Source organism: Parus major, chromosome 5 (assembly GCF_001522545.3).
Source record: "Parus major isolate Abel chromosome 5, Parus_major1.1, whole genome shotgun sequence".
Taxonomy (NCBI): Eukaryota; Metazoa; Chordata; class Aves; order Passeriformes; family Paridae; genus Parus; species Parus major.
In genome coordinates, this window is record NC_031774.1 from 34,872,648 (window position 1) to 35,016,826 (window position 144,179).

The window sequence follows — 144,179 nt, forward strand, 5'->3', positions numbered from 1 at the left end:
ATTTTCAGATTGCTCAGATGTTATGAGATAGGGCACCCCTGTTGCTGATTAGAGTCAGGTGAAATAATTTGAATAAGTCAAAGTAATTATATCTGAAAGTTCTTGGCTGTAAAAATCAAGATTGAATGTATGAATGGTAAGACTGTACCTTTCGGCTGTTTTCTGACAGTGGCAAACGAGCACTATTTTATCCTTAGTTAAATCTGTTTACACTGGGTAGACTTACCTACTTATAAGGAAGCAATAAAGTAATGGTCCTGACAAATTAATATTCAAGTTTTGATTTTAGAGTTTCAATTTGAAGTTATTGAAATATACAAATGTGAAGGAATTATTGGAATGGAGAGAATAAACACTGAATACAAGGAATCTTCAAGTAGGATGACATCTTTATTATTTAAATGAAGAACATACAGGATTACATCACAAGCAAGACTTCATGTGTTCAACTGAAATGTATGAACCTACACGGGCAAAAATGTATATATTAAACTGATAGAAACTTTCAAATTTACCCTCTATAATTTTTTGTTTTAAAAATACATATCTGTCAAGCTCATGATTACTAAATGCAGTTCTGACACATTAAAAAAATGTCTCTGTGACAAAGATGAGATGACTGTGAACAAGGCCAATGACACAGAGCTACAGCAGGACAGAATAAAGCAGAAGGTTTGATAATGAGAGATTACACTTTCCAGCTATTCTTGAGGGCCAGAGGGAGGGAATTATTTGTCTTATGCTGGCAGCAATTTCCCTAAACCATGTGAGATGGCATACCTCAAGCTGTTGCAAATGTAGGCAGAACAACCACAGGCCATGGCTCTTGGTTGGATCTAGGTTCCCCAGGGTATAAAATATATTGAAAAGGCTCCTAAATAGGGGCTGAACACTTAATTTGCCTGTTTGAATGGAAGTCCCTATATTTTTCAATCACTAACCCTTGTTCACAGCTCTCTTGAAGCTTAATAATCAATTCTGGTTATTTTTTTTAAATTAGATTAGCTGCTCATGGTTACAGTTTTACAACTGTAACATATCAGATGTGTTAAGCAGAACTTATCCACTGTCCCCTTTTTTAGGTTCTGTAAAGCTGCAATGGACAAAGGTTATTAAACTCCTGCTGTGTTTAAGTTTCCTACAGGTTAGTTTTAATAAAATGTTTGTTCTTCAAGAATGGGGCCACATTAATCCCCACTCCTTGAAAATATGAAAGTTAAGCCTAGGTTTCCCAAAGAACATCTGAAAATAGAAATGTATTAGTATTTATTTGAGGATATTTTATTAGCCCATGATTCATCAGTTTTCTGTAAGGAAATTGTGGTTAATTGCAAAGATTGTGTTGTGCATGTTTCTGACTTGCTAATACTTAAAGCTTTTTGTCCTTTATAATATCACTGGAAAAAAAAAATCAAAGTTTTCAGTTTTAGTGAACAAGAAACACATTTATCAGAATACAAAAAACCATCTATTCTTACGCAAATTCATGTGAGACATCTAAAAGACCCCTTTTGTCATTCCTCTACAGGAGCTGATTGATTCATGGTACTAGTTTAAAATATACATACAAATCAGAGCACTAAGATTTTTTTTTTATATCATATAGTGTAAACTTCATTATAAAATGCTTCAGTGTTACATATATTTATTGCAATTCAAACCCAGTCGAGTGTTCTGTAAGGATAATGTGCCTTAGACTGAAGTAAGGCATTATACTAAAAATGTATTGACTTTATGCACCTTATTCTGTGAAGGTAGATAAGAATGTAAATGTGTATATGTGTGTCTGCTTGTGTGTGTATCATGGAGACCATTCATAAATTGTCATAAAGATTAGTCACCTAATTAGTTGCTACTCTATATTATTTTTTTAAAGATCCAGATAGAAGATACATTGGCAAATGTTCAGACCATCTTTATGTTATTACATCTAATTGTAAACATCAACACATTTAATTATCATGCAAGCATGAACAATTATGCCATTACTTTGTAAACATACATGGAAGGTTATTCATCACTGCCATACATTATAAAATATTAGTAATATCATGAAAGACAACCATACCAAACTTTTTCCCAGTCTTTGGTTTATTCATCATCTGAGAAAGTCACAATAATGTGGGTAGTGACATGGAAGATTGTCTTTTTCTGATGGAGAATATGTATCTGTTCTATCTGAAACATTGAGATTTATCTGTATTATTTTTCCTGTTAATTCCACATTGAAATTACTTATACAAGTTTTTACATCCTTGGCAATATTTATTAACATACTTGCCATCAAAGGAAAGGGAAGCAAACATCCATTTCCCATCTGAAGAGGCCTTATAAAACCTAAATTATACATGTTTCAAGGTATGGGGGAGAAAAGAACATAGGATCATAGAAACCACAATGTGCTTTTTAGTTTGTTTGAAAGCAGATAAGCAGTAGGCTAACAAAAAAGTAACAGTTTTATGTTATCATTTTTACACATGCTCCTACACATAAAAGACACTAATTTTAAATAATATCTAGACTTAAGGTTGTCTAACACTTTACTATTTTAGTATTCAAATTTGACTTGCATTCAAATTTCCTAAAATTTCCAGCTCTGGACTGAAAATCTCATGTCAGGTGTTGGCTGCTGAATATTTTTCAAATATTTCCTTATACTATAAAAGTCTTTCATAAGGAGTTCTCAGCCTATGTCTGCTTTGAAGCATAACGTTGGTTTTGTCCAGCCAAATAAGGCCAAGTTTGAACTTCTAGGTACTACAGTTCATCTTGTAGTAAGGAATCATACTAGATCTTAGTAGGAAGCTTTTAGAATTGAGCAATGTCATTTCCAGAACAATTAGCATGCGTAACTCAATAGTGCATGACACTGTGCACTAGACATGCTTCAACTCTACCCAGCAGCCAATGTGCCCTTACAGTCCAATGTATTGCAATTTAAATAGTCCAGAAGTGGTTTAGGCATGTCAGCTCCAAACTGCATCCATTCTAACACATAAATTTTTAAACACTTAGCCTGTGCTAAGACCACAGGCTCATTAGCTCCAGGGCTTCGATCTGCCAACATAACTATACTATTTCCAGCTTAATTGCTCCAGAATTTTTCTGTTGTGAGAAAAATACCTGTGAAGCATGCTGGGAATATGTCTGTCACATCAGCTTAAAAAGAATAGCTTATGACTTACCAGCTGTTTTTCCAGATAGGCTACTAAAGTTCTGTGGTGTGGACTACATGCAAGATGCAACATGGTTTCTTTGCAGCTAATTTTTGCTGTTTATTTTCTGGGGGAAAAAATGAACAAACAAACCAGAAAAACCTCAAAAACTGTATGTATTGCAGTGCAAGAATATTACTTTTCTACATTCAAAACTTAGTAAACCCAAGAATTAAGGTTGCTTCAGCAGTGTTAATTCAGGCCTTACATGTATGCTTTAGGTGGTAGGTCCTTATTTATTTGTTCTTGGAAAAAGTTTTTTCACATTTTGCCTAATTGAATAGAATACACTCTGTTCTGGAAACATATCAAGGATAAACTGCGATGGAGAATAAAGATTAAAAGAAAACTGATTCATCCATCATGTAACTAGAAAAGTCTGTAGGACCAGAGAGTGTCTGGAAATGGCAGGTGAAGGATAATGGATTTGAATTGTGACAGTGAGAACTGAATCTACCACAAAGTTCTAATGTGATGGTAATTGAAACACTTAAATTAAAATTTTCATATGGCTGCTAATGGCTGCTAAAAATGGCCACATTTTCTAGGTAACTATTTGAGTCATCCTTGGCAGATCCATACAAGTGCCAAATGATCACAGCTGTGATTGAAATGAATTGGATCTATGATTGTTTTTTAAAATGCTGTGAAAATTTGGACCCAAATGCATTCAATTAGCAAAATATTAGTGAAAACTTGATCATTTTAATCTCTTTAAACTCTTTTAATTTCTTGTAGAGATTCCTCAATACTGGCAGATTTATTTTACAAGTTTTAATCATGTTATGATTTTAAAACAAATTTTTGTTGTTGTTTTGATGTAGCTTACATAGGCAGACTTGAATGTTCAGACTCAAATGATCTATAACCCATCAAAATATCTGTGCCTAGTGTCAAATTCAGAAATTACATCAATGCTTGCAATACTGTTTTCCCTTGCAGCAAGCCAATTGAACCTCTGAATGAATTTAGCACTGTAATGTTAGACTGACTGTAAACCTTAGCTGGTTAAATGAAGTTTCAGATGGGCATAGCGATGCTATTTCTATTGCATTATCCAGGAAGTTCACTTTCTTGCTTGTTTTCGCTGTTCCTACACCCACTGGAAATGTGGAGTGTCTTCACCATTTTCAGAAATTTACAGACAGCATCATGCAAGGACATATGTTGAAGACTGAGATAATCAAGCATACATCAAAGATTTCAGTTTCTGACCTCTGGGCTACTTCCAAGCTAGCTTTCATCTGAGATGTGTTTCTATTTTTTTAATTAATTAAATTAACTGACAGTTTATTTCCTGGTGGTAACAAGATCATATTTATAAACAGGATATATTCTGTATATCCTTCTTTGCAGCAACAGAGTTTTAGCAGAAAAAATTGTCTGTTTCTAGATAATGAAAGAAATAAGCCTGGGAGGATCACAGAATCATGGAATGGTTGAGGCTGACAGGTCATTACACCCATGCCTTACTCAGGCAGGGTGAACTAAAGCAGGTTGCTCAGGACCATGTCCAGTGAGATGTTAAGATTATCTCCACAGATGAAGACTCCACAACCTCACCATACTAACCTACTTGTATTCAAGTTAGCTTATATTTGCCTCCACTTTTTTTTCTTTCCCTTTTTAAATTGTTTGAAGTCCTCCCTACTAAATGTTTATACCATTAAAACAAATGCAAATTAAACACAGAAGTCAATAGTCTGATAACCAGAAGCAGATTGAAATTCTATAGAATTAAAGACACAATTAATTTGACTGAATTTAATTCCATATTTGCAGATTTCTACTGTACAGATTTAAATAGTATGATCTGCATTTTCTACTCATCTGCCAGGGCTGTAAAGGTGTAATGCATGCTTAAATTTAATTGATTTTATCTCAATTGAATCCCAAAGCATTAAAGCTTTCCATGTGGCAAAGTTTCCATGTTTCACCTGGCTGTTCTGCCATAGTAGAAGAGCTGGTATTTGTGGTCTGAGAAACAATATTTTTTTGAATAACATCTGTTCTTCCTGCAAATTGAACTTTGAGCCCTTACAATTATGACCATTTATAAATTGATAAAGATAGTATTCTTACTGTGATAGGTTGCCAACTACTTTCTTTCTTTTTAAACTCTAACATATTTTCCAAGTTATTGCTGGATAACTGTCAGGCATTCCTCTGCCATCATTGTTCTGGGTAGGTTTTCTGAATTCTTTTGTGACTGCTTACTATCTTTTGCTAACAACATATTGAAATATGATATTAAAGTGGATGTTCTTCTTCTTATAAAACTGATAGTTCTTGCTTCTGATAAATATTATGGAAGATAAATATTGTGAAAGTTCAGGAGGCTATTCTCTTGGGGAGAATGAAGAGGTAGAAAAGTCTGTTTGTAGCTAACACAGGCAATCTTCCTGCATGCAAAATTCATCGTTCCCTTTCAAACTATATGCTCAGACTCTTCAGTCAGTAAGTGGTTGTGCAAAATAGGGTATGCATGTGTGAGGTTTAGGGCTACAGTGAGGTTTGGGCTTTATTATAAAAGAAAGTGAGTTTTCAACCAAATGAAAAGCTTTGGTCATGAAAGAGAATACAGAAAAGGAAAGAGAAAAGAGTAATACCCTAAGCCTCAAAGTGTCAGATGGAAGTTTCAGTGTTAGTCCTAAAATGATTGAACAGGAGGAAGGGAAATCATAACATGAAACAGGATTTTTCTGAAGACAGAGCTTAATTTATCTTGGAGATCTTAATTATGAGTAAAATTTGTTCAATTATGTTGTCAAAACTCAGAGTAGAAAAAAAATGTAAAATAAATCACAAACAAAACTGATAGTGTGCATGTTGACGTAAGAGGACAAGGCTTGAGCTAGATGTGAATGAATGAATTTGAGAGTGAAGACAGGGAAGAGGTGACGCATCCAACCTGTCCTTACTACAAGGTGTCCCAGTTTGCTATTCTAGCACTGAAAGTAAGATGAAGAGTGCCCCCTTTTTCTCTTTTTCTTTTTTTCTTTTTTTTTTCTGAATTCCTGGCCAACTTTCCTTTTCCCTGTGCCAGAATGTTTCCCTGAGAACCCCTGAACACAACACCCCAGTTTTTCACTTTAAAAATACGATCAGTCTGCAAGAGGATAGAAAGAATCTGCAGATTGCTACTGACTTACCAGTTAGTTTGGCATCATTTTCCACATGACCTATCTTGGGAGATATTTTAACTCGCATTCTGAGTGATGCTTCCGAATGGAAACCTCGATGTTTAATGGTTGATTTTGCAGCACCAGACAGTCTCATAATTTTGATCTGAGTAACATCTTGGTCTGATGCTTTTCATATTTGCTATCTTTGCTTCCAGTTACACCAGTGTAAATATACTTTTATTGAGTGTGTCAGTCTGCTGACACACAATTTATTGTGAATACTGTATCATGAAGGACAATAGAGGTTCAAATTTCACTCCAAGTTTCTAGAATGTGGTTAGTCTTTTAGTAATCATCCACCTTCATTAACTGAATGAATACTTATTATATCTATCTGACAGATTTTTCAGGAAAAATGATTCCAAATATCTGTCATCACAGCTAGAAATCTAGAATCTCACTAAAAGTCTCTGGATGTAAATGTAGATTTGGTGTTTTAAGGATAGAAGCAGATGGTCAGAAAGCAAAATAAAACCAATGATCTTTGACAGAAAATATAAAATAGATTCTGACTTCCTCATCCCGTTACCTAGGAATGACTTGGAAATTCCTTTTGACCATAAATCTAGTGGGAAGGAAAAAACACAATCTACATCCTCTTGGATCCTCAAACCTTTGCCATCCTACTAAAATGATGGTGTTTCTCACTATTTGGGCAATGGAGGAAAAGGAAAAGAAGGTTCTTTATCTGTTTGTGTCAGACAATATATTCCACTACCATTTGAAATGCAGTTTTCCTCCATAATGAGTAAGCCATAGTATTTAGCTTCCTAAAACAGCCTCTGGATGGAAGTGCAATGTGTTCCAATACAGTTTGCTTTCATATGTGCAATTTGTTTGTGACTCATGATTCCCCATCAATATGCCTTCTGTAGAAGATGTTATAAATGCCATCAATCCTTTATTTGTATTTGAATCACATGCATAAGGCACTGAGATTTCGTAAGATACCAAGCAGATTTTGAGAGCACAGCAGTTTTCATCTTCAGAACAAAAAAAAAACAACAAAAAAACCAACAAAAAAAAACCAAAACCAAAAATAAACAAACAAACAAACAAAAAATATGTGTGCAAGATTTTAGTGAAAAGTCAATATGAAAGAGCAACAGAAATTCCTGACAAAGCCTCCTCCCCTTGAATCCCTCCCACTGCTTCTCCGTTGTCATCCTTCTTAAGTATCACCTCTCCTTTCCATCAGGACTGGCACTCAAGAATAACAGATGGCAGCCTCAAGATTGTAGCACCCTTTAATGTCTGCCCTTTACTGTCTGGCAAAAGTGTTGACATTTCTGCCTTGAATGAGAACTGAAAACATGTAAAAATATATTCAACATGAACAGTCAGTGTCTAAGATGTTGTTTACACACTGCTAATGGGCTTTGACTTTAATAGAATGATCCTTAGGTCTGCAGAACCCACAGTCAGGTGTGAACTGGATATTTTCTTCTGTTATTTCCCTTTCATTAGAGAAATAACCATCTTGCTGCCCATGGACTCAAGAGCTGTCCCTACTATTTCCATCAGCAAATATGAATGCATTGTTGTGGGTTTTCTTGAAAGCGTCAACCAACCTATAATCTCCTAGAATTGCCCCAGGAAGCTCTGCCTCCTCCTCTGGTAAGAGTTGCTAAATTGGTAGGAAGGGATGAAATAAGCTCAAGTGCTACTAAACATTGGAGTCTTAAGTAGTTACTGAATTTTGATATTCACCATCAAAGGTTTTTCTCTTTAGTAGTGTACTGATATTCAGAAGGTACAAATGTCTCTTCATTGCTGAAAGCAAAGTTTAGTTATTTGTTTGCTGAACTGAACACAGAAGTAATGGAGTGAATTGTTCATTTCTAAGGGTAAACTTCAGGGAAATCTCTGCAATTCTTTTTTTCTGAAGTACTCAAAATAGGTACCCAAATCCATAAGACCAGTATTTTCTGTAAAACTTGAAATAGTCTCAACGTGCAGTAGAGCAGAGTTACATCATGGTATTGGGCACTGGCTGAATGCACTCCTGGCACTTTTGAAGAAAGCACTGCAACACCTGCAACTCATTTATAGCACTGATTTACTTCTGATGGACACTAAAAATCCCATTTCTTCCTCCTCATAAACTATTAGATAGCTTTTTCTATAATGTTTTTGAGACAGCATTTCATGTTTTATGTTTGTGGAGTTTTGGGTTTTGTTATTATTTGTCTTCTAATTGTTCCCAGTTGTTATGAGGCAGAAAATTTCCATTAACAAAATATATAATTCTTTAATCTTCAAATATGTGGAACAATTCAATACAAACAGGTGACAAAATACAGGACAATTTACCAACAAATCCCTCACATTAATGTATACTGCTTAAAGATTTAGCACAGAAGGACTACATATGTCTGGGAAATAAGTACTGCTTTCTGCTTGCAAACCCTGTATTTTGACAGGCCATATTGTCTTGAGATAGAACGTCAGAAAAAGAATGAATAATTTAATCAGAAATAAATGAGACAAATTGTATAACGGACAGTACATGGATTTCCTTCTTGAAAGCTGAAGTCTACTCATGCTTCACATGACTGGACAACCATTCCACACTAAACAGTGAGCTGATCAGAAGCAGGTTTCTTCCTGCCAGTTTTTAAACCAAATAAATAAAACATTCAGATTGCTGGCAGTTGTAGGGAGATGTTAAGGAGGCACATGGCTTTTAACACCCTTAATAAAAATCTGTAAGGTGATTTTAAAATTAAAACTATTACCCAGCTGATTTGAAAAATATTCAAGAGGTTTTTTTTTAATTCAGAAAACCAATGAAAATTATAGGTTTCACTTCTATAAAAATATTACAAGATTTACTTTTTGTATGCAAGCTTTTATCTGAAACAATATTCCATACAATTTGCTTATTTGAAAAAATTTAATACCTCTGAACTTTATTAGATATCTTCCTTCTCTTCCTCAGCAACATGAAAAGCTGTTGTACAGAATTATTTTTAGATGGAGTGAGCAGCGTGAGAAAATCTGTCTTATTTTGGAAAAAAGTACACATATTAAGAATTAAATGTGAATGGTCTCTTTTGATCAAAAGAGTTGGAAAAAGCATGTGGAGCACAAATGTTGGATGTCGAGGCATGCTGTTCCCGAATTTCCTCACTGTTCTTTCACATTTCAAACGCTGTTTTATTTCATCCTCACATTAGAACATACTGAGCGATAGGGTTAGAGAGACCTAGTGGTTTTAAATTCGCACATCTAAGCCCTGTTCATTGGTATTTTGCTGACATCTTGTGGTTACAAACCGGTTAGCCAGATTTCTGTCCTGTACTGATGTAGCAGGATCATTGCTTTATGAAGAGTGCTTGTAACTGTGGGTTTAAAGCTGGCATTTCTTAAGCTGAAAAATAAAATGCTCAGCAACCATTCTCTTCTTTCATTGCCTAATCATAGGGAATTGTGGACTTCTGGTACTTTCAAATACAAAGGAACTGTTGTTCTTGTAGATTATTCTAGAATTTCAAAGTCAGGTTCCACTAGTGTTGTCAAAAGCAATAGCAAAATAGAGAACTAGAACCGGGGTTAGATGGTGCCGTGGTGAAACCTTGATAGCCAGCCTGTTCTTCAGTCTCCACCCACTGCCAACAAGTTAAAAATATTGTGTGCAAATTGGAAGTGTTTGCCTGCAATAAAGAAATACCTGGTGATGACAGTCGCATGGTGATTTGGGACGTGTTGAAATCAAAGAGAACAAATCTCAGCTGCCCTAGTTGTGAATACCAAACCAGTTACATATATTATATGGCTGCCTTTGTTGGAATTCACGTCCATATCTGCAAAATCAGTCTCAGGCCCAATGTATGCAATAAAATAAAAAAACGAATCAAGCTGTGAGCATTCTCTTTTTTCTCCCTCAGAGAATTAGTGTTGAATAGAGATACTTTGGTTGAACAGCACTATTTTCTACAACACAAACGTTTTATTTTTAATAAATATTTATGAGGAGTTGGCAGGGGAGAAAGAGGTTATATTTTGATGATTAGAAAAAACAGTGATTCAGTAAATGACATTAAGCTACTGGCTTTTCTGCTTTTGTTTCAAAACTATGAATATGTAGTGAGAGAGCGTGTGAGAGCGTGTGTGTGTGTCTCTGTGTGTGTGTGTGTGTGTGTGTGTGTGTGTGTGTGTGTGTGAAAGAGAGTGTGTGAGTGTGTGAGACAGGTGGCAGCAGGGTTGCTATAGCAATTACTTGTCACTAATGATAGGAGGGTAATTACTGCAGCAAATTCCCACATAGCTATTCAGCACACAAGTTAGACTATTTCCCATCCTAAAATATTCTTTCTTTATGTGCAAGATTACCTTTTTCACCAGATGGCTACCAGCTACATTTCTAAAATTTACAACAGTGTAGAACCAGAAGTTCATAAATTATGGTCTGAATGGAATCAGAATTCAGCCACCACCATCGGTTTTGAAAGATGTGGTGTCTTTTTGGGGTATACTTTTCTCTAGATGCAAAACAAAATTTTGTTTGCCAGAATGCTTTTTGTAAATTCAATGTCAAAAACATATTGAGGTCACCTTCAACGCAGCATTCAAGAAATCGAGATTAGTAAGTGATTGAGGCTGACTCATCATTTAATTGCACAAGATGTAAATCAGGTTTTTCTGCAGTGAACTAATAAAATTAAACTATTAATAACTGTACAAACAGCTACAAATCAGGCCATGCTTGAAGGAAAATAGACTCAGGCATTGAGAGAGTCATTGAGAGAGTTTCTTTGCAACATCTTCATAAGTATATTTTTCATTTTCTCTCTTTCCATGATTTGTGGCTTAACAGTGGCTTATCATCCCCTGCAAGTCAGAAAACAGTGTATATTTTATCTTTAGGCTGCTTCATTCTGCAGTGTTTGGAACATTTCTAAACTAATAAAACAGAAGCAACTTCTTTCCTAATATCTACAATGAAAATTTTTATTTTGTGTAATCAGCATTAATAAAACAGTCTCAAAGGTGTCTATCTAATTTACACAAAAACGTGATGTTACCTCACCTACAGTAGTCCGTAATGATTCTCTTTTCTTTAATGATTGTCTTTATGTTTTTATTTCCTTTGGAATGAAAGTATGGATTACAGATATTACCTCTTAACTGATGGCAAATATGTGGAATTACAAGCTGCTTTAGAGGGTTCATTTTTTGCCCCCCAGCTGGCTGGACTGTTATGATTTGAGAGAATACATAATATTTTCTCTCTTTCCAAGAAATAATGAATTTCAGAGCTAGGAGCTGGAAAGACAGCACTTGGGTTTCCTAGGTGGATGAAATTGTCATAATTAACAACTGTTTGATGCTTTCTTAAAGTATATTTCTTTCTGATTCACTTGTTATGGAAAAAATGTGCATCTCCGGTTATTAATGTTAAAAACACTGCAAATGTGCTTACCTGGACTTTGCTCATTTACCATCCTTCAGACAAAGTATTGATAGTTTGTATCTACAACAGCTCATTTTATTAATATAAAAAAAGGATAACTTTCATTTGGCATACTAATATCTCTAGAAGAAACACTTAGAAAATGCAACTGTTTTCAGATAGTATTTAGTACTACTGAGTTATTTCAATTCCTAGATAAAAGTAGGTGAACATGCTGAAAGTTAAAATCCAGCTGGTCAGATGGTGACCTTGTACAGTAAGTAAAATAATACTTGCTGTTACAACACGAATTATTGCATAAATAGGTATTGTTTAAAGAAGGACTATCACTATTTTTTCTTTTGTTTATGCCACAGTTAATTTATAATCTGCTTCTGATGTGTAAATCAGTATATTTTATGAATCATTTTATCCTCAAAGACAGCACTTGAATTCCAAGAATTTAATGAAAAGCACTTCCCATTTTTCTCACTAAAAATATATAGTTTGGTGCCAATTAAAATTCAGTGCACAGTGTATCCAGTAACCCTGATAATCAGTAAAAACATGTCAGAGAGCAAAATGGTTTCTCCAACTGAATGGAAATTTCAACGAGCAGTTAAACTACAACAGGAAGAAATTCATTACTGGAATGCCTTGCTGCCTCACAGCAGCTGAAATCTGATTAAAGAAATAACGACATGAAACTATATAAAATCCTGGCAAAAGTGGCAGCAAAGACAATGATACATATTTCAGCTTGAACCAATACTTATTTTGATGCAGAACAACAACAGAAAATATTGATCAGACTGCTATGTGTTAGATCAGTGTACAAGAATGACAATTTCTTCCCCAAAACCCCACACTGTTTTTATTGTTTCAGCTCTTTGACTCTTGCTGACTTGAGTTCAAATCCCAAATGGACTTCTGATCAGCGGGGTAGCTGATTTCAGAATACACACAGAGAGAGAGAGAGAGAGAGAGAGAGAGAGAGAGAGAGAGAGAAAATGTGTAAACTTCGTGAAGTACCGCACAAGCTCCAGCTTGCAAACCTCACAGAGATTACAGCCCATCCAGCTCACAAGCTCTCACCTAATACAACAGGCTGTAAGTTGTGAAGAAATGTGTTTAAGTATAAATAGTCTCTACTGGCTTCAGGAAGTAAAACTGTTCCCTTAGTTTAGTCAACATATTTCTTGCTGGGGAAGCTGAGAGGCCAATGTCCTAGGCTCACCAGTGATTTCTCCCTGTAAAATAGAAGTTAGCAATAATTGTGTGTATAATATTGTCTATTAGGTGGTGCATAAGGGCTTGCATTGTATGTACATACTGTAATTCTATAGAAAACATTACGGAGTGAGCCTGCTTTTAGCTTGATGCCTCATACAGTGGTAATTGTGGAGAACAGTCTTTTGATTTGCCACTATTTGCAGTTCTGCAGGAAAACTAGGTTTAGGCTATCTTGTGCTGTGCATTGTTGCCATGTTTAATCTTCTGATTCTCTAGGAACAATTACATGCGACACCTATAGGGAATTTAATTCCTCTGCTCCTGCCTCTATGGCAATTGTAATTATGGTGCAGTACTATTTGGGGGAGGGGGGGGGGGGAAGAGAGAAAAAAAATGTTGTGGTTTTTAGAATATAGCACTGAATAATGCCAAGGTTGGATTTATGCAACAGCATAGCTCCAAGAATTTTCTTCCAGAATTAACCCTGTGCTTCTTTTCATGATAGGCCAGACAAAATAAAAGCATTGGTTATTGCAAATATAATCATGTAAAGCTTTCCATTCAAGCCTATCAAATGCTTGTATCCTCCTAACATATGTGGGAGTTATCACAGCTTCTTTTTTTCCCCCTCCTTCTCCAGCTGAGGAAACTAAGGCACAGAAATGTTCTGCCTGATTTGTCTTTTTGAAAAATCCAAAGGAGAGAAAATTAGTATGTGAGAAATTTTGAATTTCTAGCATTTCCAAGCTCCTTTTTCTTTTAGTGGATGCTGCTTTGAAGGAAACATAATGGGAAAAACACATAGCTTTTTAAGCTATAAGACCTTCAAAAAGTCTGTGAAATGAAACATAATAAATGAATAAATGTTTCTGTTCGCTATTCTGTGGAAAAGTCCTCTTGAGCAGAATTGAAGATGTCATTGTCTGAATTACATATGATCCAAACTAAAGGAAGTTGTAGACAAGGTTATGCTCTTGCATTCTGAAGGAAATTTTATAGAGAATCCAAAAAGCAATAGTGTATGAGAACTTCTTTTGTTCCTTATAAAAAAAAGAAAAAACTTATCTCTGCTTCATTTGCAGTAAGGCCTTTTGATTTCTTTTATCATTGTGATGATTTTCAGAAATGATCTTGATAGCAATTCAGTTAGAAATTAAACTGTCATCGAGAAGTCCTCCAGTGGCTTCACAAGTTAATGCTCTTGGAGAAGTGATGTACAGATTCTATCAGGACAAATGCTCCATGTAATAGAGCCCATTCTAGCTGAAGAACTCATTTAATAATAATGCAGAGGCTTATTTGCCTTAAATAAACACTAATCATGCAGAAGTGAAATGCACTCACAATTCTCCATGAGCTACCTGTTCGCCTTCAGCACCTGCAATAGTCCCCCTGAAATGAAACACATGGCCAAACATGATCTATAGAAAGTTAACCCATGCCATTGCATAATTACACTGTACAAGAAATAGAGATTTAAGATAACTAGTAGGTTTTTCTCTTTGCAGTCTATCCTGCATAAGTTTAGTCATGCCAGAGAAGGTATAATGCTATAATTGCCTGTATGAATCTTGGTAGACAATGTGCTGCAGAAGTGAAGGTGCACAGTACATACCCTTGCAGATCTGCTGCTGTGATTAACCTGAGAAATTTTCATGAAAAAGAAAGTAACTAAGAGAAATGTGTTTTCTTCGGGTAATTATCAACTTCTTTTGATACTGACATCAACAGAACTGACAAGATCTCTTTGAACATCAAGATTACCTTTCTGTGCATTCTTTCTTATTAAAAAATACCTACATTGACATTTTAAGCTTTTCCCAATTTTCCTCTTAAAAAAGCAAAGGAGTTGATGGAAGATCTTTTCTAGGCCAAAGGGAATAAATCTCAAACAAGAGCCAGTTTAGTTTTTTCAACACAATCATTTTTTTTTTTTTTTTTTTTCTCTCAGTTATGAAAACAGCTAGCCTTTTCACTGAATAGTAGTTCCATGTGTGAACTATCCATGTCCATTATCCCTACCATGTAAGATGTTGTAAAAGACTTCTGGACTCGTACAAGACAGGTCAAGTTTTCCACTCAGAAAACAATCTGTGTGTTCACAGCCAATGTGATGATCTCCTTGAGAAGTCAGCACATGGGAACTGTCATTTGAAGACCTGCATTTTGCCACCATCTGGCCAAACAGCATTGAATAAGTCACTTGCAGTCTTTGTTCTTTGAATTTCTCATTTATGAAGCTATTATCAGCTGGTACTTGCACAAATGTTTAGTGCTTCTGGTGTACATTTTAAGTCGTTTTTGTCTTTACTATGCCTTAAAAGAATTTTTTGGCCTTGTTTTCTCCAAATTTACATATCTAACCCTCAATCTAGCCTGAACTGCATCCCTTGTTTTGTAATATATAAGTGTGGGCATAGTACAAAAGAGAAGAGACTCCAAACAGTGAATCTGAATGCACTTTTAAACATACTTTTCCATTGCAGATATTTACAAATGAAACCCTGTGATGCAGCATTTAATTCCCACGAGAAGTGTTATTCTCATTATATCTTCTGTCTGTATACAAGCTTCTCTGCTGTGTTACTTGTATTGCCATTTTCAGCAGGGACTCAGAAGAGAGAAAGGATAGGAACTCAGACAGAATTACTAAACTGAAACACAAAGATAATGAACTCTAATGCAACAGGACAGCAAATTAAAAGACTGGGAAGTTGTTAGCCCATGCAAAAATAGGAAGAAAAAGAGCTTTATTCCATACTTTTGAAGCATTCTTCAAAGCTCAGAGAGCCTACTAAACGAAGCAGTCCAGTTAATCTGCCTAGAGCTCCTCAGTTTGGCTCTCTTTACAAAAGAAATCCAAGCAGACATTTTTTAAGAGCAATTATTTTTTTATGAAAAGGAAATAACTAAGACCTAGAAAGGCACATTAGGAGCTAGAAGACACACCAATCAGGAAATGATTTAAGATGCCCATTCAGCTCAATTTGTTTTAAAGTTTTTCAAACCCCCTGAATACAGCAAATTCTACAAATAACCAAGTGGCTGGGAGACATAGTGCATACTGCCAAACAGATTTAAATGCAAAACCAAGACTCCTGTTTCCCAAAGCTGTGGAGGGTGATTATAACATTGTCTAGTCTTAAGGAAAAATTAGTCTCTCTGTGTCTTGGTTTGTTTCTCTGCAATGTCCCTCCCAGAGTCCTAATGTTCCTCCTGTGTGCAAATATATCCACAAAAGAACAAACTTATATAGAAAATTTGTATGATATATATTTGGAGTATAAACTTATATTCCAAAAGTGGTATGGATTTGGAAAAATTGTGCCCTGGTTCACAACGTTATCAGAGAGAAGTATACAAGCATTATAAAAAACCTCCTGTCCTTTGCTTTGGGATCAAAATTTTAAATACTTAAAATTATGCATGTAATAACACATTTTAGAATTTTATTTACTTTTCATTTTGAAAACCTTGTGAAAATCTATATAATATGTTCTTGGTTTTTTTAGAAACAAAGTCTATAAATTTGTCTTTTTATTTTAAAAATCCTCAGATTCCCTCTCTATCCAAAACATTTTAGCAGCGGAAACATACAGAAACGCAGCATGTATCACAAGACAGTGAAAAAAGCTGGAAGATCACAATATTGGATCCATTAGCTGCACTTCAGTTTTATTGTTCCAGAAGTTTATGGGTACTGTCACATGAAAGGGTACAAACCTACTATAATACTGACTTTTCAAGTAACTGAAAATGTTCTGACACTTATCTGGCATGGGAAGAATTTTCTTTTTATTCTGGAAAAAAAATAAGTTCTCTAATTCTCTTAGTCTGGATAGGAACTTAAGAAGTAAAAGAAATGAAGGCAATGTTTCCAGATTTTTGTAGGGGAAAAAAAAGCACTATCACTCAGGAAATCAGATACTCAGCTGTGTCTGCTGGTTATGGAAAGCTACGATACAATCTTTCTGCAAAATGAGAGTCCTTTGCAAGGCTTGCAAGACAGAATAATACAGAATATTTCTAACAAGAGTATTGATTGCAAAAGCACATTTTCTTTCCTCTTACTCACATTTCTGATTTTAAAGGCCCACACAAAAATGGTGAAGTATATGAAGCTTAAAGCCCAGTAAAAGCTGCATAAGGAATCCCTGATGTCTGATCAAAGGCAAGCTATTTAAGAAATTTCATGAGCAACCGCAACTATCTGAAAGATAAACTAAAACCATCTATTGAGATATAACATATGAAATAATGTCTTTTAACTAAAAAATACTGAATGAGCATTAAAGCAGACTATGAATACAGTTAAATGGTAAATATCAGGTTTGTTTCTAAGACACAGAGAAACAATTCCACAGATTTTCAGCAAAGAGGCACTGAGTGACACACAATAAAAGCAGTCAGCTTCCACATTTCAGCACAAGTTGCACCACATAATGCAAGGAACAGCAGGATGGTATTAATAAGCATGTAACTACAAAACAAAGCTGTTGTGATGACTGCAGTTGTGCAGAAAAAGATTCTTTATTGTATTTCATTAAAATGTTCAAAAGTTATTTTTCAGATTAAATATTTGTGATATTTTAAGTAAAATAATATCAAAGACAGGTCAGGAAATAAGATGATCTAGTGGGAAAAGGTACGAATCGTGCCTCTTTTGTATGTCAGTGCCTGTTTCAAATTCACAGGGGCATTTTTCTAGAATACTGTCCATCCTTTCAATTGTGAGATAAAAGTCTCCACAAAACACAGAGTGGGTTCTCATTATCTGAAGAAAAAGGTGTGAAAGAAAAACACCTTAACGAGCTTAATGACATCCAAAATTAGCATATGTGGAATATCTATAGTACTGAAAACCTTGTGAAATACTTGTATTACATGTAAGATTTCATAACCATTCAGACTAAGTAAAAGCTGACCATGACTGAATTCTCAATCATATGACTGGAATATCAGTGTTTACCACACTAAAGTGAGCTATTCAAGAAGTGTTGTGGAGTAAGAGCTCCCAGTAGGTGAACACCTATCTTTTCACAGATTAGCTGCAACCAAAGATAAGGGAATAAACTTTCCACCCCAACAGGTAGAACACAGTTACCAGACATGGGTGTTAAAACAGAACTACAGCAACAGTGATAATTACATGCAGAAGAAAAGTGGTGACTTTAACCTTTAAAAATAATGGTGAAGTGATTCATTCCATGGTCATGATAGCTATTCTTGCAGAACAGTATGGTCACATTCATTCCTGAGGATCAGTCCAGCAAAAAGCACCAAAGCTAAAGAAAACTAAAGCTAATAATGTTTACAGTTATGTCAGGATAGTCAAAATACTACAGCCTATGTTCCTTCACTGACAAATTGTTACCTAATCACTAATAGAAAAAGTCATGGCATACACAGCAAATAAATGCTGTGATAGGAGCCTAGATGAGTTAATTGTTTGGATTCATTATTTAAACCCTATTAACAAATGTACAATGAAACATAGAATCACTTTGGCTACAAATTCACATCTTCTGGACAGATATCAAAGTGATTTTATTGGGTATTTGTTGCTATTTTTATTTGGCATTGTGTTTAGGTTTCACTTGCAGTAAATGGGAAGCAGAATGAAGCTTCAACATAAATGTTCAATTAGTTTTATTTAAGCATTAAAATAATTTCCTGGAATATACTTTCATTTGAGCCAGATTTTATATACATTTGCCATTATCTTTTCCTTTCTTTATCTATCCTTCAAATCATGTTTCAAGTAAAATGTTTATAAAACCTCATTTTGTTCTGCTAACCCTGCAAACTAAATATGTTTCATTTATTTTTAAATTAAGTGAAAATTAGCCAGGTGTGATAGATAAGTTTTCTATACACAGGTCTAAATATTGACAAAAGGAAGCGTGTCACTGGAAAAATCATCAGTCTAGCAATTATCACGTTAGCATGTTAAGTGGAAAAAGATGTGAAACTTCCAAATGTGTCAATACAGATTATTTCATTTCCACCAGCTATCAGCTATACTGTGAACATCAGTTCCTTAGTGTCTATTCAGCAACAAGTCAGTTTTTGCAAGCAAGTATCTTAATGTGACATGAAGAATTGTCAAATCTCTGGCAAAATTATGCACATCCCCTTCAGAAATGGTCTGCCAAGCAGATATTAGACATTTTTAGAAGGACAGACAGTACCAGGATAGAGCCAAAGGCCAGGAACTGGAACAACCAGTCAGCAAGTCTTTCCCTCAGACATGGCAATGATTTTCAGGCGCTAATGTGAGTGGACAGGGAACAGAGGAGATGGTCACCAGTTTTTTCCACTGCTGCTGTCCATCAAAAAATGTTCCGAGAAGTTAAATTAAGGGGCATTGATTAATGAGCAGCAGGAAAGCAAGAAAGATAGAATAATGATCCTTGTAGCAGAACAGAGTGCATTTAAAACACGTATTTTTCTTTACAATGTAAATAATTAACTTCAAGAGCCCTGAGTAGACTACTGCCTAAACCAGTGTTTAACTCTTTCTCTTGTCAATAATAGCAGTGATAATTTCATAGCAGCTTATGACAACCACAGCTCACAGAATTCATTATTTTGGAGGGAGAACTTAGAGACTCAACCCAGTGAGAAATAACAGCATGAGAAAAGGACATTTGGGATGAATAATACTTTCTTGCAAGGATCCTGCAATATTGCAAGATGTTGGATCTCGATAAACAAACCTATCTCCATTTTGGAGAGGTCTTGGAGAGGTCCCAGCTGACTGGAAGCTGGCAAATGTTACCCCAATTTTCAAGAAGGGCAAAAAGGAGGAGCCCAGAAACTTCAGGCTTGTCAGTCTCACTTCAGTGTCTGGTAAAGTTATGGAAAAATTATTCTGTAGCCATTGAAAAACACTTGAAAGACAAAACAGTCACTGGTCACAGCCAGTACAGCTTCATAAGAAGAAGGTCATGTTCATCAAACCTGATTTCCTTTTATGACAAGGTGACCCACACAGTTGACTGGGGAAAGTCAGTTGAAGTAATCTTTTTGGATCCTTTCAGTAAAGCCTTCTATACTGTTGATACAAGATACTTCTGGACAAAATATACAGCTCACAGCTAGAAAAACACATCATGGGATGGGTGAGCAACTGGCTCACAGGTCAGGCACAAAGTGTGATGGTGAATGGAATGACATCAGACTGGGGACCTGTCACTAGTGGGGTTCTGCAGGGCTCCATCCTTATCCCTGTGCTCTTCAGCATCTTCATAAGTGACTTGGATGCAGGACTGGAAGGGATACAAAGTCTGCCACTAATACAAAACTGGAAGGGGCTGTTGAACTCCCCTGAAGGCAGGGAGGCCATGCAGAGAGACCCCAACAAATGACAGGGCTGGGCAGTCACCAATCACATGAATTTCAGCAAGAGAAAATGATGGATTTTTCACCCGGGACAAGGTAATCCTGGATGTACAAACAGACTGGGGAATGAAATGCTGGAGAGCAATGCCTTGGAAAGAGATCTGGAGGGTCCTGGTCAATGGCCAGTTCAATCTGAGCCAGCAGTGCCCTGGCAGCCAGGAGGGCCAATCCTGTCCTGGGGTGCATCAGGCACAGTGTGGACAGCCGGGCAAGGGAGGGGATTGTCCTGCTCTGCTCTGAGCTGGGGCAGCCTCACCTTGAATCCTTAGGGCAGTTTCGGGTGCCACAATATAAAAAAGACATTAAGCTGTTAGACAGTGTCCAAAGTGGGGCTGTAAAGATGGTGAAGGGCCTGGAGGAGAAGTCTTAGGAGGAGTGGCTGAGCTCCCTTCATCTTTTCAGCCTGTAGGAGGCTGAGGAGAGACCTCACTGCAGTTCCAGCTCCCTGTGAGGGGCAGAGGAGGGGCAGGCACTGATCACTGAGCTCTCGGATGACAGGGACAGGACCCAAGGAATGGCCTGAACCTGAGTCAGGGCAGGTTTGGGTGGGATATCAGGAAAAGGTTTTTCTCCCAGAGGGTGGCTGGGTGACTGAAGAGGCTCCCCAGGACAGTGGTCACAGCACCAGCCTGGCAGAGCTCAAAAAGTGTTCAGACAATGCTCAGGCACAAGGTGTGACTCTTGGGGCTGTCCTGTGCAGGAATAAGAGTTGGATTTGATGATCCTTGTGGGACCCTTCAAACTCAGCATATTCTGGGATTCTGTGATCTCATACAATCTAAGAATTTTTAATGCAATTTTTAAAAATTACTTTTAGAAAGCCAGTGTTACACTGATGTGTGCTGAAAACACCAGATATTCTTGGTAATGATTAATCCAAAAAGTATTAATATAAGGTAAGCAGAACGGGCAGTGCTTCAAACACAGTCTGGGGACATCTATAGAGAGAACACCAATTTCAGTGACATTGGGCCTGACCATTACTGAATGACTCCAAGCCACAGGTTCAATTTGTATGGTTTTGTAAAGAGGCACAGTACACCACTATTATCGTTAAATTATGTCCCTCCTTTGCAAACTCTCGAGGACATCTTCTAGAATATATGTGGGCAGGATAGGATTTTTGCTACAGTTTAATCACAGAAATTTGGCTACTGAAGTGCTGATCTTGCTTATAACCACATGCATTGTACCATGGTCTAACAGATCTTTTTAGGTGAAGAACAACAATATATTCTTAATTTTATTTGTATTGCTTTTTTCTCTAAAAAAGCAATATAATTCCTTATTCTAAATTTTAAGCATCTTTTGCATTAGAAGTGCATTATGCAGACTGCTGGTGTGATAGTCCAAGCATTATTCAAAGTTTAAAACTATTTTTCCAAGGAAATAAATCTGCATTTGCTATGTTTTAATAAGCATTAACATTTTATGAAGATCTGCTACCTTCCCATCTATTTCCTTCAAAAATTTACTAATCTTTGACTTCTAAGAATTCTCAAATATATAAAACAGTGACAGATTACTTTCATACAAATATCATCATTTTTATGTAAAATGCCTCAATGAATAAATAGGTTTTTCCTAATTTTTATTGCAAACAATTTATATGGTATTAAATTTAAGGTATTGCACTCATCCCATTCTTCTCTTTGCAGATATCCTCAGGAGTCCATGACTCAAAATCTCGTTTAGTATTGATTTTAAGATAAAATTTCAGTAGCCAAGAAGAAAGATATTTTAGTATTTCCTTTCTATTTTTTTTTTACTCTCCCTTGGTGCTCAGCATCAAGCAAGATTTGGCCCCAAGTTGTGGAGATTTTAGGCAATAGCTTCCCCATGCTTAAATTTTAAAAGTAGTTGCCATAGCAACTGCCAGACACAGCATATGGTGTGTCTGTTACCTCCAAGATAACAGAGCAAGTTCTAAAGAATTTTCTTTACAATATGTTATGAACCTTTGTACTTTTTACAATTTTTCAGAGTGCAGTATAAGGTACTGTTGTTCCCTGACATTCTCTTCAAGTTGAATGCTCATTTTGTAATTCTCTCTTTCATATTAGGGAAACATTTCCCTCTCTCACTTGTATTTTTATTCACTCAATATTCAGGAAAACAAGAAAGAATAAGGTGGGGAAAAGGAGACATTTTTCAAGTTTTATCTAAAGATTCTACTTAGTTTTGCTATAGTGTTCCCTTTCCTTCACAGTGACAATCCAAAAGAAAAAAATACAGAAGAAGACGGAAATCTTGTTTAAAATTCTCTACTATATGGGTGCTAGGCATGCAGACATTTTGCAGAACTCTATACAGCCTTCAACCCTTTGACTCCCATATCTGTCCAGCTTCTCATCTCAAATGAAGAATTAATATCTGTGCAAAGTGGCCTCAAACAAGAGGAACTCAAAAACACACTTATGACCTCTTGTTTGGTAGGTAGTACATATCCCTTGTATAGCAAAGGCTTATGTCCAGACCACTTCCCAAAATGGTTTTTCCCTGCTGTGTGTAGCTCCTAAAAAGAAAAACCACTAGAGCAGCTTGTGGGTGGAATGACACTACCTACCTTCCTCCACACACCGAGAAGATGCCTCTGTCCAGCAGAGCTCACAGAAGTTCAGCCTTTCAATGCTTGTCGTGCTTTGCAGAATGACATTCAGATGTGAGAAATAAGGCTAATAGGCCTTTATTCCTCCTTCTGCACCTCTGTGGTTGTATAGGCTGAGACAGGATTAAAAGAATAGTTACTAGGATACATAATAATGTTCTGCTCTGTAATTTTCTGTCCCCCGAGCCCTTCACTCTGACAACTTTCTGCAATTCAGGCACCTTCTGCAAAAATCTTCTAAAAAATTAAAAAATAAAACTGCACCAAAACAGGATGTAGGAGCACACATTTAATTCTCCCCCTAAGGAAAAGCTAAGAAAGGGAATGAACTATCCATTATACACTTAGCATAATGCACAACTACAAGATGGTGACACTGCTCTGATGAAGACACAAGATAGTGTGACAACAGAGTAAAATATTTTAAAGGGAATTTTGCATGCTTGTGGGTTTTTTTTCCCCTTTATTTACTCTTCTTTTACCATGGTTAATTCTCAAGGAAGGGGTAGTCATCCAGTAATTGGAACTGCATGTTGTTACTTTCAAGAAATACTTGGTCAAATGTCTTGCAAAGAATCACTTTCATTTATTTAACAAGTTTCATGGTTCCTTATAGCAATTATTAGTGTAGATGTATTTTTTTAAAATCCTCTTTTGCTGCCTGGTCAAGGAGAGAAAGACACTAAAGAGCATAGCAGCAGGTACTATTTCTGGACATTAGCTTTCAGTGTAGCTGAATTTCAGCAAAGGCTGAATGATTCTACTGTGGAAAAAAAAGAAAAGAAGACATTTTTGCTGCTAAAAAGAGACTAGTGGCAGCATTTTTTTTCCCTAGTAATAGCAGTTGAAATTAACTAATAACCATAGTTACAGGAAAAGCAATGGTAGGAACTTCAGGTTTTAGCTGCTAAATGGCACGTAACAGAGAAGGAAGGTCATGTGTATTTCACCTCATCTTGGTCATGCATTATCAATTTATTAGTCTGGAGCATTTAGGAAAAGAAAATTACTCCTCATGTCCTGACAGATAGAAGGATGGTGAGAAGATGTGATAAATATGTTTAATTAAGTTTTTAATATTGTATTTATTATAGATAACGCAAAAATCATGATTAAATGAAAATTCTATAATGTAGGAAGACATAGTTGTCACCCACCATGCCCCACTTTTATTTCTGCGGTAGGCAATATCAGAGTACATAGGTAGAATATTGGTTGAAGTCATTTCAACATGAATGCCATCTTTGCCTTGAATTTCAGTTTCATAGGTTCTTATGGCTTACTTTTCCTTGCCAGCTCATGGATGGCATTATTTGTTGCATTAGACATACCTTTGATATTAAGGTCTCCACAAGTTCCTAAAGGAACAGTTAATGTCTTATTCACTTCCTTCTTCTGAAACCACTTCCTTCCACTTAATCCTGAATTTTCCTAGTTATGCTCTCAGCAACCAGCCATCTCCATGGGCACTGGTGGTGTGTACCAGCCAGCCACCAGGCCACACACTGTATAAAAAGTGGCTGAAAGAGGTGGGTTCGTTCAGTCCTAGAAAGAATAAGCAAAGGTGATATCTCAATGATCTTCTTGCTGTCTTTGACTGCTTCTAGGATGGTCTGGAAGAATTGTGCCCTTCTATGGGGCACAATAACAGCATTGGTAGCATGAATTGCAACATGGGAAATTTCAGCTGGATTGCCAGAAAAATGCTTTCATCATGGTCAAACAGTGGAACAGGCTTCCCAGAGAAGTTGTGGCATTGCCACCACCCAAAACTCAATCAGGCAAGGCACTGAATAACCTAGTTAAGTTGATCCTGCTTTGACTGGAGCCCAATGACCTCAAAAATTCTCTTCCAACCACCTGTGTGGTAATTCTGTGATTCTATTCAGTTCAGGAAAGCTCAGCAGGCAGTGTTTACCACCAAGAAAAACTATTCTAATTGAAAATGCAAGTATGCCTGACAGTTATAAGTGGAAGGGTGTGATTTATCCAAAGTAGTTTGTGGCACAGAAGGAGAGGTTGGTATTTTTCACTTTTGAATGGCTTTTTTCTTTATTACCACAGAGTATGTTGAATTTAGTCAAGTTACTCATGGTGAAACACAAGTAGCAGAGCATCAACTCCTAAACATGAATGCACCAAAAATAAAATATCTGATAAGTTTCCTTTCAGCATAGATTATTCTATTTCAGGAAACATAGAACCCAATAAGATACATGCAAAGTCCCCCCATAATTAAGTATAAGTGAAGTATATCACTGCAGTGTACTAGTGACTCCTTATAAACATATTTTCCTCCTGAATGGTTATAAACAGGCACACCATAACCTCATTTTTAGCTTTTTTTTCACATTATAAATTCATTTTTCTCTTTGCAAAATGTCACTTTCTTTCCAGCAGGTTAATCCCAGGAGGTCTGGTAACTACAATTACTCCATTTAAATATTCCACAGATCTGTCAAGACTCAAAAGAATTCTGTAGTGTCAGTTTAAATATAAATATATATAATTCTAGTTAATAATCATCACTTCAAGTCTGTTATGAAAACTGTATTACTCATTTGGAGTGTGTGTGATGTTGTGTATGTATGCAGCATTTGTTGCAGCATTTTCATTGATTTAATTGTTAAAAAACCGACCATACTAATGGCAACACATCAGTGACCTCATGCAGAAAACAACATTGCTTTTAACAAGGTTAACTGGTCTATAAGTGTCTTTTTCCTAATTACTTAGGAAAAAGCACCAGAAATTTTCTAGCTTTTCATATAGAGTATATATTATTGTAAAGGCAAGTACCAGAAAAACATATTGGATGCTTTTAATTTCTGTAACATTTCCATCTGAAAAAAATACTTTCATTTACCAGTTACCAGAACTGGTTTTTTTTCTTGATTGAGGGTACAGAGGTTTGAAGAAGTTGACAATTTTCTGCTACCTTATAAATAGGCTGAAACACTACACAGTTAAAAGAAAACCTTCTAAATGGCTTCAAAACAAAAAACTGTTATGTCGATTGAAAAGAGAAAACAGTATATTTTCTTTAAGTCTAATATGTTCATTGGCTCTTTATTAGTAAATAAATTAGTAAATTAGTAAATAAATTAGTAAATATCCTGCTAGATAAGTCTCCCTTGTTATTCCTTGCAATACGGGTAGAAATGTAGCTCTTTTTACACCAAAAGTTTCAGAATAGCAGAATGAATATGCCCCTATGCCCCTCAAACTAATACCAATAAATAGCATTTTGAAGCTTTTAATCACCATGACAACCCACCTCAAGCTCTTCAATAAAACTACTTCAATAAAAATCATACTGACTTATGCACACCTACCATGTGTTCATAAATATCACCAGTGTTGTGCATCTTAAAAACATAAAATGCCATTGATGTCTTTCTCTTGGAAAACTCATCAATCAGCATTACAGCTAAAACTTCATTTGTATCCTTCTATTTATATTAAGTGTTGAGTAAACAGTTCAGTTAAATAAAAAGACAAAGAGATACATACAAAATATGTCTCAAACATATAAGGACATTCCTCGAGTTTGACAATCATTGGGAAAAATACCTGATATATAAATAAAGTGGAGGAATTACTTCGAGTATCTACAAAACAGAATCAGAATTCATATGGCAGAACTCTTCAAAGTAACCTTTCTGTCTCAGAAAGGAAATGGTTGACTTAAATATTATAAGCAGAGTATTCACTAAGCTGTGTGAGTAAGGATCTAATTATTGATATGAGTCACATTCTGATGTAAATGCTACTTACGTTAATACTGGAAAAAACATGGCAAATGTCCAAAAAACTGCCCCAAGACCAAAATTCAATTCAAGCCACTCTGGGAAATGAGACATTACAGGCATTTACCTATGTAAAGGAAACATATACTCACTGCCATTTACCCAGAACTCACAAAATTCACCAATTACAGTCCATTATCTTCCATATATTTCAAACCCAATGGTGCCCTGGACCAGCCATGCTGCCATAGCTGTAACATACCTGCTGGGGGGAACTCAGTATTGTCACAAACCAAAGAAGAATGTATGCTAAGGCCTGCAGGCAGGCCTGCCACCCTTGTCTATGGGATAGCTCCTGAATAGCTCCCCATATAGCTGCCACCATACCTCCTACAGCCTTGCCACCTGCCCCAGCCCTCTGGAGCCTCTGCTCCAGCACATTTTGCCAGCATTTCCACATAATCTGTTTTAACAATCTCTCATATCTATAGCAAACCCAACCACATAGACTTTATTAGTCATGGTAAATTGAACATATTTCAAGTACAATGTGTATCTGTTAAGCCATTTTGCAAGGTAATAGCTGACAAACTGGGCAGATTTCTTTTTCCTCACTTCTCTCAGGGGGTGTCAAAGGGTAGCCTACCATCAGTATCAATTTTGGGAAAAGCACTTTTCTATACACACACCCACACACACACCCACCCACCCACACACACACACACACACACACACACACACACACCCCAAAAGAAAGAACCAAAAAAAAAGAAGTCATCAGACATCAGCCTTCTCTGTGACACTCCAGGCCATCCCTCACTTTGTCATGAGTCTGCTGACACATTTTATTCCAATTTGTATGGTCAGTCACAGCAGATGACACGAAGCACATCTGAACCTCTGTGCCAGTCGGGAAGCACAGCTGATAAACTCAACTGAGATATCTCTGAAATACCACCAGGTAATTTTCGGGATAGACACGAACAAAAATTCTTAGCATTCTCCTCTTCTCTGATCTTTTGTATCATCCCTGCACTGAATTCTAGTACAGAACAATACCATACATCCATTTATAGAGGAACAAAGGCTACTTCAGCATACCTACCTACATTTGCACGGTATTTCACAGGGCCTGAAGGGCTTAGGATGGACTCAGGGCATGTTGAAGACCTATGGCATACATGTGAATGCCGTGGTCCCTAGAAGAGTCTCAGAAAGCATCTGGGATGTAGGCTGGTTGATTTCTGTATTTTGCTAAAAGGCACAGAACTGTGCTTCAGAAACGTGAGGGAGCAGGGCAGTAGGGGCTCTTTGCACTCCTGGTGTAACCTCTCCTGCACTATCTGGCTGCTCTGCAGACATCCTCCAGAAGTAATCTATCAGATATGTTAACTCTGCCATATTCATTTTAAGATTAGCTGTGAACTCTGTAATAAAAGCACCAGTTTTAATATCAGCACAAAATTCTGCTTTTGTTCTACATGTCCATCCAAAAATAAAAGCTTCCTAAAACCAAGTACATCCTATAATGTATCAATACTAACAGAGCTGTCTGTCCCAAAAACCCCCAATTTTTCCACCCCTCTTCCTATGACTCTATCATAGTCAAGACATACTGTGCATTCTAAGATGGCATTGCATTATACTATAAAATAAAGGTAACTTTCTTGAGTTTCATAGGTAAGTGCCAAAATACATTTATTTTCAGATTTCAGTACATGAAGTCTGCAGTCCATTTCCACTGCAAGTCAACAAAATTAGTCTGTCAAGATGTATTCTTCAAAATTTGTTGCTCTGCTCTGTAACTTCTTCATATAGTATTTTCCCTGCTCAAGAGACTGCAAAATGAGACAGAAACTCATCTGCCTTTTAATTAGCCATTTATTCTCAGTCTAAACCTGGCAAAGGGATAGAATGTCTGAAAAGCCAAAATTTAATATTTTCCCTAAAGAAGACTTTCAATTTTTTCTTATACTAAAAATGTTCTGGGGTGATGGGGTTATATAAGAGTTTACAAGACTAAATGGAATGTTACTACAAAAAGATATCTTGAAATTCTTCCTCTTCTAGCCTTTGCTCACTTTTGGCTGGTTGCATCACTTCAAAGTTTTCACTATCCTCCTTCCATTACAAAGACAATAAAAGTTACCAAAAAGCAATGTATAATATATATAATCACCTTTTGTGTATGTTGAATGTCACATGCAGCTTCAAAATACTAATGCTGAGTTGTACTATCTGTCTAGATTGAATATCTAAATTTTATATGTAAGAGTTTCCTGAAATGCTTTATTTCATAAACCAGTGCTGATGTGCCAAAAGGGCTCAATTACATTATTTAGGTACTCATTACTCACACACAACAAAAGGTAAGAGTTATGTTTTACCATAGACATCCCAAGATTGGAGAGCTAGAGCCACCTCTAGAGCATGAATCTTTTTAGAGCATAAACCCATAGAGATTAACCTTATTGTTTTGTCACTATTTCTTTAAAGCACCGTTAAAAGAAAGTTTAAAATACAGTAAGCTGGACTTCTCATGGCACCTGAATATATAGCTGAGAGTAGATTAAGAAAGTCACAAGTTCAGAGACATTAACTCTCATTAATCATAGTTATTTTTTACTGTATAGCAACCACATTGGTAACAACTACATTTTAGATTTAAAAACTTTCACTTTTTAACTTTCACTTTTTCACAAAAAACTTTAAAGGGAATCTAATATAAGGACCACAGCTTTTATATGGATTCAGCAGAACTTTTGAGCTGTCAAGACTCAATCCAGGCTGTTGGAAGACTTAGCCAGGCAACTCATAGAAAAAATAACCACCTTCTTCCTACTGAATGAGTTTAAGTTTTAAGCCAATACTTCACTTTTTAAAAAAATCTGTTCATTTTATAACTACTGCATCACACAGTTGATTCTCAAGTCAAAAATACCACTTGTCTAGAATCCTAATGACATTTACAGGGCCTACAATTAAATAAACAAAAGATACTTTACCATCTCTCAGTGTCATTTCCTTGTAAAAATTACATACTGCACTTCTACAGAAATGTATCTTTTCTTCTGTTTAGTTTATTAGCTACAGAGAAGAAGTTTTAGGTATCTTTTTATGTCTTTTAGTGCTAGTCTCTAAACTATATGCAAGTACTTTCAATGAAAAGAGAAAAAACTATAGTGGGAATAGCTTTATTGTCATATTTTTACTAGTGGGTGTGAGAAGTGATTTAACTTACAGGTACTGATTATTTAATTGTATTGATATAGAGCATAGAGCCTACCATGACTAGTGAATCATTCAGACTGACAAGAGGAGGTGTAAAAACTTATTGCTTCTATTCTGCCACATCCTTCCAGCTTTACAAAAGATAAAGCTTTATTCACAAGTGGGGGTTAGTAAGCCATTAAAATTCTTGATAACAGCTATGAATGCGTAAAACAAACACGTCAAATCCATACAGTATAATTCTGTAATTGATTGGATAATGATTTTTCCGAGAGATGACTATACCATCAGATGCACAATATAGCTGACTCCAAGCCTACATATGGTTTAAAAATAATCTTTGTAAACTTTACAAAATTAAGCTAGTATGGTGTGTTCAATTTAATTTGTCAGTGTGTGACCTTTATTCAACACAGTTTTACAAAACAATTTAATTGTTTAGATGTGAAAAGATACCACAAACTATTAAAGTCTTTGCTACATTGTATGAAAGAAATTGTACTTTGTATTTTTAATCCTATAGCCCTGAAGCAATAGTTGATTTAAAGAACATGAATTTAGTCTGCAAAATAATTGTATTTTCAACAATACCTTACCAAAAATTAATCTGAGCCAGCAGTGCCCTGGCAGCCAGGAGGGCCAATCCTGTCCTGGTGGACATCAGGCACAGCATCGCCACCAGGCAAGGGAGGGGATTGTCCTGCTCTGCTCTGAGCTGGGGCAGCCTCACCTCCAGTGCTGGGGGACGTTTTGGGTGCTGCGAAATAAAAAGGATGCAAATCTGTTAGAAAGTGTCCAAAGGAGGGCAACAGAGATGGTGAAGTGTCTGAGGAGAAGCCTTAGGAGGAGCAGCTGAGGTCACTTTGGTCTGTTCAGCCTGGAGACCGAGGAGAGACCTCACTGCAGTTCCAGCTCCCTGTGAGGGGCAGAGGAGGGGCAGGCACTGATCACTGAGCTCTCGGATGACAGGGACAGGACGCAAGGGAATGGCCTGAACCTGAGTCAGGGGAGGTTTAGGTTGGATATTAGAAAAAGGTTCTTCCCCCAGAGGGTGGCTGGGCACTGGAAGAGGCTCCCCACGACAGTGGTCACAGCACCAGCCTGGCAGAGCTCATGCAGAGTTTGAGCAGTGCTCTCAGGAACATGGTCTTGGGGCTGTGCAGGGACAGGAGTTGGACTAGATGATCCTTGTAGGTCCATTTCCACAGGATAGACTATGATTCTATGAAAAATAATTAGCAGAATTTAGATAAATTCTCAGCCCTGCTTTCAGCAAGACAAAGAGAAAAAGCTACCTATACGTAGGTTTGAATATGACTATTTGTGTCAGGTTTTAGAAATATTACAAAGCACAGGTTTGGAATCAAAAAAATCTGTTTTCTTTTCTTCCTCATAATTTCTAAGTTTTTCACTAAACTCAAGATGTTGAAAAGCAAGCAAGTAGGGGATTCAGATAAATCTCTTAATTTCTTTTCAGTATCAATTTATGATGAAGAAAATTTTGAAAAAAATATATAAACTATCTGCTTTCTTTAAATATTTACAATTTTGATTTTTTTTACAGCCAGCAATAGATTTTAAAATCACACTTTTCACATTTTTTCCCTATGATATTTAGGTAACAGAAACCTTTCTATTTGTGTGGGGTTTTCACTATGTATTATACATATACAATATTTTCATCTTCTATTTTTGGTACCATTATTTTTTCCTTTATTGGTATAAATTAATATTCTTGGAAGTTCGGTAATAGTAGTACACATTAACTAATTTGCCTAGTAACAGGAACATTAATTGTAATGTGAAATTTTTATTCATGTTACTTTTTTCCTTGCTATTATCAGAAGAAACAAAATAAGGTAAGAGCTGAATTAGATAAGATTCAGTGCTGGTAAAAGAGTTCTTAACTAGTGATCATATTCACTAAGAGGTAAAAGAGTTCCTATTAAGTACTATTGTGTATTTGCTTTGCAAGAAACTAAGTTGTTTCTTCAACAAATTACTAAAAATCTGCCTGTTACTAGTAGTCTAATATTGAAGGGAAATCTTACGTCCTTTTTTCAGTTGTCTGTACAATAGACAACTGCAATGAGTCTGACTGCAGGACACTAGCATCAGAAAATGAAGTTGAGAATGGTTGTGTATCCTGCACAATTTCATAGATAACACAGTAGTAATGTCCCATTGGAAGAAAGCTGGAACATCTTGATAACTCTTTAGTGAAAACAAGTTTTATTTTACAGAACGAAAGTGAATGACATTTTTGACTGGATAGCTAACTTCAGATAAGGAAGCTAGACTGTACTAAGTAATGCAACAAGAAAAAAATATTGCAATAATCCTGGTCTAAGCTGAAGTTGCAGGTCCCAACAGAATAATCTTTGTGCTTGTAAATTTACCACAGCTTACTCTTAACACTGGCATTTCATGATTGTTGATGACATCCAAGCTGCTTTTCAGAACAACACATAACAGTCTTTTTAGTTAGACATGAACTAAAAATTATGTCTGGCAATTCACCCTACTTATCAGCTTCTAATTAATAAAAAGGATGAAACCACTACAATTGAACTTACCCTGTGAAATGACAGGATGGAGAAGAATCATAAGAACAACTTAGAGTCATGAATAGGGAAAGTGAGCACTGATACAGGATGTTGTAAATCTCATAAAGAATTATATTAAGATATTGTTATTCAGCTTCAAATTGTAAAAATTCTTTCTACATGAAGTGAAAAATCATAGAATTGTAAAGTTCAAAGAACAGATAATGCAATTATAACAGGATACAGGTGAGCTACTTAAATTATCATATTCCACTTAACTCAGTGATCATAATAATTTTGCAACTCTATTATATTGAGCTATGAAGAATAATTTAGAAAATCATTGACTCCATCTAGTGGTAATTTTCTGTAATTTTTCACTTGCAATTGCTTCAGTAGAGAAATTGATTCCAAACTTCCATTTTAATTGGTTACAAGTCAAGAAACAGTAACAGAAAACAACAATCAAGAAAATCAGCCCACATCTCTTGCAAGAACAGGGCTCAAAATATTCTGCAAAGGAAGTCACATCATTTTTCATACAGTATAGTTTAGGAAGCTGAGATGGAGGGAAATGAGACAATTTTGGCCAGTGGCAGAATATGGACAGGGGGCTCAGCTTCCCCAGCCACAGGGCTGTCCCTCAGAGAACCAGGATAATGGAGGCAATTTTTCTCCTTGGATATCTTTGCCTCAGATTACCAGTAGACTACTGGTGACTGCTAGTCTGAATTAAATGAAATGGAATTAAATGAAATGGTATTTTTCCTTTTCATAACTTAGAGGAGGGATGTATATCACTGCAGCCGCCACCTTAGCCATTACAAGTAACCCTGCTTGCAGGCTGCTGAGACAATATAAAGAATCAGACCTCAGAACATGCTCTGCTTACTCAGCCCCAACAATGTATAATTAAATCAAAGTGGCAGCATGGCATGAAGAAATTTACTCTGCAACTCACTGATGATCTACTTTATTTCACAAACTAAAATTCCATAAAATAATATATATATAAAAATATAAATATTGTGTAAAACAAAAAAAAATCACACACACAAAACAAAACAACAAGCAAACAAAACCATACAACAGGTCAAGTCTCCAGGGCAATAACTGCAATTTTTCACACTGTAATTTTTCAAAAATTTTTCAAAAGCATTTAATCCAGAAGAAGTAATTTTGGGTAATCTTGTTTATATAACTACTAAAATGTAAGTCTGAGAGGTCTGAGATGTGGAAAGCCACATGTTTATTCAGGGTCACTGAAAGAAAAATTAAGTCCATAGTGATCAGAATCTAAGGAATTATAGAGAAAAGTGATTTTAACATTGTGAAGTTTTGGGGCTTTGGGGGAATGTGGACATCAAAAATGTTAATTTTTCTTCCTGTTTTTACAACAATACTTGTAAATTCAAGCAATATAGTGGACATCAAAAAGGAGACACAGTATTCATCTCCAGAGTTTCCATGACAGGGCAACAAAAATGTCACTGTTTTAGTCTATGTAAAGTCAAATATGTAACACTCTTCCCAATTAATAATTTGGAAAGCTATCAATGAATTTTGAACTGGTCCACAGCTATGAGGGAAATATCAGCTGCTGATAGGAATAAACATCATTCTCTAAGCAGGATGATTGGAGTTCAACTCTAGCTTGAGCTGATTAACACTACCTTGTCAGTCACAGGCTGCACAGCACAAAGCTATGATGCTGAGAGAAGGAATAATACTATAGTGAAATGGGCTTTCAGAGCTAAAATTTGAATGTTGAAAGCATTCACTGGTGAAATTATCCAAAGATTATTTTGAGGAAGTAAACTTGGCAAACACGGTGCTTTCCTAAAAGCAGTATAAACAGTACATGTCAATAAAGATGCTTACTTCCCCTCTGCTGGTTTCAGTCAACCACAGTTGCTTCACGGAATTTCTACAGCTAAACCCCATCCCACTCAAACCTATCTTCTCTTTGACAAGAGTACTAGTAAAAAATCACTGGGTTGAAGAAATTCTTAGCTACAAACACTTGTTCTCCCAAGCCATTATGTTCAGTGTTCAGTACACTGCTTCCAGGACAAAGTAGAAGTATTCTACATGCTGACCTTATCAACACCTATGGATGAAGAGAGCATCTTTAAATAATTCCCTAGCCAATTGTGAGTGACTCCATAGCTAGTCAGTTTAAAAATGCTGGAATTTCATAGAATAGTTATGTCTCAGATATGATTACCAAAACAAAAAATTAGAGGAAAAGTTCTTTTCAAATTTTCAAGTAATGGAGATACTGGGTAACTTCAGATCTTAATAAGAGCTAATTTCAGCCTAGTAAGAGATTTATCAGTTAGGATATATTACATCCTCTACAGCATCTGATTAATATTTTGGTATTCATAAATAAGATGTAGATCAACAAAATAAATGCAGTACTTTAAACAAATACAGTAACTGTATTTTTCATTGTAAGTGATGCACCAAAGAGAGTTGTACGTAACATAATTAATGTGTGAAAAATACCAGTCACAGGTACTGGAACTTTTCTATTTCCCTTTTAAATTTCGCCATAGAGATGATCCCCAGTGCACAATTCTAATACTGTGGTCCTCTAGCTGCACATTAGAACCTTCTCGTATTACAATCATACCTTAGAGGAAAGAAATATGTCGGAATAGACTTTTTAATAGGAATAATTTTCTATGTCTCTAGTTTAAAAACTATCCATTTTGTAATAAAATTCTTTATTTGTAACTGTTTGTACTTTTAAAAAGAATAAAGGCTGTTTTCCCTTGATAGTCATTCAATGAAAGAATGTATTCCAGGAATTAAGTAATCACCTGCTATTTTTAATCTTTTGTCTAGCCAGTTTTCAGATCCTGGGCAATTTGCAGAATGTGGGAAGTCTTGATAATCATGGATTGTGGTAGTGAATTTCAGCTCTAAATTTCTGAAATGACATAACACTTATGAGACAACATCTCAATCTAATTTCTGTTCTCCAAAGCAGGTCTTCCTCAAGAGGAAGAGTTTGTAGAGGATACTAAAATAAACAGAACGCTTATGTAAGTGCACCTAAGCCTGCACAGCACAGCACTACACTGCACCTGCACAGCCTAAGACAGGTGCAGAATATATCATCATCATCATTAAAACCATCAAGATTTCAGGCTGTCTAGCCATTTCAGAGCTGAAGACTTAACTTCATCTCAGCACTTGAGAAAAAGCAATGAAGAGATTTATGATCTGATTTCCTGTCTTCATAAATACAAAATAAATAATTGGTAACAAATACAAAAATCAGGACTCAGACTAGTTTGTCACCAGCAAATGATGCCTCCTTAGCTGTTTTTAGTTCATCTGGTGTTTTCCTTACATCTATCCATGAACTTCATAAGACCAGTGCATAGGTCTTTCATAGGTCTTTCCTCCCCAGACTGTTAACTGTGGCAAACAAAATGTAGATATTGTGACCTCCCTGATACCATCCTGCTTTTTACTTGTTGTGGGTCGCCCCTGGCTGCATGCCAGGCACCCACCAAAGCTGCTCTCTCACTCTACTCCCCTTTGCCACAGGACAGGGGAGGGGAAAAAATATGTAATAAAAGGTTCATGAGTTGAGATAAGGATAGGGAAAGATCATTCACCAAACACTGTCACAGGCAAAACAGACTCGACTTGAGGATATTAATTGAATTTATTACAAATCAGAAGCAGAGAAGGATAATGAGAATAAAACAAATCTTTTTTGTTTTATTCTCACACCTTCCCCCTGCCCTCCCTCCTTCCTCAGGGTTCTGTTTCCTCCCCCCCTCATGCTCCCTGCCATGGCCCAGGGAGACGGGGAGTAGAGGTTGTGGTCAGCTCCTGCCACTGCTCAGGGAGAGGAGTTCTTCCCTTGCTCCAGTGTGGGGTTCCCACTGCCTCCCCCGGGAAACACAAGTTCTCCACAAACTTCTCCAGTGTGAGTCCTTCCCACAGGCTACAGCTCTTCACGAACTGCTCCAGCATGGGGTTCCTCCCACTGGGTGCAGTTCTTCAAGAACAGCCTACTCTAGCATGGATCCCCCACAGGGTCACAAGTCCTAACAAGAAAACTGCTCCAGCGTGGGCTCCTCTTGATCTGACATCTCAGGAGTCACCAAAATGTTAACAATTTTCCCAGAGAGTTACAGGGAATGAGAAGTGGTTATGAAACAGTCCTGCCTTGCTCTTGTAAAAGGTGGAATATGTAATAATTTTCTTAAGAAAGGATGTTTTTTGATTTTTGATATTTGTATACTTTCAAGCCTCATCAACAACAAAGATTTAATCTGTGAAACAGATAGCCAACAAGCAAGCTCTGAGTGCTGTCCTGGTGTTAGAAAGGAAAATTACTTATTTGCCTTGCTAAGGCTTAGGGTTTGACGTGCTCTAATGATCTTGGACCTAAAGGAAGGTTAAACAAAACTTGGGAAGAAGGGCAAACCACAAAGAATGCATGATTTACAGGCCACAAGGACATCTGGCAGAATATCCAAGATAAGGAAGAAACTAATAAAACCAACTCAGCAACCGTGCTGAATCAGCTCCAACTGAGTAAAAGGTAATTCCGGCAGGGAGAAATCCACAGACCACCAACCCAGGAAACCCACTGACTCAAGAGAAAGACTGAGTATGCAGACAAATTAGCATGAGAAGCAAGAGAACAATTAACCAATAGAAAATAGAATATTAATTAATAAGAAAACTATGTAATTTACAGTGAATTACATCAATGCCTTGGTTTGGTAAAATATATAAATAGTAAAAAGTTTTGATAGTTGGTGCGCTTGATTTGCAGAAATCTCCACCTTGCAACCTGCACAGAATAATGTCTCCTTTCTAAACCAGACTCTGTGTCTGTGTTTGGAGAGCTCCTAAAAGTGTCAACACTTCCTCCACAGGTCTGCAGATCCCTGCCAGCCTGCTGAAGTGCAGGCTTCTGAAGGATTCAGTGTTCTCTTGGGCATCCACCTGGACCGGTGTGGGTCTCCTCCATGGGCTGCAGGAGGATCTTTGCATTCCTGTGGTCCCCCACGGGACTGTTTCACAGCCTGACCCCTCAGAGTCTTCAACATGGGCTACAGGAGAATCTCAGCTCTGGCAGCTGGAGCACGTCCTGTCCCACCTTCTCCACCGACCTCAGTGTCTGCAGAGTTGTTTCTCTCATTTTCTCACTCTGCTCTTCTCTGGACACAGAGATGTGTTACATCTGCACATTAACTTTTCTTCTTAAATATGTTATCACAGCTGATGGAGTCAGCTTTGGCCAGCAGTGGGTCCATCCTGGAGCCAGCTGGCATTGGCTCTGCCGGACATGGGAAATTTCTGGCAGCTTCTCACAGAAGCCAGCCCTGTGGCCACCCCCATCCCCCAAAACCTGACCATGCAAACCCCATACATATTTAAAATACATCAGCAGAGCAATCACTGAGGACATCAACATTTTTCTTCTGCTTTTCTCAGACTCCAGTACTAAGCTTTTGTGGTGAAATTCCTGTATTAGCATCAAAATCTTTTTAAAATAGATTAATTGTTACACATCAACAAAGTTGCAAAGGGACACTGCATGGGATCTTCATTCATATGTAATTCAAAGGTATTTGTGCTGCACAGGGCAATTACACCCTCAGGGTACATCAGTGGTTTCATGTGGGAGTGGATGTGTATTTCTGTCTTGTCTGGGTCTGATGAAAACAAAATGTTTGCAGGGTGCACTGAAGGATGATTCACCATTGCCTGAGAAGGCAAAATTAGCATCTTGATTGTCACAGCTAAACACGAAGGTCTTAAAAAAACATGTATTTTTAAAAATCCAAAGAACTCATTTTTTGTTAGGGCAGATTCCTTTTCAGATTTGTCCTTGTATCTGTAAAAATTTGTGAATTTGTGAATGAAAATTCAGGGCTTCATTATGAAAGGAAAAGAAAATATGATTGACTGGATATTAGGTGGAAGGAATTTAGAGTCAATTCTGAATGATGTCAGCCCTCAATGACAATTCAGGGGTATATCCAGATGTTACTGTGCTTTCCAAAATTTCTTCCTGATATTTTCTTGAGGAGCAGCATAAGCCCCAGACTATCAAGAAAGAAAAACTACTACTAATCACCTCTTCAGTACAACAACAATTACTACTACTACTACTACTACTATTATTAATATTAATAATAATAATTAATACTAAAGTAGTACTAATCACCTCTTCAGTAAGGCTGTCCGTAAGATTTTGACTGAAATAACATGCTAAGGGGAGAACAGACAGAAACCTTCAAATAATAATAATAAAAAATTATCATTATAACATGTACCTTTGACTGATTTCAAGGTTTGAATTTTGTCTAATTTCTGTGTCCACTGCTTGCTCCCTCATCTGAGTCTTAGACTGCTTAAGGTAAACTGTTTTGCTCTGCTCTTGTTTAGTTACTACTGGAGGAATAAGCTACCTACAGTCTATCCAACTGAAAAACTTTGGTTCATCAGATTTCAGCTAAGTTTGCTCGCTCCTGCTTATTTGTAAAACATATAAGATTTTCATAATAAATTAAACAGAAAATACCAGTCCTTAAAGGAACAACCCCTGCCCACCTTTAAAATAAATATTTATCTAAATTCTCTAAGAAAATATTTTATATTTTACCTTTATAAGTAAGATTATTTCCTGAGGTGGATTAGGAATTTCATAAGCAAGGCTACTTACCTTACAAATTATGTCAAATACTCATATGCTCAAACAAACATCTCAAGAAACATTAAGCTATTTTAAAGGTTTAAGAAATACTGGAAGGCATCAACATTCAGAGAACTAAGTAGCAGTAGAATTTCAAAACATTTTCCCAACAAGCTATTTTCCCTAAAGCTACTTACTGTGCAAAAACAGATACAATTTTCTTTTGGAATATTTTATAAGTCTCTGAATCAAAAGTACTTCTTCAGCATCACCCACAATCTACTTTACAAAATGCTTTCTGCAAGGCAAGTATTAGCTGATATTTAAATACAACTTTCAAACAGAAAACAAGATATGAACTATTGAAGTAAAACAGCACATTCATATCCACAGACTAGACTTCACTCATTTTGACTGGGAGAAGTGAAAGTTTTTCTGGCTCTTACAGGATGAAAAAGCAAAAAAATTTTAAATTTTTTTATTGAACCTAAAAATCTTAACAAACTATCAAATAAAAAAATAGAGATATATAAACTATAATTGGTCATCACATGTAGAAAGAAAATTTTGAAGTGCTTTGTCAGTTCAGAAAGAATACCTTACAGATAAGGTGTGTGCAATTACTTTCACTCAATAAATGCAGTTGTTTCCCCCCACCCCAGTCCACACATGTGTCCACATACACAAAAAAGACCTATTTATACTTTTAGCTTGGGGAGGAAAAGTCGTAAGCAATTTTGTTTATGTCCCATCTGAACAGCCGAGGAGTGGAACAGGATTGTTGCATTATACAGGCCCATCAAGCAATGCAGGCAGCAGATGATCTCTGCTGGGTGAAGCCCCACTGTCTCACAGCAGGAGAAACATCACCCCAATGACATCATCCCAACTGAACAAAAAGTTCATAAAACCCAGGAGAGTATAGAAATACATTAAAATGTTCTTCCTTTAGAGCTCTTTCTCTCTTATGGGTAGGACTACCTGAATGACTGATAAAAACTGAATGAAAACAAAAAATGTTCAGTTTTTTTTCTGACTGAGAATAATAATAATAATAATAATAATAACAATAACAATAATAACTCTAACAGAACAGCTGAACCAAAATTAAATATTCTGTATTTGGAATCATACAGCATACATAAGAGTATACAGCAAATATATTCTGTAATATATACCAGAAATAGTGTTATATGTTACAAAAAGATAGAGCTAGTATAATAATAACATCCTTTATTTGGTAGGCCATTACTTGAGACAGATACTTCCAGAATGTGGCAGACTGGGATCGGACAGCATTAAGGCTTATCATTTCCATTGGCAGCATAACAATTCCTTTTATATATTAGAATAGTCAGCAAGCCAGACGGAGTATGGACAAGAGCAATACTCTACATTTCTTGAAAATGTGCATTTGATTCCATGCAGGAGAATGGAAGCTGTTCTGGATAGCAGGTAGGTCATTGTTTATTGGACAAAATGGGACACCCACCATACTGAGGTACATTTATAATCAACATAATTTTCCTTTTTTTTTTAAGGGAGAAAATAATTACATAGAATTGTCTTTCTCTACCTTTCACCCTGTTTCATATCCACAGACATCCTTCTTTTCAGAAGTACAGACTGGAAGGATTAACAGCTGTTTAATATGCAAGACTTGGGCAACACACAGAAGGTAGGTAAACGCCAGATACAAAAACCCAGGAGGAAACCGAGACTGTGACAGACCACGCCTCTGATAGGCCATTGAAGCAAACATTCCATCCCATAGAGATTAAACTGGAACTTTCTAACTGATGAGGGGGAAAGATGATCACATATTTGTCAGGAAAGAACAAAGTCATTATGGGGTATTTCTGGGTGTTTAATTGATTGCGCAAAAATGCTTTAGAGATGTTTAGGGAAATGGGTGTGATGAAAAGTACATTATAGATGAACAAGGAAAACAGAGAGGCAGTGGAACAGTGGGGCCAGTTGTGTGAAAACAAGCTGCAGGTCACCACACCTGCCTGGCCAACTCCAGGTTCCAGATAAACTCTCTGTTATGTCTGTGTGCCGCCAGAGAACTCCCAGCCAGGGCAACTGATCTGGGATCTAGCCTGGAGATCTGCAGACTCCGGGCTCAACAGCCAAGTCTCCAGGGGGAATAATGGCCTGGAGCAGGTACTGGAGAGACCAGCGCGGGCAGGGCGGGGATGAGCGGAGGGAGCCGCTCTCGGCAGGGCCCAGCGGGTGGGTGTTGAGCTGACAGCCGCTCGGCCTTGCACCGCCCGGGCCTCGGCACGGCCGCTCTGCTGCACAGGGAAGGAGCGCCCGCCAAAGCCCAAAGCCGCTGCAATGAGCTCCCTTGTGACACAGTGCACCACCAGCGGCCTCCCAGGGGAAACACATCAGCACAAACATCAAATACAGAGCTTCACTGAGAAATTCCATTGTTGCAGCTGCGGGGGGGGAAGGGTCAGCACAGCTTTACACTGTTGCAGCTTAGGTCCCTTGAGAACAAGCTGCAGAAGACAGAAATCTTAAAAAAAATAATAAAGCCAAACCCTGGATTTCTTACAAAAACCGCAACTTTTTATTTCCGTACGTAAATCCTCCACGAGAGGCTTACGGGGCGGCTGCCCGGTGTTCCTGGCCGCTGGGCGGGGCGGGCCGTGCTTCCGGCAGGGGGCGGATGTTGGCGTTTGAATCGGCCGTCGGTTGGCGCGCGGTGCGGCCCGGCCGGCCCGGTGCGAGCGGTGAGTGCCGCCCTCGGGGCTCCGCGGCGGGGACAGGCCAGTGCCTCCCGGCCCGGCTGGCCCGGTGTGAGCGGTGAGTGCCGCNGGGACAGGCCAGTGCCTCCCGGCCCGGCTGGCCCGGTGTGAGCGGTGAGTGCCGCTCTCGGGGCTCCGCGGCGGGGATAGGCCAGTGCCGCCCGGCCCGACGCCAGGCAGGGCGGCGGGGCGCTCCAGGGGCTGTGTGAACTGCCGGGGCAGGGAGGCGGGAGCCCCTTCCTTCGCCGCGCGCTGAGCGACGAGCCGCAGCCTCCCAGCCCGTGCTTTGCGGAGCCGCCGCCGCTTGGCTCCCGCCGCTCGGAGCGGTGGAGCTCCGGGAGTAGCTAACCAAACGTGTTCCCTCTTGCCACCAAGCTAGCGGGAGACGGGCGGCGTCCTGGGGAGTGTGGCACGGGAGGCGAGCGGGCGGACGTCGCGCACCGGACCTGCCGCGGCCCTTGTGCCGGGCGGCGGCGGCGGCTGAGCCTGCGGGGGGGACGCGGCCCTGAGCCCCCATCCTCGGCTCCGCGGGACGTGCACCTGGAGGTCCCTCCGTGGGGAATTCGGGACACACAGGCTGTACGGATGGCTTCGGGAGAGTTCCTTTGTTATTGTGCTGGGGAAAACGTGTGCCTGATAGATTTGTGCGGCTTGGGGCTGGCTTTGTTTTTTTCCTTTTCAACCTCTAGTTAAAAGACTCTTGAAATGCCTTACGTTATGGAGCAGTAAAAAATTACAGAATTAACAAAATCTAAACACCCACTCAGGACTTTTCTAGCATGTTTAGTCTAAGTAGATACATTTTATTTACATCGGTTTTCTAGACACTGGGCGATAATGTGGTAGTTCCTGTCTTGCGAACAGATTGATGCGGAATTGCTTTGTTCATGTGAAAAGCCCCAGAGGACCTATGCAGGGGGGCCTCAATGGTTGATCCGGGTATCTTTTAACTTGTAAATTCGAACTTTGGGTTTGTTTACCTGTAAGAATTTGAGAAAAGTAGAGGGAATTGCGGATGGGGGTGGTGTAGCGATTTCTTTTTTCTTTCTGTTTTGCTGGAGCTAAGGAAAGGTGGGAAGGTGATTTTCTTGTTTCCAGCTACATAGGTGCTTTGTCCACCTGTAGGGCTTTTTGCAAATAAGATCTCGGGTTTTGTGCCAGTGTGTGGGTAGTTTCTTTGTTGTATTATCGCAGGAGCTTGAGAACCGTGAAGCCATCCTGGGGAAATCCTGAAGAAAGGGAATGTGTGTGAGCTCTGTGCTTGTCTTTTGCTCCCTCTACCTGATAAAGTATAGTTATTCCTTTTTAATTTGGAAGAAAGGAAGTGTGTTTCTGGGAACATGGTAGTCACCTATTTAATCTGACGGTCAGCGTGGTGTGTCTTTAGGAACTTTTTCACCTAATTTAGTGGTGGTGCTTTTTGGTTTGTTTTTCTTTTAGACTGTTTTTTGGCCAAGGTCCTTTGTGTAACTATTCCAGGTCTCAGTGGCATAGCGAAGTTGCCTTGTGCCTGAGACTTCTGCCTCCCTTCCTTATTCTTTCTCAAGATTATTGTCTCCTTCCCTAAATCTCCAGTAAAATTGCTACAGTGCTTCCTTTTCAAGAGTTTGAATTAGCCTAAAATTTGTTCCTGAGGCTGATATCTGGTAGTCATCAAAACTGTAAATACTGGACTACAGATAGCTCAGTCTTGTCAGGTTTCTGGTTTGAACCTTGTATTTGTTACTGGCTGCTTCCCTGTTCACTTCAGCATGTGAGAGGGAGTTGTCTGCCTACCTGACATCTAGCCTGGAGATGCATGCCATCACTCATGATTTTTGGCTTGCAGAATTTAGGTAATGCTTTCTTCAGCTTCCTAAGGGAAGGCAAGTCAAAGATCTACAGATGTGTTCCTAGAAGTGTTCTGAGAAAGAATAATCATCTTGGTGCTGTGGTGAAGAAACTAGGAATTATTTGGTTTGGGTTGTTTTTTTCTCCAAGGTGGGCTAGCATAGGATGCATGGTGTGGCACACAGTAAAGGGCAGCTCACGTGATGTTTGAAAGAAATGCCAAGTTAGATCAGTGTTTCTAAATAAATTACTTCCCACTTCTGAAGGTAAAATACATTGTCCTACATGGTGTAAATTAAGTTCCCTTGTATGCATGTTCTGGTTTCCTCACCTTTCTAGGTTTTTTTTTCCTTTGGCATTTTTGTGCATCAGGATTTCTCTGATTAGGCCAGGATCCTGCATTCTCCAAACTATAGGAACTCTATTCATAATCACATCACTACACAGTTATATTTTATTTCCAAGTTTTTTGTATTAGTACAATCTTTATTTGAGCAGAAATTAGAGCTGTTTCCTAGGTTTTCTGTGGACCATTATTTCTGTTGCTTAAAAGCAGTAAAAACTCTTCTGTACAATTAAATTTGTAGATAACTAGCTGTTGCATTGGACTTTATTTTCTATTCAAAAAATAAAATATATTGTTTGTTAGTTTGGGGAAATAGTTAAAAGTTGTTATATCTCTCATTGGTCTAGGATTTTTTTTTCTGGACAATTGCATCCTGCTTTCTGAATCCCTATCTCATAATAACAGTTGAATTATTATGTTCTTTTATCATAATCCCACTTTTAGTATATTGAGTTTATGAGGGTTTTTTTTCAGTTTTAAATAAAACAAAAGAGGTGTATAATGTTCATTAATGCACTGGTTGTACTTAATACTGTGTTTCTTTTGCATGACAGACAGCCAGAAGAACTCAGGATGAGTAAAACAAATAATTTTGATGTTCAAAGCACATGTGAGTAAAGTTTTCATCAAATAATTTCAGAAAGATTTAATCTGCATACATAATGCTAGTTAGAACTTGTTTTATTTGGGTTCAAAGAGCAGTTGAGTTTCCAGTAGTCAAGTTATTGTGTCCAGGTTGAGGCTCTTCAGTACAAGCAAGACAAGGAGGTCCTGAGAGGGTTCAGCAGAGGCCACAGAGATTTAAGGTATGGGGCATTTCTCTCATGGGGAGAGACTGTGGGAGCTGGACCTGTTTAGTCTGGAGAAGATTGAGAGGGGATTTTGTTAAGGCACAGAAATATCTCGGAGGCAGGTACTGAGAGGATGGTGTCACTCTTCAGTGGTGCCCAACAACAGGATGAGGAGTAGTGGTCATGAACTAAAACACAGGAGCTTCCCCCTCAACATGAGAAAGAGTTTCTTTACTCTGAGGGTGGCAGAGCACTGGAACAGGCTGCCCAGGGAGGTCATGGACTTGCCCTGTCTGGAGACATCCAAAACCCACCAGCAGATCCTGTGTCACCTGCTCTAGGTGGCCCTGCCTTGCAAAGAAAGGGTTGGACCAGATGATCTCCAGAGGTCACTTCCAACCCTAGCCATTCTGTGAAATTGTATTGGAACCACCACTTGTCTCAGTAAATTAAAAAGAAATAACTTACAAACTTCCTTGGGTTTGTTTGCTGTAATTAGACTATTTTAAAATAGTATTTTCTGCAGATGTTTTAAGAAGGTAACCTTGTGAATTTAGCAGCCAAATCACACAGAGCTGTGTTTGAGATGTAACTTCCGGGACTTTCTTAGGCTGAAGCAGTAACCCTATTCGTGTTAATACTGTGGCTGTTCTTAATCTTATAATATTGTAATTGTGTTTTATACATCTACTAGGAATTAAAGGGAAACTATTAAAAGTCTATGGAACTATGATAGTGGGCCAGAAACTCCAGTAAGTGGGAAATCCTCAGAGTTTTAGTTGAATGCAGTGTTGTCTCAAATTGTTAAATGTTTTTAAAAGCAATGGTAGCAAATGACTTGGCATCATTCACATGCTTATCACTAAGGTTATCATATAGGTAGACAAAAAAATAGCTGATTCATGGATTCAAACATGAGGATGACTTCATGTATAGTACTTAAAACAACTAGATGGGATTTCACATGCACCTGGACATTGTTGGCCATTTCATAATTCTCTTTGGTTGTTTTGGGAAGAATATTTCAATTGGGAAGACAGTCTGTTTGTGAATTTAGCTTGCCTAATAGACCACTCCTGCATCAGCAGGCTGGTGAAGTATTTTCTTCCTGGTAACTGGAGGGGGAAGAAATAGTACATTCTTCTATATCTATGATAAAATTCAACATTAAGGAAAGAGATATCTACTGTCCTGTATCCAGAAATTTACTTGAAGATGTGTGTGATTAAAAGAGGTGAAATTTACTGCTCTGTAGCTGATCAATAGTAATTCCAGTACACTCACTGTGGTTATAAACATGGTTCTGTATTTTAGTTTGTGTTCTCTGTGGACGGACAGATGACTGCCCTGAAAAGTATGGAGAAAAAAGGACCTATGTGGAATACAATCTCACTGTTCATTATTACTGTTTGGTAAGTGTATGGTATTGATCTTGGACTTTCCTGCTTTATCTGAAAAAAAAGGTGCAACAAGTATTTAATACTAACACGCTGTTGTAACAATTTTGTTGCTATGAAGCTTGAAATGTGGGCTTTAACTCATAGCCTTGTACTTGTCAGGTGCAGCAGATGAAATAAGTAAGTCCTAACAAGCCTTTATTCAAAGCTAAATTCTGTTCATGGTCCATTTAAAGGAATTCATTAATTCTCCCAACCTATCATAGCAAATAGCAGTGAAGGTACATGTTAAGACAAAGGTAACAGTAATATTGTAACACTTAAGTCCTAATTTTCAGCTAAGTTATATGTACACTCTTGATCACATTAGTACAGTTTCACTAATTAGTAGAAGTTTTTAATTTAAACAAAGCTGTGGATATAACCTGCAACTTCTGTTGTCACCCTTGACATTTTCCAAGATTCATATTCTTAAAGTTATACTTAAACTACCTCTAAAACTTTAAATTTCTGCAGGTCTTTAGAATAATACTACTTTACAAAAAAAGTGTTTTATTTATTAATAAATATAATTTGAATTGTTCTCCCCAATTATTTTAAAATAAGTGCCAAGTATCAAAAGTAATATGGGGTGTACGTTTTCTCTAAAAGTTCTTTAGAGAGTGTTGATTGTAGATGGTTTAATAATTTGGATAGGGAATCCTTTGAAAACTAAGGAGAGTGGAGGTTTTCTTAAGCTACATAAAGATAGAAATATTTGTTTTTAAATAAATTTTAAGCAGCTGTAAGAAAATAGAGGCAATTACGCCATGTTAGTGGTAATTTTGTTTCCTATATAAGGCCATATCAAATAATAAGAAAAAATCCTATCCTAATGAACAGCTAGGAAAAATCAGGCATGCAAGACTGAGCCTTAGGACTTATAAGGTATTTTAACTCCAGGAAGCTCATCACAGTATCTTTTACATTTTTTCGTCTCTACTTCTTTTAAAAATGAGCAAAGCCCTGTGATTTTCCTTAAATATAGTGTATGTTATATTAGAAAAGAGTTCTACAAAGAGGCACATTAGTGACAGTTTAATTATTCTTTTCCAAATGTCTCACAGTTGGAAGAATATATTTAATTGGTTTGGGTATATAATCTTACATTTATTTGAGTAAAATATTGATAAAACTAGTTTAAATGGTGCTATGTTGAAATTATAAAATGAGATTCTAAAGAATATAGACAGCATCAAGTTGTGAAACTCTTCAGTATTTGAAGATTGTAATGTAGCTGCCTAACTTTAAATTATCATCAGGCTCTTCTGATTTGCCTAGTTACTTGATTCTGTGTTTATTTAAATCTCCTCTAAAGTGAATTACTTTTCCTCTTAGGTGACACTTCAGTACAGTTACTTCCTACTGTGCTTCATTATCTCCACAGCACAATTGTCATTTATATTAACTAAGCTAATTTAATTTTACTTCCTCTGAAGGTTTATATGCTGAAAGTAATTGTTTGACAATTATCTGAATAGTCAGTGTATTTTGCCTTTCTTTTTGAAGTATACAATCTCAGGCCCTACAGTACTATACAATACTTTGATATATTTGTTATTAAATATTTGACATACTTATTTTTCATTTTACTGGTTATTGTCATGTCACACAAAAATGTGCTTTGCTATATAAATATATATATAAATACAAAAATTTATTTTATTATAAAATGTTTTTATGTCAGGTTTTTAATCATTAAAATGTTTACATGTGAGGTTTTTTAGACTAAGCTCTTACTTGACAAGCACAGTGTATGTAACTTTAAATCTTCAGGTTAGGTGGATATTTTTAAATACTTAATTTGTTTTTGTAGTTGATGTCAAGTGGCATTTGGCAGAGGGGTGAAGAAGATGAAGGTGTAGATGGATTTTTAATCACAGATATTAGAAAAGAAGTAAATAGAGCTGCAAAACTGGTAAGAATGATGTCTTTGGTATTTACAAGGGGAAAAAAGTAACTTTTAAGTGCTCTTAGTAGTGCCTTTGGGGTTTGTTTTCTTCCTCCAATGGACAATGTGCTGAGCCCACTCAAGCACCTGAATTTTGTTTAAGTAACAAGTATATTTGATTTGTGGAAGCCACAAGGGAAAAAACACCCTGCAGAAATTGTAATGATCCACCATTAAAGGGAAGGAAGCACCTAAGGTTCATAAATGCTCATTAGGCAAAAAGAGTGACAAAAGTCAGAGGCTCCACTAGAGATCAGAAAGTTTTGTTGGTCAGTTACACACTTGGCATGGAAACTGGCCTGGGCTTTGTTGGGGGACACCTTTTTAGGTTAGGTTTCTCCACCCCAAAGGCAGATTTCTTGCCTTCTATGTAAATTAGTTATCATGAGTAGTCTGTTCTTTCAGGCCTTTCTGGAAATGGGTTGGAGGGCTTTGGGGGTCTAAATCCTACCCTATAGTCCATGCCTGCTTCCTGCCACAAGTTCCTCTGCTTGTGCTGTGTCGTGTTTCTTTCTCATAGCAAAATGAATCTGCCTGGCCCTCTGCTCCAGTAAAGTCTTGTTCTTTCTCACGGTGTAGTCCTTGGTTATCACCAACAGTTCTCGTGTGTTACTGCCAGCAGTCGCTGGTTGACTCCAGAGCCATGTGGTTATCAGTGTTTGAGATATGTACATTAGCCCCTTGTCCTCTGGGAACCAAGAGCTCCAAGGGTCTCGCTTTGCAACACTGTTTATGGGGTCACAAGAGAATGGGCTTTAATTACAGTAGTTTTCCATCCTGCCTGCAATTTGAGTTGGTAACTTTCTCTGAAGTTTCAGTAACAAAAATATTTTCCACTTGGGTTGTTACTGAGGCAAGGAAAATAAATTTCCAAAGCTGTCTGTTATAAAATAGGAGCTCATTAGATACCTGTTAGTTCCTGGGAACAGACAGTGTTTCTGGTGAGCCTTAAGAAAGGCTTAGTCCAGTGCAGTTTGTTCAGGTTGGAGCCTAGTGAACGTTTTTGAGATCACAGTGTGGCCTGGATACTTCATTTACAATCCATCCCACAGCTGAAGTTAGCTTCCCTGGGCCTCTACAGTTTGCAACTATTCTGATTCCTTGGGTAAGTTGCACATAAATAAGAGTGAATTGAACCTTCATAATACCTCATGACATTGTGCTGAGCTTGAAGTTGACAATAAATAATTATAGATGCCTATATATAAGTATATATATGTCTGTGCCTATTATACCTGTATAAACTATAAGTACTGGTAAAATAACTTGTGTTTTATCTTACATGTCACAAGGCAATATGCATATAAACCAATACATAAAGTCTGTGAAATAACTGCATATGCTTACTCTTTGTAGCACGGCTAAGCCACATTAGTTGTGTCACAGTTTTAATCTATTAGCTACTATTCTTTCTTACACTTGTTGTAACTTTTGTATTGAATTCCTTTAATTTTACATGTATTTAAAATGTTAATATCCTGTTTCCGAAACAAATTATTTCTAGAAATGTAATATCTGTAAGAAAAAGGGAGCTTCAATTGGATGTGTAGCTCCTAAATGCAAACGAAGTTACCATTTTCCTTGTGGGCTACAAAGGGAATGCATTTTCCAGTTTATGGAAGACTTCAGGTGAGTTTTGGGACTTCGTTGCTTTTCTATTTTCAATTTTTCGTATTTATACAGGGGGTGACTTGGGTTTCTTTCATGGCTTGTTGTTGGATAGGCTGATAGTTGCAAATGGCATCAGATTATCTAGGAAACATACCCAATTTGTGGAAGACATGAAAGTCAAAACAGTTGTATCGCATACCTAATATTTCTGAACTCAGTTCTCAACACTTAAATACATGACTTTATGCTTCTACAAGTAGTTAAGTTGTTTATAAAATTGAGCAGTAAATTCTGAACTCTGAAATAAACTGCATAATGGTCGATTTGGGTTTTTTGTTTGCCAGTCTTCTATGCCTTTGTTGAAACAGCAAATCTTTGGCTACCTGTATCTCTCAGCAGTCAAAACACAGTGTCTGCCATCTTGTTGTTTCCAAGTTATTTGGAGAAGGACTGCAGGGGAACTGGTCTTAATATAAAATGTTTTGTTTTCTTTTACCGTCATCTGTCTAGCATCTTGTCTGTAGTCAAAATACTCTCGAGTGCATTATCCTTCTTATTGTGAGCTGAGTTTGTAGGGTGGGTGGACTGAAGCCTGGCAGGCACTTAGTAAAAACAACTTGCATTACCACAAGTGCATGTAAAGATAAGGCATTTTCAGAAAGGTTTCTTCTAGAGCTGCATTTCTTGGATGTCGTGGTATGGAATATCCCTGAGGCCAGTTTGGGTTAGCCATCCCAGCTGTCTCACCTTCTAGTTCCTTGTGCATCCCTAGCCTGCTTAATAGTGGGGAGGGGTGAGAAACAGAAAAAGTCTGGACTCTGTTCAAGATCCGCTGGGCAATAGCTGTAACATCACTGTATTATAAACACTGATTTCCTCACAAATCCAAAACATCACTGTACAAGCTACTATTAAGAAATTCAACTCTAGCCTAGCCACCAGTGTGTCTGTATTTTTTGCTTGTTGCATAGCACTTACTCATGAAAAATGGATTAATAAATTAATTTTACTGTCTCCAAATTTTATGAAGAAGGTTCTTAAAACATTATTTTGTTAAGGGAACTGTAAATTACTCTTTTTAGATCTTACTGTTGGGAACATAGACCAGTCCAAACATTTACGGATAAAGAATCTAGAGAAGCTTCACAGTGCACAATATGCCTGGATTTGGTTGAACATCTTCCGTTGTACACTGTATTGAAAAGTCCTTGCTGTAAAAATGCTTGGTTTCATCGAGAATGCTTGCAGGTAATACAGGTTCTCCATTTAATTCTTTTTGCATCCATGGAGATCACATTTCTGTTCAAAAATAATGGAACAATTGCTTACTGTTAAGTGTACGTAGTATGTATGAAGTATACTAGGTTTGAAGAACAGTGCTAAAATTGTGTTATGGACACAACAGGATTTTGAGTTTTTAACACTATTAATTTTTCTTTCCCTGTGGCCCCTCATGTTTCTGCATGTATGATACATACTTCATGCCTTTACTACTTTTAGGAACTGAAGTTCAACCTGCATAGTTGCTTTCTTTCAGGTCATTATGTGCAGAATCTGAGTGCTAAAAATGTAATTTATCCATCCTGAGTTCTCCTTGGCTAAATCCAGGACTAGAAAAAGTTAGAACATTCTTTTTGTAAATTTATGCTGGATCTGGAAAGGCTGACTGAAAAGGATAATGCTTTCATTTATGAACCTTATTCTAGCATATGAGTTGTTTCCTTTAAAGGAAGAGAAAATCCTTGCCATTTGCTTTAATGGCATGTCACATCATGATTGATATCAGCTTTAACACACATGTCAGGACAGTATCCATGAATGTAATGCGTGTCAATATTAAGACATAAGTTATTGGCATCTTAAGGATGGTAGTAATTCAATAATTGGTTTGGTTTCTTTGTTGTGTTTTTTTTTCTTGGCACAGTATCAAGCTTTGAGTGCTGGGATATTTTTCTTTAGGTGCACAGTATGTAATAACAAGGACAATTTTCAAAAAGAAATGTTGAGAATGGGCATACACATTCCGGAAAGGTAGGTAACTTTGTTAATGATTTGTTTCCTGTATAAAAACTTTGATAGACTGTTACAAACATTTATTTTATTCTACGGACTTCAGTTATTAATATAAACATTGGTTCTACCTTCAGTTGTAGAGTTATTCAGTTTGGTAAGGAGTAGCCTGTTTTCTTTTAGATATGCATAAGAATGGGCAAAGGTGATGATCGTTATCTCAAACATGTAACAAGAATCTCTGAAAAGTCATTTTTAATGCCATAATTCAACTTAAACTCTAAACCCAATTAGAAGAGAAAAGCACTTCTTAAATACAATAATTTTTCCTTAACAGAGATTGCTGAGAAGTGTTATTTTCTGTGCCCAAGTTTAATTATCTGAATTTCTGTCAAGACAGAATTGTAATTGACTGATTACTCAGCTGTACGACTTCTATCTTCTGCCAAGGGATTGCAAAGGTTGTTAGTATAATAACTGCTTCCAAAATTCCAAACTGTTTTTCCTGTTTCTATCACCTGATGAGGCTCATAATATGACAGAAAGAGATCAGAATGATGTTTCTTTGTTAGAAGTATTATTCCGTAATAACTATTAGTCTCTTCAGAGAGCACTATTAATTCCCTCTTGAAACAAAAGCTTAAGATTCTGGAGAGGAAGAGGACTCAAAATAATTGATGAACTTTGCCATACTGGCCTGGAACATTCTGAGTTACCATTTATGAAACCAGTTTCAGCAGTAACTTGAGTGGGCTGCCTGAACAAATCTTTGTTTTCTGTGAGAGAAAAAAGGGACAGAGACAGAGCAAATGTGCACTAAGGTCATGTGAAAAATAATAAATACTCGAGATCAAAGTAACTTTATGGAAGAAAAAGTACATCTGTATTTTATAGACTTTTCTTCCCCCTCTGTTACCTAGAAACCCCTGTCTGTTACATAGAACATGACGTGATTGAATTATATTCATATGTTTATTGCATATATCTTTTTTTGAAATACAGAGTAACCCATCGAAACAATCAGAAATAATAGTTTTGATATCCAGTCCTTCTGCCTTGTTTACAGGGATGCATCTTGGGAACTTGAAGAAAATGCATATCAAGACTTGCTGCATTGTTATCAACACTGTGATGTTAAAAGATGTCTCTGCAAGAAAGGAAGAGACTATAATGAACCTGACAGGTATGATACCTTTAGCAGGAAAGTACAACTTAGGATGAAATAGTTTTTAGACATGTGTTGCTATTTATATTATTTTTATTTACTTAAATGTCTTGATATTTTTCAGCATCATGTTTTAATGTCAAACACACTGTACAGATAGTGTTTGTTTTACTTAATGTAATCATATTTCAATAGTAAATGTCTCTAGCTTGATCTGGTTATAAAAGCCATGAAGACCAAATTTAAGGGATTATCAGTTACTCTGTCCTAATTTTATACAGGCTGAAGTAGAATTTGTGCATCACCATAGTATGTGTCTAAATGAATGTTGTGTATGTATCATTCAGCATTTAATTCAGCAATTTAATAAGTGTTAAAATACTTACAGCTTTTACAAGAAGTTTTGTTAAAGTAGTAGACTTAGCTTAGTAGTCAGAATGTTTCCCTAGAGAGCTCTCCTTTAAAAGAATTACAATTTGGAAAAGTTGACTGGTGGATACCCATAAAACACAGAGGATTTTGCTGACTAGCAGGGTAAGAAGAAAATAGTGCCTTCAATCAGTTGACTCCAGGGCAGGGGAATACTAATAGCCTCATTCAATGCAACTGCTGGAGCATGAGTAGCTTTTTTTCTTGTTGCAGCTAGATAATGAGTACATCTTGTGTGAAAAAAGTCTCCTTGATTAGAGTCAGTACTACCAGACTGATAAAATTATGTTTTGTTGGTTTAGTGTCTGGATTGCACTTACTATTGAACAGTCTTTGTTTTAAGTAGCCTTATTCATCTGTATAATTGTAAATACCTAAGCTTTTTCTTTTAGTAAATGGGAAATAAAGCGTTGCCAGTACTGTGGTTCTCGTGGGACTCATTTGGCCTGTTCATCTCTGAGGTCATGGGAGCAAAACTGGGAGTGCATGGAATGCAGAAGTATCTTTGCAAAATCAGGTAAAATATGGATGTGACACTGATTTCTTAAATGACAACTTTAAGTTACGTAAGCATACTTTACAACTGGCAAATTCATTAAATTAATAAAATGTAATCAATACAGGGAAGTATAGCAAACGGAAAAAGCGTGCTTTGGCTACTTCTGAAAAGACAAATGGAACAACTTGTTTGCTGGAAGAGCCACCTCCAAAGTCCCCTCGGCCGTCATCTGGATCTCCATGCAATTTTCTGCTCCAGTGTGTAATTTTCTGTTTTCTCACAGAAACTGATTATTGCATAAAATAATACTTAAACATGAGGAAATGATGGCTTATTCTGTAGGAGAATCTTATATTAGATTGCAAATCAAATCAAATTGGAATAAAGTTCAGTGATTGAAGTTTTCTGAGTAAGCCATGAACTCTGGAAATTTGTTATAGTTATTTGGATTTGGTGGCAAACCACTTTTTAGTTTGGTAAAGATCAATCCTTGTCAAAGGAATTTTAACCATTTAGTGGTAGCTTAAGAGTATACAAATGGCAAAGCTTTAAGTTTGCTTATTGGTATTTTTTCCATTTTAATACTGTTCTAGAAGTCTGACTTAAAGATGTTCATAGTAATGTTTTCCATTGCTGTAATAAAACTTTTCAAGTTTGTAGAAACTAATATTTTTAGTTTTTACTTACTGTGTCAGTCAGGACTTTCATCTGATGTATGAGATGCAACTAAAAACATCCCAAGACCACAGTGTATTAAAACACAGAATTGTTATATTTTAAATGGTAGTTCAGACACCAGTGGACTTGATGAAAATGAAGATAAAAATGAGATTAAGTACTGATTATGGGGAAAACTATATTGCTACCTAGAAATAGGAAGTGTCCATGCATTCTTCAGTTGTATCTCTTCTTAAAATACTGTTTTGGCTTATAGATCACCAAAGATAATGTGCCAGAACTTGTCACCTTGCTCACACCTAGAATTTCCAGCATCCAACAGAGTGACAATGTCCTTATCTCCAGTGATGTCAAACAGGAGCTGGTCCCTGAGGCACAGGTATTTCTTCTATTTTTCTTATTTTGAAGAGTAATCTAGCTCATGGCTTTATACTCTATTTCCTACAGAACATGCAGGAGGGCTGGGGGATGTCTCTGTGTGTGCATTTGTGTATATACACTATCCATATGTATTTGTGTGCATATACGGTATCCAGATATATTTCTCTGTGTGATTATATTCAGTATGCATATATATTTGTGTGTGTACATGTGTATGTAGTCACTGCAAAAATGAGTATACACTTAAAGCCTGAAGTCGTAGCTTGAGAAAGGCTTCTGCTAAATGCTAGAGGAGTGTAAGGAGAAAGAAATGAAACCTACTGAGAATTTTTAGGTTAGATAGTGAGAGGATCAAAACCCAGAAATGCATATTTGTCCTTACTGATGCATGGCTAAACATTCATTAGAAAATAGGGAATAAAGAGAATCCTAATTGCTTTCTTCTAATTAGACAGGTCCTAAATTTTAAACCTTTTTGTATTTGTATCATATGAATAGTTCATGATTGTACTAAAGCCAGTGCTAAAACAACATATTTTAATATAGAATATTCAGTTTAAGGACATAAAATTCATTATCCTCTTGTGAGTAGTTAGTTTATGGATTCTACCTGATGTGCTAAAAATTCTGATGAGGGAATAAGTTATTTCTAGGAGATGCAGTATTTGGGATAGTTTTGGTTGGAAGCTAGAAAACTAAGAAAACATCTTGCTTTTTTAAGTGAGAACTTTCTTCCTACTCAAATATATTTTTTTATTATAGTGACAAAGATTGCTCTCATTTGGTTGCAAAACATCTTTAACATAAAATAAGCTCTTCAATCTCTTACTTGTTTCAAGTTGTTTAAATGTCAGCTCATTGTGTGAGAATTATTTGGCACTGTGTTGGAGTTACTGAATTAAGAAAATCATAATTTGTTTTATGCCAGGGTAATTATTTCTACCTCCTTTTTTCAGTTCTTAGAGGTATTTTAAAACTTGCCACTACAGTGTCAAAATTTTTTTAAGGCTATGCTAAATGTTTTACTGATACAATTCAGCCAATACCTGAATGTGCCACAGTGTTCAGAGAAGTGTTCTTAATAGACTACTAAAATGTTTTTTGTGTAACTTGCTAATTATGAATCATAACATTTCATCTGAAAATACATGCTATTTTCTTGTAGGCAATTAAGAAAGCAAAGATGGGAGGCTTGTAATATACTGAAGCAGTTAAAGGTACAAGTTAAAACAAAAACAACAAGACTTAACATCAACGCAGAAAATATTTGGAGTAGTGCTTTAAAAGGATTTAGGCAGCGCATTTTTAGTCCTACAAACACTATTGAAGTAAGTTTCTTAAACTGCAAAAATAGATCGAAGACAAAAACTTCTGCTGCATCAAAACATCATTTCTTCCAGTTATTAATGCATCACCTTCAGAATTCATCATTGTTTGAGGGCTCTTCTGGAAAGAATTTGTCCCTTGATTTTCAAGGTAATTAGTTGCTTTGTTATTGAGAAGTGTATAGGTTAAAATATTTTTTAATCTTCAGCCAGCATGAATGTCAGTTCAAAAGTACAGTCCTGAAGGATGAAAACTGGGGTTTGATTTTTTTATTTTTTCAATTCTAAAGTGGGATGGTGTGTGGATTTGTAATTAAAATTATTGGGGTTGGTTGGAAAAGTTGATGACAACCATGGAAAAACAGCATATAACTAGATTTGGGGCTTTTTTAATTAGTGTATTTGTTCTCTTCAAGTGAATTTCTTTCTTGCTGACACACATTCTCTGCTAATTATTTTCCCTTCCTCAAATTTCTAGAACATTATTTCTCATAGCATGCTTCTTCCCAAAGACGCCAAGTTAGTTTCTTTGAATTCTTATGCTTAATAATTAAATAAGCATTGGGTGTGAAGTGGAGGAGGAAGTTACATCTCCCACACCTTGATAGTGGCTGAAGAGCTGGTGTAAAAGAACGTGGTACTCCTTTGTAAAAATATGGTCTTGCAGTTTGAACCTACCAGAAGATAGCAAAAGTCATTAAGAAAAAACAGCACTATGACATTTTCTATTAAAAAATGATGATTGGAAATAATTTCTATGTGTATAAATAGAAATATTTTTCTATTTGCAGCTGTAAAAGAGAATCTTTATTTTGAAGCTGGTAAAATGATTGCAGTTTGTCTGGTTCATGGTGGTCCATCTCCTGGGTTTTTTTCCAAAACACTGTTTGATTGCCTTGTCTATGGTCCAGAGAATGTGAAGCCAGTTTTGGAAGATGTTGCTGATGTTGATGTAGCACAAACAATAAAAACGGTAATATGCAATAAGTTTTATTTCTTACTTAAGACTATATTTGGAGATAAAGGACTTGCAGGATATAAATTTTGTTGAAATTAAAAAGCTTATTTTTCACATATATGTATACACACATGTAGTAAACAAGTGCCTAACTTATCTTTTTATGCAGATAAAATATGCAAATAATGTGTCCAGCCTACAGTCTACACTACAGGACTGTTGTGAATTCCTTGCTGCTGCTGGATGTTTAAAACCTGTAACAGCTTTGTGTGATAAGGACACGCTGGTGAATGACCTATTGATCTATCATGTAATCAAGAGAATTACTTTACCCTTAGAAAGGTTTGTTTTGTTTGTGTTTTTGAACTTCTTGGTTCTTTTCCTCACTGCAACTCTAAATAATACGTTGCTAAAACTAACTTTCACGAGTTCTTACTTCTACTTACTCTCCATTTAAACCACTGAAGTGTACTGTAATTTTCAGTTAATTAAGTAGCAACTGTTAACTAGGTAGTTAAACCGAAAGACAAATTATTCCTCTGCATACCTGCTCTGACTTCTCCTTGGTCAAGGTTCCTTTTTCAGCCTTATAATGAAGGCAGATTCACAATTTTTAAACTACAGCATCACAAAGACCTTAGCACTATAAAATTTCTCTAGCTTATGTTCAATTTTAATTCGGAATTGCTTGAATTTAGAATATTTACATTTCAGAAATGCTTAGCATATGTTTAGAATTCAGTTGAGTTTTCTTGACTGTTTTGTGTGTGCCATTAGAAGTGCAATACTGTCAACAAGTGTTAAGTTGGCCTGTTTAGAACATAAGCATTGAATTGATGTTACTGTGAGGTAATGATCTCATTAGCTGGAAAAGTTGCAGCTCTTGACAGTTCTTTGATTGGTCTCTGGCCTTAATTCCAATTCACATTCTTCAGCTGCTCTGTAAAAATTTATTGGATGTTAATTTTTTCAACAAGCATAGCCTGATTTAAACTTCATATATAGTGTTATCTATATCATATCATTATATCCTATCTAATGTTATCAGCATTGGACACAGCACTTCAAGTGTGGCCTGACTGAAAAAGATCACCTCCCTTGAACTGCTGGCAACACAGTTCCTAGTATGGCCCAGGAGGCTGCTGCCTGCATTTGCCACAGGCAGAAATAATAGCATGTAAGCACATGCAGTCTTGCAAAAGCCAAGTGAAAGCTGTCTTTTAAGACAACTTATTTTTTCTATTGACAAGGAATTTAAGGTGTTTTCCAAAGAGCTGTTTTTAAGAAAGAGAATTGCTAGATTTTCACATTAAAGTTAAAAGTACCTTGTACATACAGTCTACTACCTGGAGATAAGGTCAGTTTCTACATTTCACATATCCTTTTATTTCCCCGTAAAGCTCTAGAGAAACATTTAGATTGTTAAAATGAGAGTTAAACACATTTCCCAAGACAAAATGAGAGTAATATGTAACCTTTTTGACAAGAGTTAGAGACTGGAGATGGGGAAGATTTATTTTATCCCATCTTGCAGCTTTATAAAATGCAGAGATCTGACGTGTGATCACTCTTTCTTTTTTCCCCCTCCTAGTTTTAGGCAGGGTTTGAAAACTCTTGGCGTTCTAGAGAAAATGCAAATGCACCCGGATGTATTCTCTAGCATATTGTGCCACAAACCCGAAAGACTTTCAGCAGAAATTGTTTGTGATCTCTTTACAATCCATTCCTCATCAGATGTAAATAAAGTTGAAGGTGCTGATTTTTGGATGGGCTATTTGCAAGATGTGGAGAGTAAGTAATTTTTTTTTATTTTTTTTTAGTTTTAGGGGTCAGTGGTGTAAATAAATCAAGGTTTTGTAGTCACTATCAGTTCCTAATTGTTCTTTCTTCCCCCTCTTTCTTACTAATTGGAATTTTTGAAACTGTTGCCCAAAACCTTAGCGGGGTAAATATCTGAAAAATTTGCTCTAGGATTCCTGCGAATTAAAAAACAAAAATCCAACACACAACTTTAAGAGATACAGAAAAATCATTTATTAAATAGATGGACTGAATTATTAAAGACCAGTTATCTATCTTTTTCATGCAGAAGAGATTCTTGTATTCACTTAAGATGTCTCAGAACTAATTTAAGTTGGTTTTTCTTGCTAAACTTTTTCTGAGGTAGCCATATAACTGCTAATTATTCAGCATATTGGTTTGACTGGGTTTTTTTCCACTTAGTGCTTAACATGCAGGGTAGTGGTTTATATGCAATAATCAATGATAAAACTCAATCCTATTTTTTTAGGTGGTGAGTCTGTAGTGACGTTGGAGGATATTCTGCTCTTCGTAACAGGCTCCTGTTATATACCATCCATTGGTTTTGATCCTGAACCTACGATTAAATTTTTGCATATAACGTATCCCATTGGAAACAGACTTCTTAATTGCTTAGAGCTTCCCATAACAAAGACGTATCAGCAGTTCAAAAATAAAATGGAGCTCACCATCAGGAACACCCTAAGAGTTGAAAAGGAATAAGTATTTTTGCTATTAAACTGAATGTTGGACACTTGAGTTTTCTGCAGGAACATCTGCTTTTAATTCACTCCTGTATTTTTGGACAACATGCTTTTAGTAATTTTCGACCTTTCCCCCAAAATTATGCTAAAAATTACGTTGTGGGGGGAAAGACAATTTTCAAATTTAAAAAAAAAACAACTTTATCTCCTGAATAATTTTCCTTTTGACGTTGACTTTAAGAGTCCTCCATCTCTTGCAGAAGTACTTTAAATGTCAGCATTTGCTGTAGACAGATATGAAATGTTACCATACTCTGTAACAGGTAAATATGTGAATTGTATCAAATACTTGGGTAAATTATTTATCAAAAACAAACCAGGTGCGTTTTGAAGACAACTGCTGTAGAGCATTGTCTTGTGTAAAACTCTGATGCAGTTCTTCAGTTCCATTTGTATTATCTCAGTAATTGATTTGTGTATTGATTCATTTATGTTCTGATGGTTCATAGAAACCTGGGAAAGTTAAAATACTTTTAGTTTCATGGTCATTGTGGCTAGTGCATTCGAGGTCTGGAGAAAACATTGGTAAAATAATACAGCATAAGAACAAAAACTGATTGAACTTGTGTCTCTGTTTTTAAACTAAATCTTTGACATTTGCACATTTCTGCATTCTACTGTCATGCATTACTTTTTAATTACTGATAGAGCCAAAATAGTAAACACCAGAAGTTTGTTGAACATGCAACAATAACTGGTCTTTCAAAGTGAAATACATTAGTTAGACTTAATGTTGTTGAGTATGAAAGAATAGGAGTTTCTTGCTCATTAGGACATGTAAACTTGTCTTCCATTAAAGTATATTCATACAACCATGTACTAAAGCTTTTCTTTAAACTAAAGGCAGTCAACCATCAAGCTTGTTTGGGTCTGAGACTTTTCTAGCTTTTATTCTAAACTCTTCCAATTCAGTCGTAGGCGCATTCTGAGCACTGTAGAAAATATATTTTAGTGCTGCAGTACTTTGTGTAGATGGCCGGGCCATTGAGCTGTGAAAGATAAGTAGTGAAATTCCTATGCAGAAACACTTCAATGTTACTAATGCTTCATCTATGACAGTAAAAGGACATTGAAATACATTCTTTTTAAATGTATGCTGCTCTCTGTTTTGAAATTATATTATTTCCCTCTGTTAGTTTTGACCACTTTGTACTTTGTCCTGAACATAACTTGTGCTATAGATGTAATACAGATACATACGTGTCTGTATGTATGCACATTCTTCAAAATACTGGGAAGTGATCATACACTTTTTTATTAATATAGATTGATTTGAATTGAAAATATAAGCAGGATTGCTTTACATTTGAATTCCTTGGCAAGGAAGTACATCCACAGTAATTATAAATGGATAGGTGCTTCTGAAAAAAAATGTAAGAAAGTCTAAGGAAATCATTGCAAGTCTTAGATCAGATATTTCTCATTACTGAATGCCTAAACAATCTAATATCATCAGTCTTGTCATTATAAATTTAGGAATACTAGAAATTAAGACAGTACTAGCCATGGTTTTTGCTTGTTAGCCAAAAACATATTCAAGTCTCCTTTAAAATAAACATGATCTCTTGGAGAATGTAATTTAACTTGTTTATATATAAGCATTTTCTCAGTGTCTTCTCCAATAGTACAGTGTTTCTGATCTTTGCATAATTATGACTCTCATTCTGCCAATAAATTCTTTGTATTCTTACCCTTCACAATGGTCTATTACCATTATAAGGAGAGTGGTTTGGCACAAATATGTTTACATAATAAGGATTCATATTGTATGTTTGTATTTTTCAAATATGAGTTTCCTGCAGATATACTTTAAAAATGATTTTAAAATTATTTTGTTGCCTAGCTAAAGATATGTGTTCTGTAATGTTAGTCTTCCAGATTTTACAAAACTGGCAAGCAGAGTGTGAGTAATTTTAAAGGACAAGGACTTCTGGTGCCTGCAGTGTCAAGAGAAATTGTTCAGAACCTGGAACAAAATAAACTGCATTTTAAAACCTTTGATGGAGAAAGAAATAATAAAATAATTTGAATATAAGGCTTCAAAACATTCCTGAAATTACAAAAAATAGAGTTTACACTTTTTATTACTTTTTACTTTTGAACTCATCAGTTAAAAGGCTTTTATATAAAAGGCAGAACCTAACCTATATGCCAGGTGTAAAAAGATGTTAACTTTATAACGAGCTTTTATACAATGCTATATTCAAACAATGAACTTGTAAAATTTCATAGTGTGTAATATTGCTTTAAAGGGTTTTTCTTGCACAGAATTTGTTTCCATTTTCTAATACTGATGTGTACCCATTCAAGACAAGTTGTCTTCTCCTTTTCTGTTGGTTTGATCAGCTCTATCTAGACACTCCAATATAATACTTCATATATTCAAGTTGTATTCCTGAATGTTGCTATGGAAAGGAATTTTCTCATTTTCAGCATTTATCTATATAGACCAGTCATAAATTTATTTGAACTGTTCATTAGAATTCCAATGAATAAGCTAACTTCCAAGCACAGAATGGCCTCCCTTGTCTCGAAATTGTAAGAGCAATTTATATAGGTATAAGAATAGTAGGTTTTTTACTATTGTATGAGATCACTGAAGTGCAATATTATGGGGTAGTTTTAATTTTACATAAATATAACCTGAGGCACACCTGGAAATTAGGGAGGCTGCTTACTTTCAGTATTTCTGTAACACAGGGAGAATAATTGTGTATGCATCAGTTGTGTATTAAATATATTCTTAGAGAAGCTGCATCTTTTATAAAATTTGTCAGTGCCACAAAAGAAGTGTTACAGTACTTTTTTGTGTTTGGCCAAAGAACTTTATCCCAGTTTCTGCATCAAACCCTTTGTTTTCATTTGGAATCAGCACATCAAATAAGCGATTTTCTAGAGATAATTTTTCTACTAAACCATAATATATTAGTATTAGTGGGTTTAGTATGGTCTCCTTAACAATGCACATACATTTAAAAAAAAACCCTCAAATATTTTAGCTCTGTTTGAAAGACCAAGGAATAAGAAATTTCTGTGACTTGCCTTTTTTTGCCCATTTAGAGAATGCTTGCCAGAAAACTGTTAACCTTTTTAACTTATTTAAGAGTGAAATATAGTCCAAAGGAGAAAAAATTTGTTCATGCAAATATAGAAGTCTAAACCATTGTGTGCTGCAGATTTGATTATTTTCATTAAGATGTTAAGTCCGGGAATTTGAAAACATGAGGATTTTGAGAGTATTAGTAAATCCTACTCACATTCTGCATATGCATTTTGAAAATAGTATCAAAAAATCTGATTTAAATTGAAAGAATTGCAACTTTGAATCCTACAAAACATTCAAGTTTATACTGCATCTGTTTTATATGGTGAAACATGTTTAAAGCTCAAACTTTACTGTTTCTTACCTAAGGGAATATCTAGTTGGACAAAAGAAAATTAAAATGCAAAAACTTTTGAAGTGTCAAATCATATGTATAGAGAAAATAATTTTCAAAATGTTGATGTTTGTAAAAAACTAATCTAACGCTCTGATTTTTGTATTACATAAACAATGTTCATTTTAAAATTATGGTATTTAGAACGTTATGCAAAAAAAATGTAATTTTGTAAATTTTTTTAGCTCTAACTTGAACTGCAGGGATCAGTGCCTGAACTGTTGCATCTCCAAGCAACGTTTTGCATGACACAGGTAGCATCAGTGTTGAAATAATAACAACTGTGGGGAGCACCGTGTATATGTCCAAAGTGCAATAAAAGGTTAAATATGTAGCTTCCGTGTTTTTATTTTGTTGATTTATGGGTTTTAGCTCTAGAAGTGTTAACATGATTTTTTTTAGCTTCATTCGTGTACCTGTAGATTTCTATAAAGGTGTATATGGCGTGTTTATCCCGATACCGTTGTATCCAAAGCTGAGCTGGAGCAAGGGGCTCTTCCCCCGTAAGACTGATCTAAGTGCGACCTGAGGCAGAGGAAAGCGCACTTGTAACTATATTCCGCAGTGATAACTCACTAAAACTTCATGACTATTTGTAGCTAGCTCCCTGGTTTTGAAACATCAGACCTTTCATTTGGTCTTGAGGTGGTCGTATCAAAGCTGTTTCAGTTACTTCTTGAAACTTCAGTCGGAGAGCACAACCTCCCGCCTCCTCTACAGCGAAGCGGTCCCCAGGGCGGTCCCCGGCGCAGCTGCCGGCCGGGGCAGAGCCCGGGCCTGTGCTGTCCCCTCAGCGGGCGTTCCCGGCTGCCGCGGGGCCGCCCCCGGCCCGCCACGTGTCGCGGCGGCTGCGCAGGCGGGGCGGCGCGGCCGGGCCGGCGGCGCGGGAAGATGGCGGCCGGGATCCGGGAGAAGCAGACAGGTGAGCTCTGCCCGCGCTCCAGCCGCTCGGCCGGGGAGCGGGGCCGGCCGCCGCCGCGCCTGCCGCTTCCCCGCGGGGATTCGCGCCCTCTCACCCGGCTCGGGTCTCCCGGCAACGGGGTGGCGGCCCCTCTACCGCCTTCTCCTCGCCTCTGCGGCGGTGGGCTCGGGGCGGCGGGGCTCCGGAGCCTCGGGCCGCAGTTCTCGCACAGGGACCCCGGCCCCGCTTGGGCCCCAGACCCGGGGACGTGGCCGTAGGTGCCGCCGAGGTGTGGAAAGGCGCCCCCGGGGCGGGACTTGGCCGGGCCCGGGCCGTGAGCGGTGCCTTCCCCGCGGCCGTGGGAGCGCACCCTCCGTTTCGTTGCTTTCTTCCCGTGGGAAGGATCGACGGGAAATAGCGTTTAATGGTGCAAAAATAAAGCTGTTGTTGTCACGTTCATGTTTAGACAATACAGGGGGGTCCGAGCGTGTACTGAGCCTCAAGAAACTGAGAATACGATAATAACAACTAAATTAATTGTGCATGAGGGTTTCTATGAGTAAAGGGTTTCTTATTCAGTCCTTTCATAGACATTGCTGAGAGTCCTTAATTGATTCTTCTCTGCCTTGATGCTGCTTCGTAAAGCCTTGAACATACTCCAAAAGCACAGGGTATGTCAGCTCCGTAGTCCTCTACTTCCCTTGCTTGCCGAAGTTGTAGTCAGTAGTTAAGTTGTAATCATGACACTTTCTCCTTGACAACTGCAGTATCTTTGGTGTTATAGAGGATTCTGGATGTATTTAGTTAGTATGAAATAGTTCAAATCATCTGCCTAAAAATCTCAGTTGCAGTCTCTATGGACCTTAAATATTTTGCTAGTCTGCTTCATTTTTTGGTACCAGTCTACTTCATTCCTCTGCCATCTATCATTGATAGTGCTATTTGATGTTCCTCTAAAGTCCTTTATCCATCTTCTCTTTGCTATCTGTCTAATAAACTGTATTTTCTTTGAGCTCATATTCTGTACAGCTTTATTCTTTTCTATTCTGTTTCACCATGTTCATAGAGTGGGTTGTATTGAAAGGGACCTTGAAGATGATTTCATTCTAACTCTCTGCCTGCTATGGGCAGGAACACCTTTCACTACATTAAGGTTTCTTAAAGCCCCATCCAACCTGGCCTTGCACACTTCCAGGTAGGGGGTATCCACAGCCTCTCTGTACAACAGTTCCAGAGCCTCACCACCCTCATAGGGAAGAATTTTTACCTTATACCTAATCTAAACCTACTCAGTTTAAGGCTATTCCCCCTTGTCCTGTCACTACATGCTCTTGTGAAAAGACCCTCTCCAGGATTCTTGTAACACCATTTAGGTACTGAAAGGCACTATAAGGTCTCCCTGGAACCTTCTCTTCTCCAGGTTGAAAAACCCAACTCTCTCAGCCTTTCCTCGTAGTAGAATTACTCCAACCCTCTGATCATCTTGGTCGTCCTCCTCTGGACTTAATCCAACAGGTTCAAGTTCTTCTTATGCTGGGCCCAGGTGTGGGCACAGTACTCCAGGTGGGATCACACCAGAGGAAAACAGAGGGGCAGAATCCCTTCCCTCACCCTGCTGGCCATGCTGCTGTGGATGCAGCCCAGAGTACAGTTGGCTTTCTGGGCTGCAAGTACACATTGCCAGGTAATTTCAAGCTTCTCAAGCACCAACAGCCCCAAGTCCTCCTCAAGGTTGCTGTAAATCCGTTCTCTGCCCAGCCTGTATTTGTGCTTGGGAGTGCCCTGACCTAATGCAGGAACTTGTACTTGGCCTTGTTTAATTTCCTGAGATTTACACAGGTTCACCTCTCAAGCCTGTCAAGGTGCCTCTGGATGGCTCCCTTCTTTCCAACTTATTGAGGAGAAATTTCTCCATGGAAAGGGTTAAACATTGGAGTGAACTGCCTATGGATGTGGTAGAGTCACCATCCCTGCACGTGTTCAGCTGGACATGGCACTTGGTGCTGTGGTTTGGTTGACAAGGTGGTGATCAGTCAAAGGTTGGACTCACTGATCCTGGAGTTCTTTTCCAGCTTGAGTGATTCTGTGATTTGGTGGCCACACACAGCTGTATGTCATTGGCAAACTTGCTGCAGGTGCACTCAGTCCCACTGTCCATGTCACCAACAATTGTTACTTGATTATTTCAGTCAGCTTTTACAACTGAATCCATGTTGTATTCTGTTAAGGAGGTCTTTTCCAGGGAGCTAGATTCACCAACTAAAGTATATTCAGAAAAAGGTTTCTTATCATTTAGTTACAGTATTACCATATATGTGCACCATCTGTTGTGACCTTTATCCTGGTTCATAACCAGAATTGTTATTTCATAACAAAAGCATATAATTGTGCAAGCACAGTAAAAACCTGATCCTTACTCCAGAGAACATTCAGCATTAATGTAAATTAAATGGCAATATGAAGATAAAAAAGGAACTCAGACACTTGCTGAACATTGACATGATTGTCACAGCACATTCAATCACGGTCTGATTACTCTTTCTTAGCAGAGAGTTTATGCCAAGTTTTACTTTAGATTATAAACTCTGCAATGCAGCTGCTTCAGCTCCTGTAGTACCAAAGCATATAACCATACAGCTTTAAATAAAACTGCTTATGTGGCTGAAGATGTCAACAGCAGTGTGGGGCCAAAGAATCCAGGAGCAGCCTGTAATCAGCTTTCAGGGCTGCTTCATGGTGTTTAAAAAAGTAATGAAAAAAGTATAAAGCAAGAGCAAGGCTGGAGCCCATCAAGACCCAGCAATCGTGTTAGTTTGGATTTTCCCACATTCATGTTTCACTGCTAGTAATGTCACTTGAAAGGACTGTACACAGGAGGAAGCAGGGCATCAGAAATACTGCCTGGCCATGGATAGATGATATTAGGAAAGCCAGAGTTCTAGTGAGGTTGAGCTATGCAGCATGTATCTCGAGAAAGGTGAAGTACTTCTGCTGCAACATTAGAAGCAAAAATGTAAATAAGAAAAAACATTGGATTTTTGCTAAATGGAGCTGGTTATTTAGTGGTGATAGACACAGATAGGGCTGAGGTAACCAGTGCTGCCTTTGCCTCAGTCTTCACCTACAAAAATCTTTCAAACTGTGTATTGATTTTAGTCAGGCATAAAGGTGTTTTTTGTTTGGTGTGTATAGTGTTGTCCCTGAGGGGTAGGAAAAGCAGACCAGGGAATGAAGCAAACTAGTTCCCACTGGACAGAATGCATCTTCAAGAAGATACTGGAATTATTATTAAGGCAAACCATATTAGAATATAGCCTGTATAGCTAAGGAGAGTTAATGTTTTAGAACTTGCCTCTACCTTTTGCTGTGTCCTCTGGAACCCATAAATTCCAGCAGATGTGAGCCACTTGTCAATCAAATCTACATAAAAATAATGAAAATGTGACTTGTGGCATTTATATTTTTTGATGGTTTTCCTTTCAAATTAAATGTATAATAAAATCCTGCTAAAGTCTTTAGTCCCTGTTGTTGAAGTGTAGAGAGTAAAGCATTCTTTGGCTTTATTTTCCAGTGGCTTTGAAACGTATGCTGAACTTCAATGTTCCTCCTGTTAAAAACAGCACAGGAGAACCAGTATGGAAGGTAAGAACTTTTGGAACTGGAACAGGAGAATTTTAGAGTGCTCAGAAAAGTTCAGGTTTGCAGATTTTAACTAAATCAAGTTCATTTTTATGTTATTAACTTGTACAAAATATTTTTCATGTATTATATATTATTATAGAATTGAGTATCAGAGCTGCTGAAAAAATAGCACAGTCAGAAAGAAGCCCATACAAATTGAAGAGCTATTGGTAGCATGAAGAAGCTGAGCTTGGGCTGCCTTTATTACCTTTAACATGTGACTCTTGTAGGTCATGAGGAGTTCTTGCTACTACAAAGCAGATATTCTGTCTCTTCATCTGTTGTCTTTTTTCACTAATTCCTGATTTGCCTGAATTCACTAATTCTTCTGATTTGCCTGTTGTTTTCTTCCAAATACAGTCAGGAAAACTCTGCACATACAATAACAAATTTCTAACAGCAAACTCTTGTTTGACAAAAGACTTTCCAGGAGATGGAAGTGATGATTCTTTTTCCCCCTTTATCACTGAGTTTCTCTTTGGTTTTTATTTTATTTATTTGTAAGCACAAATGGAAGTCCATGACAAATTAATGATTTATTATAAATTGGTAGGTGTTGACACACTTTTGAAGTCAGGGTAGTAGTTCCCTGAACCTGAACTCCTGTATCCACTGTATTCTAAGGTGTCCACTTTTTACAGCACTTTGTAAGATGATGTGTATCTGTTTCAGGTTCTCATTTATGACAGATTTGGCCAAGATATCATTTCACCTTTGCTGTCAGTGAAAGAGCTGAGAGATATGGGGATCACTTTACATCTGTAAGTACTTTTAAAAAATCGGGAGTTTTTTTCTAAAAAGAACATTACTTAGTATTCCCCAAAATAATGAACAAATTAGTGAAAAATTATTGAACAAATAACTGCTAAAATAAAGATTATACAGTGACTTGTTCCTAAAATCAGATGGCATTATGCAGAGTCAGGGAGTGGAGAGATAGTTCCAAACACTGTTCAGTAGGATTTCTTGCTCAAGACAGGAGGCCCTTGTTCAATAATAAAAATTATCCATTAGGTATTATTTTGAATTTTTTCTCTAAAAATCCTTTTGCAATCATATCCATTAAAATTGTATTGGCACAGACTCTGTAACGGGACTGTGTATGTTCATTGCTTATCATTTTACATATAGATTTTACTTGTCTACTGTCAAACATGAAATCTTTAGGTATTATTTTAAGAGTTTTCTCATTCCTTTTTCCCCAGATTACATTTACCTAGTCCATTGTCATTCCTTAGCTGTGGTAATAGTTATGAAGAAACTTTGAACATGCGTGTATTTTTTTACAAGTTTATTAACTTTTGCTAAGTGATGGCTAGAAATAAAAAAACAGCTTAACCTGCAGACACATTAGGAGAAACATGAGGAAAATGTCTAAGCACCTTGTCTTCAAGCAGGAAAGGCAAGTTTAATAGAATGAAATACAATGGTTTTTTACCATGTCAACAGTTCACATATGAACTTCATGGATGAGGTATTTTAGCTTCCTCTGAATGGATGTTTTTGAGCATTTGCAAAGCCTTTTCTCGAGCTTTGATTAAACTTTGAACACATCTATTAATACATTCAGCCAAAAATACACAAATATAATTTCTTTTCTTGCTAAAACTCTATCTAAATATAGAAGGAAATTGTAGGAAATTACATTTGTCTGTACAAATAAAGTTTCTTTAACTTATGATTTTATATGTATCAGAGAAAAAGCACACAAGAGATGTCTTCTTTTCTTCCTGTCAGGCTTTTGCATTCAGACCGGGATGCTATTCCAGATGTTCCAGCTGTGTACTTTGTAATGCCAACAGAAGAAAATATTGACAGAATGTGCCAGGTAACTTTGCATGTGTAATGTTTCAAAAGAGCCCACTCAACAAGGTGTGTGAAGTAATCCTTCACTCACCAGAATGTAACTAGCACATATTTGTCAGGAAAACATTACCTAAAATATTATTATGCAAAACTTCAATTTCCCAGCAAGTAGAAGGGTAAACATGCCTTCTGTGTTTCAGAGAGAGTTTGGGGAGTGAAAATACAGGAGGCAGTGGGTACAAATACTCCATATAACATTAGAATAACCTATTTTGATAAGGGTGGCTGAACACTGGAACAGATTGCCTGGAGAATTTGTGGAGTCTCCATCCTTGGAGAGGTTCAAAACCTGACTGGGCACAATCCTGAACCACCTGCACCATTTGATACTCCTTTGAGTGGGAAGACTGGATTAGGCTAACTCAATTTTTCACATTCCTGGGAATGAGATGGATGGAAGGTTGACATCTTTGCCAAAGGAGAAGAGCAAAGGGTATTTTTGGTCAGCAGTAAGGTGTGGAGTTGTAATTGCTGCCTTTTAGCTTAAGTGTCATTTCCTGGTTTTTTGCAGTTCTGTGTTAGGTTGTTTATATCTGGATATGTAATCAAAACACCGTTTGCAGAGCTGTATGAACAGACAGCTAAGCACTTCTGAAGGTTTAGTTTTACTGTGGATAACTGTAACATCACATAGTGAAAGTATTGTTTCTTCTTTTAATTGGTCAAAAATGTATTAGTACTTATTCAGGAAATTTTTCTTTGCTTTTAGGATCTTCGAAACCAGCTTTATGAATCTTATTATTTAAACTTTATTTCTGCCATTTCAAGAAGTAAACTGGAAGATATTGCAAATGCTGCCATAGGTGCTAATGCAGTAACTCAAGTGGCTAAGGTAAGAAAGTCTCCCTGTCTGTAATATTAGCACCATTAAAAGTGTTACTGCATTCTTATTTTCAGGTATACTGGGGAAAAAACAGAACCTACAGTCATCCTAATAATGCAGCTTAGTACCATACTTCAGCTGTCAAAAGTCCCAAGTGCTGCAAGACTTCTGGGCTGAATGACAAGAGCAGAAATACAGTGGTTTCAGAAGATTCCTCATTGCATCAACTGAACAAGTGCTTTCAGGGCATATATATTTCAGTATTATCTCCAAAACAAACAAAAAGAGCAGTATGAGTGCAGTTCTCACTTGAAATAATAGTTCATATGTACACACTTTTACGAGGACTCTCCAATACCTTTATGATTTAAAGGCATGTGTTAGGGATTTACTTTTATTTTTGTTGAATGGCTGTATCAAAACCTGTAAAATATTAAGTAATATACTTAAATACATTCACTTTTTCTCACTCCAGTTACTACTACTGGCATGAGAGAAAGAACTCATTGTGAAATAAAATGAACAGTATTAGTATTGTTTCAGCCTTTGGTCCTTTTGGTGTAGCACTGTAAACTAACTTTCTTAAATCTGTTTTTCAGTTATGATGTCTCATTAATAGTTTATGCTATAGAGAAGTTTAATTTTTTCCTGAATGTACAGGTGTGTTACAGAAGAGTTAAAATTCATGAGCTGTAATGTCTTATTGTTCAGATATTGCCCTCTTTCCTCTCTTCTGCCTGAATGCTCAGTGCTGATTATGTTCTAGTCCTTCATATTCATAAAAAGTGAACCTATAATATTGAAATGTCCTCTGTATGTGTTTTTTCAGTGATACTTGGCTGCTAAAACTTTGTCCACAGAAACAATTGGACAGTTCTGGCACTTTGCAGTACTCTAATATTTTGTGTTAATCACTCAACTCTTACACAGGCTTTTTAATTCATAAATTATAACTGCTTATAATTAATTTATAACTTATATTATATTATATAGCTTATAATTAAATTATAACTGCTCATAAATTATTTTCTGCTACATTTTAATTGTAAAATGTAAAATGTAGCAGAAAAACAGATATAGGGGGTTTTTTTTACACTTTACTCTGGATTATTCTGACCATTATTCCTTGCTTTCTAGGTATTTGATCAATATCTTAATTTTATTACTTTAGAAGATGATATGTTTGTATTGTGTAACCAAAACAAAGAGCTTGTTTCATATCGTGGTAAGTAGAATTCATATAAAAATTATACCAGGATGTCTGAAGTTGAAATTTGCTTTTGAAGTTATAGCTAATAACCAGCAATTACTTAATTTTGCTTTGATCTGCTCAGAATTCAGGATAATCTATTAGATACATAAAATGATGAAAGAAGCAGTTCTTAGATGCTCATTTCAGCATCTTTTATTACATGGTGATTGTGATACTGAAAAATAAATACCTATTTTTAAATAACAAAGCAAAACTGTGGTATAAACATTTATGGATAGTAACACTTTTTATACAAGGAATAATATTGGAAAAATTACATACTGTTTTCACATGATAGATAGATAGATAGATAGATAGATAGATAGATAGATAGATAGATAGATAGATAGATAGATAGTCACTGTGAGTGGGAAAGGTCATTCTAGACAATAAGCAGTACTGATGGCTTCTGCAAGCATGTGAGCCAAGCTTGTTCATAAAGTTTCAGAGTTGCAAGTGAAGTCAGCCTCCTGGAACCCTTTTTTTTCTTCTTCTTGAGACTTCTGTTCAGCTTGGTTTGGAACCTAGCAAAGCAAGTGTTTGCCTTAAGTCAGATACCTTGGTGCTATGGCAGCTCAAGTCAACATACGTACTAGTTGTCATAATTGTCCACATGATTTTTCTTCCTCCGTTGTGCTGATTCTATGTATGCCTCTGACCCATTCAATGTACTAAATGTTCAGAGAACTACCACTCCACCATCCTGCTCCTTACTCTGGATGTTACAGGGTATGTTGTCTGGCTGCTTCTGCTGTAATTTCACTCTTCATCTCTTTTTACATCAGAACCAATAATTTCAGAGCTTCAGGGTGTGTTTAATTGACTCATTCCTTAGAAAATACCAACTCATTTGTGTGATGTACAAATGCAGTGTAAGGGAAGAAGCAGAAGACAAGATAATCCTCTTTTTGCAGCAGCTTATCATTACTTTAGTGTAGTTGCAATGTCACACAGCTAATTCCTGGTGCATAGAATACTCCCTTGTAACCAGATAGAGATGAGAAGTCTCTGTATGTCTAATATTTAGCAGTGAGATTTTTCTCCTCTTTTGCCCAATATCTGAAGTCAGTACCTTTCTTTAAAACTGGATCCATAATAATTGAGTTGTGTCTCACACTGGGGATTGATTCCATTGGCAGAATGAAGGCCATTTTTGTTTGAAAAGCAGATTTTATTTTTTTTTTACAAGAACCTGATGTTGAAGAGTTTCAATAATAATTGTTTTGTGATGTGTTTCTATGTATATAAAGATACTTAATTTACTGTCATAAGATTTCTTTTGCTGACAAGGAATTAGAATTAAAATAACTGAAAATGTTTTGCACCCATCAGTTTATTTTCCTGTCTTGGGCCACTGAAATTTGCCAACATGTTTAAACCAATGTAGAAATGGGTTGTTTCCAAAAGCTCATCAAACAGCAATCTGATCTCCCACAGAGAGTGATGAGTTTTCCATTAGAGCTTGGTAGCTGATCTGTCTCATTCTGTGAGTTCTAGATCTGACACAGACAGGCAGTAGGAATGCAGAGGTGAGGAAGAAGTGGGTTTTTTGCCTATGGAGAGTAACCCTAGCAAGAGACTGCCAGTTTCATAATCTAAAAGTCAGTGTAAATCTGAGGGTACTTAAAGATGGCTGCTATTTTTGCAGCTGCACCACTGTGTGTAACCACAAATGTTTCTGAATGGGTGAACTAAGAACAAATATAACAAAACAGGTTACTTTTCAGTTTCCTGATTCCTTGGCTGTATGACAGCTATTACAGAGAGGTAATGTCAGGACAAATAAGCAACATAAAATCCTTCAATTATGTGAAGGATTGTCCTAGACAGAAAGGACACCGTACATTCTCTCTGTTTAGTAATGGACAGGAAGTGATGAGTTAAATGCAACAAGAAAGTTTCTGATCAGATATTAGGAGCACTTTATAATTTGAAAAATAGAATATAAAAATATTAGATTACCTGTAAACGTTATGGTATTTTTATGACTTGGAAGCTCTTTGAATTGGTTTAGATACAGAAATTACATGGGTTTAACTCATCTTAAAGGAGGACCAACTAGTTAATCCCTCAGGCTCCCTCTGATTCTGTTTTTCTAAGAATGTGTAGAAGGAAGAGTAAATGGGCAATATTGGTATAAAGTTGATATTTGAGACATCCTGTTTCATGCTATTTGAGTGCTTCTTTACCACTCTTTACAATTTTGTTGAATTTTGTTGTACAACAGGACCATGCAGGAGTCCTATGCTTACTTTTCTGTAATAGATGCATTCCCCGTAAGCTTGTTAGAGTGGAGAGAGAAACTTACAGAAAACATGGGAGAACATTTTACCAAAAGATTCTTAATGAAGTTTCTCAAAGGGTGATCTAAGGAGCAGTAATATTAAGTATCTGTGTTGCTTGCTATAGTACAAGAAAAAGAATGTGCTCCTAAAATGTGCATGGTAAACAAAATTAGAAGGCAGTGACTGTATGCAGATTACTGAAACATCAGAAATGAGTGCTTTAAACATAATAACAGGATGGGAAATAAATTTTAAAATTGGAAAAGGCAAGAGAGTAAAAATAAGGGTTTTTCCCCCCCTGTAAACTGGGAGACCATGAGTTGGAGATAACTACAGAATGCTAACCTCAGTGAATTTCAAAGCTTTGTCATTATGGAAAAATAAAGATATTGGGAATGGTCTGCTTTTCTTGATGCTGATATTTCAGGAACTTGAAACTTCTATTGCTGCTGGTAGCCTAGTCAAAACTTTGGCTTACTGAGTGTAGTTGCTGAAATATAATCCATGCCTCATAAAGTTGTTACAGGAAAAAAGCTGGGGGGGAAAAAGCACCTTTAAAGGTGGAGAATGGTTATGGCTGTCCATGCATAAATTTAGGATGCAAAGGTCATTAATGTTTAGAGCTTTGAAATTCATGTTTGAAGAAAGAGGATAAGACAGGTAATTATGTGAGAAATTTTTAAAGGTAAAGTAAAATAAACAAGGATAGGATTTATGGCATGAATCCTGAGACAATGCTTGACTTGAGATCTGTGATAAGATTTGATTTGATGTTTCCTGTTGGCTATTATATTCTTGTCAGGGTTAGTTACTTAAGAAAAATGTTGCTGCATGTCCCCTGTTCTGACCTAAATGTGGGAGGGAAATCTCTCTTATCTGTGAAGTAAAATGTTTTATAACTTGGGAATTGCCCCAAATTTAGAGACTGATGGTAAATTTTTGATAAAAAAGAAGGAATCTCCATACAAGAGATGGGATTTATAAATTTTAAATATTGATAACTGCATACTGTAGGTAATTATTTTACACGGGTAATTTTTGAGGATTTTCTTCCTGAAAAATATTTGCCAAGTGGATGGCCATTTCTCTTGTATAACATGATTCTTAGTAGGTTTTTGTTAATGCAATACTAACACAATCCAAAAGATACATATGCAGTGAGAGAGATTTGGAAATGATTGTGTAGTGTTTTACCTTACACAGTAAACAAGTTCTGCAAATTTTTTTTCTCAGAAAAAAAAGGGGATGGAAACTAATAGATGTGCAATGAGGGGCATTTCAGGATGTAATCTGTTCTGCAACAGAAGTTGTTGACTATTAACAGCCATCACATAAGAAGAGGATTGCTCTCTCACTATTAAAGTGGCATAAACTTATTTAACCCTATTCTTTTTTCCATACTGTTTTAGCCATTAACCGACCAGATATAACAGACACAGAAATGGAAACTATAATGGACACTATTGTTGATAGTCTCTTCTGTTTTTTTGTTACACTTGGTAAGTTTCCAAATTCTAGCATATTTTCCATGCTCAGTGAGATAACTAGAAGTCTAGCGATTTCATATAGAAAATTAGAAACAGAATTAGATTTGTGACCAAAATCTCAGTAATTCACACGGTGGGATAATGTTCTTGCTCAAATTACTTCTTTATATCACTGCAAAGTACAATAAAGGCTGTCCTTCATGGGAGTTGAGTCTTAGTCTTCAGTATCAATGGGAGAAGAATACTGAAATGCAAAGGTTTGGACTCACTGTTGTAACAAAATCCTAATTTGCAGTGAAGATAATAGTGCTTTGAGTTTGGATTTGTCATTCTAAAAAAAAAAAAACCCCAACCCCCTAAACCCCGCAGAATTAGAAGAAAAAAACTCCTCACAAAGACCCTGCAAAGTTAGGAAGCCTAACTTTCCTAACTTTAACCCTAAAGTTAGGAAGATATAATAGGAAGATATATTAAGTTTACTTATTTTATTTGTGAGTTTCCTTGATGCTTAGCTGATATGTTTCACAGTGATTACATTTAATTTAGGTAGTAAGTGAAATTGGTCCATGTCAGATAGCTTTCCCACAAGGAGAACTTGGGATTGCTATGGGCCAGTCTGTTCAAGAGAGATTCCCTTGGACCTATTCAGTTCTTTTAAGTGTTTGTGTGATACAAATCAATGTATTTTCCTCAGTCACTTAAAATCTGTGGTTTCGGAATTTTCATATTTGTATAGATAAGTGAGAAACAGTAGCTAAATATTTTGGAACCTGAAAGCCAGTGGAAAATGTGCTTTTGAAAACAACATTACCACAGATAGTTCTGGGTATAGCAATGAGTTGTAACATATGCATTGTGGTGGTATAATACTTACTGTTGTGTTCAAAGGACTTCTGACCTTTTGAAAATAACTTCTAATGCATCTGTATGAGATAGTTTGTCCCCTCCAACAGTACTTTAGCTTTCTTTCAAGTATACACTCTATTTCTTACAAATTGTTGTATGGGATATTCACTTACTTCTGTAAAACTTTAGTATTTCTATATAGTATTTTTTGTTTCATAGATAAAGAGTGCAAGAGAAAAGTTTAATGTAAGTTTGTATTTAATCTCAGAGCATTAGTAAAAGTTGTTTATGAAAAGTAATGTAATATAGAATCTGAAAATGACAATGCACGTAAAAGTCAATGTGTCTTTTATCAGGTGCTATACCTATAATCAGATGCTCAAGAGGAACTGCAGCTGAAATGGTGGCAGTGGTAAGAACTGTTTTTCTAAGCATCTATCATTGCTTTACAACTTTCCAAACATCACTTTTGCTTTTCTCGGTACTAGGTAGAGATCTTGTCATTGTATCCTTTTCGTTATGAAGGAAATTAAACTGGAAAAGAGATACATACATTTTCCTTTCTGATTTCAGTTCCACAGAACTTCTGTAGAAACTGTAATGTTAGGGAATCAGATAATGAGAAACTTAAACATAAATAATTATTCCTAATCTGGAGTTTATCAAGATCCTCTAATAGGCATTATATTTAGGCTGCATCTACACAGTTTAAAAAGTGGTTGTCAGGCCTGTGTTCCTCTGTGTGTATCAGTAAGAAATTTTTACCTATCTTACTGGGAAACCCTGTTAAGTAGAAGGTATTTTTAATATAGCAAATTAAACTGACATTGAACTTGATCATCAAATAGGGATGAAATGACCAAACTAAATCACAATTAATCTCTACAGACCTGTTTTCATTTGGAGTCACTGTGGTTCATTTCTTCCATCTTCACATCTTCTTTGTCAGTGAAATGATAATACTGATTAAACCTAAGCCTGCAGTGTGCATGCACTCATATTGAGGGTAATCTCACTTTTATGAAACAATTGTGTGGCAGTGTCTGATAGCCCAATTTGCTGCTTCTGCTGTGGTTCCCTCTTGATGCTTCCTACTGGTATTTTCTACTTGCATGTTCAGGGAAAGGGTGCTAATTGTCTGGGAGATTAGTAGACATAAAGGGAACATCTTCAGTGTGGTCCTGGACATAGATATAAAAGCTGCAGGGACAAAATAGATAAAGATTTCTTTCTTTCCCACGTGCACCGGACCTAGTCTTCCTGCATTTAAGACATTTATAAACTGCAAAAAAGGCACAATGAATCTTTTAATGTTGATTGTGTAAAGAGGTTAGGTAGCCATTGGTTTGTTAAAAGTGGTTTTGTTTCTCCCCTCCTCAGAAATTGGATAAGAAGCTCAGAGAGAATCTGAGAGATGCCAGAAACAGTCTTTTTACAGGTGACACTCTTGGAGCTGGCCAGTTCAGGTATTGTGTTAGTAATTTTTCGTATTTCAGTTGTCTGGATAAGTCACCACTGTACTGAAAACTGTATTTACAAGCATTTGGTTTGAATTCTATATTGAAAGAATGTACATACTTTCAAGAGAGTTTTCCAATCCCACAGCATAACCCATTTATTTAATGTACTACATTATTAATCTACGGTCCTAGGACAGTTAGTCAGAAGTTGTGTTACAAACCTGTTCATTTTGTTCAACCTCTAAACCCAGCAAGAGCCAAACATCTGCAAATACACTCTGTTAACAGGGCTATGAAATGCAGTTGGATGTCTGAACATAGCTCTGAGCAGCTCTTAGTCCTTTAAAAGAAAGACGTATTCTTGCTTTAATTTTACCAGTTTAATTATATCAAAAGCAAGTGTTTCTCAGCTGATCCCTATCTTGACTAGAGGAGAACTGTTTAAGGACTACCACCTGGATAATCAGGGTCTGTTAAATCCTGACCATTTGAATCTTTTTTGGATGCCTGTGGGGATCTGATGATGTGTTCTCAGTAGCATCCCTGTATACTGTTGCCTCCAGATAGCTTACTCCACAGGCTGCCTTAGGAAGGTGTGTGATGAGGCTTTATACTGTACATGAAAAGGAGGAGATGTATTGGCAAGACTGTAGCTGAGGGAAACTTATTATCTTCTCACTGGATATAAGTCACCATACTTTTATCTCAAATTAAAATCAGAGCTTGAATAAAAGGCACAAAAACATCAAAGCTGGCAAAAGGAATGAGATTGAAAGGAGAGCGGAACAGTTGTGAAATTCCAGTTTCTTCATTTTCATGGGCACTGAATTGTAAGCACTGCTTTTCCTTCAGAGGTGTGGCTTGTTTTTCTGATAGTGTAGCTCATTGCCCTCAAAATTAAAGTGCACAGTAAAGGAAACAAGAAACTTTAACTAGTTGAATGGCTTCAGATCTGTAGTTTGGTTTTTCAGAATCAGGTGACTAAGGCTCTTGAGACTATATATTTAAGTGAGTATGTTTACTGCAAGGAAATCCAGAGCATGGAATTTTAATGCTTTTACTCTGTTCAAATGCACTTTAACTGCATGTTTGTAGGAATAATGTGCTTAAGAGAAATGGTTGTTATAATGTTGTCAGCTCACAATCTTCCTGTCTTCACTATAAAATTTTCATGTAGCTGTAGCCCAAGACCTATAGGCATGAATGTGTTTTTTACCACAAAATTGAGTATTGATGGAATTACCACAGTGCATGTCAGAAGTTCATAATTTATTTTTGTATGGACTTTATATACAAGTAAAGAGAAAAATTAAATTAGAAACCCTTGGAAGTGAGATTTTATATTTGAGGATCGTAATGGAGATTAAGGTCAAATATTACCCATTGAAAGCTTTCTGGAACTCAAATGTGTATCCACTCAAAGATGTATTAGTTAATACCTAAAAAGTTAGTTGATACTCAGTGTTTCAACTTCTGCTCAATATTTATATATTGATAATTTCACTTAATACAAAATAAAATAATCTTTTTATCATTACTAAGATTTGATTCATAGAATTTATCATCGTGATTAGCCCCAGTTATTTCAGGAAGGCTGGAGGAGCTCAGCAGTAGGCAGTTTTGTTTATCTTGAAATATGATATAGAAGGTGGCTGATATCACTCAGGATGTTACTGGGGTGCTTTAACCATGTTTAAAGAAGTACTAACACAGTGTCATCTTTTCAGCTTCCAAAGGCCCTTATTAGTCCTTGTTGACAGAAACATAGATTTAGCAACTCCTCTACATCATACTTGGACATACCAAGCTTTAGTGCATGATGTTCTGGTAAGGATAATTCCGATTTTGTTACCAAAACTATTTATTCACTCAGTTTCTTGTTAAAACTTATTACCAGATTCTCTCTTAATCCAAAATCTGTTATGTCTGTTTTTACTTGGAAGTTGCTTTAGTAAAGAACAACTTGGAAGATTTTCTCTAGAAGGTTTATTTAGCAATCATTTCCAAAATATTTTAAAAGTTGAAATGTTGTTATCATCAAAAGATCACTGTTTCAGAAATCCTGGGTTTAATTCAGTAGCTCATGATCTGTATGTCATGTAATAGCAAACTCCATTAAGTGCAACTCAATTTTGAAAAAGAAATGCTTTTAATGGTGTTTTTAAACCAGTTCTGGTTTTAGTTTGAACTTCTAAAAATACTTTTTCCTGTTTTTCTCCACAAGGTGGTGCAGGTGTTCAGTGCAGAGTGGTATACAGTCCTACTGTAAGGAATCTAAAATAGATTTTAAGAAAAATTATTTGGAAATTTAGATAGCCTTAAGCTGCCTTTATTTCCTCAAGTTTATTTTATAAAACCGATAGTAGAAATGTACTTGAATGATATCTCATTCTTTTTACCTCACATTCATGAATTTTGGGTATAGGTGTTGAGTAAATAATTTTTAAAAAAGAGCAAGAGTAGAATAATTACTATCTGGAGTCTTTTTATATGCTGAGAATTATTTGTAAAAATTATTTCAGTATCTAGCTTTGAGAATTATTTTGGGTTGATTATTGAGACTATTAGAGGCATACATGAAATATGCACATGCACATATGTGTTGATATGTAAAGTTGATAGTGAGCTGTATAGTCCTACGTAATGTCCAGAAACTTGTGTTGCTACCATGAAAATATTTCACCACTACTGGGATGTTTTAAGGCACTGGTAAATTTTATTTTATGTAATTAATTTATCACAAGTCCTTTCCTCTTTAACTTAAGAGTGCTTTCTGTAAATAACAGTTTTTGGCCTAGTTTCTTTAGGAAAGGTGTATCTGAAAAAAACACAGTTTGCACCGAGTTTTCTCCAGTAAGTGTTGAACTGGCTGGAGACTCACAGGTAGAAGTAGTGAATGTCTACAGATTTCTTCTTAAAGTAGTGTTGGGTGTGAGTTGAGATAGGACTCCAGTTCATCAGGATGCAGAGTGATCAAAGATGTACTGGAAGCTGAGAACCACTAGTGTTATGATTATGATGGGGTATTGGAATAACACTAGAAGACTTACTCAAAGATCATTGGATCTCTATTGTATCAGGCTTCTGTAGTTTCTCTGGACCAACTTGTTAAATGTTGAGTCTTTAAAGTACACAGGATTAGGAATTTTTTTAGTGAAATTGTAACCAAGGGGTCTGTGGTTCCATAACAAGGGCAAAAGTTTAATTTCAAAACTAGTCAAGTTACCTTAAAGGCGAGCCTGCCAAACTCTTCATGTACTGAGCATAATATTTCATGAAATAACTGCAGTAGTCTTTTAAGAGGCCATAAATTGTAACCATGGAAGTGTTACCAAGATGTTGGTTATGTGAACTATACTTTCAAACAAACTGGGTTTTGTTTAAGGTCTCAGTTATCAAAATCCAGGAATGCTATGCAGTGTTGAACTACCCAGTTGAGTACTGCATCCATTGAGATTATTACCATGCTGTTTCTACACATAAACATGCTTGCATTAATAGATTCCTATTTCTGAATAAAAAACCCTTTCATCAGTGCATACAATAAAATGGGAGGCATGATTAGAAAGCCTTGTAAGGACAAAATGGGGAGTTGAAAGGAAGAACACTAATCAATAAGAATTGTTTTAGGAAAACTTGTAAATACCAAAGCTAACTTGAAAATGCAGGTAACTGCTGAGTTAAAATGATCCAAAGATGAAGTTTGCACGCATCAACTGCATGTGTTTCTATTGAGTTAACTTGGTTATGTTTCTATTCTAGCATGAATTATTTGTAGTATTTAAGTCCCTGCCAAGGGATAACTAGAAACATTTTAAAACTTTATTTGACAGTTTCACTCACAGTGATCCATATCTATATGCTTTGATGAAAATAATAAAGTGATGTTTTATTTCTGGAAAAAATATCTATTCTAAGAGGTTCATAACAGTTTCTGTGTCAAGCAAAGAGGACTTCAGAAGTTTTAAATGTTCTTGATAAGGGCTAGGACAAAGTCAGGAAGTGGAATACTTGTTAACACTTTTTGTTGAAAACCAGAGAGAATAGTTAAGCTGAAGAAAATACAGGGCAGTCTTTAGCAGTGGGGTAAAGAACTAGAAGACCCACAGGGAGCAGTGTGGTGACGTGAGCATAGTTGTGTCCTCTAGCAAAGCATTCTATGTTCATTCATCTGTGGAAGAAGAAAAACTATATGGAAAAATAGCAGCTTTGTTGGAAAGTTTTGTTTTATCATGCATTCACTATTTTACTAGTGCTCAAAAAATTAGGGAAAGAGCTGTGAAGTTGTGGCTAAATAGTTCTCAGAGAGAATAATCCTGTTGCTGATGTTATCAACTTCTTGGCAGCTTTGATACAGTTATGTAAGTAAGCAGACTTAGAAACACTTTTTGTCTGCAACATAGAAACTTCTGCTTCAAAGTTTTGGAGAGTTGTTAGAGCACAGTCTTTGCTAAATAACTTACTTTTCTATGCAGAAAACAATGTTCAAAGTTCAGTGTCAGAACAGTGCTTGCATATGAGATAATCAAATACCTTTGCCTTGTTTAGTATTGAACTGATCACTGTTCTGTAACTGAGTAATTTTGGAGTCCTTATATTGATGTTGTTATTATCTAGTTAACTACTAAACTGTTTCCTGCCTACTTATGAAGTGCTAATAAATAGCAGTGTTCATATTTTTTTAGAAAGTAATCTAGAAGATACTTTGTTGATTATGTTCTTTATGTTGAATAAAGAATTAAACTGTCAAATATTTACATAAAATTCCTCTTTATTTAGGATTTCCATTTGAATAGAGTTAACTTGGAAGAATCAGCAGGAACAGAGAATACTCCAGCAGGTGCTAGACCTAAGAAAAAAAATAAGAAGTCCTATGATTTAACTATATCTGATAAATTCTGGCAAAAGCATAAGGGCAGGTAAGCCATAAAGGTATATAAATTCTAAGTATTCTATATTTATTCTATATATAGTAGTTTTGTTTTTAAGCTTATTTGAAAATACTTTCTAGCTTGGGTTTGTTGGGTTTTTTTTAAGTTGTATTGGGTCTGGCTGAGATGAAGTTAATGTTCCCCACAGCAGCCCTCACAGTGCTGTGTGATGCACAGGTAGCTAGAAAGGTGTTGATAACACACCAGTGTTCTGCTGGGCTACTGCTGGGCAGTGCTCCCACAGCATCAGTTCTGTCTCCCCAGAATTCCCCTTCACCAGCAGGCTGAGGGTGGGCAAAATCTTGGGAGGGGTCATAGCCAGGACAGCTGACCCAAACTGACCAAAGAGATACTCCACACCTTTCAGTACCATTTCATTCCATACCACTGTTCAGCAATAAAAACTAAGAGAAAGTAGGAGAAGGGTGCAGCATTCCATGTTTGTTTTTTTTAAATATTTTTCTTCTGGAGCAACCACTCTGCCTACTGAAGCCCTGCTTCCTGGGAAATGGCCAGACATCGCCTGCTGGTGGGAAGCAGAGAGTAAAACCTGTTGTTTTCCTTTGCTTTCACACAAAAGCTTTCCATTTTTCAATTGCCTGTATCTTTACCCTTGACTTTGGGGGTTTTCTACCGTGCTTTCTCCCCACCCAGTCTTGCTGAGGAGAGAAGTGATAGAGTCACTTGGTGAGTACCTGGTATCCAACCAGGGTCAACCCACCACATAAGGAATGATCATTGCCATTATTCATAGTCCATGATATTTGTCAGCTATTTGTTAGAGAGCTCAAAATTGTTCTTACCAAAATGATATAAAATTATTGAAAGCAGTAGATATATCTTAGAAAGTTTAAGTAAACCTACAGGAAGATGTCATCATTTTCAGTGATTTGATTCTGCTGCACGATTTGTGTACTGTTATTTCCAGAAAGGTTTTTATTGTCTGGTTCTGATATTTCAGTTTGTTGATTTAACTGAAGTTAATGCAGACTATTGCATTAGTCCTTTTCCAGAGGTGGCTGAGTCTGTTCAACAAGAACTGGAATCTTACAGAGCCCAAGAAGATGAAGTCAAAAGACTTAAAAGTATCATGGTAAGTTTTATCACCTCTATGTGTTTTTGCATAAAGCATAATAGGGCTTGTAGAGATGCCTGGCCGACCCTGTCATCCCACAGACAAAAGTTTTCAGTGCATGCTGAATCTTAGGCATGATACAATCTTAAAAGTAACAGTGGAAGTACCGTATTTCATAAGAAGCTTCAATTTCTTGTTCTTTGGTGTTACAATTATATAACTTCCATACTAACTGAAAAACACAATCCAGACATTAATATCATTATGAGAAAATAAGTTCTAAATGTACTGACTTTATCTGCATGTATGATACTTGTATTTCTTATGACTGTTTTTATTCCTCTTTTTGAACCTTTCCTCAAAACCCAGGGCATTGAAGGGGAGGATGAAGGAGCAATAAGTATGCTTTCAGATAATACAGCTAAGCTAACTTCAGCTGTCAGGTAAGTAGTCAATAATGCATTATTTTTTAATTATCTGTGAACCATTTCTAATTTCTTCTGTTGTTGTACTGTCAGTATTCTTTGAAATAAATATCTTTAAGTGTAGGCTGTTCAGCTCTATAATATAGTTTAAATGCTTTGTAGTTCTGATAAAGTTAAATGCAGTATCCTAAAACAGCGCTTGTATATGTAACTTCCACAAAGTGCTTGACTTTGGAGTGTTTTCTCAGCAAAGACGAGTAATCTAAGTGCATCATAAATTTTCTTGCACTGTTCCACCAAAATCCCCAACCTCTGCATTCTTTCATTAAAATAATTAATGAAATCCTCTTCTTCAGGTATGGCTATGAGAATCATTACATCTATATGCTCTCATTTTTTATTTCCAACCCTATTCGTAATTTTAGATTTTGAGACCCTTTAAAGGTCTTTTCCAACCCAGACTGTTCTATAATTCCATAAATGTTTTTATACCTAATGTGTACAGTACGCAATTCAACTAACAGTGCAAATCAGCAGGTTAGTTTGTATTTAATCTCTTCAGCTCTCTTCCAGAACTTCTGGAAAAGAAGAGGCTCATTGATCTTCATACAAATGTTGCAACAGCTGTTTTGGAGCACATAAAGGTACAATTGCTCTCTAACTTGAGTTTTCTGCCAGTAGTACTCTTTAACTGAAGGGATATATTTGAGGCAGTGAAGAGAAGAAAGTGAGCCTTCTCAATGGTGCTACTTTTTCAGAATTCACTCTGTAGCATTACTTGGTGTTGAAGGGTGAAAAATAATGAATTTTGAGTGTCTCTTCAAGGAAAGCAAAGAACACCAGTTTTTTTCTTACCAGAATTTACTAGTATATTCTCATTTTTCTTAATGGTGGTCACTGTTACTGTGCGTTGAAGTCTTTCAAAAAATAAGTCTATGATGGAAGTGTTCCTTTTATTTTAGAGATGTGTCATGGCAATTCATTACTTCAGTCTAAGCAATCTTCTGTTCTGTATGTGTTTGTCAGAAGGGCACTGTTGACTGCTCACCAACAAAACTCATACCCAGAGATGTGGCAATAATGGTGCAAGTTACTGAAGTGGTCTTTCCACCAGGGTCTGTGTTAGATGTCTTGTGCATAATTTAAGAACTTCACAAGGGGGTTTGACTTTTCTCTTTTAAGTCTGCTGCTTTTGTCAGAGACCTTGCAGAGGGATTGGTGCCAAGTGAAGGCCCTGGTTACTGCTACGATAACTTGGAAAATTGATTTGTTTTCACAGTGGGAAAACAGAAACTGTAGATGAGGCTTTCAGAAATCCTGAATTTCTTTTCAGTTTTGGAAAGTGCTTCAAGCACCGAGTCTCGCTGAAAATCAATAATTAGAATTTTACCCCAAGCTACTTAAAATTCATGGAAGGCCATGTGTTTTGAAGCTGGCTTTAACATTTGTAAAGAATGGAAGATCTGTCCTCAATTATTATTGCTACTGAATTTCTTTGAAGTTCTCTTCAAAGAGACAAAGGATTAATTCTTAATTTTAATTTATTCATTAATTAAATGAATAAATTAATTTTATGTATTTATAAAGTTGGAGAAGGGGTGATGAGTGTCTCTCTGTGCTTTACTTTTTCATTACTGTAGGGGGCTAATATATGGGCTTTTGCACTATTAGATATGTCAATTTTCATATCTGACAATTTAAAAGCAGTACTTTAATACCACTGAAAAAAAAATGAAGTCAACAATATTGATATTTTGATGCCTTGTCTATAAATTCCCTTTTCTAAGAAAGATACTGGTGTGATAATGGCAGGCCTAGACCAGTAGTGTTCTTTATATGGTTTCTTGGTGGGAAAACAAGTTTCAGAGCAAGATGTAGAATGGCAGTAACATCAGTCTGGCTTTCCAGTACCCTGTTGGCAATTCGCTGGAGTCAGATGCATTAGATGATAGCAGCACTCTTGATTACCTAGAGATGGAAGGAATTGCCTTATCTGGGCGCCCAACCAGCCCTTGGCTTGCTGCCCTGATAGGGAACCTGCTGTTAGGGAGTGCCCTAGGACCGGTGGTCCATTCCTCCATGATTCTTAATTCTGGTCCTGCAAAGTGCACAGGCTCTTTACCTTCTTATTGTATCAGTGTCAAAGAAAATTGTGAGACAAATGGCCATGCAGTTTCTTCAATATATTGATGTGTACATCTCCATCATCTTTTCTTTTGATTTAGAAAATGTCAGTTCATCTCCAGATATTTGGGAAACTGTCTTAAACTAATGCAGACAGACATGTTTTTTCTATTGAAATTTGCATATGGTAAAACCTTTTAACTGAATCACTGTAAAGTTTATCTCAGCTGCTTTCTCCTGACCATTTTGTCCTCTCTTTTCACCTCCAGTCTTAGAAACTACGTATCTTTCAGTCTTGATCTGTGGAATTTTAGTATGTAGGATGTTACACTACCTAATGAATTTCTAAAAAATACTCTCAAAAAGGGCAATGTCTCATCCAGTACTTTTAAAAGAAATGAGACCTTGACTCTGTGATTAATAGGTTTTATATACAGTTAAATAATGAAACCAGATTAGGATAAGACAGAAGTTTTTTTGCAAGTGCTGAGGTCAGGATGAGCTAGTGAGGCACCATGCTCTTCTGCAGGTTGCTATATTTTCACTTCTAAAATAATCAGGAAGTGCATTCATACTTTAAAATAGACTATTTGCATTATCCATTGTGGGGTTTTACTATATTAATTATTTGAGCATTTTTCTTCACTATGTATATAAGGATCTATGCAAAGAATGCAACAAAACCTGCTTCAGATATACTAAGTGAATATAATTTTTCTTGTCATGTTTTAATGTTCGATTTACAGCTGCTTTCCACATTCTCTTGGATCATTTTCTAAGACACAGCAAGAGGAAAGCAGAAATTAATCACATACTTACGGGTCCTGGCAGATTTTTGGCTTAAGTTTTTAGTGAAATAATGGAAAGTATGCATCACTTTTTCATGAAGCAAACTATCAAGTATTTATGGTCAGTGCTTAGAACAAATGCATCCTTGTTTTGCATTTATTGGTTTTTCCTCTGCTGAACCTGATGACTGAAGGTCTGGGCCCAACAGAGAACAGATATAGGGCTAGACTTGCCTATGTAACTGCTTTGAAATTTCAAGTAATGCTTATCTTTGCATCTCACTCTGATATGAATAGAAATACTGATGTATGTTAAATCATGAATATAAAAAGATGCATACATATACTCCTCTAAAATGACGGTTGGGGATAGATTAGATAACCTCTTGCTAGAATTCTTCAGATGTGAATTTAAGTGGCAGATCTTTATATAAATTGTTGTCTGTCTTAAATTACTTGTATTTGTTTGGTTTAGGGGTTTTTTAAATTCCTATATAGTTTTATTATGTATCTCTACTTTTGCTTGATCTCAAGGTCTGGTACTTTGACTGATCTCTTAATCGGGAATCCCTTAATTTGGATTGACAATAGCCTTTCAAATTTTCAAATTCATATTTTAAATATGAATATTTAATTTAAATTCTAATTCCTCTATTTTAAGTACTCTGTTTTAAATAAGGTTACATTTTTATCTTTCACCATGGGAAATGGTATGTGTTTGTGAAATATGTATGTCACAATGGTCCAGGCTGTTTTTCTGTAGTTCAGAAGTGATAATTCAGTAGCCTTCTAGCAAAACAGATTTTTCTGAGTTCAGTTACAGTGACCTTCCTATCATCATTCTGTGCAGTTCAGTGGAAAGGAATTGGCTGTGACTGCCACTTCCAGCTTTCTTCCAGAGTTTCTCTTCCTCTTGATAGCAGCACACTATTAATTACCTGACCAGCCTCCTTCATTCTGGATGCAGTTATTTCTGGTTGCTTTCTGTCAGCATCTTTGAAAAAGACCTCAGATAGTTTCTTAGAAAATGTCTTCTCTCTTCTGCATGTTCTCTCTGTCTAAAATTAAGAACTTTTGTAGTGTAAAGAGGATAGTAGATCTTCCAGCAAGTCTTTACAAAAATTACTCTCGAAGAGATTTTAATGGGTCCTGCTTCCACTTACTTGCTTGAAAAAGAAGGAATTTTGTGTTCATTTTGGAATACAGTGCTCAAGCAGACTTTCCCATGCACTTGAGTAATTTTCCCTAAAATAAGTTTTGGCTTACAAACAGCCTATTTCTAAAGATGATAAGTCGAAAGCTTTCACAAATATATTTTTTTTAAAAAAAGCAAGCTGAAGTGTGGCACTTCAACTGCAGTATAGAATCCCGTTTCTGAAAAGGCAGCCAGAAAGGTCTTTTGACTGAGATTAGTGTGGAACAAGATGTCATTGTAAAAAGTCAAGAGCAGGAGGCAGAAAAGGAATAACTATATGTAACTGCATCTTTATTATTTTTTATCATTATTGATTTTCTTCACATTGCTTGCCATTTTGGCACCCGTAAGAACCTATTCTTTGCTGTTTTGTTTTTTTTTATTGAATCTACAGGATTGTTTAGCTCCTATTCCCCAGCTTTTCCTCTTGGCATGTCTGAGTTTGCCATTGAGTGAGAAAAATTGCACTTATTTAAATTAAATGGGACATCTGCTTCTTATCAGCACCTCTTAGACAAGTTGGCTCTTCAAGAAGTAACTGTCTCATTGATGTGGCATATCTGGGATATCTGTCAAAAGGTAACTAGTAGTGTTTAAGGCTATTCAGTAACCCATATGAAATTTGATTTGGGGTCCACCTAATTCCTAGCAAAGCAGTTTAAGAAAAATATTGCCCTTATTAGCAACTTTGCTAGTAACTTTTGTTAGTTATCTAGTGAAGCAGCTGAGTAGACTTACCATATTGATCTGTCTCTTTAGTTTGTCACATCAGAAAGAGTCTCAAAAGTTTTACATTGCTCTTTACCTCTGATGTCCCTATTGTGGATAGAAAAAAAAAATAGACAGTGGATAGAAAAATGTGGACTTAAAGTTTTGAGATTTTCAGTTTGGGTTTTTTTCCCCAAAAGAGTGCTGAGTTTGCACTTCTAAAGTAATTGTGCAAAATTTTTGAAGAGAGTGAGTGTCCATGTATCATTAATGTTTCAGTTTAGACTCAAAGTATAGCACATATATGCAACCAGTGAATTTTCTTTGCTGCTGGTAATCTGTTTTGTTCAACAGCCATAGTCATACAGTCATAAAGTTACACATGGCTGAGAAGAATTTTACCTAGCCTGGGCTCCAAGTAAGTTAACAATTGCCAATCTGTTCGTACAATTGAAAGTAATTTATGTTTGAATTACGAAATTTTATTTAGAAGTTGATCTGTAAACAAATACAGAGACTCAGTGAATCTTTTTATGTTGTACATTTTTACATGCCATCTGAATAAATTTCTTGTAAACAGATCACCAGCTAAGATAATATGGGCTTTGCCAAATTCAACAGTAATAAATTTAACTTTATAAGATTGAGTTTCCACATTTCAAGACAATCCCTTTTTTATTGGATGCCTTTTGTCTGGGAAAAATACTTTAAACTTAAAAGCATTGAATTTAGCCTCACTTAACAAGATACAAATGTAGATAAAGCACAAAAAGCAACTTAATGTAATGGAAAGACTTAAAAAAACTAGTGCTAGTTTCTTTGCAATTGCTTTATGTCTCTAGAGAGATTTAAGGAAACTATAACCCAGAAAATCTTCAAGATGTTGTAGGATTGAGTTCTCACATGGTTTGGCAGATACCAAATTGCATCTGATGTAAGGTCTTAGAAAAAGGCTGGTAGTTCAGTTCTGTTCAGACTTCATACTACTCTTTTAACGTAAGCTCAAGGTAAATATAGCTTGAAAGAAGCTATAGTTTTTTGGGGTTTTTTTTTCCCTCATTTCATGCACTTTCTATGTAGTCATAGTCTCTGTAACGATCAACAGAACACATTCTTCTGCCCCTAAAAGGGGGTCATTTTTGAGTGCTCTTCATGGTAATTTGCTTTATAAGCTGTAATTGCAAGCATCCATAAAAGCTTTAAATTAAGTTGTTGTTTTGCAAGTAACTGCTCTTCTCAGGGAGTTCATGAAGTGGTAGCTGAGAAATGGAAGTGTTGTATAGCTACCTGCATCATAAGCTAATCACCATATGCTTTCAATATAAAAATATTCTTGTAATTCATATATTTTTTACTTTGTTTTCTCCTCTCTAGCTCTTTTTTTGAGGAACTTACAGTACTTAGAAGGTGAAATATCCTGATGGCTTTATGCTAGAGAAACACCTTTTTATTTTTTTTTTTTTTGAGAGGTGGTAAAATAACTTTTTTAAAAATAATTTTTTTATTTGTTATTATTCTCGGGATTCTCAGGAATAATTTTAGTAGAATTCAGAAATATGTGAAAGCCAAATTTTCAAAGTTTTTATGTACTGTCATTACAACAACTATTGCACTGGATTAAAGTTGCCATAGCAGTTTTAAATGCTTTAGCATTATCAGGCAAAATTTCTCAAGTCATTTAACCCAAGAAAAGCAAGGTGACTCTTGCTCACTCTGGCAGTATCATTTCAGTCTCAAGGTGGAGATGATGTGGAGCTGACACACTTCCAAAGCAGCAAGACGGAGATCCACTCTGCCAGTCTTCTGTTTGAGACAATACATAGCTGAATGTGTTCAAACATCAGGATTTAGTTAGTTACCAGATACTAAGGTTTTGTAAGCTGAGTAGCTGTAACATTTGTTGTGATGCTGCATTTTAACGTTAAAACATACATAATGATCTGCATTGTAATATTTTAAAATAAGTTCTGGACTGTATTTTTCTATTTTTAGCTTGTAAGATCATGCTCAATAAGTGCAAAGCTTGTCTGTTTGTGCAGATGTGCTGCAGTGCAGTCATTACTTGCATGGCCATGAGATGTCTTCCACAAAGCTTTTGCCTCAGTAATTTTGTATAGTCCTTATGCCATCCTCCCTAAAAAGGATTTTTCACAACATCTTGGTGTGTCATTGTATAATGAGAGACTTCTTTTCCAATGTTAACAAGATAATCTAATAATAAACCTCTCCATCTTTGGTGTGAGTGAATTATTGCAAGCCTTTGATCTGAGGTAGTATTTCAGTACCAACCCAAGTTGACAGTTGCCAATGTTTCTTTGGCATGATGCCATAATGTATAAAAGATTTCCTACTTTTATCTGCATTGAATAATTGTCTTGTGTTCTGAGAGCCTGGAGGTTCAGAATAAATTGGACATAATATTCACTTGACCATTATTTTTTCCTATTACAACATAGTAATGTATATGATGGCATGTAGTTTTCAGCTGTGGCAAAGCCATAGTTGAAAACAAAGCTTCTCTTCCAGTTCAGTATTCACATCAGTCATCCCACACTTAATTTGCTTTTTCACTTTTAGTGCGATAATTAAATACACATCTACTTTCTGAGAGTTAATAAAAGCATATTATAATGCAATCATTAGTTACTTTTATTGATAATCTATTTAAAAATAAATTTTTTTAAACTGTATTTATAACTAAAACTACATACCTTTTAAAAGAGGAAATATTCTTTCACAGTTTTAAGATGTTAACCCTAATGCTTACTCTTAAACAGAGTCGAAAGCTGGATGTGTATTTTGAATATGAGGAAAAAATAATGAGCAAATCCACTCTGGATAAATCTCTGCTGGACATGATTTCTGACCCAGATGGTGAGTACTTTAAATCTAAACTTGGTATAAAATTTGTTAAGCTACACAATAAATCTCTACCTGTTTGGATTTCAGGGTTGGTAAGGAGCAACCTGTACAAGATTTGTAAAGAAAACAGCTTCTGATCTTCAGTAGCAGTCTTAGAGAATTTAATACTTCAGTTGAGCAATATCCAAAATATTAGCAACTTCTGCAGCTCCATTAAAATCCTTTCCTAACCCCTTATTTTTTGAAGGTCAGCATTTTATTTTTTGTGCTTTTCCAGTATTTAGTAGTGTAGCATGGCATTCTGTGGTCTGAACAACACTAATTCTTTAAAATTCTACTGCATGTTTTACAACATACACATACCTCATGAACACAATGGAAACTTCATAGAATTTGGTTAGATCAAGGGGCTGCAATGTAGGTAGCTCCTGCTTGTGTGACGGAAGAGATGAATGGGACAAGTGGAGAGAAGGGACACAAGATGTAAATTGGCCAGTTCACTGGGACTTACTGGAAGCTTTGCATGTGTTGATTCAGCTGTGGCATGTCTGTTTTCATCATGTAAGAGCTCAAGCAATGCATCCCAGCTTCTGTGTCAGGTATGGGTCATACATATCAGAGCATTGCACACCAGGGGTGCTCGGGTTCTCTATTACCAGGAGTCACCAGGGGCCTTTCTCTGAAAGGCTGAGACCCAAATGAATTCTCAGCTTTTTGTACTATTCCAGCATCAATTCTTCTTTCAATCTATCACAGCCTGACGCGTGTCATAACCCTCTGACAGATTTCAGTATGATCTGATACCGGTTGGCTGGAAGAAAATAACATGCAGAGCAAAATTGTAAAACTTAAATTACGATCTCTGACTTGTCTGCATACTGGCAATTATGTTGGCAAGCCACAAGCATTTAGAGACCCAGGGTTTCTGCTCTTTTTCCAGTGTGCTCTTTAAGAAAATGTTTTGTTACTGCATGATTATGTGTGTAACTTGCAGCTACATACTGGGCTTAATGCCTGCTTGGAGTTTGTATAATGATTCATATTTATAGAAAGAGTATAGATACATCCTGCTGACTTTTTACAAAAATCTTTTAATAGTGTCCATGCTGTATAATCAAAAGGATGGAGATATAGTGCACAGTTGGTAGAAATCTCAGCTAAAAATTTGAAGATCTCATAATGGGTCAAGTCTAGAAACTAATAAACTTCCAGAAAATCTAATGTCAGGTATCAATCTGTAATTCAGTAAATATATTCATTTTGTATATTAAGCTAATAAAAATATGTATAATGTGTACTTTTATTAAGCATCAATACAAACTAGTCATTTTCCATGTTCAGAATTGACATTTCATGTACTGTTTTGATTTCAGCTTTTATGTTTGCATAAACTTAGATATGAAAACAAATTCTTATGCTTGCTTATATCTCCTACTGGATTAATTACTTTTTACCTGAATCCACATATTCTATGCCTTTTTAGACTGTAGTGTAAAGCAAATTGTTTTCAAAGGCTGATGTATGATACCAACATTCCTATTAGCAAGGTTCCTGGATTTTATACAAGAGAAAGATTAGATTTACAAGCTAGAGTTTTTCTTCATAAGCTAAGTATTCAGGTATTCACAGTGTTATGTTAGCATTTTATAAGCATTGCCAAGGTTTAAGTCCATGTAAGAAAAAGATTTAAGTTAAATCACAGTGATTATTTCCAGGCATGCTGTCCTGTAAAACTGTCCAGCCTCATATTGTGTGATTCACTGAGAAATACCAGCAGAAAACATTTTTAAGGAATAATACATCAAGTCTTCCTGTGCTTCCACTGGTGAACTACTTATTGGCATTATGTGTGGGGATATTTGTCTTGTGGATGATGAGATCTGCAGAGCTCTTCATGAAAGCACTTAGATGTGACCACTCAACAGCTTCAGGCTTCAGCCTCCTGTTTGTTACTGTGTTGTTCTAATCTACCACGCAGGACTATAAGCTGCCTCCCAGTTTAGTGGGTTTTACTTTATCCTGGAGTAGTGAGCTAAGGGCTGCTTGCTGGTTTTTCAGTTGAATATATAATTGGTCTGTTCTAGGTTTGCCAAGTTACATTTTCTTCAGAATGTTGAGCAGTTTGCCTCTCTGTGCTGCCAGATCGTAGTCTAGAAAAAAGTAGTGAATAATTTCAATTGACCTGAGTCTTACAGCTGTTTATCAGAGCTTTTTTTGCCCAAGTGAATTCCAGGTGGATCTCTACCTTGAAATTTGGCTTTTGGTTTAGGTAATACAAAGTTTCTTCAGTTCTCGATCTTCAGACTTACTGGTGTTTGGTAAAGGTTAGTAAAACCTACTTCACAGAGAAGATTGTACCAAGTCATAAATGCTCATTATGACAGTGCTTACTCTTAACTTCTGCCAGACTAAATATATGCTCACTTATAAATAAAATTTGCAGATTAGATCAGATGGTCTCCTCCTGAAATGATCCACATTCCGTAGTAGGGGAAAACAACCCAAAACAAACAAAACAGAAAAAGGAAAACAGGAAAGAAAGTAATTTCTTACCCACAAGTACAAGAAAGTGCAGTCTTATAAAATATTGTAGTAAACGTATCAGGCATTTATAATGAATTTTAATTTACAATGTTTGTTTTGAGAAGTTGCTCTTCTGAAAACTTCATTTGAAGCTATCATCTTTACTAACAGTGATTCTCTTCTAGAAAAATAAAAAAGATTCTGTCCAAAAACTGATGTAGTAGTTTATAGTCTAAGTAGTGGCTACATTAACTTTTTGATCTGGAGAGATGCATTTTGATTGCATATGAATAATGCTTCCCAAGAATAGGAAGTGTTTTTCTCCACTGAAAGAGGATTTAAGAGGTGAAATCCTTTCTGAAAGCAAGTTGGAAGTTTAGGGTTTTCTTTCCTGACCAGAGGTTCATATAAATGCTTTTGCAGTCCTCAAGTATTTCAGTATAGTGAATCATAGAGCTGTGTAAGCAAGTTGTAGAGCTAAAAAATAATATGCTGTGGCTTTTACTTCTATGTTTTTTTTCTTTAGTCTGCTTTTCCATGGACCTACTTCCAGATAATGTTTCCAATCTCCATATAAAATAAGTCAAAATTTCTCTACATAATATATTTACTATGTTATATGAAGAATGTTTACTACAAACAAAAGGAGAAAGCCTAAAATTTTCTGAAAGTATGAGAACATCTAACCCAACTCTTACTAAAATTGCTGTCTGGCTTTCTACCATCTTACACATTGAAGAAGGCCATGGTTATTGATAGCATTTATTGTCGTAACTAAAGATTTGCATGTACATATATATGGCTGCTGAAGAGCAGTTAATGTAGAAGCAAAACAAAGCAGCAAACTACAATTGTAGTTTTTAATTCTTTTTTTTTTTTCTTATTGCAGCAGGAACTCCTGAAGACAAAATGCGATTATTTCTCATCTATTACATAAGCTCAACTCAGGCACCTTCAGAGGTACCCATGTTCTTTACAGCTTCCAACACCAGATTGTACCACAAAGATTTTTCTGTGTCATTTCAACATTAAGTAGATATTTCTGTTCCTTTGAAAAGTGAAGTATGAAATGCCCAGGAGATTCTAAAACTTTAAATAAATTTTGTCTTATTGCCAGGAAATGTGCTCACAAAGCTTTAGCCACCATTTCAAAGGATATGAATGACTAGTAAGAAAGAATATTATATTTTGACATATTTAGATCAGAGTTACTGCAAGACACATCTTAGCATGCTGTCTATTATTCCACTCCACTGCTCAAAGAAGTAGATAAAGCAAAACAAAAATATGAGTCATTTCACTCCATATACTCAAGAATGATGGAGTCAGTTGACTAGCAGGTGAATGAAGGAGAAATGCATCTGCCAATATCTGATTAATTCAGGAAATAATTTCTTCATATTTCTTTTGAATTTAGGATGATTAATTTCAAGGGAAATTTTTACTACATAGAAACATTATCTGATGGAAAAAAATGCTTGGTTAGGCAAATAGAAAGTATTTGTATTAATGTACATTAGCTCCTCTTCATTTATTACTTACTGTTTTGACATTCTACAGAAACCAGCATTCTGTTGATGCTAGTATAAAGACTGTTCCATGTCTGAAAGTACACAGGATTTAATTCCACAAACACTGTTCAGTTTAATGGGATCTGCTCATCGCAAATTGTATTTCAAGTTGCATTTCCATACTTTGTAGGAAATGAGATTAAGTCTCATAATAACTTCTTAGCTTGGGTCAATGCTATAACTTTGCACTACTTATTTAATATTTAGTATATCTTGTCTTTGTAAAAGAGTTGCTTCAACCTTTTATTATTTTCCACTTTATGATTTCAGATTGACTTGGAGCAGTATAAAAAAGCATTGACGGATGCAGGTTGTAATCTCGCTCCTTTGAGCTACATAAAACAATGGAAGTAAGTAATTTCTTTTTTCTCCTATTACTGAGTAATATATATGGGTAATACAGAACCCAGCATTGTGTTCAGGAATTACGTGTTACTTCTCTTAAATTGTAAGTTATCCTTAAATATTCATTTGGTATAAATTATTGTTATGGTAATACATGCAAATCTTATTTTAGAACTAAGCTGCAGTAGTGCCAGAACACTCTAGAACATGACATGTAGTTGTGCCCTTAATGATCCAGGACAGAAGCAACTTACTGAATTAAATGAAAAGTTGTGCCAGTTCAGACTCTGAGGTTTTATTAGTTCATACTGAGGAGTTGTGTTGCATATCAGTTATTGTAGTTTTACATATTATCTGAATGAAATCTTTGTCTTTTGACTATAAAATCTAATTCCTATTTTATTTGTAGGCAAGAGGGATGCCTATAATAAATAATTACTTCCTGAAAGAGTTAGAAATACAGTTCTTTTCACTTTCAGATGACTAGAGTGGAACATGTACAGAAATATGTATCTGAGATAAATATTTGTTTTCTATCCCTGCTTTCACAGGGCTTTCACTAAGATGGCTTCAGCTCCAACCAGCTATGGAAACGCTACACCTAAACCTTTGGGGTATGCTTTTGATTGATTTTTTTGTAAGCCTTTAGGTTTTCTTATCTTATTTTAGTAGTGATGAAAGCGTGGTTAGTGTTATATAGGGCCCAGAACAAAACATCTCCCTGTTTGCAAAATTTTTAAGTTACAACAATGACAAGCATTCATCTCCCCTTAACAGTGCGCAGTACACACAGAGAGTAAAACAAAAGGATCTGTGACTAAATTCATAAACTATCTTAATACAGTGCAATCTGCACCTGCACATTAAATGCACTCTCACATGAGGAGAATTCAGTGCCAGGAACTGGATCCATGACAGCCATCACTTTGAGCCTAAAGTAGTCAATGGCAGAGGATAAAAACAGCCCTGTATATTCAAAATCATTTCTCTCCTGGGTTTGGAGACTGTCAAGGCTGCAAGAACACACTGCTATTTCATTAGAATGTCCTGGTCTGGGTGTCTGTCTGCTTGCTGAAAGGTGTAGTTATTTATTTCAAGACATGAGAAAAAAATTACTAAGCTAAGGTTACATGCCATATAGTATATAGGACTTGGGTCTTTCCGTTCTTCAGAGGACTTCAGTCCTCATTATCAACTTTACTTTCAGGAATGCCCTGTCACTGTCGTAAGGAATCTGGCACAGTATGGTTAGAGAGAATTCTGGTGCTGTTTCACTTGTAAAAATTTCTCTTTGGTTTGTTGGAGATGCTCAGCATCTCTGTTAACCCTGGTGATTGGCATACCCACTTGAAAGGAGCACTCAAATCCCTACATTGCAGAAGTTGTAAAATAAACTGTTCAGTGGACTTAAGAATCCAAGACTCCCTTTGATAGGTGAGGATCTATCTGGTAGTGTATTCCTATACATTTGCTTGCCATGTGATATGAAGAATATCTTTTATGACAAACTGAAATACTTGGTACTTAGGTCCTATTGACTTTATTGGGAATTGGAGGTTAGTATAAAATTTAAGAATACAAATTAAAAACAGAGATCTTACACATCATCTTTGTTTTGTTTTTTCAGTCTGTTTTCACGTGTTATGAATACAGGATCACAGTTTGTAATGGAAGGAGTGAAGAACTTGGTACTGAAGCAACAGGTAAGTTTGAAAAACAATAATTCTATCATGAGTATTGTGAACATTAGGAAAAACAAATTTCAGTACCTTTGGCATACTGATAAAATTCACTGTACAGTGAAAACATAAACATAAATCTCTGCTTATGGATAGATCTATCACTTTGTAACTTCCAGATATCAGATAACTAACAAATAATTCACATTGTCTTTGAAGACCTCTTTGTAGCAATTAAGACAGATTTCAGCATTATGAAAAGAACAGCTGTGGAATACTCAAAGTAAACTAGACTTTCATAGACTTTCATAATTATTTTTTTTTTCATAAAAAAAATATAGTTATCTGTATCTTTACTTAGAACTACATGTATTAAGTTAAACTATTCCATAGTGATTAAAAGGCTGAAATTTTAATTCAACCATTTGTTTTCCCATGCAAATGTAATGTACAGCAACCATAATCTTGTAATGTGCATGAAAATACAAATGTATTTATAATGACATGACCGCCTTCAAATATTCACTTAACTTTATAAAATATTTCTGAGCATAACTTGCATGTACATGTAAACCCCCCCGACCCCACCCCAAAGAAAACAAACAACAATAACAAAAAGAAACTGGTTGTATAACTTGGAGCTGGAATGTTGAATTGTGGTTCCCAGAAACCTACTTCTCTGTAGAGTTTACATTATTTTCCCAATATGTACCTTTGTACATATAAATAAATACTTACAGTTTAAAATCTTAATTGTGTAGTATTTTCACGTCAAGATTTCTGAAAAAAGGGATCATTCATCACATTATAATTTAATTGAAGAGTCAGAATTTAAATTAGAAATACAGCATATCAGAACTAAATAAAATGAAATCTTAACTAAAGGTTCACCTTTTTGACCTACTTAATCTTATCATTGTCGCTGTTTGTTTATCCAGCCTGTTATACACATAATTTATACATGAAAGGCATTAGCTATCACATAAAAGTTTAAAATTGGGATCTCAGTTTTGTAGGGTAGTTAATGAAGTTAATTCTGCAGGAATTTCACTATGACTAGAATGATAAGCTGCATTGCAGAGTTACTCAGTGGTATATAATGAAATATATACTTGGTGGTATATAATGAAATATGATTGAGGAAAATTTAAACATGCAACTTGCCTATGTGTTATATTTTATAGAGAACTCTTCAGACAAACTGTTACTTGTAATAATAGAAAATAATTCTATTCTCCAGGAGACTTCCTCCTCTTCTTGTATTAAACATTTTATCATTTCTTTAAATGACTGGCTTTAAAGAGTTAATATTATTCTGTACAAAATGGCTTGCATTGTTTTGCATTCTGAGTGAGCAAAAAGCCAATTTTTTGGATATGCCTTTTCTGGCTTTTCATTTCTTCTCCAGGTTATTTTAGGGTAGCCAGATGAGAATCCTTTCTTCCTCATATTTGTAAGCCTAATGTAGGTCTGTGTTATTTCTGTTACAGCTAACTTTTTATTTTTCCTTCAGTAATTCAGGGATTCACATTGATTATACAGTGTAATATGTAGATCATCCTTTGGAATGTCCTCTTTTGATACATTCTGTCAACAAGACTCATTTCCAATCCTGTTGCTATGTAAACTCACTCTCAGTTTATTATAACTGAAATAGTTTAACTCTTCAATATTCAAAGCTTTTGTCCCAGCTGACATTTCCCATGCTAAATAAGGAACAGTAATCTTGAATTTCACCTCCCTTTATTCCTTTGCAGGTCGTCCAGACATTTGTTGTAATGTTGATTTTTTTTTTACCCGTTTCTATGACAACATTAGTTCTTTTTTGGAATCACATACTTAATTATAAGCATCAGCTTTAAAATTCTTTCTCTAACTGCAACGTATTTTTTAATAAGAATTCATATTTGATCAAATAATGCATGTGTTAGTAATACCTAAATACAGCCCTGTTCCTATCTTCACACTTTTTTTGCTTTGTCTTATCTTTATCCCCTAGCTATATGCATCTCAGATGTTTACCTTTTTTTACAGAAAAGTAATTTAGTTGATAATAAATAAGCTTAACCTTTACCAAGCATAAGAGGAAAACTGTTTAAAATAATATTTCAAATGCTCTGTAAACTCTTCCAAAAGTAATAATGTGCCTGGGAATAGTTCTTAGTAAGCTTTTCAGCATTCCATCAATTTCACATTATATTTTACAGAATCTGCCAGTCACACGTATTTTGGACAACCTTATGGAGATGAAGTCAAACCCTGTGAGTACAATTGCCTTCACACAGAGAGGTGGAGCAGATTAAATCTTGAGGCTTTGATATGTAGTATCACATTTGCTATGGCTAATTGTTTTCATGGTAATGCAGTTGAATCCAATCATGCTGTATTTGAAGAATAGCACCATTTTCATAATTATTCAATAAGCCCTCTCATTAAAATAGTCCTAAACAATGACAATTTACTGTGTCTCATTGGAACTAGTACTTTTAGTTTTTTCCTATTCTGAGATTCTATTACACTTGTGCTATACTAAGCCTCTTTTGCTTTTAAATTTCTACATTAAGCTGTGGACTGAAATTTTCTTTGGATCAGAGTCTTTGGTTTTTTTTCTAAAGAGCACAATTTCAAAAGTGAAATATTTGCAGAGAGTAGTATTAGAGAAAATTACATTTCCCACATCTTTAAACTTTGCTATGTAGAGGAAAATATTTTACTACTGATTTAGTCATTCTGTTTGCAAGTAGAGGTGGTTTTTGTAAGAAAATTCCTCTTCTTGTTTCTGTGCAAATCTACTCAGACTATTTTAAATTTATATGTTATGAAGTTTTGAAATGCTTACGTGTTAGCTACACAGTCAAGGCATTTGCTAGAGCTTACAACTAAAAGTAGGCCTGAGTGTTTATGCATGAAGTCATTCTTCTTGCCATGTGTTTTGTTCCTTATATACAACCAACCTGTGCACATACTTGTCCTGAAAAAATCACCCCTTAGAAATCATTTAGAAAGCTTTAATATGTTTGCCATATTGTATCATTCTTCCTCTTTTGATGCCATCAGTGTCAGTCAGAGAGATAAAATTGTAATATTTCACACTGGTTAGTACACTTCTTACTTCACTTTCACCTTCATGTATTAACTGTATGTACAGAGAGAAAAAATAATGGTAAAATATGAAAATTACCAAAATACAAGTAATTCTTTATTAAATTGAACTTTATAGATTACATATGTCACGATTCTTAGCAGATAATTTGCTTTCTCTTAACTAACAAAAGAATTGACACTAATGTTTCCAGTGTTAGTGGATTGTTGTTCCTGTTGGAAAGACTTGGAAAAGATGTACAGGGCTAGCTTTATTTAGTCAACCAGCAGAGGTCACTCCGAACATTTACCATAGAAAGTTGAAATTAAAACTACAGATAATTTACAAGGTGAAAAATTAAACAAATATTTTAAAAATGAACATTAGCTTCCTCAGGCTACAAGTTTGGGAGTTGATTTAGAAAAGTTTACAAGTCATATGAGGTTTTTTTCTGACTTGATTTTTTCACATTTTACTTAGTAGAAAACAGCTACCGGCACTTTGATAATTTGGAGAAAACATTGATCTTTTCACTTTAAAAAGCAGCGATTGAGCCAATCTGTCAGTCAGCAGCTTCCTGTTCCACTGCCATGGCAGAGACTGATACTCATGGCACAGGACAGGGAGTCCCACTTTTCAAGTCATAGGAGGCCAGGCAATCCCTAAAGACTGATTCTCCTAACCTGCAGGAAAACTGACAGCAAGTCTGGGAATAAGTTTCAGCTAAAAGAATCAAGCCAGAGAGTCATTATGGAATGTGTTTAGACTTTCTGTACTATCAACAGAAGTGAAATTGTATCTGGAAAAGGTCAATGCATGGAAATACACCATTGTGGCTTCTGTTCATCTTCTGATGTGTGGGATCCTTTTCTATTCCCCAGAATAGAAAACAACTGCACTGCAGGCAAAACACAAAGGGAGAGGAAAAAAAGTTCAAGACTTTATTTTTTTTACTACACAGAAAAATGGTTCCTTTATAACTCAAGAAATCTTATTAACCACAATAATCAGTGTATGAAATGTACTTACAGATAAAAGGTTTAGTGCAAAATTAGAGCAGATTATTAAGAAGTCAAAAAGTATTACAATGAACGTAAATAACTTATTTTCTAGATATTAACTGCAACAATAAAGGAAATACGTGAAATGTACATACAACTTGTACCACAAACATTCACATATATTATGGTCAGTTAAAATCTTAAACCTATTTAGAATGATATCCTGTACAGACTTCTGTGGAGTTGTCTGTAAATCACTTTGTGTGTTGCTTGTCTCTGCTGTTTCTTTTGTCTCCCTGGCAAGGATAAATAAGTGTACACGCATGCTTTCCAAGTTTTTCAGAAGCAGGAGCAGCTAGAACAGATCTTCTGGGCCATAATACTATCTTGTAACTTCTTAAATTTTTCTAGATTCTTTAACTACAGTTACACTTTTTCTTGAAAACCATATTCAGAAATGTTCCTTGATGACCTTAAAAGTAATCACTTACTTGTGGGTATTTTAAATAATAATATTTCTTGTTAAAAGCACGATTTTAGGCAATTATTTTTGAGGTTATATTTTAATTAAGGAATATTCTGTTCATAAAACTAAAACATTTAAAACAGTTGTTTTGTTTTGGTGTCATTAAATGGATGTTGATTAAAACATTAAATCTTCATAAACAAAAAAAAATCTTACTGTCAAATATACACAAATTTTAATCCATCACTATGAAATTGACCATTTACTACAGAGTTATGGAGATTCTTCTAAGGCTCTTCTAGAAAATGGTTTGATTACTGAGTGAGGAAAATCTTTGAAAAGTGAACCTTTACAAAGTGGTTTAGCCTCTGTCAATACAGTGTGTGCATTTGTATTGACCTAAGAAGTAGATAGATCTTATTTGTGATATATTAATAAAACTATTTTGGTTAATACTGTCCCTTTCAGTGTATATGGTACCTTTCAGACTTAGGATATATTTCATGCGTTACAGATAAAAATTCTGAAAGTAGGTTTCCTTAATCCAAATTAGTCCTTTTAGATTCTGCAGAAAACCAAATACAGACTGAAAGCCAATGACATTTCCATGGGTCTTTTTCCATTTTAATTTGAAATATTGAAAACTAAGTTTATACATTCAGAAGTATTTATTTTCTTCTGGAATTGCTTAGGGAAGTCGCAAATTCAGTTATGTGTAGGGAAAGCTCTATACAGTTGTTTTTATTGGCAGACTTGCTATTTCTTAAATAAAATAAAATCTACTAGGGTTTCTTTTCCCTGCACCCTCAGCACTGATTTCAGCAGGAATAGTGTATTTAAACAGCAATGACAGAAAATCCCTAGGTTGTCACATTTCTATTGCTTTACTACTTTCCGTGTATCTACTTACACAAGCCCATAGTGAAAAAACACAGCAGTAATACATTCAGGAGTAAATATTTGTAATAAGTTTATTAACTCTGATTTTTAGTTCTGTCATTAATCTGTAATTCAATCTAATAAGCAGAGAAAGTGCATCTCTTTATCCCAGGTAAAGGTTTCTCAAGTACCTCTCAGTTTTAGTCTATCAATATGTGTCCATTCCCAGCTCTCTCATTACCCCAGAGGTACTATATCGCCTTTAGGTGTGAAGCTGCAAAATCATGAATGCTGGCAGACTCCAGTAGCTGAAATTCCCAATGGAGCATATAAAAGCATTTTACAGAGATTCAGTGGGAAATTGGATCTAAATTATTTTCTTTTTAAAAGCCAAACTGCAGGATAAGAGAGTTATTTTATGTAATTATATAAAAGTTTGTAATATCAAATAGATTTATTTTGTGTGTGTGTTACCACCACATGTATATTAAATACTTTTTAATATTAGATGTAGTTATGCTATGTGAGCTCTAGTAAATTCCCCAGATAATTTGTCTACTACTCAAGAAGTATTATTTCTGCTCTACAGAATCATCAGACTTCAGAGGGCTTTGCATGTAAGCACACAGATAAAATCAGCTGTAGTTCTGCATGCAGTTTATCGACAAACTAAGCTTCATAGTGCCTGGATGAAAATGTAATATAGAAACAGGAGAAAGCCAAGAAGTTGTCAGAAGGAGTTATGAAGAAGTTTTGTTTTTCATCCATAGTAATTGGCAAAAATCCTGCTTGTTGCCAATAAAAATATTGAAAGTGCCTCAGTGTTCTCTGTAAAAAAAATTTTTGCTGTAGTTTAGACAGTCAAACTTTTCAAATTTTTGTGGAACTCATTTCTTCTTCAAGAGTTTAATTTTGGTTTAATAGTAGTCATAAATCATGAAATGAGAAGGATAAGTTACATAACAGTAGCAGATTTTGATCTGTCTTGTCCTTAGCATTCATTGCCACAGAAGTGTTTTGTTTTATAATGTTAAATCAATAGCAGATCTCCGTAACCTGGAAAATTTTAATGTTTATAACTAACCACTGGTGTTCCTCTAACTGGTAACAACATTTTTCTTTCTGCATGCTGTCTTTCTGTTGGGATTTATTATGCAACCAATGTATTTTCTGGGAAATACGTGATAGTCAGTTTTAGGGGAACCAGAAATAAAAAGCTCAATAGCACCCTTCATAGCTTCTCACTGTTTATTCTATACTAGTTCAGTTATATACAAGCTTTTTAAATATCAGTGGACACCACAATTAATATTGAATGATGTGATGGGAAATGATACTTGTTTGAACAATGTATTATGCAATATATACAAGCAAAAATTCATTAGACACAATTCCAGTCTTTTGAGATTAAAAACGTACTTTTAATAGGAGACAGATGACTACCGGTATTTTGACCCCAAGATGCTACGAGGCAGTGACAGGTGAGTTTTGCTTCTTTTCTTTTACTCCATGAAAATACTAACTTAAGAATCTATTTTATTTACTTGCTGTCTACAAGTAATTATTTTAATCATTAATTCCAAGTTAAGACAGTTGGTCTTGAAGGAATTCACAACTGGGAACCTGGATGAATCAGATAAATTTTTGTAAGACTGCAAAAAAAATCTAAAAAAAATAAATGCTAACGTACATTAGTTTAGCCACAGGAATGTGCATTAATATTTAGCAATAATAAATGTTGGAGTTCTACATTCTACTTGGTTTCTTAGAAACTTTCTGAGTTTTCACTGTTAATGGTCATTGGATAGTGCACCAAAATTTCTTTGTCACTCACTTCTTAAACAGTTAGAATTTTGATTTGAATACAAACCTTCAGTAATTTGTTAATAAGTTGGGAAAAAAAATAGAATTAGACTGGATTCAGTTTTGTTTAAGTAGATGCACATTTTATGTTCATGTGCATATGGGGAGGCTTGGATATAATTTATTTTGCCAGTAAAAGAGAGGAAGAGGAATTACATTAGAAGTTTATAAGTCTTTAGTTTTGCTTTGTATCTTTAACTAATAATTTTCTGAAAGCCTCACCTAATCTAATATCCTAGCAACTGAGAAGATATTTAATTTTGATATTCCTTCTAAAAATAACTGTCATCAAACCTGTGGGAAAGCAATCATCTCATTTGGTTGCACCACTTTATTACAGGATCAGTGTGGAAGAAGCAGATCCAGGCTTGGTTTTAGTTATTTGCATGAAAATTCTGTCTCTGCTTTTTTCTTGAAATACGAAAAGTAAGGACATAAATTTCAGAGGATAAGTATGTTAAGTATTACAGGTTATGGAATTTCAAAGATAAGCAAACTTTGAAATTATCAAAAGAGAAAAGTACTAGTATTTTATGTTTTATTTTGATTTCAACTGTCACTGGTTTGTGATGCTTTTATAGCATTTTTGGTGGATTTTGTGCAGAAGTGCAAAGATTTATTTTACTCAAGCCAAAGGGTTTTCTCAGTTTTTTGCCCACTCTGTATAGTTCTTACATTGCTTTAAAAAATGTAGAAGTATTCATTTACAGTAGTTCATTCTGTTTAGCTATAATAGTCATCATAGTAAATAGCTTTTAATTTCTTGTTTGGGATTTGTACGTAAACTCAAGTTATATTCCTTAAATCATATTTGGACATGATAGCAAAACCCATATAGTGGTTTGTCTAATTCTCCCTTCAAATTTTTGTAGATAAAAACATGTGTTAGTTGTCTTGACAAAATAGTGATATAAAATAGTACAATTAATGGATTTAATTACAAAGTGATTTTATTTTCTAATCTTCTCCCATTCTAAGAAATACTGGCATTTCTACTTAGTATGTTTTAAATAGAGTAGTAACTGCATTGCTGTAATTCAGTGTTAGCAAAACAGTATCTTTCTATCCTGTGTACAGCCAACCTCAAGTATAAACAGGCTTTGTCCCCTGAAAGGATGACACAAAATGTATGTGGATCTGTCATATTGTACTCACAAGATGAGAGAATTGGGGTAACAGTTCTGCTTACGGGAAGTCTGTAGTATTCCTGACAGACAAAGCAACACATTAGAGATAAAAACAGGTTTGAAAGCTCTGATACACTGGTATCTGTGTTGAGTCAGTTGTTCTTGGTCACTCAAAGAAAACATCTTGAAACAGGGGAAAAGGTAGTTTGAAGGGGAGAATGCAGTGGTTTTAAGCTATGTTGGAATATAAGGTGTATTTGACTACCTGGGGCTGCAGGCCAGGACAGGGCAAGAGGGCAGTGTGTGAGCAAAAGGCAGGAGAGCAGACTGACTCTTCACAGCTTTTTCTTCAATTTCCCCTTCCCTTGAAGGTGCAAAGTGATGCAGGAAAAGAGATTTCTCACCCTCTACCTGCTACCTGCCCATTTACTCAAATGGAGAAGAAGAGTCTGTACTACCCAAACTTGTAATTTCCTTCTTCCTCCCTTAATCATTTTTATCCTACATACCTGCTGCCTATAGTAATTTTTGAGATTTGGAAGCATCAGTAGGTGTGTGTGCAGGCATTACAAACTGGCTGGCTTACCTACCTAGCTAAGATTCCAGGAGGCAGGATTTCTAAGTTGCATGGATTGTGCTAATGCTGATGACATGTTTTACTAATTGTATTTACTCGTAGGTAACAGTGCTACCATTGGAGCTTTTAAACAATGGAAGAATTGTTGTCATAAAGCTTATTATTCAAACAGCAACATTAGAAATTATGAAGTAAAATTCCTATTTACTCATGTATTCAGTCCTGTAGAATGAATAGTTTTTCTTACCAAATGGAAAGACAGTTACTGTTCTATTTTATATTTTTATCTAATACTATAGAGTACTCCATAAATGTGATGGGTACATGATGCTTATTTTGCATATTTCTATTAATGTGTAATGAAATCTGTGTTGTATTTTTTATAGCTCAGTTCCAAGAAATAAAAATCCATTCCAGGAGGTAAGTCACACAGAAATTATTTTTCAATTCATGTGTTAAAAATAAATAAATCCTGAAGTACAGTCATTTTTGACAATCGTGATAAAGAAAATGAGAGGTCTTGCTTGCAAAAAAGCACTTACACTAATTATATCTAGCATTAATTATAATTAGCTGTTATTCTAAAGCTTTTCATCTTCAAAGGGCTATGTAAGTATTAACTAATACTGGAGAAAAAAATGTAGAAAATTTTCCTGAAGGTAAATGCAGGGATTTACTAATATCACAACTGAGTGAGCTATTTAAACTGTCCATTTTTAGACCAGATTTTCAGAATGCTCTCTAGATTTCATCCTTTGTCCAGCCTTAACCAACAGTGTTGTCAATGACTATATTAAGGAGTCTCTGCAGTTAAAGGAGAAAAAAGCAAAATAATGAAAATTATCATTTCATACAAATGCCTGTAACTTTCAGTATTTTTCTACATAAATATTTACAAATAGAAAAATCTTACCTGATCTTACTACCAAGTTTCATATTTAAAATATTTGCCTTGGCAGTATATGAATGTTTCAGATTTCTCATTAAATGTCCTGATTATCCTCAGGAACAAAAGAAATACCATGTGGTATCCTGGGTAGATTATATATATATATATATATATATAATATATGTATATATGTAGATATGGCTACAGATGGTCATACCAAAAATGTCAGTAGTAAGATAAATTCTGTATAAAATCCATATAATCCATATAGTACGCTCAAACTATTTTGGATAATGAATGTTAACAATAATACAACTATTAAGTCTCCTTGCTCTAGTCATTATTTGTTCTCTTTTAAACACAGCCCAGAAAATACTGATGGGCTTTACATGTAATATAAATTATTACTGGTAGTAGGTGGGAAGGGAAAAAATGATGAAAAAGTGTATTTCTTTATGATAGAAGTATTTTATTTATGGCCCAAATGAATTCTTAAACATCCATGATGATATTTTAACTCTTCCTGTGGTCACTGGAGACATCTCTGGACAAAAAAAGGAACATGTTGAAACTTTATATGTATTGAGTATGTCTTAATAGAAGAGAGTGATGTGTTAAAAGCTCTCAGCTTGCTATTCTGCATCCTACCAAAGCTTCAAATATCTTCTTTCAGACAGGAAGCAGTGCTTCCGTATCCAGTTGATTGTGATGATTTTTGTTGTAGGTTTAATTATCTGGTATATCACTAATGAAATTTTAAGAACTTGAATGCATACTCTTGTAATATGTCTGTTGCCTTTTAGGCCATAGTGTTTGTAGTTGGAGGAGGCAACTATATTGAATATCAGAATCTTATTGACTACATAAAGGTATGTGTACTTCTGTCAGTTATAGTCCTTAACTTACTGATAGAAACCAGATAGAGCATGTTTTCTGTAATATTTAGTATTTAGAAGACGAAGTCTATAAAATTAGCTTTAACATCCTTATTCTATACAGAGTTTGAGAAAAAATGAATGTAAGAAATCAGTAAAAATTGTGGATTATTAATTCAGACCAACAAAGACTTACTGTTTCTGGTATTTTGCTCATGTTGTTCTTTGGAGTTGAGTAAATAAACTGCATTCTCTTTTATTTTGTATTCATACACACCAACGTGGTTGAAAACTGTCAGCAGATGCAGCAAACTGAATTAACCTGTTTTAGAGTCCTGTTAGTAGTTTTCATGTGCTGGTGTTAAATAAAGTAGCTGTGGCATATCATAACCTTGAAAGTAAGGAACTGCTCAGAATTCTCTAGTTTTCACGAATCTTGCAAAAGAGGTACCCCAGTGCTTTTTTGTATGTAACTGCAATATGGAGTCAGTTCAAACTCAGACCTGCAGATAACAACATTTTATTGTATGACAGTCTTACCTGAGCATAAAGTATGTAGTTTCAGAAACCAACATAATGCAAATACTATGCTATCTGTTAAAGCAAATATCAGATTGGCACCAATATCTAAGCATTTGTTACTTACCCACAGTTAGAAGTTTTCTCTAGTGAGTTAAGAGAAGCTTATTCTTGTTAAACTGCATTATTGAATTCCGTGTAGAAATCATACAAGGTGTCATATGCGCAAGTAAGAAAATATGTAACCAGCTATGTAATGCTGGTGTAGCAGATTTAATTTCTCTCGTTCTAACTGGCCAGACTAGCAGAACATATGTATACCAAAAATCAGCGGATGGAGAAAAATAGCTAAATCGTTATAGTTCCTGGGAGGCAGGAGTCATATTCAAGCACTTTCCAGGAATTAAAAAAAATGCCAAAGTAACCTTAGTAAAATTCTGAAGAAGGTAATAAATTATTTAGCAGCAGCACTGTACCATTCTTTCTTCCTGATCTTAACCTTGTTCATGGTACAGTTGTCTGTCTTCTGGTACATTGCACTGAGGCTTTTCACACAAAAGAATAAATATGGAACATTAGTCATTGAAAAAATGTTATTCTACAAAGCACAGGAGAGATTTATGTCCAGGTAAATTTTGAAGAATGCCAGAGAAATTGAAGAAAGTCAGAGCATGTGTGCTGAGTTTCTCCCTCTAACAGGCATCCATTTCAGAACAGAGATGGCCTGGATAGAGGAAAGGATAGGAAGAGGAATGTAAAGTAAAGAAATCATTTAGATTTGGCTTAACATTTGTCACTATCCTCGACAACTAATTCAGTAAGCCATCTACCTGTTGCAGAGTGTGTTGTCAAACATTGAGGTTGCTCCTTTGTATACCCAAAGCCACTTTAGCTACTGTATCGATCCAAAAGATGCCTAAGAGGATGAGTATTTGTTACTTTCTACTAAAAACAAAATCTCTGGATTCCCTAGAGGTTAGTTCACTTCCCTGATTGTAGCTGCATGCTGACAGAGCTGAGGTTTGCTATGTGTGTGTATATACAGGGCACTTGTGTGATGACAAGTTAAACACTCAGCACTTCATACAAAGTGGCAGGAAGCTGAAGTTTCAGGAGTAAGAGGGCAAACAGGAGGTCATTTGTCAAACAGAAGGAACTGAAAACTATGGAAATGGTAATGTTAGATCTTATGGAGAGTCAGAAGTTGAGCATATTCCTTCTGGAACCTGTGAACAGAGGTTTTTCATCACGGTTGTCACAGCTGAAGGGTGCTGTATGTTTCTCCACTCAGACTGTGTACTTGAGCAGTGGGAGATGACGTCCCAAGGGGGAACACTCCCGCACCTTCACTCCACTTAGCCCTTTGCTCTTGAAAATACAAGGTTAATGAAAACCTTTATTCTCCCTCCCACCACCTGGAAACCTGTGTGCCTCTCCCAGGTGACACAGTCTTATCCAACAAAATTTGCTTATCCATGTGGTAGACTTCTGGCATCTATTGTTTCCACAGATGTAGCTTAGTAATTATTCTCAAATTCAATCAGTCTTCCTCCAGAATAAAAAAGAGAAAAATCAACAGCTCTGTTCTTGCAAGCAGATACCACAGAGATTTTATTCACAGCTTTATTTTTCTAAGCACGATCAGTTTTGCCAGTTTGCTTCTGAAAGCACAGAGAAAGTATTTTAAAACTTTCTAAAACAGGAAGCAATGTTCATTCAGCTTTGACGTTCTGGGGTTTTTTTGTAGAGGAATTAAGAGAAACTTTCAAATCTAATTATTTGTAGTTCTGTGCTAGAATAGACTGTCTCACAATGTCAAAAAGTAAATATACTGCCATTAAGGTAGACTGTGCCTTAAAATATATTTTCCAAGTTCAATTCAACATGCTGAAAGCATTTCATCAAAATGGCAAGCCATAGGCAGCTTCCAAAAGGAGGCTAGCATACTGTTGTGTGCAAAAGAATTCAGTACATTGTTTAATTTCCCTTTGTAGATGCTTTAAAAATACTGCTTGTTAATCTTCTACCGCTCTGTTCAACAACTGATTTCCTATGGACTTTTCTTTTTTAGGGTAAACAAGGAAAACATGTCCTGTATGGCTGCAGTGAACTTTTTAATGCTACACAGTTTATAAAACAGGTAGATAACTTCGATAACCTCTATAAAATTTATTACTTCTTTATCTGTAAGTTGACTTGTATAACTGTGTCTCCATGGATTTTTTACTGAAAAAACCTCAAACTAATCTGTGAAAGATGAATGCATGCTACCTGTTTTTATGTGCTTGAAGTGGGGTTTTGAAGTCATTATTTTTAATTAGCTGTTGAAGGCCTGTTATCAATGTGAGTTCACAGGTAATGCAGGTAAACAAGTTCCTAATAATTGTCTTTACATTAATCCTAAAAAAATTAAGTCAGTTCTTGGAACTTCCACAAACAGTATCTCTTTCCAGGGTTTTCTTGCAACTTTTTCAAGTTACAAGATATTTAAACCTTTGTCCTGGTTTATAAATATCTACAGATATATAGATATAAAAGTACTGGCCTAGAGGGAGCTTGATGTCCATACCTATACTAAACTCTGTCTTTTAGTGCTATTAAGAACATTATTATTTCTCTATGCCTCATTCCAATGCAAATACAAATAAAAATTATTTGTGGTCAGCAAATAGCAGCCCTTCAGTAGCTGTCACCACCCATGGTTTTATGTCCTACTAAGATGAGAGTAAGTTGTTATTCAAAACTACATTTTAAATAACTAAATTAATTCTTGTTGCACTTCAAGGAGACAAATAGTACTTACTAGCTTTTAACTCTTCAGTCATCTTAATTCACTTTTTTTTTGGTCTTGGCTGTGTACACTGTATCTTTACCTCATGAGATACATTCAAGTCTGAAAATTTGAAGCTCGGGTCTTCTGCTCTGAGGTTATGTGTTAAATATTCTATCACCAGAAGACATTTGGTTCTCAGAGACAAACAAAGCATGTAAGACATAAATATTTTCTGTATGAACTGGATATTAGTTTGACTGAAATAATAAGATTAGCAATCTAATGACTTTTCTCTCTTTATGTTTAGCTGTCCCAGCTTGGCCAGAAATAAGACTGAAACACTATTACTTGGATGGAAACATGACAACAGAGAATTGTTACAACATTCAGCTATCTTCTTATCTTTAATTTTGTCATTGTATTAAAATTTAAACCCATTTCATTAATATGATAACTTTTTAAAAAAATCTGTAATTAATAATGGTGTATATCAGCATTTCAGAAATAAAACTTAAAACCTGCTGTGTTTTTGGTGGAGGTCAGTTTCACTATTATTGCATTTTACTTGCAGTACTAGCTATGGTATATGACAGAAATGGCTGATAAGTATGGCATTTTCAAGTTCTTATATGTATATGAGTTTCTGATACAGTAGGCAGGGCAATAGCTCTAAGAAAAGGTCAAGTCTGTCTTTAGGAGTTATGTTCTTCTTGAAAGCCAGAGTATCACTATCTAACAAAATTCAAAAGAGCAGAACTGCTTTTCAGGACCACAGACAAAGAACCTTAGTGTAAGAGAACTAGTTCTTACCCTTTTATTTTACCAGTCATTTGATATGTGCAGTCTTTGCATTTTCCTGTACATTGAAAGATGTACTGGAAGATACCTTCAGTACAAGTTTCTAGTACAGGAATTTAGCTTTTCTCTTAAGGTTAAGAGAAAATTGCTTGCCAACACAGTCAGTTTCAAACTGTAAAACTGAAATCTTTAATAATTTTCATCTGAACTTTTTATTGTAACTGCTTTGACTGTTACATTTGGGAAGAGCCTGAGTCATACAAAACAGCTCTTAAATTGTGTAAGCACATACATAAAATACAATTTTTAACAATTCCATTAGGTAGAGGCAGCTCAGTAGTTTAAAGAATCCAGTAATGATAATTCTGGAGAACGCATACAGGAACTCAGTGGACGTAACAAATTCTCTTCTAGATGGAGGTCTCTGCCTTTAGAAACCTCCTCTATGGAAACAGCTAGTGCTGACGCAATAATATGACTTCAAAACAAGTCCTAACACACTCAAAACATGAAAATATTTCTTGTGGGTTTATTAGCAAACTGTGAGAATTAATGGCTTACTGTAAATTTTTCAGTAGTGCTTTTTGCACTGTTTTTCAATGTTGAATGTTAGTTTTGCACTAAACACAACATCCTTTCCCCAGCTAGATTGTTTTTCAGAACATCTGTACAAGGAATGCAGTGGATCTATTCCTTAAAAGTATTACAAGAATAATATGCATAATCTAGACCATGTTATCAAAAAGTAATAATGTTATTTAATTATCTAAGTGTTGTAATCTACTCCACAATACTGCTATAACTTTCTAATTTTGCCAAGTCAATAAATATATTTACTATGGTGTTCATTGTAGTTGTTGCATGTGAGCACTGTCCTAGATTTCAATAAGCAAGGACTCTCCGTCAAATGCAGTTTGTTATTCTAATTCCATATATATACACATATATGTAGGCTATATTTGTTAGCAAAAACCAGGCCAGAGTATGTCAGGAAAAGAAAATTGCATTTAAAGTGTTTATTGCTTCTTGTGGGAGTTCATTCCAGGCGCTTGAAATAATCCCTCCTCAACTGTGCTTCCTGTGCAAAGAGTTTTAACCTTGCGGCTGACAACCAGCTTACAAAAAATCTGCTGCTTGGTTCTTGTCCAGATCTTGGCACTGCTCACTTGAATGAGAAGCTCTCCTAAATCCCAGATTACAGAATGTGCTTTTGCAGTAAACTGTGTAAAGACAGAAGAACCTACTTCTGTGGCTACATTGAAAAATCTGGTTTCCATCTTTACGGTGTATCTGGAGACAGGTTTCTTTGTGCCCAGCTTTATAACTGGATCTTCAGGCCTGCTGTGTGGGCAGGCACTGGTCACTTTGGGGTTTGGGTTTTAAAGAAAATTTATAAATACAACTATACTTCAAACATTCTTCTTCAAATCCAAAATAGTTTTCTGTAGTCCTGAAGCTCTTTGTTACCTTTAAGTTACGCATGTACTGCTCTGTGTTTTTAACAGTGTGCATACATCACGTTTTCTTCCTTGCTAACATAACCTGAGTTATGGCGTGCAAGTTATTGGTACATGATCCTTTTTCCCAAGTACCTCTGGATTTAGGAATGTGGAAGGTTGAACAAGAGGCCTCTGGTTAATCTAGAGGCAAACAATGTTAAAATAAGCTCTCTGGTAAGCTTCTTCAATTTATGGCTGTCACAGTGTCCTTCATATCCTCAAAGGTCCCTCAAAGGCCTCTGCTTAAAGGAGAGGTTATGCCTGGCTCAGTGAGTCTTTTAAATCAAATTGCAGCATTCATGTTGCTAATAAGTATTTGAGGTGGCTGCATGGAAGAGCAGTGAGGTTTGGAACTTTTCTAGCCCCTTCTCTGTTGATAAAGCTCTGACAGGGCCAGCTGGTGAGGCAGCATCAGCAGCAATGCCAGCTTCTGACACAGCAGCTCCAGCTTCCACATCTCATGCCAGGCAATTCTTCATTGCTGTCTACCTTCCCATTTAGGTAAGTAAAGAAACTTGCTCAGTGATGAGTGTCAAGTGCTGTACATGTTCTCAGGAAAAAAATTAGCAAATCAGCAGTCAATCTTTTGGGAAGTGTGGATAAATATTATAAACAGTTGCATGTACTTCAGAGTACAAGCACATTTTGAAATTACAGACTTTTGCTTGCTTTCCTGTTCTAATTTAAAGGTTTTAGAATACTTACGTGGATATTTTGTGACTCAGTGGTGAATTTAGTGAAAATTCTGGGTTTTTTTAAGAATTCAACACTCTAAAAAAGTAGCAGTAAAAGAAATTAAACAATCAGAATAAAGGAAAGAAGCTTCTGGAGACCAGCACTTTATTTAAATGGCCTTATTTGTATGATGCTCTCTGATGTAAATCAGATAGAAATCTTTCTAAGGCTAGAAGTAAATTTTGCTGTTGATCGCTGGTGTTTACACCAATCTGAATGGAATGTAAAATAGCAAGTTTTTCCCAAAACCCATAGGTTCTACAGAGAACAGGAGCACTGCTATCAGTCATAGTTACAGAACCAACACAGCTGTGCATGCACAGCTCCAGGACTAGAGCTGAGCAAAGGGCAGCATTTCTCTTTCCACTTAAATGATGTGCTCCAAAATGGAATTGCTTAATGGTTAGTTCAGTGCGTTGGCTTGAGCAATCCTACGAACTTTAGGAGGTAAAAGGTTTATAAAGGGGTACGTGGGCACTTACTTCAAAACTACCACAACTGCGTTCTTGAGATCTGAAATAAAAGATGTTGGGCTGGAACAACGTCCTATCCCTTATTTACTGACAGTGGAGACACCCACTCCCTCTCTTTGTTTGGATCATTTATTACTTGTGACTCATTGCTGAGAGATGGCTCTGGCTCAGAGAAAGCCAAGCCTGGCCAGTGTTCTGGTGGTACAGAAAAGTTAGCCACAGTGTCAGTGAATTCTATGTACCTTCAGAGATATTTCTTACTGTGAATCAGTAGATTAATTGACCCACTTCTGTTTTATTTGGAAGTGACTCAGTAACCCTATTCTCTGCAGCAGTTGCAGTTGTTTTCAGCAACATTAAGATACATTCTGCTTAATATAGTCACATGTCACTGCAACACATACCGTCCTTCAACAGCATACAAAAACCTGCATATTGAACCCACCAATGCATTTTTTTCCCTACAGTTATAAACCATTATGTAGTTCAGTTAGTGCTGGAATTTAAAATTCTAATTATAAACTTTGTATCTTTCCTTTTATCTGCTCATGTCTTTCCCCTTATGTAAACCAAGTAGGACTAAATATTTTATTCCTAAAATGTTTTATTATTCCAGCTCCTTCTCATAATTGCATAGGTTGACTTGCTTGATTTGGCAATGGAGGAGTGATCTTTATCCTGTGGAACCAGGCTCAGGACCAAAAACCTTGGAACCATCCATTCCAGGTCCTGCTTCAGTCTCCCCAGCTAACGTGTGCATTCCTATTTCTGCAATACAAAAGGGAGAGATCAAAGGCATACTGCTTTTACAGAAAATTGATTTTAGCACCTCAGCATAGACAGGTAATGTAACTCATTTACTGCTCTGAATTCTTACTTCTATTATGCATTTATCAATGGATGAAAATTAATGGATTAAAATGAAGTCCCAGAAGGGGTTTGTAGCTTTCCTTAACAATAATTGATGTGGATTCTTTCATACTTATTGATAGGAATACAGTTCTCCATAGTGTTTCCTATAGTTAAAACCATTTTCCTACCTTCTTCTCCTTCCCCAGATAAATTTTAATCTTCTTTCTACATATAGACTTTCCAAGGTTTTCAAATCATACTGAAGATAAAATTTTTACAAATAATAGGATTGTTGCTATTTCATTTTGGAGAGTAAAATTATACAGGTCAAATCAAATAATTTTTTGTGTGTTAGGACTTAACTGAGCTATTTAATTTACTCCCTGAAATGACTTAGGACCATTTCTACATTCAAATACAATGGCAAAGCTTCCTTGATTCTTCCTGCATCTCTATACCAGGGGAATAATTGCAGCACCTTGCTTAAATTGCCAAATGACAATGGGAACTCTGTTCTGAAATGTTTATCACATTCAATCTGATATATGTTCTTGAAAGACTTTTTAAACCATAAATCAACACATATATATTTTATCTGTTTCAGGTGAAAATATCCATGTTTGTACACTTTTTCTATACCACAATATGGTATATAGCATAGGAAATAGATTAAGTAAGGTCAACATTTTCTTCCATCTACAAATCCTTTGGAATTAGCGTCTTCCTACTTGGTTTGTTCATTCTTTTGTGCAGCGTATTCTCTGTGTCCGTAACAAAGATTCAGATCAGGTCACAAAACCAAAAAAAAAAAATGAGGGAGAGATGATGGATTATGACACAAAATGTTTCACAGGCAAGCACACTTTTTTCATGTAGAGCTTGTGTAATTGCAAAGCTAATTGTATAGCCAGTTTTGCTAGCACTGGAATAAACCTTCTCTTTCTATATGTCAAAGAAATGAGACACAGCTGGTGCAATTCTTTTCTTTAGATTCCCTTACCAGTGTGTTCCAGTCATCTTGGAGGATATCTTTTGCTTCATTTTCCTGGGGTTGTTGACAGCTAAACTGCTGAGCTCCAGCTGGGATGTAAATTCTTCCTTGAACTGGAACATGAGTCCATTCCCATAGATAACTAATTGGCCAAGGGCCCCATTCAGATATAATTTGAATTGGTAACTCACAAGGAAAGATACCTACTCCTAAGTGTTATAGTCTGCCCAGCTGCAGTACTGAGGATATTTTTTGTCTTCCCAGGGAGAAAAGCTTTGGCTAGCCAGCCTTCTCTCACTGTAATGCTTTGATGAGCCCTTCAAAAGCAAACAACGTGAAGACAAACACTAGAACGCAAGGAAGGTAATTATATAATCTACCTTCAGTGGGTTTTTTATCTCTGTCAAGCTGGAAATCACCTTTTTAGTACAAGAGATAAGTAATAGTTTGAAGGAGAATAGGGAGGAAAAACCCTCACGTTATGCTGTGGGACTATTTTGAAATTCTTACAGGGAAACTGTATGAGTCTTCACTGACCACATCACCAGCTTTCTGATATTTCTGCAGGTCATACTTCTCCCCAGGGGAGGCATCTGTCTCAGCCTTGCCTGGGACAGGACAAGGAGCAGCACTGCTGTTACCAGCCCAGGGCTCTCAGGGAGGAGAATTGTGCCATACTCTCTCCTCATGGGAAAAGCTGAATTTTCGCCTGCTCAGGGTCCAGTGTGAAAACAGGTGAACCTAAAAGAGATCACTCTTCTGCAGAGCCAGTTTAAGGGTTTTTTTAATGATAATACCTCTTGCTTATTAGTTAATCTTCTGTCTTTTTCTTGCCTTTCCCTCTTGTTTCTCTGCAGTATCAGTGATCAAAAGAACAGTCCCTGTACTGTAGGATAGCATCCTGCTTAGTCAGTCAGTGAAAACTTCATGAAATCTGATGTTTTGTAATCGTGGCAGTCAAATCATGAGCAGCAAATCAAACAGTGACATTTTCCAAATTGCTTTTCCTCCTTTAGGTGTCATTAGTAATTTGTCCTGCTATTGTCCTGGCCTGGCCTCCCTGTGTGCAGTCTCTGTCTGGTCAGGATCTGGGCTTCAAATGCCAAGCTCACCTGTATCCCAGCCAGGCTCCAGCGTCCCAGCAGGACAAGGATTTTGCCTCAGAATACTTGTAGTGATAGCTCAGAGGAAACAACTAGTTCCCTTCCCAAACCCACAGAAATATTTGTACAGCTAAAGTTCCTGAAGCAAAAACACATCACATTTAGAAGAATCCTTTGGCACAACATGACCTTGCTTTCTGTTACCTATTTCTAATAAACACACATTTTGGGAACAAAAACAGTGCTAAGAAAATAAGTGCAACTCTGGCTACAGAAAGGAAGAGATCTGGACTGCATTCTTTGGAAATTTTCACAGTAAGATATTACAGACAAACGTCTCTATAATTTAGTTAATATGCCACATTTTGAAGCTATTTATATATATACAATTACTTTTTCTACAATGGCAATAGAAAATCTATGGGACATTTAAGTGAAAGGCAATTTTCATTGTCCAGTGTCATAAGGATTTGTAACTGAAGCAGTTTCAGCCTGCCTTATAGGAGGAAAATAAGAACGAGACCATTCCCAAGGCATCAAGGTGCAGAGATCACACAGGCAGCAGTGTGTCAATGGAGAGAGATCAGAAAAACATTCAAGCACAAGTCCAACGGGGAGATTCTCCCCTAAAATGAAAGTAAAAGAGAGAAGGTAATCCTACCAGTCAGCAAACCTACAGAGGCATCACACAGGCTCCAGTGCCCTTCCCACAATAGCCATGAGTAGGGGACCAAGAGATAACAGTGGGCTCCATCCCAGGGGTGGTCCCAGGGTAGAAACCTTTTCTCTCCCTTCCTTTTCTCTCCTTCACAGGAGGAGGGCCAGGGGAAGAGCAAACATCAGTCACCAAACAGAGCCAGGAGGGAAACTCCAGCATCTAAAATGCCACCCTACTGAGCCAGGTATGAGACGGGCTCCACGCTGGAATTCCTCCCTAGAAGAATCAGTTACCAAGGAACTAGTGGATAATTTCACATATTGAGGCACAGCACCAAATCCCAGGAAAAGACAAATGCTGCCTATACAAAGAATATCTGTTGTCAAGCTATAAACACAAAGAAAACGCTGTTCAAGTGACTACAGGTACCTCTGAAATCTTGCACATTGTTAGGTGCCACAGCTCCAGTTCCACCCTATAAAACTTTGTGGGTATACAAAATAAAGGCGGAGACAAAAAGCATTAGGTTGATCCTACAGGAGTTTTATTGGAAAGCCCGGATTGAAAAGGAAACAACATCTCAGCCATGTCCACATATCAGACAAAAGTTGGATATAAACTGAAGTCATCTTTTGCTACAAATACAGCTATTTTGAAAGAAATCACATGAAAACATCAGTTTATGCCAGTGGGCTCCCTCGCAATGCACACAATCAGTTTCACAAGTCTTTTGAAGAGACTGGTTCTCCTACAAGGATACACAACTCTGTGAGGATCAAATTCTTGTCAAATAATGGAAGACCAACAGACAAGGAATATTTAACTGCAGCATCTTACGCTGTTTTGTGTGTTCTTTTGTTCATCCTCAAATTCATCAAGACTCATAAGAAACATCAATACTTTATGTACTATAATGGCAGACCTGCAATATATATTTACACACACAAATTTCATTTTTAAATAAAAAACATGGTTTTAAGAATCTTAACATTTTCCATATCACAGTTATAATTAGACAAATGCGTTACCTTCCTTTTGAAGTGCTTTTATTTCGTTACATGTTTGGAAAATCCCAACATCTAAAATTAAGAAGTCAGTAGTCAGTTGTTTTGAAACGGGAAGAGTTGACATGATGATGTGAATTAAAATAAAATTATTACTCATCAAATACATCAAGCTATTTTGCTTGCTGTTTACTTTGAACCTGGTAGGTCGGTATTACGGGCTATACTTTAAATGGAATGCAATTAACTTGAAATAGATTTTCTTATTATTATTATTTTAATAAAACTGTTTTTCATAACTCCGTGTTCCTCTTTCTTTTCCCCACTGTGATCAAAATGTAACTGTCTGAAAGTTCATCTGGCAGGGGAAATGTTGTTTCCAGTTTGCCTACAGATACAGTCATTTCTCTGGGCTGGCTCAGAGCAGACGCTTTTGGAGACAGTCTTTAAGCTTTGCCATTTCAGAGGCAAACACTTTTGATCAAAGGATGAATCAAAAGAAAGGCCTCAGGAGATTCCTTCTCAGCCAACTACCTCCAAAGGGTCCTCCCAGGTTATGAGCTCCCTGAATCACAAAGCTGCCTGTAGTTTCTAGTTTTATGTTCTAAATTTCTAGACCTGTAGACCTAAAGGCAACTACAAATCTTCCTTGTCGATTAAGAATACTTCATCTTGTTTCACCCACTACCTTTGAGGAAAGAGGGAAGGGGAATCATGGATGGAAGCCAATGTTGTAGTGTAAATACCCAATTGATCTGGCCATCTCTCCAGAGGAGAGTGTTGTCCCATGGCCCACAAAGGAGGTTATGTTTGTAGGGAAAATGCAAGTTACTTGTTTTGGGAGCTGTGGATGCAGAACAGAACCCAGAGAGCAGCAGACATTTCGCGTGACGGCGCAAAGAGCAAAGGGAAAATGCAGCACAGCCACCCGTGTGAACACTGCCCTTTTTCAGGCAGTGAGGCAGCAGCACTGGGACACAACGGGGGGACAGGAACGAAGGAGAGAGCCATATGCATGGTAGGAAAGAAATATCCAAGAGGAGTAAACACCCACTATTTGAGTTAGAATAGCTCTTCACTGGAAACTCTAAAGATGTAAAAGAAAGAACTGGCACGCACGCATACAGAATTATCCTTGTAGAAGGAAAGTTTTTCCTGCTTCAAGAGAAAAGGGCCCTATTTTACTGAAATGAAATACTGGCTACTTAATAGGACTTAACAAAAAAGAAAAAAGGATCTGAGAACAATGTATCTATTATAGCCTTGTTTTCCAGCAGATGTTTTGAGGTGACACAGAACAGTTTAGTGGCTGGGTGTTCTGTTTTAAAGACCATGCTGTGAGTCGTTCCGGAACAGAGCTATTTTGGCTATACAGGGCTCTTAAATTACCATTTTGAAAGTGTACTTAAGCTAGTAAGCTATGTGTAGCTGAAGACTTTTGTTTGAGAAATAGGGGCAGGAGGCCAAGAAAGGTACCTCCAAAAGGAAAATGGGCTTTATCAAATCAGAGTGAACAAAAAATACTAATATTATTCTGGTTTTTTAACACATCACTCTGCAGCCTTACTAAAACAGCATTTTTTACTTGAATTCAAAAGTAACACTTCTAGCACGTAGAAAAGGAGCTTTTGCCTAGCAAAAATATTTTTGCAACAATCAGGTGTCTGAATGCACTTCCCAAAGAATGAGCACATGAAGTGAATAATGATGCTGTAAACTATGTTTGACCTTTAAACAGCTCTCATTTTGAAACAGGCCTTCACTGAAGAAATGGCACTATTCACAATGAAAAAAATTAAACAAGGTCGCTCAGCATGAACATACATTTCAAAAGTTTGAATAAATGAACTGTTATTTAAGTAGAAAGAAATTTGAGAAATTTCCCGATCTCATTAGTTCTTTCTATGTGACAGAGGCCTGGTTGTGACAGACAGGGAGTGGTTGCAGGGGCGATCTGCAGGTACCTGCACAGTGCTCAGACTGTGGGCAGGCAGTGTCCAAGTCCTACCCAGAGCTTCTGCAGGCTTGTGGGCAGCAAAGCACTTTATTTTACTCTTCAGAGCCCACTGTCAATGTATTGCGGACAAGCCTCTGTTCTTGACTGGCAACTTTCACATCAATATGATTGATCTATTTTCAGAGCTGTTCTTGCCCATCACTGCCTGGAAAATCCTTGCCCAAAAAACCTTGTCATAAGGTTGTTTCATCATCAATGCTTTTATAGAAAAGATTAAAATAACATAACTTGAAATCTCTCTCCAGCACCAGAAGGAGTAAAATATTCAAATACAGATTCTACAATTTAAAATGAAGATATGTTTATGAAAAAAAATTGATTATGGCCAACAGTGTTTACTGTTGTACTATTACTTCGGTCTATAGCAACCTCTTGGAAAAGAGCACTTTCTTAACTTTAAATAATTCATTAAACACAAAGCTGTTTAATTTCAAGCAGTGCCCTTATGAAAAGACACCTATCCAAAAGCTGTAGAGCTACCTCTGTAAGACACTCAGTTTATCTGAAGTCCTGAATTAATGCCATGAGTTTTTGAATGCATCATGTTTCTAGTAAGAAGACCAAACATTTAAGAAAAATCAGCTGAGCTAAAATCTATTTAAAATCCCAGAAATCACAACCACAATGAAAATCACAGGAGAAGGACAGTTTTCTGTCTGAGGGTGAAGCAGTCCTGACACAAACAGGACATTGTCCAGCTGCAAGTGCCCATGCAGTGTCTGTGCTCCTGAGGAAACTCCCACTTCCAGAAGCCTCCTTGGTAAGCACCAGTGTGCACTGCAACAAGCTGACAAACACACACAGCCACCATATTCTGCCACTAAGTCAGCTAGAAAATACACAAATGCTTAAATTATTGCACCCATTAAAAGCTTTGATGGTCATCTTAATTATTTCCATCAATAACAAAGAAATTACAGGCACCACCACTACCAAACAAAACTCCAAACTATTGGTATCTATGCAAAGAGTTCACTAACAAAATTTAGCAACCTTAAATGCACAGTAACAACGAAGCTGTTATCAGCCAAGTCTGTTGCAGATTTGTGTTCATTGTCCCCAGGTATCCTAAAGACTTGTGAGCTGAGAGGTATTTGCAAATTACTTTGATTTTATTAAAACATGTACATACTTTATATAAAATCAGATTTTTTTCAAAAGGCTCTTTATTATCTTAATTCTACTACAAGTGAAATCAGAAAAACACAGCCATATTATGGAGATCAGGCATCCATCCAGTCCAGCTCCGGCCAGAATAGTACTAGCAGAGATAAAACATTTCTGCAGCCCAGAACTTGGTTCTAATGCAGGTTCACACCCACTGTTGACTGGTTGCAACAAATTAGTCCAAGTTATCTGTATTTCGTAAGACATACTCAGTGATCTTAGAGGTCTTTTCCAGCCTTAGTGATTCTATGCTTCATAGCCAAAAAATCTTGTCATTATGACTACTCTGAACATTTGATCTTATTGACATTTTGCAGAGAGGACAGCTGTTCCATCTTAAATGTTTTTCTTAATCACAGGTTTAAGGGTAGCAGTTGAACTACAGTCCAGCTGAAGTCTGTCTTGAAAAATTGTAATATACATGCATAGAACACACAATCATTTTTTCCAAGGAAAACTACACCACCTATTGCAAGTTCAGAGCCATGTATTTGCAAATACTGAGGGCAGCACAACAAAAATATCTGTCCATGAGACAAGGGAGTGGGAGATGAACACTAAAATATCCCAATCACCTCTCTTACTTCCCCACAGTTGAGTGAAAGAACAGAAATAATATGAGTCTTCTAAAAATTAAATACATTGGCAGCTGTAGGAAAGAACACAAAATTTAAAAGAATACTGCCCCCACTAATGGGTCCTTAGGTATCGTTCACAACCATAACAGTCAGAAAAAACATGCAATTTAAATGCAAGGAAATTCTTAGTGTCTTTATTTCCTTGAAAGTGTGACTTGCATACACTTACTAATCCTAAATGTGACTTTCTATAATTTCAGCTCTTATTATGCTTCTTCTAGGAAACTAAATCCTAAAATGTTTTGGACTGGAGGGGAGCTTAAAAATTACCTGTTTTTTTAAATTATCTGTTTTTTTAAATATTAAATTTTTAATTTTTTTTTAAAAAATTACCTAATTCCAAACTCCCTGCCAGGAGTTCCCTGGGCAGGAACATCTTTCTCCAGACCAGATTGTCAGAACCTTGAACACTTCGAGGAATGGCACATTCACTGCTTCTCTGGGCGACCCATACCAGTGCCTCACCATCCTCAAATTAAAGAACTTTTTCCAAGTATCTAATCTAAGCCTACCCTCTTTCAGATTGTCCTTGTCCTGTCTCCTGTCACTACCTGCTCTTGTAAAGAGCCCTTCTCCAGAACTCTTGTAGGCCCCTTCGGGTACAGGAAGGCTACAATTAGGTCACCCCAAGGCCTCCTCTGAGGCTGAACAGCCCCAACCCTTTGGTATTTCCTTACAGGAGAAGTTCTCTCTCCCTCTTATCATCTTGTAGCCCTCTGGACTCACTCCAGCAGACCAATGTCCTAAGAAGAAGTACTCAAATTATTTCCCTATTAATGCTAATGGTATCACCCACCACTGACTTGCTAATTTGCTCCAGACAAATGACTCTACCAAATTCTCTTCTCTCTTTTCTCTGCTCACTCACCTGACATTTTTCACACACGTATTTTCTTTCTCATTCACTTGTGACAATGAATGCTACTTGCCATTCACTAGAATAATTTTAAAAATATCAACATCCTTTAAGGGAATATTTCTTTTTTATTTAAGCACCCTACTAGTATCTTAATTCAATCACATTAAATAAGAAGCATCAGATGTGGCAATCTTAAAATACATCCTCTGCCTTCAAACACCTCTCTCAGGCAAGCAAGGGTAACAATGCATTTTTCTGCCCCTCTTCTTTGCACAGCCATCTGTAGAGATACCCACCTACTGTCAGGCAAAGGGACTAGTCCATGCCACACCAACCTAATTTGTTTCAATTAAATTTTCACTACAGTTAAAGCACAAAGGGTTGGAGACTCTTAAGTTTGAAGAGTGTTGCATGCCAGGAGGGTAAGAGTTTTTTTTAATTTCTGAAGCCTGAAAATCAGTAACATAAAGAAGGAGAGGCCAAAGGAGCACTTTGAATTTTTTTCCTTACCAAAACCACTTAAATATTGAAAAGGACAAGTGATTCACTTTGAAGTTACACTTTGAAACCTTAAATATAAGAAGGTAAAATTCTAGTGCTAAAAACTGTTTTGTTTCTTCCTGACTCTCAAGCACTCCTGCCCTTAATTTAAAGTTAGGATAATAGTCACAAATTCTAAACCAGAAGATAAAGGTTCACAGTCTAGACTGAAAACTAATAATCAAAAACAACACATGGAAACAAATTCCTTGACATTTCTACAGAATTTCCAGAATTTCTAAATAGTGCCACAAAACCGAGAGTCCAATTACTGCAACTACCCATGGCTTTATTCATCAGCCTTTCAGAGCCTTTTACGTATGTGGAAACTGTTCTATCAACAAAGTCATTTTAACCACAACTGCTTAAGCACTATCAGTGAAAAGAGAGTCTACTCAACACTACTAATAGTTGCCAAAGCCAACAGATTAGGCCAATGTACTCATCTGGAAGTCCTATACTGAGCTATTTTGGAGATACAATGAGCCAAAACAGAAAGTGCTCAAGCAGTGAGTTAATCTTATTTTTCTGAAGTAGAAAAATTTCCCAAATGCCTTTTCTAATTTATCTCAATATTCATAAAACAAAATGACCCTTAGTGAAAGTTTACAGATGTACCAGATCAATTATTTTGGTAAGAGTGAAGTCAGTGAACTTGACAAGTGAAAAGATATTTTTAAATATGGAAGTAAAGTCAGTCTCTGAAAAGTGAATGTGAAATAAAAACAAAAAAAAAATATTTATAAGAACAAAACACTCTCCACAGAAGTTTTCCCTACATACTACCCCAAACCACATGAGAGAGAAAATAAGATTAATTTCTTAGCAGGTAAGCAAGTAGAGATATTACAAGAATCAGGTACTCTCTCCCTCTAATTAGCCAAGACCTCAAGTTTGCCAAAAATTCAGGCTGGTTAAAGGAAAGAAATGAAAGGACTTCAAGTTTCAGGTGAGGAAATCTATCTCTTCTCTTCCAGAGGCCTTTGGCCTCTGACTTTTTTGCACCCGCCTTCCACCTCATGGCAAGGAAGATTAAGCCCAAAGTACAGAACAAATAATCACAGAGGTGAAAAAAAAAAAAAGGAAAGGTAAAAGGTGGGCAGAACAAATCTGAGAAGAAATTCATAAGGAGGAAAAAATATCTGGGCACTAAAGAAAAAAAGGAATTGTTTAACGACAATCAGGAAATTGTTTAGACATCAGGAAAGATCTTCTCCATAACACCTGACAAAGAGATGTTAAATTTAAATGATGCTTAAAACACAGCAAGAGATTTTTGAGGACTAAAATCCAATTTGGAGGAAAAACCTAGTAGCATTCCTAAATTTCATTTGAAAATATCAGGTATTTATTACAGTAAAGGAAGGAATCTTGCTCAGCATTTGCTGGAGGACCAGTTATTACTGAGACTGTCAGGTAAGAAGCATTCTTCAAAACTTGCTTGAAAATTATCAAGTTTATTAATAATCTAATTATAATAATCTTGGATCAATGTAATTAAAAAATGAAATCAGTCACTGAGAAATAAGACAGAAATCAAATAAATAAACAGCTCAGTGGAATAAGGATAGAAGGCTACCTAAAATTTTCCTGAAAGATGATGGTTTTAAAGTGTCCACTTTTTTTCTGGATGCTCATGAATTTGCAATTACCCACATCTGTGTGAATGAACACATAATCACGAGGCACCATTAAACCACAGCTGAAATACAGTGAGTAGACTTGTTTCATTAGCTCCCTAACAAAGCCAGGCTGCAGAGACACGGGACACTGGCTCCATTAGGCTCAGTTTATCCTCAAGCCTGCCTGTGAGAGTGTGTCACCTCTCCACAGGAGTTCTACTTCTCAAAACAGCCAGAGGATGAGCAACACTAGGCATAAGAAATAGAGTTTTCCCACACTGACATTTTTAGCATTCTCAGCTTCAAGTTCACTTTGAGAGATACTACTTCCTCCTCTCATTATTTTAACACTTTCATCCTAACAACATCCTAAAAATGCTCTATTTTCTGTTAAGGCTTAACTAGCATAAGAGTAGCAGTGAATTTTTAATAATGCTCACAGTGAACATTGCAGCCACTGTTGGTGAAGCTACTTGACATTATGAGAGATATTAAAGCCAGAATATGAAAAAAAATTATTGTCTTTGATCCGAAATTTTTTTTATGAGCTAGTTATGAGGCTGATAAACATACTGGGGAAGACAGGAGAAGAAAAGGGGATTTGCATGACAACTCTTCCAGTGCTGTCAGGGCATAGTATTGGTGTGTATATACATAATAATACACAGGAAAATCCAATGTTTCCACACTGCTTCAGTTTCCAGATAAACCATATTGCTGATATTTCTCAACACACCCTGCAAAGCACTGTCTTTTGCCTTCAAGTTTGTTGGCAGTTTTTCTTCTGTCTGATTTAACACCAAAACCATCGGGCCATGCACATCAAGGCATTGCAAAGGATTTGTCCTTTGCTGTGTTCTACATGGGTTCCTCCTCTACAGCTGACTCAGGAGATGGCTGGTGGCAGCCAGGACCCTGCAAATCAGTCCCTCTGGAAAGAAGGGCAGAGCTGAGCTGATTTATGCAGGGCAAGAATATCTCCGTTCGGTGCCCAGGGTTTAGGAGAGACTGATGATCCAGACCATCAATCACTTGGAGCCCTTTTCTCTCTAGGGCGTCAGCAGCTCTGAAAGATGTGATTCACACCATAGTAACCAGCTACAACAGTATCAGAATGCAACAAATACAAAGGAGTGTCTGGAAGACGGTGAGTCTTAGTCCCTTATGCCTCACTGCTGTGGTCACAGGCCACAAAAGAGGCAGGAAAGGCAATGTCAAACAAAGCTTTGTTGCTAAAATAAGGAGTTGTGGGACCGCTTGCACACTGTGGAGCAGCACTTCCATCAGCACTAAAAGGCTTTCCAAGAAGGGTATAACCTAATCCAAATCGCTTTCCTCAAAAACTGGCATGTTCTTCAGAGCACATACCCAAACCCAACAGACTGCAGGGCTACCTCTACAGTAACTAGAGTAGATCTGGTGACAGAGTACTCTGGAGATGGCGCCAAAAGAAAATCTCAGAGCTGAGGAGCAGAAAGGACTTTGGCTTGGGTTTAGCCCCTGGAACTCTGAAAACAGTAATTTTAATTTTTCTTCTCCCTCAGTCCCACTGGTCTTAGATTGATATTACATCCTTATCTTTCTTACTCAATGAGAACAATTAAATCTAATAGATACATTATGTAAGCAGTTGGATGAAGGATGTAATTGCAGTAAAATGCAACATATAGCTAACAATATCATAGCATATCTCAGACTAATCTCATGAAAACTCAAACAGACATGCCTTTAATTTACTTTAATTTACTTGCACAAACAATGAAACCTGTTAAAATATGGTCTTTGTAACATTTTTATCTTTATTTCAATATAATCACTTTCAAATAGGAAGCTCTTTGGAAGACTGTGGCTCAATAGTATTTTGTCTGACACCATGAAATCTGGTGAAGATGACACTAGTTGAAAAGGAGCTGGTAGGTCAAAGGTATAGCTGACTGATCACAGCTGGATTGTGTATTTGTGACACAGATGTCATCTTTCTACTTAGCAAAGGCTTACTCCTGCATGCCTCTCCCTCTCCTCCCCATCTCCAATCCACCCAAGGAAACTCTGCTATGCCATCTCTGCCAAACCTGGCAGGTTCCCAGCAGAGCTCTCGTGCAGGTAGAGATCCCCAGAGCTGCATTACTGTTAGTGGAGCAGTCATCCTGAGAAGTCAGAAATGTGGTTTTCATGGGTTTATAGCCAGACTTTTGCAAGGATCTGCAGAGCGATATGTGTGTTCTCACACTAGGACATACAGCATGGATTGGCAATTTTTCCTTGCTCATGACACCTTTGCCACACAGAAAAGGTCTTTACAGTAAATTCCCTTTACCAGCACTCACCAGTCTGTAGCTGGTTTAAAGACAGCCCACCCAACACACTCGCTACTTTTTATTCTTCACTAGCACTTCTCTCACACTTTTAAATGCACTGGTGAAATTCTTCATTTATTCTACCAGCCTGGGAAACATAATAAAAAATAGTTGCAGACTATGTGCTAGGTAAATGTTCTAAAACTGGAACAGTTCTAATAAAATTCTTTTAATCCTTTAATCTTCAAAACAGTCCAAAATGTTTCTTAGAGCCTTCCCAAACTTCTCTTACAAAAAACAAAAAAACAAAAAACCCAGTTACACTCTGTCCTTATTTACAAACACCACATCTCCAGTGTTATTTATTTATTCCTGTCCTCCCAGGTATCACAGCCCAGATGTTTTCCTCACATAGAAAACTGTAGTCAATAATTCCAGCTACTATTTAGCTGACATGCTAAATTGTCACTAGAAACAAAGCTTTATATAAGAGAATATTTCCCAGGAAACTCCACTAGCAATTTGCTAACTGAAACCAGCAAAACAAGTGACTAAAACAAAGTTAAGCTTTGATCTCATAACTTTTCCCACTACTCTTCTCTTCCAGTCCTCCTTATTATCCTGCCACATTATTTCTTCTCAACTCCTTTTCTAAAAGGCTTTAGTGTGTTTTTTCTAAACATGATTTCTAGCTTCCATGGACTGAAGCCTTTCGAAAGAATCAGATTAGCTATGGAAATTTTTAAGTACAAGAGGACCTGAACACTAAGATAAACGGTTCTGTCAGTCATGAATATCAGTTTTCCAAGTTGTAATATTTGTCTTTTATCTAAGCTTATGAATGCTGTAAAGCCACCACTAAAAAAAGAAACAGAAAAAAGAAAAAAAAATAGTATTTTTTTTCTACTATATCTACCAAAATTAGCTGCCCATTTCCCTAGGAATGTTTCGTAATTAAAATAGAAATGGCATGAAGGAATACTACAGCTTTTCATTCTGTGTCTCAACAGGGAAAAAAACAAACCCCAAGTATCACTTATATTTATTTATTCTAGGTATAGCGTTTCACTGAAATACAACAAAATATACAACATGTTCTCTTACTTGACTACACGTTTTACATCTTCTGCTTGCATGGAAGTGTATTTGGAATGACTAAATGTCAACAGATGTAGTGCAACTTGATGCAATACAAGTAAAACAGACATTACTTGCTGTGGGTATTTATATCCAAATCTGCAGAGTGTCCTTAGATAAAGCAATTGTTTCAACAGAGATTTAGTGGAAAAGAAAATAAGTCATTTGAGACACAAAGCTTTAGTTTAAGCCTTTTTGATTTTCACTCATCTGAAAAGGAAAAGTAACTAATTAGCCAAACTACAGAAGGGGTTATGGAACAAACTATCAGACAAATGGGCTCCTCAGCTGGAGTAAATTTCTTTATTTATGCCAGCCTCAGCGAGCTGTGGGCCGAAATCACGGACTCTGCAGCCACTGACCTGGGGCCACTGGGCAAGGAGCAGCTGCAGTGTTGGCATGCTGGTGTGCCTGGACTGAAGGAAGGAGAAAGGAATACTCTCCAACTCCAGAGAAGCAGAGAGGTGAGGGGGAGTACAGTAACATCGCCCCAGGCCGATTGGTCATTGCCCTGATGCAGCTTGTGCTGGCTGTATCTGCATGGCAAAGCAGTGGTGCCTTGGGCGCTTCTTGTCTTGGGTGCACGGGGTAGGGGGCACAGCAAGTAGGGCAAGTGGGTTTCCACAGTCCTGGCCCACTGACAATGCAGAGGAAGTATTTAGGGAGAATTTTATCTTCCCCCATGCTGATGTGCTTCTGGTTCCTTCTGCGGGAAAACAGAACGTGTGATGGGATAGTGCATACCCTCACAATTTGCCAGTGACTCAGACAGAGCACATCAGAGATCAAACCTGCAGAGATTTGGTACCTCTACAGTGCAGCCCTTTCTCCCCACACAAAGGATGAAGTATTTCTGCTAGTACTCAAAAGGTAGAAGTGTCATAGCTCTGCATGACAATCTGTTTCAAGCACTACTGAATTTTCATTTTCTAATGGATTTTGAAAATAGGTGTCCTATATCCCTAATCAAAATGTTACATCCTTACACTGCCACACTAACATTTTACATTTCTATGGTGGTTTCATCAGGTGATCTAACTGTAGCATAAAGCTTCATTTGGACTTCATTTCTGGTTTTCTAATACCCAGATTTACTATGACTTGCAATTATGATTTAGAGCAGGAAGCAAACCATGACTTTGATTGGCATAAGTACATAAAAAATTGTGAAAAATCAATTAGCAGTATCCAGTCCACATGAAACTATGAAAGGAGTCAGAGAACTGGCACACCAGCAGAACAACCAGCAGGACACGCTGCTCTGGACAAGCTGGAATAGTCTGGCACACAAACAGTGGCACCCAGCTGATAACACATCCCTTGACAAGACAGAACAGAGGCTGATCCTTGACAGGAGAAAACAATCCCTTGGACCAGGAAGATCTTGACCAACACACAGGTCAGTGATATGCTGTGGAGCTTCGGAAAGCTTAAAGCTTTCCCTGAAGAGAAATTCTTGAGCCTAGCCATCTCGGTCTCAGAGCGAAGAAACACCAAAACCCTCAGAGCCAGTGAAGTGGCATCAGGCTTGCATCATCATACACTTAAGGACTGACTAGTAAATGGATTCATGTCTGGGGTTTTGTAGATAATAGGAAAAAAATGCCTATTAACCGAGGATAGGTGAATGTTTGAAGATTGGAGGTTTTGCCTGTTTTGTAGATCTTGCTGAGTACTCCCATCATGCTGATCCCAAACCCACAAATAATAACAGCAGCAACAGGTACATGTACTGCTGTCTTGTAGCAACTTCACCAAACAAACACCTATTATCCCTATTTTAGGTGTGAGAAAATGGGGTGTAGGGAGGTAGTAGCTGAGTGGTTCAGCAAAGAGAACTAACGCAAGCTTTGCAAGAGATCAAGGCCAACAAGAGCAGAGACTTCTACAGTGCTAATGAGGATCTATGCTGCCAGTCCAGACCCCAGCTCCATCTGGCCTGCTCAGAAATCCTAGTTTTCCCTGAGGATCATAAAAACCACAGAAACTAGTAATTGTCTCTATTCTTGCAAGTGAATTGTTTAATCTCTTACTTTGTTCCTCTCACAAGCGCATGCAAAGTAAACTGTTGACCTATCATGCCCTAAAATTATGAAAGGGTTCTGATTTCTGTGGTATAATCTGTCTACATTGTAAGTCAAGACTTTCTTAGTAAAATTTCATAAACTTCCAAGTACTGCTTTTTTCCAGGCCACAGAGTAACATGATGGCAGAATGTTCTGTAAACCTATATGTATGTGTGTACATATGTCTTTTCTGCCAAGGCTTGTAACTGTTGGACAAAATTCTGGCAGTTTGGCAGACACGAGGCTCTAGTTAGGATGAGTTACAAGAGGGCATTTGCATATAAATCTGTCTCTATTTATGAAGACTGAGGAGAGAAATGTTGTTGGATTTTACTTTTGAAAATGGAGTATGAAAATCTTCATATAAGTTAAGAAAAAGGAACTTCTTTCTCTTAAGTTTCAAGTCTCTATATGGTTTGAGTTAGACTATATCCATAGTGTATCCATATATCCACATTTTGATGACTTATGTTCACATAGTTGTTCAGATAGTTTCTGTGGACAGGAACACAGCCATGTGTGTGTACACTGTGCAGTTTAAACTAGACCCATTCTGTCCCCCTTCTCCCTTTGCTCCTGATGGGCTGTCACTGCTTATTGCTCCAGTGCTTGGCTTGCTACAGACTGCAAGTCAGTTTTCATGTAATGGCTAGCTTGGCTTTGGCTACAAGCATCTAGATACACTTATAGTCATCTATTTTTACACTTGGTCACCACTTTCCAGGCAGGAAACTGGAGCAAGAGAGGCATATGCAACTAACAAAGATGGTTTTAGCAAAATAAGGTGAAATGTAACATCAAAATCTGGAGTATAATTAGTCATGATGATACCATAGCTGTGCTGCATTAAAGTCAGTTTGCCTTATGTGAACAGAAAGACCAAAACTCTGCTAAGTCTACATTACTGCAGCCCTTCCTTATGAGATGCTCTCAGACATCAGGAGCATAATTTTTTATAAAAAAACAAATGTATTTTAAACTTATATTCAGTATCATCTCCTGCCATTGCAGGAAATTCTCACAACTCAACATCCCCAACTGCTGGCATTCCATTGGTGAAGTTTTCTTAATTTGAATAGTTAAACTCAAAGTTCCTTCCAAGTAATTCTCAATATCAGAAAAAAATCTCAGATAGGCGTAGCATTTTCTGCTGTTTTGGATGAACAAATTAGTGTTAGAAATGTGGTTTTAAAAGCAGTATTTTATGAGTGATTATTGGATTCTTTCTGTTCATTTTTGTGTCTGTCAACAGATTATTTTTGCAGGGATTACTGGCACTGTAATGGCTTCATTAAAATGGCAACATCATCGATTTCTTGTTTCAACAGTACTTTTGAGACACTTAACATTCCACTGGTGACTAGCTATCCTCCCTTAAAAAACACACAGTCCTTCTATTAATATATACTTAAAATTCTATGGAATTGCATCTTCCTGTATCTCTGCCCCCTCCATGGAGCAGCATCTGCACTAAGACAAGTAGCAAGCTGTGCTGCTGCTGAAGCTGTTTCTATCCTTGTACCAATAATGACAGTAAAATGAACCCCATTTTCACTGGAATGGCAGCAATTATTTTTCTGGGTGTAAGAAACACATCAATGACAACTTTCAAAATTTATCAGCAATTTTTTGTTTGAATTTGCCTTTAGCATAGCTTTAATTTTTAATTTTATCATTAAAGTTTGCTGAAATGCAAGGGAAGCACCACAGAAATTATTTTAATACCCAAACCAATACCCAGTCAGTTTTGTAGCATAAGGATCAGTTCTCCATCAGCATCTCAACTTCTCTGTACACAACAGCTGTACAGAGCAGTTTCTGTGTGCATGGGGAATTCACATACAACTCCTTTTACAAATCGCTCTTCTTACTCCTGGGCTAAATCCCACAAAGTTTGCTAACTCCCACAGCATTTGGTGGGAGAGACAGGTGGTCAGAGGGCTGGAAACTCATCCCTGTGTAGGTTGATACCTATTAAACACCAGACCCGCTGTTTTTAATCCCCAGGATCAGTTTCTGACTGCTCTATACATATCGTCAGGATTCAGCTGTTGCAGGTCTGAAAGAGCAGACACAATCAACCTGATGCCAAGATAGGACACAAGGGAATTTGTCTTTCCGTGGAGAAGAGACTGTTGTGCAAAAAATGTGACACAGGTCAATATGGAGGAGACAGCTAATGCAGCCACTAGGAGGAAATTTTATCTCCTTGGACCCAAGTTCTGGATGTGCCCGTGAACGACCAGTCTCCACCACAGCAGACACAGGGCAGAGGGCTGAGGAAGCAGCTTGATGATATCAGAATTATTCAGAAGAGTTTTATGAATTGAAGCTCATGAATCAATACAGTTGAGGTTCAGAAGAGAAAGTGTAACCAGACTTTGTAACCACAAGACTATGAGACTGGGAAGATTTGGAAATTATTGCAGTTCTTAATTTATAACAAGATTAATTCAAGCAGTATTTTTATTCTAATAACTAATTCTAATTCTAAATAACTGAGAAGGGAAAAAATTGAAGACTACATATTTTTTACTGCTCATAATGAAATGCATCTCCCTCGGCTGTTTTCCCTTTGGGCCCAAATCTTTTGATTTGTGCAGCAGCTTTTAAGTGTGCCCTGCAGGTCAGGTTGGAGAGCAGGAATCGCTCACTAAGGGCCCACTCAAACTGGGTGAATTCATGTTTCTTGTTCTCACACATCTTCCCAAGCCTCCTATGCCCAGCCAAGTGGACTATCTATAAATATTCCCAGATTTAATATTATAAAAAAAATTGTCCTGTGGCACTTAAGCAACATGCAAGCCAGTTTAAGAGTAAAAACTTCAAGAGAATAAATCAAATCCAGTTAACTTAATAAGTGATCGTGTGGATGTGTCCAGAAGCTCTATTTTTAAAATTTGAAAATTAAAAATTGTGTATTAGAAACTGATTTTAAAAATAATTTTATAAATTATTTTTATCTAGTCAATTTCATTATTTAGAAACAGGAAAAAATTGTTGATGTAGAAAAGCTATTCAGCTGTTTCAAATATCTTGGAGACATCCAAAACCATCTACTAAATTTTAACCACATATCCTTTAGATATGTGCCCAAATTGGAAGCGAAATTTGTGTTGATTTATGGAATATTGGTGTTGGAATATTCTCAGTTGCTGTTTTTTGACTGCAGGTTTCTAATTTTACATGCAGATATGCAATTGACACAGAAAAAAATCAATCCACAGACACAGAAAGGAACGGTTCATGTCAGACAGCTGTAGGACTATTAATGACTATTAAATAACTAGCTGTAGAACTATTAATACAGCAAAGGATTCTCAGAGAGAAAAACCCACTAACAAATTTGCAGCTCTAGGGAACTGAGAAGACCACCTCCTTCATAGCGCTGGTTAAGCCCATTGTTTTCCGCAGGAACAGGATCACCCCCGTAGCTCCGAAGGTGTTAATGGCAGCAGAGTTCATCCTGCCTGGGAGGCTGGCATCTCCCTCCCACCTCCGGCTGCGTGGTCCTGCTCTTCCTCTGCAGCTTCCCCGCCCCAGCTATCCCACAACAACTGCTTGCAGGACACGGGGTAAACCGGATCGCTGAAAATAACTCTTTAGCAGAGCTATTTTTAACCCGGATCCCGTCAGATTTTGCCAGGGTGGCATCACAAGCCATGGGCGGCTGTAGAAGGGCAGGATGAGTCGCTGAGAGCGTGGCTGGGGGTGGAGGGCAGAGAGCACCTTTTAATGTGGCTTTCCGCCTGAAGGAGCTCTGAAACTACATCCAGGGTTAACAATTACATGTACAATACACAGAGAAGGAAAAACACTGCTCTTTTGGCTATGAGAGAACAATGACTTTCCAAAATGTTTAAAAATCATCAGAGTATTTCTCCTTTCTTTTTCTGTCCCTATAGCTATAATATACACACTGAGATGTCTTGCAGTATTAAACAACTATTTGCTCACTATTTTTATCCTCTCAGTGTAATTAATTAACTGCCTCTTCTGAAGGACTCCATCAAATCTGAGTCCTGAGATGTCAGACACATTCACAAGAGAAATCTCTGCTAATAAATTGGATGGCTGTGATTCACAGCAGAAGCACTTAACTCCAGTGATAGCCCCACAGCACCTTCTAGACCGCTTTTCTAATGGTGTCACAGAGAGGAAGGAGTAGTACCTTTCTGATAAAAGTAAAAATCTGTGCACACTGATAAAAATATGACATTTTCAATCAGGAATGAAGACGGCCACTGCTCTGAAAAAATGGGAGAGTAGAGCTGTACTGGAGACTTGTCAGTGCTTTCCCATCCACAGAGACCAAGGTGTTGTTCATGTACTTACACTACTTAAAAGGATGTAGAAACACTATAAACACACTTATAAACACTAAAAGGAGGAAGAGAAATCTTTTTCCTAAGAAGTTCTCTCTCCTTTATTTGTTGCTTGATGAGTCCTACCCTTCATTCTCAGTAGCAACTCTCCTCTTCTGGTTTTTGGGAACTAGCTGCTAGGGGGGATTTTTTTTAATAAGGAGGGTGTTTCCTAGCTCAGAAAGCAGCAGCAAAGGAAACCCCCAGGACTGTCTTTTCTCTCAGTACTTCCATGTGTTCTTTAATAGCCACTGGCTCCTAGACATCTATTTGAAGGACTGGCTGCATAAACAAACTGTTTTTCAGTTGATTCAATTGGTGTTTCTGTACCTAAGCAGGACATCAATATTAGCTGTTTTAGTCTTTTATTTTAGATTATTTTTGATACTTCCGCAACTCTTGCACTCTGAGACTGATCTGGGATTGATATTGCAGCCAAAGAGGATTTGGGGTTTTATTTAATCCTGTTTCTTTGTTGTGTAGCTAAAAGGCTTTTTCTTTGTTATCAATAAAAGTCCAGTTAAGTCAATAAATATTCACCATGTCTGCCTACTTCTTGTAACACCTGGTTGGATGAAAGCCTCAGAGCATTTGAGGGAAGTACAATAAAATCAGTGCTTCAAATGGTAAGCAGTGAAAAAGAACAAGAAATAAAGCTGTCCAGTCAGATCTCTTTTTCCTGTCTTTTCTCTCATTCTGTAGCCCACCTATCATCTTTTCTCAGCACCTCATTCCCTGCCTCTTCCTTTTTCTGGGCTTTCCTCACTTGGTCTCACCCTCATTTTCAAGAGTTTGTTGCTTCTTTTTCTGACATCTTGTTGTCACAGCAATATCAGACATACAAAAATAACTTCTTCAAGCAGAAGATTGTAGCAATACAACTCATTTACAATGCTCATACTTGTGAATTTGCCCTTAAAATTTTCAGTGCTAACATTTACACAGCATGCTATTTTCTCTGTTATCCTCAACATGCTATAAAGCCTTCTGCTAACCCATCATATTTACCCTTGCAGTTACCACACTTTATAAATAAATGTCCATATATTATGTGTAGATATATGTATTTATATAAGTACAAACACCAGTTTTTTAAAACACTCCCCCAAAAAAGTTAATCTTTTGTATATATACTATATATACATATACAGCATATATATATATACTGTATATGTATATACACTGACATGTACAGACTACTTCCTCCAGTCTGCTGTTACTGTGTACACCTGTAGATTCACCTCTAGTTTTCCTGACTGCTACTCTACCCACCAACATCCAATCTACCCCTAGCATATGAAAACTCTCATCTGGCTGCTGCTACACCATCACCCTGATTTCCACTTTCAGTGCAAAATCATCTCACACATTTAACAGCCTTTTCCATAGGCTTTTCCATTTTCATCAGTGCTGATATGTGTAAGTTAGTTTTACAATGCAAAACAAATCCATGCTTTATTTCCTATCAGTTGTGGAGGAGATTGGATATTCATGAATGGCCTGGGTCTCCATGGTATGGCAGGAAACAGCAAATGGTGTCCCAGGCACAAGACTGCTTAAAGGCCTGCACTTATGGAAGAGAGGACTGCCATCTCCTGAATCACAGGATCATAGAAGAGAATCATCAAATAGAATCATTAAAGCTGGAAAAGACCTCCAGGATCACTGAGTCCAACCTTTGACCCAATACCACCATGTCAACTAAACCACAGCACTAAGCCCCATGGCCAGTCATTTCATCACTTCCAGGGATGGTGACTGCACCCTGGACAGCCTGTTCCAGTGCCTGACCACCCTTCCAATGAAGAAATTATTTGTGCTGTCCAGCCTGAACCTCCTCTGGTGTAGCTTGAGGACATTTCCTCTGGTCCTGTTGCCAGTTGCCTGGGAGAGGAGACTGATCTCCACCTGCCTACAGTCTCCCTTCAGGCAGCTGTAGAGAGGGGTAAGGTCATGCTTCTTCCTCCTTCTCTCCAGGCTAAAACCCCCAGCTCTCTCAAGCTGCTTCTTATATAACTTTGCTCCAAACCATTCACCCTTCTCTGGACATGCTCCAGCACCTCAATGTCTTTCTTCTAATGAAGGGCCCAGAACTGAACACAGGATTTGAGGTGTGGTCTCCCCAGTGCTGAGTACAGGGGGACAGTCACTGCCCTGCTCCTGCTGGCCACACTATTACAGTGTGTAATATTTTACACAGTGTGTGTAATATATTACAGTGTGTACTGTACAGGCCAGGGTGCCCTTGGCCTTCCTGGCCAGCTGGGCACACGCTGGATCGTGTCCAGCTGCTCTTGACCAGCACCCCCAGGTTCTTCTCCACCTGGCAGCTTTCCAGCCACTGCTCCCAGCCTGTTGTGCTGCCTGGGCTTGTTGTGACCCAAGGGCAGGATTCAGCACTTGCCCTTGTTCAACCTCCAACTATTCAAACTGAACATCTCTGCCAGATATCAGTCACACTGCAGAGGGGTCCCCACCTTCCTAAAAGGAAGGTAGGCTCCATCTGTTCTCTCTGTTTTCGGTGAAGCACATCTGAATGAAATTACTCCTTTGCCTTTTGTAGTACCTGCAGAGAAAGGCAAAGGAAATCAACTTCTAAATTATCAGATGAGCTTGTAGTCCAAAATAAGGGGGTAATGAATATTTCCCAGAGAGTAATATCCAACTTTCCCATTACAATTTTTACTTGTCAACAGCATGGACATGCATCCTATTTAACAAGGTTTGGTGTCATCAGGGCGTCATCTTGTATTTGAAGTATGTGACAAAGCTTATACTATGAAATACACTCTATATATTCCATTTTCTTAAAAATTTGATTCAAAAACCTGATGAGGTGTGCCTTACCATTGTGTTTCCCAATGAGAAAATTAACTTATCCAATTCACTACTAGAGATTGTCCCCATGAAATTATACAGTTTGGATTTTGAATTTTTACTGACAGTTGAATCACAAAGTTAAAAATTAAAAACTTAAATGTCATTAAACTTGTAGAGATTTTCAAATAAATTGATAGACCTGCATTATAAAAATGCTTAAAATGTTAATCTAATAATTGTTCACAATGAAAAGAAAGCATTATCTCCAAAAGCAAAGGACAGAATGGGGAAACTCAGGAAGGGAGGGACAGCTGCAGCACAATATATTTTTTGTAGCTAGGGTTATGAAGCGAGGTGGTTTGTTTGGGTGTTTTTGCATTTGGCCTTTTTTCTCCTGGAAGCAAAGAAAAAACCCAGAACAGTTAGATGTGGTTTTGCATATGCCAGATGTGACAATGAGTTCAAATCCCTTTCTGGGGAAAGAATTGCTTCATGGAGTGTTTGATTTTCAAAGAGCAAGGGTTCATTGTCTCTAAATTTTGCTGGATACCAATAAATGCTGGCATTAGTGTGACATTTCCCTTTGAAAGTTAGAGTACAGAATTAATCCTAATAAACAGTACAAATCTTCAACCCTTGCTGAGGCAGAACAGTGCTCACTGTCACGGACTTCAGAATGATGGGTGAACACAAATGTGGGCTGCAGCCCCTGGTCTTTTAACAACCACACTTTCATCTGCTACCTAGCAAATGGAACTGTTTTTTTCTTATATCTGGATTACCTTTCAAGCACCTAATGAGTTATTAAAATCTGCTGATGAAATACAGCATTTGTGGTGGTAACTTGCACATATTTTATCAGTTCAGCTTAGCATTTCTGTGTAGCATTTACTAAATGATTAAACATTTCTTTAGACACATACTACAAAGAAACATCATAAATTTAGACATTTATTTCTTCCATCCTATCAGCTGCTTCACTTACGAAAACTTCTTAAAAAAATGAATATATTCCTCTACAACATGGCATAATAGGTTATTTTTTACGTCTCTCGGATTGGACATAGTTGTAAAACACTGTTTTCTCTCCTGCCCTATGGTAAATTACAATCCACAAATAAAACGGTCTAAATATATTTGTACTGGTTCTCTTTCAGGCACATGAAAGAAGTGTTCATGTGTGATCTATTTGTTGGTGGTCTTCTTCAAACTGTTTTCCCCAGATTTTTCATACACATGCATTTCATAGATGCATTTATATTGGCCTTAAGTCCTGCACATTTATCAGCCAACTCGTATTTGGTCTACATTGGCCTTATCCCAGGTCTTGTGGGCCTTAGTGAGGCACAGAAATGTTTATAAAACTGAAGAATGGACCTCCTACTAGTGTTCTTTTAAGAAATTGTCTGTATTTGGATCAGAAACATTAAAAAAGTGTATTTAAGCATTCCTTTAGCATAGTTTCATGGAAAACATTCTTAATTTTAATGTAACGAGTTAATTAAATAGCTGCAGTACAAGCAAACAAAAAAATTGAGATTTAATGTTTGAGATGTAAATGTTAAAAATATGTATACTACCAAAAAATCAAAACAATCTTTCCCAGCAAGGAGTACTTGCAATAAATCAACTTCTGAGGGTTGCAGCAGCCCTTTTTGTGACACTGTGTGACATAAACAAAAAATCTGAACACAAAGTACCATTCTTGGGAAGGAATTTGACAAAACTGTAATGTGGTCACCTCATTAGAGTGACACCAAATACTGCTAATAAAAGCAGATATCTTGGAAAGACATATACATGGGGGGAAAAAATGTGAGGTTGTCACATCTGCCACTGGCAATAAAGTACCAAAAAGTACTTGGCTTTGTGGACACTTGAGTCCCACAAGGGTTAACTATGGATTAACCTATTTGTACTTACCATTAATTATCAAGTGATATGTGTAAATATTTCTTAGAGTACTTGTTTCACACATAAGCAAATGCACCAAACTGAAAATAAAAATACCCTGAAGAACTGCATTTTTATGAACTGTGACTTATTCAGAAAACAGAACCGCAGACAGATATTCTAGAAAGTAAGATTAAATCTGGTGAAAAAAAATCAGGTATTTTTATCTTTAACTAATAGTAATATTAAATCATTCTAATATATCAAAATCAGATGTATAATTTCAGAACAGAAAGAGTGTTTCAATGCTTTAAAAATAAAATTGCTCACATTTTCAATCAAAATTCCATTATTTTTAATTGAAACTCTAATGTAAAATAAAACACCACTAATTAGTTTGTGATCAAATTGAAATAAAATGCTTTAATTTTTGGTTTAGATATAAATTTTAAAATCTTTTCTCTTCCAACAATAATCAAATTGTGTCACAATTGTTACTACAGAAATAAATTACTTACATCACAGTAGCAAAAGTCATGCTATATACAAATAAATGAGCAATTCAGAGATAGTGAATAGTGATGATACTTGAGGTAACAAATTAGGAACTTCAAATCCTCTGCCACACTCCCATTTTTGGAATTAACCAATCTTCCTGCCAAGCTGGACAACACAAGAACATACTTCCTCTCTTTTGATATCATGATCTGAGCAAGATTTTAAGAGCCAATACAGACAGTGGTGTCAAAAGAAAGGAAATCAGTATCAGTAAAACCAGAAGGAATTAAAACAAAAATCTGAGAACAAAGCGTACGAGTTTATGGCCTTTAAATCTTTGACAGGGTGTGTGTCTCAGAGACATCAAAGTAAACACTGTCATCCTAAACAGTTCCAGCAATTCTACCATAACCCATGTTGCTCTTCATATTTTTCCAAGCAGTTCTGAACTTAAGGGCTCAGAGAAATCCTAGTCCTACAAAGTAGCGCTAGCTATATGTGAATAAAATATCTTGAATTTCTGTTGCTAAGGGTTACCACAAACCTGTTTTTAAAAATTCTCTCCATGGGAAAAAAAGGAATAGCCATTAATTTATGTACTGCTTCTTCATTTCAAAATGTTTTATATCATTTTCAAACTGGCAGTAGCTGACAGGGAAAAGAATAAGTTTTGCACTGAAGTGAAAATCTGTATTCATCATTCAGCATGACTTTTTAAAATAAAAGAAGCATTGTTTTTTCCTATCTTTTAATCTCTGCTGTTTTGGAGGGCAAAATATTTCCTCTCTTTGATTTCATGATCTGAATAAGTTTTTAAGACCCATTTAACAAGACAGAATACAGTGTTCAATGACAGAAATAAAAATCAATAAAACCCAAAGGAATTAATCCAGAAATCTCTGGTAGCTTAAAACTACCATTCACTTGAAGAAGTTTTAAAGAAATTAATTATTCATTCCAACACTTTTGTGTTGCAGAATACTCTTTGTACAATATAACATCTCTCTGAATTCACTGGAACTGGCAGAGCTAAAGGCCAACATACTGTTTGCTTTCTCCTCTCAAACTTGTGTTCTTTCAAAAGGAACCAGGCTTGTCTCTTCCCATACCAGTGCAAACACTGAAATGGCTCAAAGAACAGCCTCACAAAAGGCCAAAGACACATGTTCATAGAGCTTAAAATATAAAAAGCCTTCAGCACATCCTTAGAGGACCTTAAAACCATCTACCCTTAGTAGGAGGCATTTCTCTGAAAGGCAGGGTTTCCCCACCAAAGGTATTTCACCCCTGGAGTCAGTGTGGCTGTCATACTCAGCCATCCAGTCTAGGACCAACACCCTTCAAGGAAACCATCACTCTGCACATCCCTGTCTAGGTGGCATTGTTGGTCTCTTATCCATGGCTGCCCTCCAGATATATGCCCAAACAGAGATGAGTGATGAACCTGGCTAAGGATGGGTTTCAGGATAATTCCAGTTTTTAACCATAGTTTTTGTTGCAAAGTAAATGCATAGGGGGAAATCTCATTTTTTCCCAATTCAAGAAGAGTAAACAATCTTACCAAGCACCCCTTCAGCCTTACACAAAACTAGCCACCAGACAAACACAGGCATCCTTGACCACCATTCTCTGATGCCACAAACTCTCCACAGCTCTTTACTTTTGCAGAGAGAAAAAAGGCTGACACATGCCATTGCCTTCAGAGAAAAAGAATGCAAGCAATTTGCTTTCAGCTCTATAACTTGCACACCCTTTCCATACTTTGGATGAAGTTCCTGGAGAAGTTGTGTTTCTAGAAGTACATAACTTGGAGCTAGAGGTAAATTAGTGTTGTGGCACATAATTCCCATTTTAAGAA

At 36.6% G+C, this 144,179-nt stretch overlaps 2 protein-coding genes across 6 annotated transcripts; both read left to right on the forward strand.

Moving 5' to 3' along the window:
- The first annotated feature begins 41,912 nt into the window (after positions 1 to 41,912).
- On the forward strand, positions 41,913 to 63,746 carry G2E3 (G2/M-phase specific E3 ubiquitin protein ligase). Of its 5 annotated transcripts, none has more exons than XM_015631840.2 (16): positions 41,913 to 41,986; positions 44,732 to 44,787; positions 46,283 to 46,380; positions 48,221 to 48,322; positions 49,860 to 49,984; positions 51,049 to 51,214; positions 51,891 to 51,997; positions 53,043 to 53,159; positions 53,963 to 54,087; positions 54,194 to 54,326; positions 55,004 to 55,126; positions 56,294 to 56,604; positions 57,245 to 57,426; positions 57,581 to 57,753; positions 59,003 to 59,202; positions 59,702 to 63,746. In XM_015631840.2, the coding sequence occupies exons 2-16, from the start codon at positions 44,751 to 44,753 to the stop codon at positions 59,932 to 59,934; spliced, it is 2,232 nt and encodes a 743-aa protein (XP_015487326.1). In that variant the 5' UTR covers positions 41,913 to 41,986; positions 44,732 to 44,750; the 3' UTR covers positions 59,935 to 63,746. The 5 variants fall into 5 exon arrangements, with proteins under 5 accessions (XP_015487326.1, XP_015487327.1, XP_015487328.1 ...); XM_015631841.2 differs by having other exon boundaries at positions 41,978 to 42,059; XM_015631842.3 differs by lacking the exon at positions 41,913 to 41,986 and adding an exon at positions 42,086 to 42,115.
- Positions 63,747 to 64,269: 523 nt separating this feature from the next.
- SCFD1 (sec1 family domain containing 1) lies at positions 64,270 to 112,827 on the forward strand. Its single transcript, XM_015631299.1, has 25 exons — positions 64,270 to 64,334; positions 67,885 to 67,955; positions 68,667 to 68,755; positions 69,732 to 69,822; positions 70,570 to 70,692; positions 71,821 to 71,908; positions 75,630 to 75,719; positions 76,910 to 76,965; positions 77,934 to 78,019; positions 79,741 to 79,840; positions 82,793 to 82,932; positions 83,947 to 84,037; positions 84,389 to 84,462; positions 85,007 to 85,088; positions 92,037 to 92,133; positions 95,534 to 95,604; positions 96,486 to 96,565; positions 97,112 to 97,174; positions 98,188 to 98,263; positions 100,447 to 100,500; positions 105,096 to 105,148; positions 107,621 to 107,654; positions 108,927 to 108,992; positions 111,589 to 111,657; positions 112,598 to 112,827. Exons 1-25 carry the CDS (start codon positions 64,304 to 64,306, stop codon positions 112,619 to 112,621), a joined length of 1,899 nt encoding a protein of 632 aa, XP_015486785.1. The 5' UTR covers positions 64,270 to 64,303; the 3' UTR covers positions 112,622 to 112,827.
- The last annotated feature ends 31,352 nt before the right edge of the window (positions 112,828 to 144,179 follow it).

Coding starts and splice junctions, on each gene's coding strand:
- SCFD1 (XM_015631299.1), top strand. CDS start 64,304: ATGGCGGCCGGGATCCGGGAGAAGCAGACAG. Junction 64,335..67,884: donor GATCCGGGAGAAGCAGACAG/GTGAGCTCTGCC, acceptor TTTATTTTCCAG/TGGCTTTGAAACGTATGCTG. Junction 69,823..70,569: donor ATATTGACAGAATGTGCCAG/GTAACTTTGCAT, acceptor CTTTGCTTTTAG/GATCTTCGAAACCAGCTTTA.
- G2E3 (XM_015631839.3), top strand. CDS start 44,679: ATGTTCATTAATGCACTGGTTGTACTTAATACTGTGTTTCTTTTGCAT. Junction 53,160..53,962: donor GACTATAATGAACCTGACAG/GTATGATACCTT, acceptor TTTTTCTTTTAG/TAAATGGGAAATAAAGCGTT. Junction 57,427..57,580: donor TAGCACAAACAATAAAAACG/GTAATATGCAAT, acceptor CTTTTTATGCAG/ATAAAATATGCAAATAATGT.